This window comes from Sceloporus undulatus, chromosome 2, assembly GCF_019175285.1.
Source record: "Sceloporus undulatus isolate JIND9_A2432 ecotype Alabama chromosome 2, SceUnd_v1.1, whole genome shotgun sequence".
In the NCBI taxonomy this organism is placed as follows: Eukaryota; Metazoa; Chordata; class Lepidosauria; order Squamata; family Phrynosomatidae; genus Sceloporus; species Sceloporus undulatus.
The window spans coordinates 104,692,173-104,836,351 of record NC_056523.1 but is presented as its reverse complement, the minus strand read 5'-3'; the positions used below and the strand labels follow the sequence as shown (position 1 = coordinate 104,836,351).

General features: G+C 40.1%; 1 long non-coding RNA gene across 4 annotated transcripts; it reads right to left on the bottom strand.

The window, feature by feature from the left end:
* Positions 1-26,423: 26,423 nt before the first annotated feature.
* Positions 26,424-119,102, bottom strand: LOC121924459. Of its 4 annotated transcripts, XR_006102604.1 has the most exons (5): positions 117,618-119,102; positions 98,699-98,837; positions 46,504-46,644; positions 43,337-43,411; positions 26,424-31,523 (listed from the first exon to the last, which is right to left on the bottom strand). It is a non-coding gene; the product is annotated as an uncharacterized LOC121924459 (long non-coding RNA). The 4 variants fall into 4 exon arrangements; XR_006102603.1 differs by lacking the exons at positions 43,337-43,411; positions 46,504-46,644 and adding an exon at positions 113,465-113,534; XR_006102605.1 differs by lacking the exon at positions 43,337-43,411.
* Positions 119,103-144,179: the final 25,077 nt, after the last annotated feature.

Below are 144,179 nucleotides of genomic sequence, written 5' to 3'. Positions count from 1 at the left end.
TAGTATTGCTTGTCATTTGAATCAGCAGATGGGGGATTATAGGTAGGCACATCACAGAAGTTATGCATAATGGGTTGGCCTTAGTCATGTTTGAAATATACCGATTGGAATCAATGGGACTTAAGTCAGTTTCAACTCTAAGCATGACTAAGCCTGGATCCAACCTGGCTGTGCCTTTGGGAAACGAGACAGCTTTTGCTGAGCAGTCTGAGTCATATCTTTTAAATCAGCAGCTTTTCTGTGTTTTCAGTCCTCCAAATTAGTTCCCTAAACTCCTACATACATCATCTTAGCTTTATCAAATTGAACCAGAGTAATATATGTCAAGACACATCCAGCTACTGCTTTTCAAAACATTGCTGCTGGTGATTTCTCCCATAGCACCCCAGAGCAATTTACCACAGGCCTCAACAGTCTCACTGATAAGTAAACAGTAGGAAAAATCTATAGGAAGATTCCCCTAACAGTTTTATAGAAAGGTAGAAAGTTGAAAAGAAACTCTTCACTGGTTTTGAACAGGGTGGTGGGAACTGACAAATTCAGCCAAACATAATTAAACATATTCAGTGAAAGTATATATAAAAGGAAAAAAATTCAATAAACAGTTGTTTTCAACCATGCTTCCCCACTGTTCATTTATGCTATTTATTTATATTTATTCATCCCTTCATCAATTTCCTGTCCCACCTTTCTCCCAGTATTGTGGACCCTCCAGAATTTCCACAGATGGGAACTGGGACATGCTTGCATAGTCAAGATAGCAAAAAAATATTAATGAGGAGGAAAACACAACTCAGAAGAGGATGCAAAACTTTGCTTGAGCCTGAGCCTACTGAAAAGGGCAAGATTCTGCCCCCTCCTCTCCTTTTTCTCCTGCTGAGTTAACTGACTGCAAAGTTTTGGGGGGGTTTTTTGGAGGAGAGTTGCACTTTGATCTCGGTTTGCAGCAATTGCAGTAAGTTCAGGACAAAGGGTGAAAGTGACATTTTAAAGGATATTTTTTTAACAGGATATTTTAAAAACAGGTGAAGAAATGGGATGACAGAGAATTAATAAGAATTATCCTTGCCAAATTGGAACAGTGAGAGGGTATGGTATTGGGATCCAGGGCAGTTCATAGCATAATTTAAAAACAACAGCAGCAACAACAACATACATGCAGTTAAATATACAAAAAGCTGTAGTATTTAAGAAAACATGATTAAACACATTTTCACATTAAACTGGACACCTGAATTAAAAAAAAACATTCTTTTAAATGTCAGGGAAAACATACAGCCTTATCCCCACCATGTTTGTATGGAGGGGCACAATAAGGGCATTGTTCCTCCAAACAGGAATTTTGCCCCCTCAAATGAAAATTTCTTTCACAGATTTCTAGCTTTTACAGAGAAGGAGACATTGAAAAGCATTAACACTTAGAGCCCTTGCATTTCCTGTGTTTGCATTTGCTCAGTAACTGTGACTGCCCCTTTTCTGTGGGTGCCTTTACCATATTTCTACATGTAGAAATGAGGTTTTTTATGTTACCGCAATGGTACAAATTTGGAGACTGAAAAAAAAAATCATGGTACCGGAGTGGAATTTTTATTGGGGAGGACACAATGCTCTCATTCCCCTCCCATAGCTATACACCTGTACCCATCTAGTTCAATAACCAGTCAGTTGCCCAAAGGCTGGATAATTTTTTTCCATCCCTGTTAATTGAAGGACATCAGGGAAGCTGCTAGCTAGTAAAGATAACCTGCTAGTAAACATAGCTTGCTAGTAAAAATAACTTTAGTACTTTAGCAATAGCACTTTACATTTCTATACTGAATCATAGTGAACTAAGCACTCTCTAAGCGGTTTACAATGTGTTAGCCAACTGCCTCCAACAAGCTGGGCACTCATTTTACTGACCTCCAAAAGTATGGAAGACTGAATCAACCTGGAGCCTTGTGGGTTTGAACTGACAACATTGTGACTGCATTACCAACATTTAACCACTGCACCACCAGGGCTCCCTAACTTTACTCTTTTGGAAGGGAGTTCCATAATCTGGGAGCAGCCACTGAGACTCTCATTTTTGATAATCTCATTAAGAGCTTTTTTGCATAAGACTAACAGAATTTCAATAGGATAAAAGTGTCTTTTGCCAATACTTATCACACAATGTCATGTCCATCCTGCTGCTGTGTTGCATTCCATCCATTTCTAGAGCACTCTTTTTCACTAATGGGTAAAACCCATCAATGACTTCAATCACACTGCTTTTCCACTACGAAACTCTATGAGATAGGTCCCTTTCACTTTCCAGGCAGTAACATAGTTTAAGTGAGTGTAATTCTGCTCATAGCCCCTTCTCCCCTCACTATTCCTAATCAGGCTGTTTTCCTTTTATTTTCTATTTATTTTCTCTATTCTTTTTATTTCATCACATTACCAATTGCAGTAAAAATAAAAATAATAAAAATGGAAAAGTGGGGCTACAGAGGCCATGTGGAGGACAGACAGTCTGACCACTGATTGCCAAAGTACTTTTGGAGAGAAAAGTATGATAATACATGATGCCAAACCAGTATGCTTCCATTCTCAAACTAGCAGGATTGTGGCAGGACAGTAGACTGGTGTGATGAAGTCCTAAATGTTCCTGTGAAGGGTGTGGGACTGAGGGAAGGACCTTCTCTGGAGATCTTAAAAACCCAAGTAGGCTCATATGGGGGAATACAGAGCTTCAGATAGTGTGATCCTTCAGATAATTTTTACACAAGGTGGCCAACACAAATAAAATGCTATTTTTTAAAAATGGAAAATAATTAAAGTAGGAAACTTAAAGCAGTGTTAAAAACAAAATAATGGAAGATATAGCCAAGATGACTCAACCAGTTGTCATTTGTATGATTCAAAGGTATCTTACAAATTTTCTTGTCAGCAAAGTCTTGTCTGTCTTTCTGTCAGGAAAAAGTGGGACTCAGGCAGCTTTCCTAATGTTGTTTGACAGCAAAACCTAACATATAGCTCTAAAAATGAAGACTGCTCAGAGCTTCAGTTCAGTGACCTCTAGAGGACCAAATGATTCCTACTCCTTTTCTAGGAAATGGAAAGAAAAGCAAAACAGTGTGAAAATTGTGCAGGAGATACTTCCTCAAGATTTAAAAGCAATGAGCTGTATCTACATTTAGTCATTGTAGAGTATAGCCTCTGTACTCATGTAATTTTACCCAGTCAAGACTTATTTATGTTCCATTTATTTCAGCTGGTCCACTCTAAAGTCTCATCTGCATTGCAGAAATAATGTGGTTTGACATCACTTTAACTGCCATAGGTCCATCCTCTGATATGTAGTTTGTTGTGGCACCAGAGCTCTCTGTCAGAGAAGCTCAACAACCTAAAAATTCCAGAATTCCACAGTATGGAGCCATGGCAGTTAAAGCAGTGTCAAGCAGCCTTATTTCTGCAAAGCAGATTAGACCCAAGTGTCCCTAAATCTACATTCAAGGCACTGTATTGTTACTTCAGAAACATAAGTCAGATTCAAAAATAAATTAAGCAGAAATATTTTTGTTTTGTTGTTGCTACAATGACTTTTGCTTGCAGTACAAGTTTCATGCTGCCTCTTTAATGGAATCCAAAAATATCACAGAATGGAAAAAAACAAACCTTGAAACCACACAGTTTCGACTAGTTTCTGCCACATTAACCTTCTGGTAGAGTCAAGCTTTCCTGCAAAACCACAGTTCTCAATTTCTCCACTTTAAAAAAGGTCAAACAGTAAATTATCTCAGAAACAAGCTATGGGCAGCTAAATATAAATAGGTAAATTTTCAAAGCATTTGATAGTAGTATAACTAAATAAAACTTAGGGCGCTTTCACACTACACAGTTATAGTGCTATGAGTCCACTTGAATTACCATGGAAACATCCTTATGGAATTTTTGAATTAGCAGTTTAGGGGGAGTGGACTTTGGAATTTTCAGTCACAGAGATCTTTTGGTGGCTCACCAAACTACAAATCCCAGGATCCCATGGGGTATTGCCCTGGCAGTTGAAGTGGAATCAGAGATGTTTATCACACTATGCTCTTAAAGAGCTACTATTCCAGTGTGACTCCTCTAGCAGCCTCCTGTTGCATGCTGGGATTGGCAGTTTTAAGGAGCTGAACTTCTCTGCCTGAGAATTCTAAATACCCCTCCTTAAAACTGCCAATCCCAGCATGCAACAGGAGGCAGCTAGAGGAGTCACACTGGAATAGTACCTCTTAAGAGCATAGTGTGATAAACATCATAGTGCCATAATAGTGTAATGGAAAAGGTCCTTTAATAAAGAAACAAATGTGCCTTTTGACTTTCATAACACAAGTAGGAAAGAGACAAAAGATGTCAAACTTTTGGAAGAGGGAAAATAAAACTTGCAGTTCACACAGTATATCATTATTAACATTTATTTATAGGATGCTGTAAAATTTGCAGAGCACTTTACATAGAAAGGGGTAAAAAAAAGAAACAGGAATAAAAACTTGCCAAGTGACATACAATCTAAAACATGATTAAAATATCTCTAAAATAATACTAATTAGAATACCATAAAAACAAAGTAAGCACCAGATTAACAACCAATAATCTGGAATGCCTCCCTAAACAAGAGAGTCTTCAGTTTGGCTTTAAAATTAGCCAAGGAAGTAATAGTCCTTAATTGTGTAGGGAGGGGATTCCAGACATGAGGAGCAGCACAGGAGAAGGGGTGGATTCCAGCAGGGGAGGAGGAGAACCTTGGCTGGGTCAGGAGACTGGTGTGATAAGATCTCAATGCACATGGAGGGTGGCAAGGGGAGAGGAGCACTGACAAATAAGAGGGAGCCAAGCCATGAAGGGCTTTAAAGGTCAGGAGAAGAATTTTATATTGGATTCTGAAAGGAATGGGGAGCCAATGGGGGGATAACAACAAGGGGGTAACATGGTCAAAGCGACGGGCAGAGAAGAGGATCCTGGCTGCTGAACATTGCAGAGAAATTAGGGGGCTAAAATAAGAAATAGAAAGACCAGCTAGCAATGAGTTGTAATAATCTAGGTGTGATATCACCAGTCCATGCACCAAAGTCTTCACTGTCAAAACAGGCTAGATTCAGTGTCCCTTATCACATCTCCTTAAATAAGTGAGATGGAATAATCCCTTCATTTCACCATGGTCTAGGAACAGCACCTTTGGTTAAGATGTTTATCTTAGGGGCTGAACAGATGAGAAGAAAGGGACGGCCAGAGGCCGCCCCTTTCTCCTCTGGATCATTGCCACGGCAACCACATGGGCTGGGCAACGATCTGCCCTAAAAAGGAGCTGCGAAATGCAGCTCCTTTCCGTGCTGCTGCTAAGGCACCATTAGTGGTGCAGTGATGTCTCTTGTGCACCGCCCCGTTTAGACACGGCACACAAGATACATCATTGGTGCGCGTGGCATAGGGATGCGTGTGTGCCCAAAATGGCATTGGGAGAGCACGGAGCTTGTGGATGCTCTGCACTCCCCAGCCGTAATTTCAGCCCCAGGCCACCGCAAAGTGACAGTCTGTACTGGGACTTAATTTCCAAACTGCTAGCCTAACTAGCTTCTGTACATGGTACAAGTGAAAGGGAGCACCATCTTGTATTTTGGTTGAGGCAGCAAAATATCTTGAGGCAGCCCTAAGGAGGAGGAGGGATCACTAATCTCCCTCATACATACTCAGGAAATTGCTGTCAGAGTATATCCTAAAAGATATACTGAAGAATAGAAGGAAGAGAAAAGGAAATCTCTCTACCTGACTGAGGATTGTCTCTTGCCAGTCACTTTGATGAGACCTGGAATTCCTTCACACCCAACAGAGCCAATTTTACATTTTTTGTACCATTTTGGTTGCATCCACACTGAAAAAAACAAAACCCTAAGCTGACACCACTTTAATTGCCATGGCGCAGTGCTATCGGATTCTGGGAAGTGTAGTTTTGGGAGACATTTAGCCTTCTCTGTCAGAGAGCTCTGGTAGCAACAAACTACAACTCCCAGAATTACATAGCAATTGGCCATGGCAGTTAAAGTGGTTTCAACCTGGATTATTTCTATACCTTGAATGCAGCCAGTGAGAATATATCTAATCCACTGGCAATAAAAATTCCAGAGAAAAGACAGACTCATCTGGATTAATTGTTGTACACTGATCAGTCATTTGTTTCTTCTCTTTGGCTCCATGACCAGAAAGTCAAGTATTACCTTCTTTGTAATATGACTACAGCTGAGATTCAGCATCATCAGAGGTAACTACAGTAACAGAGCTCCATTGTCATAGGTACTTCTGACAATATTAACCCCTTAAACATTCCAGTTTCAGCCTAGCAGTAACTCAACTGATGTGTTCATGAAGAGCTCCAGATCTTCATAATCAAGAGACCGCAAAATAATGTTTGCAGCACTCCTAGAGTCAACAGTCATATTGGGAACAGACAGCTGGAAGTCTTGCCATAACTGCTTGTCTCATGGCACCCCACAACTGGAAGAAGTCATTTTCCAGTGCCTCAGTTTGGATCTCTTCAGAAACCTTTCAGGTGAGGTGCTGCAGACTGAAACAGTATGTTTAGGGGGTAATGTTCTGATAACAATCATAAACATGAATCCCTAGCAGTTACTATATGCAGCCCAGTTTATGATCTTGTACTTGCTAAACAGGATCCCAGCATTGTCTTTCCATGCTACCATCACCATATTTTCCATATTGTCAAATGTTCATATATAAGAATATCATACTGAAAGTGCCACTGCATTGAAGTATATTGTTCCAGATGTGGTAACTTGATTTTTCCACATGGAACTTGTTTCACAAGCACATCCTGGTCAAAAAATGAGAACTATCCCCAGGGAAACATTAAGGTCTCCCTATAGCATTGTCTACCATATTTTCCCCTAACTATTCCACTAGGCTTAAATGGAGACAGAACCTTCATTGGGGATGTCACCAGCATTGTTTAATGCTTACATTAATGTCTCCAGCATAATTTACTCGACTGTGGGAGGTTACAGTGCCAATGGCTGCTTCCAGCTTGGATATCTCAAGATACCGTTAGATATGGAAAATGTTAATTAATAATTACAATGCAATATGTACTTACTGGTGCTGCAGTGTACTCACCTCTGATGTGTACAATGCATTGGGATGGAAATGGTCAGGACACAGGCACAAGCAAGAACTTAATTCAGGACTTGAAGAAGCTACTATTTTGGACTACATTTCTCATAATCTTTGACCAGAATGGCCAGGACAGCACAGTACAGTCAGTACCTATTATTTTATTTTGGAAATATCTTCAGGGAAGAAAAATGCACAAAGCTTTCTAAACTACGTCACCAATTCTGGGGATAACATAATGCCCCAATTGCTAGTTTAACTGAATTCTTGTTTAGGTGAAACCTGTTGGATGAAAGATTTGACTTAGATCTATCTCACTAGACAAGACCCATCACCAGCTTTTTGTTTTCAGCTGTACATCTTCCTGACAGTCTTATACAAGACAAAGAAATGAGATCCTTCCGGAACAGCATCTGACTAGGTAGATCTATCAAGTTATGTGCTCAAGCCAGCCAAAAACACATAACAGAGCCAATTTAATAGGTGGGAGGTACAGACAAGTTATGGGTACATTAAGATTCATGGAGCCAAGCACCTCAAATTAGAGGAAACAATGGGTTTGCTATTGATTTAGAGTCAGGATTCGTACCCCAATGCTACCTTGTAATTATATAACACCCCAAAAATGCTTTTACAAGATGCTGTTATACATTTGATTGAATGTTTTGAGCACCAATAATAGGATTTATTTAAAGAAAACATTTTAAGAATTGACCCATTCTTACTTTACCCTCATGTTGCAAACAGGAGGTGCAGTAGCTTATGAAACCAAGATAAATAACATTACCTAATCCCTGAAGAAACTATGTAATGGCAAACGGAGTTAAGGCAAAATGATGGAATAATAACATTATTACACCTTTTTTATAGCATTTTAAAAGTACAAAGATATGTCCCTCCCCAGAGAAAATTAATCAAATATGTCCATATAGATATGCTCACTTAGTTAATCCTTTCAGTAAATGCATGGTCATATTTTGGATGCAAAGTGACAGTCTTCTGAAACAATCTGTATGAGATGCCAAACACGTTTCTACCCTCAGGTCTTCATCAGTGGGAAGTAACAGGCTTACCACCTAGTGGGTTTGAGACAGAAAAAATGAGCTGAAGACTCTGTGGCTCACATGCTTAACAATGAGTCAATGATTCAGAGCAGTTTTGTGAAGAATATTGTATCTTTTAAAACAACACAGAATAATTTAGTAAGAGAAAATAAATTCTAACAAGTGGGGTATGCCCCAGTGTTTACAAAATTTAGAAGTAATGGCCTACAAGTACAGTGGGCCCTCTCCTTACACAGGAGCTCCATTCTGGATCCCCCGCGTAAGGGAAAATCCGCCTATGCTTGAGCGCCATAGGAAATAATGAGGTGCGTGCATGTGACGGAGCACCATTGTTTTCCTCCTCAAGCAGCTTCCGCGTAAGCTGGAAGCCATGTAAAATGTGTCCGCACATGGCCCAGGCACACTGTATAACAGTTACTTATGATGAGTTTCTTTAGCAGCAAGAATATAATGACTTTACATTTCAGAAGAAATATTCTGGCCAGAACTCTGTTAGTGTGTTATGCTAGCAGTGCACTTTCCCCCTCGGGATGTGCAGTAGTAGCAACAAGGGGCAAAAAGGCTGACAACCCATTATTGACATGCACTGGTGTAAGTGCTCTGTTTATGCAGAGTGAAATTTTGGGCAATGTGTAATGATTACAACCAGCTGATGGTAATGCAGGCAGAGTTGTGTATGTGGACTGTTGTGCATGTGGTGGAACATTAAAGTACACAGAATAGCATGCGAATGCACATTGACTCCACACATTGTGCCTTGCATTGACCATTGATCCACATACATCGGTATGTATATACAGGTTGTGTGATATCTGCTGATAGACATTTAGGCTACTCTGAAAGGATGTAGGATTACAATCAATATCTGAGCAGCCTATTTTGTGCAATGTGTTATTTCTGTCACAGTTTCTGTGCCCATGGTCTTTTTGCTCCTACTGTCAATATTGCTCTAGTGTGCCAGCAGGCTGATGTGTAGGAATGTTCTGAGATGGCACTGTTAACATTGTCAAGGATGCTTTAAGTCATTTTGATGTGAATTTTCAAAGTTTTATGCCATTGTCTTATTAATGCCAAGTTTTGGTTTCTTAAAAAAGAGTAATGAAAAGTACTGATTCATGCTAAAAACAGACCAACTGTATTCAATCACTTCCGAGAATATTGCAAGCACAGTAATAAATTTGTTTTGACCGATGAGGTTACATCTCTGAATACTCCACCAGCTCTTGCCACACACTTTCTATATGATGTCCCTTGATTGACTGCAGCATAAAACCATTACACTTGCTAATTGTTTTCCTCCCTGAACAAGAGCCTGGTGGGTAAAGTAACATTGGAGTTAAAATTGCAAAGCAATGGTTTCATCATGAAGAAAAGTCCTCATGAGCTACTCCACCACTTCCTGTGTTGAATGGTTGGTTTGAAAACCTCTGTACATTTTTATACTAATTATGAAGTCACGATATCTAAGAGGACAAAACTAATAAAAAGTTTTTAAAAAACACACACATACACACACACCAGAATTATGAGCTGGGAGGGACTGATTTTCAGCCTTGATTAGGGTCTAAACTGTACTACAGAATTAATGTGGTTTCACACTGCTTTAAGTGCCCTGGCTCAATGCTATAGAATTCTGGGATTAGTTGTTTTGAGAGCTATTTAGCCTTCACTGTCAGAGAGCTCTGGTGCCACAACAAACTACAAATCCCAGGATTCCACAGGATGGAGACATGGCAGTTCAAACAGTGTCAAACTGCATTATTTCTGCAGTGCAGTAAGACCTCAGTTCCTCACTCCATGAATATTCTCTATATAAGATCCTGCTCTCTGCCCCTATAAACCACACATCATCTTGTGCTAGAGAAAGTAAGCAAGAGCTAGGGAACCCCTCCATTCAAACAAAGAACTTTATCACACAGGGCCATGGAATGGGCCTGTCGCGTTCTATAAGGAACATGATGAAGATGGGAGGCAGCATAGAACACATCTTACCACACAGGGAGAATGCTGCCACCACCACCGGACATTCCCATCACATTCTGGAGTGTTCCCCAGGGGAGATTTCAGGAATGCTTCTCAGATGCGCCCCGTCTGGGAATATTGGCGGTGGTGGCAGCATTCTCCCTGGTGTGATAAGATGCATTTTATGCACTCCTGTCCCATCATGTTCCCTTATAGAACGCGACAGGCCCGTCCCAGGTCTTGTGCGATAAGTTCAAAGCCCCTCAGCTGAAGAAGCAATTTAGTAGAACAAGCGAAGCTGCTCATCAAACATGTAGGTGAAGAAGTCCCATTCAATGCAACAGTAATGGACACAGTACAACAGTAACCAGAGCTTGGAAAAAATACAGGTTGGACTACTCAGAATCCTAGCAGCTCCTAGTAGTTTTTCTTGTCTTGCAGGAGATGAAACTGTTATGGAAACTGGACATTTCTTAGCAGGTTAAACAGCTTCTCTGATCAAGAGCATGTGAGATATTCTGGAAGATATAGTCCAAAACAGTAACTTTTTCCAAGCCCTGCTTATAATTCTCTAAGCTGAACACAGTCCTTGAGAGTTGTATGCAGGAAGAGACACACAAAACATCTGATATCACAGGGGGCTGTATGGCATGACTATGCATATACATGGATCCATGTGCATGCATGAGGACAGACAATATTACAAAATTTCAGGTTCTTGATGACAGAAGTTGTTTCAACCTGCCAAGAAATTGCTAGTTTCCAAACGTTCATCTCATGTGCAAGAAAACAAACAAACAAAGACAGCTACTAGGGGTAGAGGGTGGTGAGGTTTCAATAATATGTGCAAATAATATCATGCATCAACAGTTTCTTTTCCTTTGTGAAACAAAACACACGCACAAACACAGCATTCCCGGAACACTGGCTGAATAATCTTTTAGGAAACACTTATGAAAAAATGAAAAGAAGGTGCTCATGAGAGCAATGACAAACACCAACATTTTGCACTATTGACCATTGCAGTTAAAGTTTATGAAACTTCAGAAGGATGCCAAAAGGGGCAGGAATCTTGCCAATTTATAGATGAAGAGAAAAACTATGTGGTTTCTTGTTTTCAGATGCAAGAAAAAGACAAGGGAGGGTTTACCTCCCTAATTCACATGTACATATTCTCACCCTTTATCACACACACAAACTTCTTTCTACACAGATAATTCAGAAAAAAGAGACCTTCCACACCCTGCTTATGCACAATTTTATGATTCCACTTTAATTGCCATGGCAGCATCCTTGAGAATCCTGGAATTTCCAATTTGTGTTTAAGTGTACTTTTAAGTCATCTGTTAAATTATGGCAATTCATGTATTTCATAGACTTTTCTTAGACAGAGGTGATTTTGTCAGTTCCTTCCTCTGAAAAATACCCTACAGCATGTGGTATTCATGGGTGGTCTCCCATCCAAGTACTAACCTGCTTAGCTTCCAAGATGAGACAGGATCTGGTGCCTTTAGGGTATTTAGGCAATCTTTTTGCAGTTTAAGGAGCTGAGATGTCCTCTAGTGCTTGTGACCGAACTACAAACCCCAGGATTCTACAGCACCAAACTATGACAATTAAAGTGAATCATAGTACTATCAATGTGCAATGTGAAAATGATCCTGACTGTTCACTGGAGAGTTGACAAACTTTGTGGTTTTGCAGTTTGCCGGGTGTGTGCGTGTCACCTACTTGGGAGGTCACAATACTTACCTGGTGGGGTATATTCAATTTAATGGATCACTAGTTTTCTAGACCCAGGTCACAAGACAATCGGATCTCTATCCATTTAAAGTGTTTTTTCTGACTATTGTTCCCTAGATTGCTCCATGACTGTGTATTCAATACAGCCACCTCATACTTTATGAATTAATCATAAAAAGGCTACCAGACAGAACCATAAATAAATATAGAAGAAAGTTATTAGCAGTCCACTTGTCAAACTTGGGGCCACTACACATTGCCACTTTTTCTATTTTCCCCTACTCACAACAGGCTAGTTGTCTGAATAATGTGCCACAAGAAGAACCTGCCTTTTGAGCGTTCTCATATTCATAAAAGCCTGGTTTGCCTAGCAGACATTTGTTGCATATTCATACTTGGAGGCCTAGGTTTATCAAATTTATTCCCTGGTTTGCATACCAGTTAAAATAATTAAATATCCTCAGCGCAAGTGTAAGTGCAGAGGGAACCTGCAAATCCTGCTGAGGCAATGAAAATTGTTCATACTGTCAACAAATCAGGTTCTGTCACTTAGTTAACACTGTAGCTCATTACTTTAGATGATAGATGTGACATTACATAGATTGCAATTTAATTTGCATAGTTATATTGTGATATTAGATGGTAAGTATGGTTAGTAATGTGCAGTGACAGCATAAAAGGTTGGGAGAAGTAAATTGGTATGTGAATGATTAGCTGAGAGAATGGGAGGTATGGTTAAAATGATGTGAAGAACATAAGGAGGACAGTGTCACATACTATAGGATCAGGGCATGGATGATGACAGTGGTGAGTTGTCTGAGTTCTGAAGGGAGAGAGAAAAAGAGCAAAAAACAGAAAGAGAGGAATGTGGTTGTATTCTCATTATAGTTATATCAGTTTTATTCTACTTTAACTGCCATAGCTCCATCCTACAGAACTCTGGGACTTGTTGAAGAAGGCACAACAGGCATTATGCTGCCTCTCTCACTTCTGATATGCTTTCTCCATCTGTACATCTTCTGGAAGAGGCTCAGTACCTGGCTAGATCAGGCCTTTCAGAACAGTACAAGCTGAAGGATTCTCATTCCTTTGATGCAGAAAAGACCTTTTAGCAATAAAAAAATGTAATATCTCTTTGCTTTTAGGTCCTCCTAAATAGCACAGGTTTCACCACCCCTTCCCCATAGAAATGAACATTTTGGAAATGTCACTTTGGGGTGTCTTCAACTCCCAGAATTCCTCAAGCAGCATGGCCAGTGCAGACATCCTGTATGGGAAAATCTTGGAATTATAGTCCCCAAAAGCCATAGTTCAAAGCTCTGAAAGGGACCAGTAATTGAGTCAGGCCAGCTTCCCTTGGAAAGACATTGCACAATTGTGGCACTATAAACGAAATGGCCTTGTAGATGAAAAATCGGGGTAGGGCTTCAGATCTTGACTTGTGCCTCTGTAACTTGAATGGTTGTGTAGAAGAGAGAGTTTCTATGGGTGATGCTTGTTACCTGGTTGCTTGACAACTCTCTCTTCTACACAACCATTGAGGGTACAGGAGTGGTTTCTAGTTTTGACTCAGGCAACCCTACACTGGGAGGATGCAATATGGGACAACTTATAAGAAGTCTTCCAGCTGTCCACATCCTACATTCTAAAACAGGAGACTACAGTTGGGCCTGCTTTTCCTTTCTTTTCTTTTTTTAAATTTTAACATGGATATGGCATAATCAAGAGTAGCTCTTCTTCTTCTTCTTCTTCCTGACTGAGATTGTGCTGTCGTTGTTCTGTTTTGCTGAAGGACAAATGATACTATGACTGCATGTACCAAAACCAGCCAGCTAGCATGGACCTGGAATCATATTGTTGCCTGCCTTGGTTGCACTTGCTCAGGGGAAGGCAGGACAAGTTGTGTGCTGCAGTGTTTTACCTCCATCCCTTAACCTCTATATTTGCCACCTGAGGCAGATGCCCAGCTCTGACTAATGGTCAAGTTGAGCCTAGGGTTGATGCCTCTCAGACCTCATGAAGTTAAATTACTGCTAAGGAAGGCTTTGAATGAAACTAATCATGATCACAGCTTTAATTCCCAAGTATTTTTAGGCACTGATCTCAGGCATTGTGACAGTTACAGTACTTGAATGGACTCCAAAGCTTTTAGAGGATAAAATATGCAGAAGGCAAAGAATAAACACCACAGATGCCATTATGACAAAGATGCTGGACAAAATGATTAAATAAAGATAAATTCCAAAGTCTATTCAATTATGAGAGAAAGTCTGAAGAAACTAGAAGAATGGCAAATGACAAAGTATCTAACTAGTTGTTAGGGAAATGATCACTTTTGAGAAAGCTAATGTTTCAGCTGTGGTTCAGGGACAGGGAACAGTCACAGTTGTGGTTTTGGTCTGCATGATTTTTATTACAACCCACTAGAAAAAGTACAAAAACAGTAATCTACTGCAGCAGCCAGACTTGTTGCATGCTGTGTAACTACCATTTGCTTCTTATGCAATAATTCAGGTCAGATATGTTTAACAATGATGTCATTTCCCTCAGCATTTAACAATTGGATGTCTATTTCATCTCTTTCTGTAATTGCTTATGTATATGAATCATAAAGACTTGTTTTGCATTGACTGACTTCCAAGTTTATTATAATCTCCAACAGTATTAAGGAAGAAAATTCTGATAGCTAAGAACATGAGCTATGATTTAAGAAACATCATACCTAAATTTCAAAGATGTCTCTTAGCCCAGGGCTGGAGATCATGTGGTCCACCAGATGTTGTTGAACTGCAAATTACAACAGCCCTAGTAAGCATAATCATTGGTGGAGAATCCTGGAAGTTACAGTTCAACAATATCTACGGGATCACTTTTATTCTAAAATACCTCAGAACATCAGTATATTTGAAATTCCTTAAAAAACCATAGAACCCTAGAGTTGGAATGGACTATGAGGGCCATCCAGTCCAACCCCTGTTATGTGAAAATACATAATCAAAGCACTCCTGACAGATGACCATTTTTCCTCTGTTTAAAAACCTTCAAGGAAGGAGGCTCCATTCCCCTGTGAGGCAGCGTGTTCCACTGTCAAACAGCTCTTACCATCAGGAAGTTTAAGTAGAATCTCTAAACTAATGGTTAGATGGGATCTCTTTTTCTGTAGTTTGAATCTTAGCTCCACAATGTGTAGACAATAGATTTCAAGTTTCACTCAGGTTGCTTAAATGCAGACAGAGTTGTCTGCAGCTCTAGAACCAGAAATGGCTTGAGGTTGGATGACTGCCATTCCTATGACATGCCTTAATTGGCCATTTTGGGAAAAGTAGAAATCACTCAATCCACCAGATCAAGTCAACCAGAAAGAAAGCAAAGTTATCGAAAATGCCAGTATAAGCAGTTTTGTCAGAATTTAGATATGTTACTGTTTTGGACTACAATTTCCAGAATCCCAAAACAGCAAGGCAACCGAGAGCTTTACATTTAAAATTTATATATTCAAGGGAGAAGAAATCCAATACACACCATACAAAACAAATTTACCAGTTTATTCTGAAGTAAAAGATGAGGCAGTTTGTCTTGCTCAGTGTTGTTTCTGGCATATGAAATAAACTCATACCCAATGCATCCAGGTTTGACAATTTTCTATTCCGATTTGATTGGTTAATTTTACCACCAGCCTTTTCCACCTTTGGCAAATTCTAGCCTTGCTATAGTTGTTTTTTTTAAATAGTAATTAGTTATTTTGCAATACATTTTTGGATTTGCCATTATGATTCCATAAATATGTTCAGTCACACTACTGTGAGACTCAGAATAAAGTTCTGATTCATGTGTGTCCAAATCTCCCTTTGCATCACAGACCCAAGTCTGGAAAATACTGGATAAGGCCACCATATGGAAAGTAAGTGCCAATTTCCTTTATTTTCTATGCAGAAAATTGATTTTCTGCATAGGAAACATGTTTTCTGGGCTGAATTTTATGTTATGTGCAAAAAAAAAAACAAAACCCAAACCCATGTGTTTTTTTCCTCTCCACAAAATAATTCCTCTACATAACTTCAGAATATTCTAATATGAGCATAATACATTGGAAGAATATTAATTCTTTCCCACAGGAGGCAGAAAATTGCCATAATTACATGTTATTGCATACAAGGATGAAACATTCAAGGCATTTACACCTGTGTTTGATACAAACATGATGCCATTATGGGTTTTATAGAAGCAGGAAGCAAGTTGCTGTTTTTAAACTTTCTATTGTTCTCCTGCTAGATCAAACCAGGTAAGGTTTCTAAGGGTCTATGTTATCACCACAGGATTATTAATAAGGTAAAGCATGCCTGTTATTTAAACTATGCCAACATCTGCACTGCAGAAATAAGGTAGTCTGACAGTGCTTTAACTCTTATGGCTCAATGCTATTGAACTGTAGAATTTGTAGCTTCATGAGATATTTAGCCTTCTCTGTCAGAGAGCTCTGGTGTCACAACAAACTACAAATCCTGGGATTCCATAGCATTGGGTCATGGCAATTAAAGTGGTGCCAAACTGCATTATTTCTGCGGTGCATATGTAGTCTACAAAGTTGGAAAGTGCTTCATACATATTTTGTAAGAGCCAGGGTTAGTTGAAGGGATAGGACAAACACAAAGGGACCTGGGGTATTTACTGGTAAAGCAAGGACCTTCTGTACTTTTCCCCTCTGTATAATTTCTAGATAAATCACCCAGGTCTGACTGAATCTTGGCTATATTTTTCTGAGTCTATGCTGTATTTTTCAATAGTGGGAAGGGGAGGCTCCCACTTTCCCATTCCATGGCTCATCTTAATCCCAAAGGGGGCTTCAGGGTCAGTAATGTGGTCAATCTATTCTTATTCCAGATGGCAATAGAGCTATCCAAGGAACCAAAAAAGAAGTTCAGCACTTTGGACAGCTCCTTCAATTTAAACCTGGGATAAAATCCAAACTAGATTTACCTCCCCACTGACAGGGAACCCTCTGACCATAAAGCAAGCACAAAAAATGCCTAGGCCTGGATTCAAGTGGAAGCAACAGAACTCTGCATGGAGCATACAGAAACATGTCTATCTCCCCCCACCTCTTCCCTCCCCCCCCCATCATCCTTTGATTTCACTGGTATGTGTGCCCATGTGAAAGACGGGATGGTGAATGGCACTATAAAATGTTGATATGGTCAAGGCTACATAAAGAACTGTAATTATTAGTGAAGTAATGACTCACATCAGTTTATAGGACATTGTGTTCATTATAAAGGGTTGAGCTGTTTTGTAGCATTATTCATTGCTGGTTTCTAGCCTGGTTTTTCCAAAGAACAAAAATAGCTTTGTCCATTATTTGTAGGCATAAAGAGACTGAGGCTTCTGCAGCCTTCCAGGTGTTTTTAGACTGCAACTTTCTGAACATATATCCAGCATAGTGAATTATGGGAGTTGCAATTCAGTAAAACCATATTATTCCCACTATTAGAATAAAATGAATGTATTTCAGTAGTTCTTTTTAGGCAAGGATGGGAAGATGTGGCCCTTCAGATATTGTTGGACTGACATCATGCCTCATGATTGGCCAGGCTGCATAGATCACATGGGAATTGCAGTTGAATAGTATTTGAAAAGCTATGTTTCTTATCCTTGTTTAATGGATCCCATTGTGACAGTGGTAAGAAACACATCTTTTACATATCAAAGGTTCAGTCTCCATTTCTCTGAGAACCTGGAGATGCACTGCTAACCAGAGTAGACGCAGCTTTACATCAGTAGTTTCCAACTCATGGCTATGGTAGGGGATTCTGGGAGCTGGAGTCCAATCCATTTGGAGGGCCAACAGTTTGGAATCATTCTAGATGGACACATAATCTGACCTGGCACCATCCTACGTTCCTTATATCAATTTAGAAGAGGCAAATCGCTGTGTCTCTTTCCTTCAGTATCTGAGCATGTGGATATTTTGCTGCCTGCTTATAATGACACCAGTCAAGGACTAAGATTTTCTAATTTGTTGTTAATGGCATTTGAGTCAACCTCAACTCTTGGCTACACTGTAAATGGGTCACCTCCAAGACACCCTATCATCTACAGCTCTGCTCTGGTCCTCCAGACTCATTGGTGCCCTCGCGGCGTAACTTCCGGTGCGCCACGTCTGGACGCTGTGCATCCAAGACGTAAAAATGGCAGCGCCCATTTGGATGGGCGCTGCCATTTAGGACGCGCTCCACGCGTGTTGGGAACAGGGCCGGTTAGGAAGGGGCAACCCTTCCTAACCCTAGGATGCGCGGAGTGCGTCCTAAATGGCGGTCTGTAACCCGCCCTAGTCTTGTTCTGCTTAATTATCTTAACTGGTATGCAGCCTTCCTCTCTTCTTACTGCCTTCCACCTTTCCAAGCATCATAATCTTTTCTAGTGAGTCATGCCTTGCCATGATGTGGCCAAAGTACAGCAGCCTCAATTTAGGCATCTTGGCTTCTAGGGAGAATTCAGGGTTGTTTTGTTCTAGGACTCATTTGTCTTCTTAGCCATCCAAAGTATCTCCAGAACTCTTTTCTAGCAGCATATGTTAAATGAGTTGAAAAATTTAGATCAAAACACACTGCAGAAATAATCCAGTTTGAGACTACTTTAATTCCCCTGGCTCAATGCTAGGGAGTTCTGGGAACTGTAGCTTTGTGAGATGTTTAGCCTTGTTTATCAGAGAACTCTGGTGCCACAATAAATTACAATTCCCAGGATTCCCTAGCACTGAGCCTGGGCAGATAAAGCAGTCCCAAACTGGATTATTTCTGCAGTGTTTTGGAGCATAAGTATATATTTCTAATAAACATGGCTATAATTTATGAAAGCACTCAGCTTCACCCAGCTTGATATGCCATTGAACTATCCTCAGTGCAGTGTTTTCTCTCCATTCCACTCCAACTTCTTCTTTCTGGTTTTATCAAAGGCCTGGGGCAGACTGCCCCAAAAGGGCGGCCTGCCAGCCTCCTATTTCCATCCAGAGGGAAGCCGCAGCCACCAAACCAAGGTTCTTTTCATGGCACCGAAGTGATGTTGCGAGTGCGCCACTGGTCCACTCGCGACGTAAGTGGTATGCAGCGACATGTGGACACTGTGTGGTGCTTATGTAACAATGGTGGCACCCATATACATGGGACACTGCCATTACTATGCCGCCACTCTGTATTAGGGTTAGGGACTGTGAGGTTGGTGCATGGTCCCTAACCTTAGTATTGCCGACACCATCCCACAAAGTGCCCATCTGTATCGGGCCAAAGTCACAAAACCCTTTGCCATTTTCATTTCACCAGATGTGTTTCTTCTCTCCTCTCCCACTGGTCTTTTCCTTCTCCTGGGGTTTGTTCAGCCTTCACATTGCCTAACTCTCCTTCTTCCCAGACATTAAGAGTTTGAGGTTTGCCATAGTCTAGTTCCTTCACATTCAGGCAGTATTAGTGCTGCTTCTGCACGACACAGCACTGAAGGAGCATAGTAAAGCCATGGCACTGCAGCTATCATGCCCTGGAAAGGCCAGATTGTGGCCACGGCATACAGTTGCCATGGTCCAGATCTGGCTGTAAAAGGGGCAGCTGGAGGCCATCCCCTAGGGATGTCTGCACAGCCCCTTTGTTCACTATTTTAGGTCTTTAACTCTCACATCTATCTGTAGCTTCCACATTTTTCTGGGTTTTGTTCAGTCTGGATAGCAGGTGTTTTGCTTTCTAACTAATCTCTAACCTCCATTATCCACTCCAGTTAATTCCTCTGAGAGCTGTTCTGTATATACGAAGTCTTGACATAAGGATTACATTTAATTTTTATTATTATTACTATTATTACCAACAGCCTTAGGCACCTTGGTAATAATTTGATTCTATCCCACTACCAGACTGTTAAATGCTATGCAATGATTATACAGTAGAACACCAAGAGAGTTGAAAATGAAAACCACATGTTCCAGAATTCTGTGTCCCAGTCATATTCCTCAACTTCAGGCACAGTTTTTCCAGTTGTATGCAACACAGCAGTAAAATACAAAGCAAGGAAAGGCAGAAAAGAAGTCTGTGAGCCTGATAATAGCATGTTCCACCGCCACCCTGGTTGGCTCTGCAAATTCACCTTCTACAGAAAACCAAATGTGTATGTGTGTAGATCTAGTTGTAGATTTGTAACATTTGTGAGATTCCCCTCCCCTCACATATGTGTAATGTTCCTATGTCTACAGTAGCACTGATTGAGAGGTTGAGAGGTGCAACTTGGAATGCCTACATCTATAATGGGACCCGGAACAATGGATGCAAGCTATAGGAAAAGAGATTCCACCTCAACATTAGGAGGAACTTCCTCACAGTAAAGGCTGTTCAATAGTGGAATATGCTGCCTCAGAGAGTGGTGGAGTCTCCTTCCTTGGAGGTCTTTAAACAGAGGCTGGATGGCCATCTGTCAGGGATACTTTGATTGAGAGTTCCTGCATGGCAGGGGGATGGACTGGATGGCCCTTGTGGCCTCTTCTAACTCTATGATTCTATGATCATATGCATAAATTGATTAAGCATTTGGTGCTTGCATCTCTGACAATATTGCCCTTAACTTGTTGGAGTGTAGAGTGTTCCTGGAATACCTATCTCCCATGCAAATGATAATCAGTACAGCAAGAACCAATGAAGCTGACAATTCTTTCAGTGAGTCTTACAATATTCAGAGGAAGGATTTCTCTCCATCCCCCCTACCATCATAGGTTCCTCTGCTGAGGACACATGAGAGAATCTCCTCAGCAGCTGCTGCTCAGCTATGAAACTCCCTCCCAAGGCTTGGCCCCCTTTCAGGCAAATAAGAAATAAAAAACTTTGGCAGGGGCATCAGAGCAAGAGCCTTGAGTTCCTCCCCATTTTAACAATTAATTATAAACAACAAAATAAGGGCTGGTTTCTCTGCATGCTGTCTTTAGTTTCAGATGAGCAACAGCATGTACCATAGGCAAGTAGCTCTAAGCCACAATGTTCCTTTCTTTTAAAAATATGAGTCTCCAAAAGACCAAATATTTGAAAGTCTGGGAAATGGGCTGTGCCTATTGTTATGTAATAACAAGGCTCTTAATTAGTATTATGCCTAATTTATCCCTGCTTTATTACTGAGTAAAATACAAATTATGCAGTTGGTGGACACAGCAAGGAAGCCTGACAAAACAATATGAGTTGGAATGCTTTAGAATCAGGTGCTGATATAACAGTAAACATGGTGCTTATTGGATGCTGGGTTCAGATGGTCAAAGTGCAGTGAGTTCATTTTTAGTGCTCCATTATTTATGGTAAGAGAGCATAGTAATGAAATCTGTAGTGATGGAGTGGCCAAAAGCCAGGAGGAAGAGCTTGAAGGAAAAAGCTGCTTCATTTATTTGGTAAATGCAGTGATAGATGATTCAGGAAATCTAACATCACTCCAGTGATAGTTAACAATGGATTTGTCCAAGCATTACCAACCCCAAAAGTAACATTGTTAGAGTGGAAACTACTGTATTTTTGGTGTACTCTGTACACAAAGATTCTTGCCTCTATTATCTCTTTGGTCACATCAGCCCTTTCAATCCATCTGAGTCCACTTCACAAGAGGAGAGACACTACTTCTTGCTGTGTGCCTTCACGTGGTTTCCAACTTATGGCAACCCTAAGGGGAACCTATCATGCAGGTTTCTATGAGGAGTGTATGACTCACCCACTGTCACCAAAGGATTTCCATGGCCACATGGGGAATCAAATCTTGCTCTCCAGAATCATAGTCCAGTGCTCAAACCACTACACCGCTCTGGCTCACAGGGACACTGCACTGGAAGGTAAGTTTGATCTAAGTTAGAATGACTTCAGAGTACTTAACTCTATTTTGGATCATGACCAATATCTCTATAGCTTCAGAATCAGTAACATGTGTAATATTTATACTTGAAATAGAGACCTCTCAACACTTTTGTACTGAAATCTATTAGTCATGGTGGGTTTTTTTATACATGTTGGCTCAAGTTAAAAAGCTTAATGCCATACTTAGAATTTATGTCTATCCATGGGTTTTCAGTAATTCCTATATTTAAGTATAGCTGGGGATGGTATGTTTCTTTCCCATTTAAAGCCACAGGGACTTGGTATATAGTGCAGTCCTTAGCATATTTGTGTGAATGTGCCTTCAAGAAACCTGTCAACTTAGGGTGATGATAATAAATCCTATTATGTTCAGTAGAGAGGATTCCCTTATAAATGTGCATCAGTTTTCAATGTCTTACTCCCAAGGAATTTGCATACAATTTCATAATACTTTACACAAGGCATTTCTGTGTCTTCTCTCCATCGACATCCATATCCACTACGGTTATTTGGAAAAGGATTCCACCTAACATCATGCAAACAGCCTTGAGTGTGAGTGACAGAACTTTCTCTTCTCTTGCCTCCCTACTCCCCTCTACTTCTACAAAATCTGCTTCAAAAATTTACTGAAATGAAAGGTGTGTGTAGTGTGATACAAAGGAGAGAGGAAACTATTCCACCACCTATGACTATTCTGCTGCCAGACAGATACAACTGCATACAATCCAAAAGCAGATGTCTCCGGTTTTCTCAATTCAACCGAGAGAGAAAATTCATTTCAAATGCCGACTCCTCAGTGAATTGCAAGTCTTTAAGATCAAAGTCAGCAACCCAAGCCTATTAAGGATGGAGACAATGAAATAAATCCATTACAGAGGAGAAGTGATTAATATGTGATAAAAGAAATAAAGAGCTACGTATTTCAAAGCTCTCAATAGTTTTGTGGGCTTAATGGTACAGTGAAATAGGCCTTCATTTTCAGCAGCTTTGCTGCTAGGAAACTAGTAATTATAGAAAATGCTACAAAATATGAGGCTTATTTTTGTCCATTACTGTTATTGTCCAGAATCATAGAATGTTCTGAACACCTCAGGGCTAGACCTTTTTAAAAGTCTTGAGGGAAAATACTGGCAATATATGGAATCAGAAAGTCTTTATTATTGTGTCAGTTTATTAAACATGTTACAGCACAAAAAACCCTCCTCCAGATACTACTTACTTTTTAAATTAGGAAATAATTTTGTAGTTATTGTTATGGATTATCTATACACTTCTAATTATCTGGAATACAGTTACCTATATTTTAAATAAATACTTCAAATGCTTTGGGTCTAGATACCAATGTTCACTTAAAATAATATGAAACTTGCAGACTAGCATCCAATGGTTTCATTCTGCTAGCACAAAGAACACTGCACCCGTGGGGACCTAGGTCCAGACAGACTATGTGAGACAGAAGGATCCAGTTGTACAACAGGTTGAATGACTGATCATGCCATACAGGATCAAGAGGAAATATAATAGCAGTATCACTGGATAGATGTCCATAATTCCTTCATTCAAAATTCTGTTCTTCAATTTTCTTTTTTTTTTTCAAAAAGTGTATGTGTTTTCCTCACATAGAAAATGAGCAAGAAGTTCATCTGAGAAATTTTATTATTGGTATTTTATGTACATTATGGCAATATCTATCTCTCTCCTTCCTTCTCTCTCTCTCTTTCTCTCTCTTTCCCTCCTGTATCTCATCTTTGTCCTGTTAAGGGACTAAGGCGGGATACAGACTGCCCTTTTGGGGAGGCCTGCACCCGCCCCTTTCCCTGACAGATCGGGGCCTCAGTGGCCACAGCAGCAGCCCTGGAGGTCCCAATCCACTGCTTTTCCAGGCCTCGGGGAAGCGGCAAAATGCCGCTTCCCCAAGGCATGGAAAGGGGTGTCCTTGGGGCTTCATGGCCAAAGGACACCCTGACAGCGGCAGGGAGAGAGAGAAAGGGGCCACGCCAGTGATACGCGTGGCTGAAAGGGTGCCAGCACGTAATGGCCGCGCTTAGCTGTTTGGCCACGGAGCGGCCGTCACGTCAAAATGGTGGTGCCCATCTGTACAGGGCGCTACCATTTTGACATACGGAGTACATGCTAGGGTTAGGGAGCATCTATAAAGGATGCTCCCAGGCAACCCTAGCACATACTCAGTACCTGCTAAAAGGCCCATCTGGACAGGGCCTAAGAGTCTCAAATGTAAATAGTCCTCTAAGATTAGTATAACTAAGAGAAAATTGTTTCAACTTGCTCTTGTGGGTAATGGTCATGGCTCTTTGACACCACCAACACTCTGGGTATCCTGTACACCAGGAAAATCTTATTTCAATTTTTAATAAATTCTACAAATGTCAAGATCTTCTGACTTCATTTGAAATCCTTACAAATGTTTCCTTTCAACTTACCATGGTTTTCAGTTAGAAGTTATGGATGTGCAAGCAACATTATTTAACTTCCCTCAAAATTCCCAAAGATATGATGCTTGGACAGCATCCTCCAAATTTACTTTCATATTGCACTTAGGTGAAATTCTGTGGTCTCTTGAGTCTGATGTTGCTAGAGAAACAGAATGAACAAAAGGGACTGATTGTTAGAGCCTTATGAACAAGGAAGCCCATACAAATTTAGCAGGAAAGGTCCTTAAAACTATAATGGATTTCTTTGCTTATCCTGATCCTTAGATTTAAATTTTTGGTTTCATAATATGTTGCAGAAGGAAGACTGGCAACAGTGTACTTCAAATAATTATTTTGGTATGCATAATAAGATATTACATTTTAACAATTCCAACACTAAATGAAAGTAAAATAAAAATTAATTTGCTTGTTCTTAATAACTGCAGAAATATACTTACCATAGCTTCTTTTTGCATTTCTAAAAGATCACAAACCAGTCTTTTCACATTTTTTTTTAGTTTGTAACATCCATTTGGAAAGCAAATAGTCATTATCTATGTTGTTCAAATGTTTATAAAAGGTTGTGGATTTTACCAGGCCATTTTTGCATACATTACCAACCATTCTTCCAACTGCACCATTTCCCCCCAACTACACCATTTCCTCTAATTTGTTATATGAACATGAAAAAACTTAGTGAAGTGCACCACGCTCTTCAATGACAACACATCTGAGAAATATTAAACCTGTTCCACATCAGAATTTCGGTGTCAGCCAGTGCAAAGGCTGAACATTAATTAAAGATAGAGAGGAGTACATTTTGTACATTCAGGCTCTGTTTTGAGTAATCTTTCAGCCAACACATTTACCTGAATATTCATAGTCACTCAGGATGCAAGATGACTCCATGAGCTCAATAGATAAATTTAACTGAAAACCAACATCCATCCTCACAAAAACTTTACTGTTTTTATGCTATAGTATCCTAGTGTGGCTTCATCACAGGGTTTTTCAGGTAAAAGACACCCAGGAGTGGTTTACTATTTCCTCCTTCCATGAAGTAATAACAAGAGTTAGTGAATGCACCAGGGCTGTTTTTTTCTGAGAGTTTTCTCATCAGTGTCACCCCCCCCCCTTGAACTACTGTTGCTGCCCCATAATAGGATGGCACTAAGGAAAGAGGAAAACCACACACCAGCTGGATCAATTCAAAAAAGGAAGCCACAGCCTAAAGTTTGCAAGACCTGATCAAGGATGTTGATCATCTGAGATCATGGAAACAGTTACCATACACTGAAGCTAATGTGACAGCACATAACAACAACAATCCAAGTGGAGAAATGCCCCTTTCACTTTAATTTGAGTAGAAGGTTCAATATATCAATAAGACAAAACTGTATATGAGCATTTTAAATTATGCTGTCACTAATCAACATAGTTTTACAAAAGAGAGTCAACATACAAGGGACAGCTCAAATTATCTGATATAAACTCTGTATTTTAAATCTATACCTGAAAACTAAAGCATCCATTTCAATAAATATTTCACTCAATTGCTCGAAGGCTCAATGGATCCACATGTCTATCACTTGGGTTACCACTACGTTTTCTTGTAATTGCCAAGTTCTCTTTCTTTTTAAAAAAAATAATTAATAGAACTTTACAGCATAAATCATGCTGAAGCAAACTTCACATTAATTAGTAACTGTCTTGCCCAGATATATCTTTGCTTAGTGTTGAAAAGAGCAGAAGGTTTAAGACGACTGTGTGCTTGAATATATTTACTGCAAATGTTTAACAGAAAAAAAGTAAGGCGAGGCACCCCTAACATTAGGCATGAGTCAGCTGTCTCCATCAGTGGACTGGGCATTATGAAAAAAGCAGTGACATTAGCCTATTTCTAATATTATTGTTATATTTTTATTTCTAATGTGGCTTCATTTATTAAATTTCCTAATTTAATCCTCTCATTTAACAAGTTAATAAATTTTAGAATATTGTAATTTAACAATTTTGTTAAATAGTTTTTTGTGGGTTTTTCGGGCTATGTGGCCATGTTCTAGAAGATTTTCTTCCTGACGTTTCACCAGCATCTGGGGCTGGGATCTTCAGAGAACGCTTGCCTGGAGTGAGCCTGGGAATGCAGGAGTGATCTGCATGTGTATTGTTCTGTTGCTGATGGCCAGCCTCAGGCTGGGAGGCTAATGCAAAAGAGAATTAATATCTGCTAATTGGTGATCATTATCTGCTGGGAAAGCCCCTGACTCTGAATGGTTTCCCATTTGCATTTGCTGAGTCCTTATTTTGCTATTCCTCAGGACTGGTAGCCAAATTTTGTTCACTTTAAGGGTTCTACTTTCCAGTCGAAATTATCCAAATGTTTGTGGATTTCAATGGCTTCCCTGTGCATCCTGACATGGCACTGGCTGGCATGGTCCAGAATTTCAGTTTTTTCAAACAGTATTTTATGCCCAGGATGTTTTGTAACATGTTCTGCTACTGCTGATTTTTCTGGCTGTCCCAGTCTGCAGTATTTGTTAAATGGTTCTTCATGTGGAAGATTCATTAAGACAGGAAGGTCAGAGAAGATGAAGTATTAGGACTGGAAGAAATTCATTACATGGCTCTACTGTGAGGCAGCAAAACCCAGCAGAATGGCTCTGAAGGTACTGAAGATCTGGGACTGAAGAAAAATTGAGAATAAAAAAATGGAGTCCCAGTTTGATAGGATTTCTTTCTTTCTTTCTTTCTTTCTTTCTTTCTTTCTTTCTTTCTTTCTATTTTTTGGTGAAGGGACTTACAGAATGTCTGGCCATTTAGGCCTGGAAGTCTGATGCCTTTCCCCAGTGTTTTGTGTGTCTTTCTGGGAAGTGGTGTTTGTGCTGTGATTCTCTTTAATTATACTCTCTATTCTGCTTTCTATTAGATATTGTAATAATGATGAATGAATAATACTGTTGTATATTATTCTTCAATAAATAATGTTATCTATTATTATTTGGGGTGAATGCATTGACTCCCTTAGACTATTGATTGTCCCCCAAACAGTGCTAGGCAACTTTTGCTAGGCAACTTGGTTAATTATTTTTATGTTTTTCTAACCTGACAATTTCCAGAAGTGTTGAACTTAGGGGCTCAACAGACGAATAGCTAAACACTGCCCCTGTTTGCCCCTGATTGTTGCTGTGGCAACTGCACACCGCAGCAATGATCCGCTCCCTCTTGGGAGCAAACAGAAGCTGCTATAAGCAGCTTCCTGGAAGGGGTGCCATAGTGGCACTCATGCATCATCATGACGCCTCTTCCAGCCAGCGCCATTTGGGTGCTGTGACACACGTGCATCATCATGACACGCCTCGTATGGATGGGCATGTGCCAAGATGGTGCCCAGGGAGCATAGTAAGGTTTGGGAGCATGTGAACGTTCCGCTCTACCACAGCCCTAGTTCGCAGTCAAGCCGGCACAAAGTGCCATTCTGTACTGCCCCTAAGTCTCACCATCCCCAGCCAAGGTTTGTATATATCATCCATCTTGGGGAACAATTCCACATTGGAGGAAGGTGACTTTAAAATGAAAAAAAAAGCACTTTTAGCAATACCAATAACAAAACATACACTGAGAATCAATGGTAAAATTTTCCATGCCATCCTCTGTAAATCCACTAATGTTTTAAAACACAAGTTAACTGATGGTAATTCAAATAATCAGACTATTTCAGTTATTTGAATTTGTGGTGATGCATTTATCTCTCAATTTCTAATGCTTTACATGATCAAATTAATTTTCAAACTTAACATTCTAAGTGCTAGTTCCAGGCCCTTGAAGGCCTTAGAGAATTTTCCATGCATTATCATTTTTTCTGACAAGAAAGATTCATTGTGCTGCAGGGGATACTCTGCTTACCTCCCCAAAGTAAGGTTCTTTGCCTTGAGGCAGAGAAAGTAGTTTATACAGGACCAGGGTGAACACAGTAGGCTGAAAGGAGGAGCTAATATTTATCATTAGAATTTGATGTTAACTCTTTCCTATGTATTTGGAAGATTCATTAACAACACAATTTCAAAATTAAAAAGATGAGAAAGGAGATGTGGGATTTTTTTTAGCCTTAAAGGCACTGAACATGCCAGGGAAAGGTCTACTGGCATGGTGCTATCAGATCTGTACTGGTGCTTAGTAGGTGTTTGGGTACCAGAGGATGGGTAAATATCTGGAGATTGTTTCAGTGCTATAAAGAAAATAGACAGGGGTGGGGGGAGTTCAATGAAAAATGATTTTCAGGCCTGAAAGGGGGAGGGAGATGCCTGGCTTGCAACTATGTAATGATAGATTATGATTTCACCCAACCCAGCTAAAGCAACAATTTGGCCCACAATGTCAACATGTCTAGAAAAAGACTAGGATGAATAATTTGTGTTACCTGACAGCTGCAAATGCAATAAAGAATTGGGGCTCAAATAAATACCTACTAAATGTCTTCCTCACAATGCCTCTAGGAGAGTTTAGCAAAGAACAGCTGGTGCAAAGATACCACTGCATCTCAAAGTCACCTCAGATAATCCTTCTAGAAGTGTTCAAATACCTCAGAAATAGCCTCTTGTGAACTTCATCTCCTAGTGTAGAGATAAAATTTCATTTCAGCAAGAACAATTCTGGCAGTTTTAAAAGAATGAATGGTCTTCTTTGTGATTTATTTAGGTTATTTCCTGAAAGGCTACTCAAGGTTAGGTGGCATTAAAAATGAATATTGAAAAAGTCATAAGGAGAATAGCTTGGCACTGTCTTGCATAAACGACAAATGCCATCCTCTGAGAAAGACTGTGATAACTTTGTTCACAAATGCAGGTACGTTTCCTAGCTGTTCTTTTCTCTCAACCTAAGAATTCTTCATATCAAACATCACAACCTGGCATCCTCCAAATGTCTTAGTCAACAATTCCCATTTTCCAGCTAGTATACATCTTGGAAATTAGAGAAGTCGTAGTACAACAACGTAGTACAATCTGGATGGCTATACTGTGTCTTCAATCATGCCTACTGGTTTTGTGTTGATACTCTGCTACACACTTCATGCTCAACAGTGGCTTCTGCCTCTGTGGGTCTTAGTTTGTTCTAGGTTTTAGTCTGACAGATATCTAAGATGTCAGACTATTTGTGGGCTACTGTTCTACATCTTGGATGGCTCCTTTAAAGTTTGAGCTAGAACCTGGAGCAGATTCACTGCCCTGCTGACACAGAATGCAATACCTGTCAGAGGTAGTCAGCACTGAAGAATAGGGTACAGTTCTGTGATGGCCCTCATACAGTTACATCATGATTTCTGAATCTAACAGCAATGATTAAAGCAGTCATTCACAAATATTGTTCTTCTAGGTGTTTTGGGCCTTAACTCCCAGAAACCCTAGCCAGCTTAGCTAACAGCCAGGAATTCTGGGAGCTGAAATCCAAAAACATTGGAGGACCAAAGTTTGGGAACCATTATATTTAGGGATGTACAGTGGGCCTTGGTACCTGCTAGAGTTTAGTTCTAGGACCACCCATGGATACCAAAATCTGTGGATGTTCAAGTTCCATTAAATACAGTGGTGTAGTAAAATGATATGCAAATGGAAAAATCAAGGTGTGCTATTTATAATTTTTTTATATTTGTTGAATATTTTCATGCTATAGATGCTTGAATCTGTGGATAAAGAATCCATGGATATGGTGGGCTGACTGTAGTTCAAAATAGTAACATTTCTATTGGACTAAGTCAAGCATGACATTCTTCAGTCCATCTGGAGCTCTTGCTCCATCTTTATGCAGGCATTTCAACCAAATTAAATAGGCAGCCAATTGCCATACTTGAATGAATGATGAATGAAATTTCATTTCTATACTGCTATTTCTTGCAGATCACAGCGGTTTACAACTTCTCCATCAAAGACAATATAACAACCCATATCCCAACAATACAAAAAACCCACCCATAGCAATTAAAACAATGCAGAATAATCTAAAAACATTCCTTACAATCATTCACAATCTAAAACCAATTAAAACCGTACAACAAAAATAGCTGGATCAAACAATATGCAACAAGGGAGAGAAAGGATGGTATTAGGGTATTGGGGAAGGCTTGATGGAAAAGAAAGGTCTTCAAATTAGATCTAGAGAGGTTGCTGAGTGGAGCTCGTCGGGCAAAGAGTTCCAGGTCTGAGGGGCCATGATGGAGAAAGCCCTTTGAGAAGAAGACACATACCTTGTCTTAGGAACTCTTAAAAGATGTTTTTCGCCCGATCTGAGAGTGCGGGGCGGACTGTATGGGGAGAGGCGGTCCTCCAAGTACCCTGGGCCCAAGCCATTTAGGGCTTTAAAGGTCATTACCAACACCTTGTATTGTGCCCAGAAGTGAATGGGCGGCCAATGTAGGTCTTGCAATATAGGTGTTATATGGCTGGTCCTGGAACATCCGTATTTAAACATCCACAGACTCACCAACTGGACTGAGGAATGCCATGCTTGCCTTAAATATATAATTCCCTTAGTTGGTATATAACCAGGACTAGCTGAAGACATTTTGCTGCCTGAGGCAGAAATACACCTCCCAGGGCTAGTTGCATAATATCCTAATAAGCCAAATTACTTTGGCATCTGAGCAAGAAATCTCACAAGCATCTCTCCACTTTCTTAGGACAGATTTAATTGTAATTTATTTAAAAAACTAAGAAATTTCTGCCCTTTCATGACATTCCAAGTTGGCTGCCTGAAATGGCCAATTCATCCTGAAAAGGTCACCCTTGTATTTAACTACTAGATACATCACTACTGGCAAGACAATATATTTCACCATCAAATGAGTACCATGTAAAATATGTGCCCACTGTGTTAAAGTAAGAGTGTTACATATTAGGAGCAGAGAAATTTCTTGAGAAATGCATGGTAAGGGGTACACTCATTGTGGGGATATGTTCTATTACAATTTTGAATTGTTTTTGTAAAACAAAAGTGGATTTAAAACAGATCAGAGGATGATCTTTCTTGTTGGATACTGGACTATGTACTAGTTTTCATCAGCTGTCATATTGACTGGTCTCTTCTGTTCATCCCTTTTTAATCTCAAATGTCCTTCTCAAACTTCACCTTTTGCAATGTTGACTTCCATGTATTAAGACTCCAGTTCTTTCTTCTCAAAAGGAAATTTGCCATCAAAAGGCTGCATTATTCCTCCCACATTTCATGAAAGAAGGTGCAAAATCATCTCAGCAGCCTGTTTATAGAGGAGAAATGTGTTTTGTTCCTGTAGCTTTGTTAATGTCATGGTTTCTTCAGCATTCTTCTAAGTCTTTCCAGAGGACCTGTAAATGCAAAACACTGTGAAAAACAGAGAAAGTCGGACACATTCTCACAGCTGAAGCATCTCCCGAATAAATCAATTCCAAGTGAAAACATAAAAATAGTATCCATAAAAAAATAAGAGCCAGCATGGTGTAGTAGTTTGAGAGTTATTGTTGTTAAATTTATTTGTATCCCATCTTCCTCTCCTTGAGGAGCTTGATTTTTAAAAGAGCAATATGGTTAAAAACATCAAAAAGAAGAAGAAGAAGAAGATTGGCATAGAATTAAACTAGGTACAATATTAAAACATTTAAAATCTCTAGTTCAAAGGATAAAATGTTACAATATTCAACCCTCCATATCGGAAAGCTAGCCATCCATGAATTGGAGCACCTGTGCATGGCCCTGCCCCTTTCTTGTCAATGGTGGCTCATGCACACAGCCACATCAATGCAGCCATGTGCATGTCAGTGTCCGTTAATGATGATGGGGCTTGAGATGCCATGATATTTGGTATCAACAGGGAGGGGGCTCCGGAACCAAACCCCCACCAATATGGAGGGCTGACTGAAAAAGATTAAAAAGCTATTTTGAACAGTACAGTTTAAAACAATTTAGCACTCCCTAGGCTATTCTTTAAAAACTTTTTTCATTAAAAGCCTGTTAGAATAAAAGTGTTTTGCCTGCCAATGGAGGGGCAGCAGGGAGAGGGTAATTCTAGCCTTTCTGAAAAGAGATTTCCAGGGTCTAGGGGCAGCCACCAAGAAGACCTTCAAAACAATCATGCTTGAGATGGTGGTGGGGCTGAGAGACAGGCCTCTTCTGATGATCTCAGGGCCCAAGCAGGAACATGCATGGAAATTCTGGCCTGTTACAGACTGCCAAAATAAAGCTGCTTCGGGTCTCTTTGGAGGTATGCTGTTTAAATTATGCATGCATCCGAAGAATCCAGAAGCTGCACCAAAGCTGCGCTCCAGTGCTTAGGAATGGAGCGTGGCTTTGGTGCAACCTCCGGACTCTTAGGACCCATGCATCATTTAAATAGCATACCCCCAAAGAGACCCAAAACAGCTTTATTTTGGCAGTCTGTAACAGGACATAGTTTCCCAGATAGTCTAGACCTGAGCCATATAGGGTTTTATATATCATAACCAGCACTTTGAATTGTGCCTGGGAAGAAAATGGCAGCCAGCTAAGCTGTTTTAACAGAGAAATAGTATGGGCTCTGTAATCTGTTCCATTTATTTCTGGCTGAAGCTCTTTGAACAAGCTGAAATTTCTGAATGCTCTTTAAAAGCAGCCCCAAGTAGATCATATTACAATAGTTCAAACAGGACGTAACTAAGGCATGTACTGCTATTCCAGGTCTGGCACGGGTGGTTTTCATTATGTAAAAGGACTCCTGGCCACTGCAGAAATTTGGGCCTCCAGGTTCAAATCTGAATCCAGAAGTACACCCAAATGGTGAACCTGTGTTTTCAGGGGGAGTGTTATCCCATCTAACACTGAATCCCTATTCCCCTGATTTACCTTTTGACTGACCAGGAGAACTTCTGTCTCCTCTGGATTAAGTTTCAGTTTGTTTGCCATCATCCAGTCCCTTACAAGCACCAGTTTAAAACTAAGAGAGCCTGCTTGGATTGGGGCAGAAAAGAGTAGGAGAACTGGGTACCATCCACATATTCATGACACCACATCCCAAAATACCAGACAACCTTTCCTAGTGGTTTTGTGCATGTGTTAAATAGCATGGGGGACAAAACAGAACCCAGTGGTTGAACAGGAATCCCCCAGAACCACCTTCTTGGTTTCCCACTGCAGGGAGGAATGGAGCCCACCATAGGACAGTCCCTCCAAATCCACCCCAGTGAGACAGATCAGAAGAATACCATGATCAATGGTATTGAAAGCCACTGAGAGGTTGAGAAGAACAAACAAGGGCATGCTTCCTCTGTCCAGTTCCCTGAATAGGTAAGGATTCTAGGAAACCAGAGTTTGGATTCCTGGTCAGCCATGAAAATCTACTGAGTGACCATGGGCAAGTTACATTCTCTCAGCCTCAGGGAAAATCAGTGACATACCTCTCTGATTAAATCTTCAGGCACAGAGTAGTAGCATGAATGTTGGACTAAGACTTTGGAAGTGAAATTTTGTATCCCTGCTCAGGCATGAAGATCTACTGGGTGACTTTCGGCAAGTCACACTCTCTCAGTCCAAGAGGAAGGCAATTTCAAACCTATTCTGAAGAAATCTTGCCAAGAAAAACCTAGGATAGGATCACCATAAATCAGAGTCAACTTGAAGGCAGATAATAACAGCATCCATATAAATGCCTGTTTCACTTGCCATAGATCACTTTTTCCTGTACTGCTCTTGACTGGAATTCCTTTTGTCATCGATCAAGTTTTGGAGGAAAGCTAATAAAAATAATAAAGAATCCTTTTCTCCATTATTACCTCAATCTCTTATCTGAGTGTGTCTGTTTTCTTTAGACTTTGAAAAAAAGGGGAAATGCTCATGCATACATGCATGTACAAAATAAAGATGTCACAGAGTACTCAGTTAATAATGCATGTGATGTACCCATTTGTTATTTCCTGGAATCAGAATTTTCTGAAGATGGCAATAATTGCATTGTGGAATTTGCAATGCCCTCTCTAATATGCAGCTGGCAGTTCACAGAAAGAAGCAGTGTAAATGGTAAATCTTCACCAAAATAACTTATTATGTCCTGTTGATTATTATACACCTTCAGAGAGATAGCTGTCATACAGCTTGCAGCATGGAACAGCAGGTCAAGTAAGAGGTAGCGGGACTCAGCAACTCTTTCACAAGCCAGTGAAGAGGTAAAGTTGATCTACTTCAGTGGCGTAAGTGATTCACTTAGCACAGAAAAAAAAAGAAAAGCCAAACTGAGTTACAAATGTAAAATACATTACAATCAGTCCTCCACATTTGCGGCTTTGATTTCTGCAGTTTTGATCATTACAGATGTGATTAATATGTCCTGTCTAGGAATTCCTAGGTCCTCCAGAGAGATTTGGCTGGAAATTGACCATAGAGTTATGCTGGAAGAGCTAGAGATTACTAGAGAAAGCACTTCTCTAGACATTTTTAGGGCCCCCAGCATGATTCTATGGTTTACTCTTGGCAGATGTTGACCACAAAATTGTGCTGGAAGACCTAGACATTCAAAGAAAGGTGGTCTCTCAGGATCAAAATGTAGGGTTTTCTTATTTGTGGTTTTTCCACTTTTCACAGGGGTCCTGTCTCTTTAGTCCCAGCACTCCCAACAGATGGCCATCCAGCATCTGTTTAAAAACCTCCAAAGGGGACTCCTCCATATGATGTAACATATTCCATCATCGAACAGCTCTTACTGCCAGGAAGTTCTTCCTAAAGGTTAGGTGTAATCTCCTTTCCTGTATCTTGAATCTGTTGCTCTGTGTCCTATTCTCAGGTGCAACAGAAAACTAGTTCATGGATATATTGTAATTCAGTTGTTTGTAATTTCTCATTACAAAGAAATATTGGAAAGAGAAACAGCTGAATTACAATTAATTGCAAATTGCAAAGGAAGATAGGAAGTGAAACAGCTGGATTACAATATTTTCACAAACTCCAATCCATCAACAATTGGTTGAACTGAGATAATAGTTTCCTGACACACTACAGATTATAACACTGACTAATACTCCAGCCCCATGAGGCTGCTCTTAGCCAGTTTATCATATCACTTTTCTGGTTCCATTCTGGACACACCACATTTCAAAACTCTTTCCACCATCCATATGGTCATTCAGTCACCCTGGCATTAGGTAATATCTTTCCACCTTCCTTTGTCCCTCAACAAACATTCTTAACATTCTATTAAAATTTATGCTACAATTTCTTTTGCACAGTTAATCTCAAAAGTGCCACAGGATCTCTTTGCAGGCTGATATTCCAGAATAACACATCTGTGGCGGGTTACACACCGCCATATTAGTATGCGACGAGCACGTACTAGGGTTAGGAAGGGGCGGTGCTTCCGCACACCCTAACCCTAGTACGCGCTCCATGCACACAAAATGGTGGCGGCTGTTCCACATGGCCGCTGCCATGATGGCGTCACAAATGTGCCACCTCCAAATGAGGCAGCGCGGACGTGACGTCATCGCTCCGCGCAAGGGCGCTTAATGCGCCCTTTGCACGGAGCAGGAAGGAGCTCCGTTTTGGAGCTCCTTCCTGGTTTGCATCGCTGGTCGCAGCCTTCAGACAGCTGCACCAGCAACACAGAGGAGAAAGGGGCCAAGCGGCCCCTTTCTCCTCCTCCATGCCGCTGCGGGGTGTCCTTGGGGCTTGAAGCCCCAAGGATACCCCTTTCCAGGCTGCAGGGAAGTGGCCTTTTGCCACTTCCCCGCGGCTCAGAAAGCGGCAGATTGGGGCCTCAGCGGCTGTCGTTCTGCCGCTGACGCCCCGATAGACCGGGGAAAGGGGCTGGTACAGGCCGCCGCCTTTCAGTTGTCTGTAACCCACCTGTGTGTCCAAATAATGTCAATAAGATGTCAGGGGAACCCATCAGTCAAACTATAATCCAAATTTATGTTTCAATTACAGAGGCAGAAGAAGAACTTTGGATTACATTTACCCTTTATTACAATGTTGGTTTTGTTGTTTAGTGTTCTGTTTGTTGTAAATAAATTGGAAAAGAACTGGTTAACCATAAATTTATATTAAAACGTTGTTTAAAAAAGCAACAAGTTCCCAGGTTTTGCTGTTCCTTGAAAATCTTTATGTCAGTGATTGAAAAACTTCAAATGTTCCTATTAGCCTTTGTGCACCCACAAAACAGTGGTCCCCACAGGCTAGTGTTAACTGAAGAAAGCAGAAGCTCTTTCTGTTCATGGCGTGGAAGTCAATAGAATAGATACTGTTTAAAATATACATCCCACATTCCTGGCTTTGTCATGGCAAATTGGCAGACTAGGAAGTGGAGGCTGCTCTCTTCCTCCTCACCATATGAACATTTTACCTGATTTTCCTATCCCTCCCTTCAGTTGTTCACTTCTCAGACTAGCCTCTCTGGAGATAGATTATTCTATTCTTCTTCTTAACTTTTATGTATTTCTGTTGAAAGTCTTTTTTCCCTATCTGAAAATCAGGGGCCAAGCCATACATTTCATGATGTTGTGTGTTTTCACCAATATTTTAATGAAATTAAATTTCTAATGAAATTTTAAAATGGATTATTAAATGTTAAAATTGACTTTTTAAAATAAAAAGACATTCATCTTGACAGCTAGATTGGTGTGAAAGACAGACTGTTTAATCTTTGAACTATAGGCATGGTACAGGTGGGTCTATAGCGCCCCTTTTATCTCCAGGTTGGAGGCAGGGCAGCCTCACCAGCAGCTGTGCGGCCCCAATCCAAAGTTTTTCTAGGCCACAGAGAAGTGGCAAAATGCCACTTCTCCATGGCACAGAAAAGGGGTGTCCTTGGAGCTTCATGGGGTGTTCTTGGAGTTTCATGCCCCTGGACACTCAGGGAGCCACAGCCATGGGAGAAAGGGGTCTCAGCCATTTGGTTGTTCCTGCAGCCATTTGCTTGCTTTGGGAATGATGCGGCGCCCAAAAGGAGCTCCATTTTGGAGCTCCTTCCCACACCGTGCCCAGGCTGCCATAAGCGGCCTGGGGTGGCGCAAAGACGTCATGCACGCGCCACACCATTTGGACATGGCCCGTGTGTGACATCATCATGGAGGCCACCATGATGACGCTGCCACCACATATGAGGGTTGTGGGGCGTGAGGACACTCTGCCCCCACACAACCCTAGTAAATGGACAGGCCGGCGCAAAGCACCAGTTTGAACCGGGCCATAGTTATTTTTCTACTACAAGCTATCCACGCACCCCCATCACAACCTGATTTTTATCCTGCAAGGCAGAAGATAAAGGTCCCTACTTCTTTCAACTTGATGAAAGAAACCAAACTTCTGAAAACAATTTTGAAAGGAGAAACAGCCCAAAATAGAGCTAAGTAGTTCTTCATTGCTGTCACTCTTTCACTCAAGTCCCCATACTTTGATAGAACTTTTGAAATGTTAAAAAAGAGGGTGGGGGGAGTAGAATAAAAGTTACAAGCCTGTAATTTGTAGGACCTATAGTCTGGGCTGTAGAAAGGTGCCAACATTCAGAAGCTGATATTACAGGATAAACCAGAAACAAATAAATAGTTCTCATCACAGAAGATTAAGTTTTGATCTTGAGTATAAATCCATTAACGAAAAACCTTTTGGAGTAACATGGCCACTAAAGCTCTAAAATGCCAGGAAATTGCAGCTTTTAAGAGGCAGTATTAAGGGCTACATTGTTCAGGCAATAAAATAATGGTATAATACTTTATGTTGTGGCTAATTTCAATTTCACCACTAGGCTGTCTCTCCTCCAAGATGGGCAGTCTCTCTTCTACCACCTTAATTCTACTCTTTCTATACCCAGTATTGTGCAAGATACATAAAATGCCCAGTTCTCATTGAATTGTTCAGAGGGGATTTCCTGCCCCTAAGGATGTATGGGCAGGTGTTCCTATTGTTTCCCAGTGGTCCATTTTGCCTTTGTTTCTGCCACCTCTTCTTGCCTGAGTTTACTATGAAAGGGTAATGTATCCTAAAATACAAGACATCTGTACTCCAGCACAGTTCCATCATGTCTTGATCCCATCAGCAGACGAGAGAACATCCCTTCTTTCCAGCTACCACAGCTGTGGCCTCTGAGGGAGAGAAGAACAGCCAGCACCTGCTGAACTTAGGCCTGTTACAGACGGCCAAAATAAAGCTGCTTTGGTTCTCTTTGGAGGTATGCTGTTTAAATTATGCATGCATCCTAAGAATCCGGAAGCTGCACCAAAGCTGCCCTCCAGTGCTTAGGAATGGAGTGTGACTTTGGCGCGACCTCCGGACTCTTAGGACCCATGCATCATTTAAATAGCATACCTCCAAAGAGACCTGAAGCAGCTTTATTTTGGCAGTCTGTAACAGGCCTTAGTCTCCTCTCTCACTGACATTCCCTTTTCCTTGCATGCCATCTAGACTTACTAGATTGCAAGCCTGAAGGCAAGTAACTGTTAAAAAAATTGTAAGCTATTCTGGGAATCTTTTTGGCTGCACTAACTTAAAAAAATAAATAAATAATCCTCTTCTCAAGAAACCACTTCCTGTTCCATAGATGAAGTGAATCAAGGGGGGGGGGAAATCAGTGATACTAAGGAGCTTATTACTTGGGCAAATAAGACAGCTTACCTCTTCCAGCTTCAATTCTGGATCCAGGATGCCCCCAGATGTTATCATACCCAAATTGCCACTGATCTAGGTGGGATGCCACTACCCGGATGCATCCTGGGTCAAAGCCTCACTCTTGAGGCCAATTTTTTCAGTTGGAAGCTTCACAATGTCAAAAAAGTACTGGCTGAGCAAGGCTTCGACCCGGGATGCATCCAGGTGGTGTGACAGTATCCAGATGTATCCTGAATTTGAATTAAATTCAGCAGTGGTACGTTGATTTTTTTAGCTGTGTGCAAATCTCCATAACTAGATACAAACTTTCAGATATAGTTTATGCTGAATGAGACAAAAGCATCAGATGGATGAGCCAATGTTCCTTTCAGCATACAGAAAAATTATCATCACTTTCACAAGGAAGAACACATTCAGTTTTCCCCAAGATTTGTGACTGCAGTTGAGCCACATTCAGTGCAATAAACCTTCTGACATGACGCACATTCCAAGAAAGATAACTGACCCATTCGATAAGCATGAGTCATCTCCTGTTGTACTTATCATGACAGAGGAGAAGGAATCAGTCACTTCCCCCATGGTTTCAGGCAATTCCACACACTCTCTACAATGAAGGTTTAGTGCAAACATTAGAGGGAGCACTTAAACCTCAGCAAGTTTCTCTCAGCTATTGAGGAGGGTTAAGCATCATGTTTCCTGCATCTGTGTTATGTTGCACTGCACTGCAATTTCAAAGGCAAAGCAGTTCAGATGTTATTAATGTTAGCTCTGGTTATCATGCCAGGAAAAGCATCAGCATTACGTGGGGTGGGCTACATTTCATTACAATGTAATAGTTTGCAGCAGTGACTCATGAGGTAATTTGCTGAAGGACTTTTAGCTTTTGTCACTCAGCAACAGCTGAATGAGAGAGGGATTCCCAAGGCCTTATGGGACAGTATTGGAAGGCAATAACAGAAGCAAGGAGGGCCAGTTTGTCTCATGCAGTAAAATATCTTGGGCTGGCCCTGTCAGTGCCAGTGACATATGACAAGAGAACCAACATGATATAGTAGCTTCAATGTTGACTAGGACTCTGGAAGACTAGGGTTCAAATCGCCATTCAGCCATGGAAGCTCACTAGTTGACCTTCTACAAATCACTCTCTCTCAGCCTTAGAGGAAGGCAATTGCAAATTTCCTCTGATCAAATCTTGCTAAGAAAACTCCATGATAGGTTCAACTTGGGGTCATCATAAGCTGGAAATGATTTGAAGGCATGCAGCAACAAGCACATATGATGGGTAAAGAGAAAGGAAGCAGTAAGGGAGGACAGATTTAAGACTTGTCTACTCTGGAAGGAGATGATAAAAAGATAGGGCAGGCTGAGATGGGATTTGTCCATCACATTTAAAAATATAAATTGAAAATCAACTTGTGGGTCAGCCCTGTAAACAGCTCATAGTGGTTCACTGTGGACTTAATGGAAACCTCTTATGAACAGGGACAATGAGTAGTCTTGAGATAGAAAACGGAATAAAATGGATTAGCTTGACTTGAAACAGCATGAGTGGGCAAAAGCTTTCAGAACAATGCAAGATATATGCTTTAAAGGTGGCTTCTGTGTTCCTTTTTATTTTTGCTTTACGTTGTCCTCAGTGTTAAAGAATTAGTGTCACAGTTTTCTGTTTAGATTCTTATGTGCTTTCTCTAGGCCACTATTGTCAACCATCTCATTGAGATACAAGAATGCTGGTCTGCCCAAAATAACAAGTCTAACGTTTTTAGAATACCCAAGCAAGTATCATAGCCTTTTCTGCAGGCTAATTTATCAATGACTTAGATACATATATACGTGCTATTGAGTCGTTAAACCACAGGGGTTCATATCATGGAAACAGTTGTTGCTGTTATTATTTGCAAAGGTTTCACAGCACCCCCAGTCTAAGAACTTTAGTTTCACATACTAGAGGCTTGCAATTTTCAGCTCAGAAAAGTCAGTGGGTTGTCTTTTGGTGGCTACAAGAGGGAGCAAATCCAAAAGCCCTGTGTATGCCTTACTTATTCAATTTTAGCGAAGATGTGAGTTCCACCACTTCCTCTGTCACTACTCTACATATAGAAAGCAAGGTATCTGATGAAGAAACATATCTGTGTATGTCAAGACTCTTCATATGAACAAGGATGATGGAAAATTAGGGTTCTTGCTCAAGTGGGGACTCTGCATGTAAGAGGAATTCATATACTTCATTCTTGTTGTTTTCCATGTGGGAAAACAATTATTATTATTATTATTATTATTATTTATTTATATCCCACCTCTTCCACTTTGAGGATTGAGGGGGGTAACAGCAGAGTTAATACAATATACAACAATAAAAACAACAAACCCTAAATCTCCCTCCCAACTATAAAATTAAACAGTAAAACATGGTTAAAAAGTACATAACAATACATCAAAATTAAAAAACAAACCGCAAGTAAGAAAAATAAGAAAAAAGGTTGATTTATCCATGGGTCAATGTAAATACTATACTTTAACTCTGATTAAAAAGGGACCCATCCCCTGGTGAAATGCAAGATTGTAATCTTTCCTGGAAGCACTGACCTACCTCTACTCTCTCTTCCATCCAGCCTTTAGCCAAAACAGTAAAGCCTGTCATAATTTTGTAGGTCCTCTGACACTGTTTTCTTTTGCTTCATCCCTTAGATCCTTTGTTACATGTCCCTAAGTTTTATCCTTGACTTATCCATGGGTCATATCAAAATCCATAATTTTGCCCCAAAACCTGCCCTCGACTTCTACATGAGGTCGACTTATAGTTGAGTATATATGGTACTTATTGAAAGAATAAAAGTACAGTTAAAAGGGGGCACACAGCTGCCCTGTATCCTATGTCTTTTATCATTATGTAATCAGAAATCAGAAATAATAACCACCTGTTGATATATTGTTTTTTTATGGTTTTGCATTAAAAACACTACTTTCTTGTGTTTCTGTGTTTTTTACTGAAACTCTATTCCAAATGTCACAGCAATAAAAAAAGTCTTTAACCTGTAAAAACCTAATTGGTTTTTTGACTAATTCTCAATACTATGACAAGAGATTGGACCCTAAGTTTTATGTCATGTTTAGCTTTAACAAACAAAACAATGGAAATCAAGGGGTGAAAATAATTATGAGGGGCGACAGGGGATGCTAAAATATTTCTCGCCTAGGGTGGCCAAATACCTAGAGCTGGCCCTGCTGCCAGTCCATTTCTGGACACACTTCAAAGTACTGATTTTGACTTATAGAGCCCTACATGGCTTGGGCCCAGGTTATTTGAAGGACTGTATCCTCTTTGCAAGCACGGAGATCACCAGGAGAGGCTTTTCTCTGTGTCCTACCATCCTCTGAAGCTCTCTTGGTGGGAACAAGAGAGGGGACCTTCTCAGTGTCTGCTCAAGGATCTGAAACTCCCTCCCTAGAGAGATCAGGTTGGCTTGTTCCCCTTTTGGCAGCAGATAAAAATATTCTTATGTAGCCAGGAGTTGGACTTTAAAGGCTGTGTAAGGTTTGTATAGAATTTTGTATAGTTTTGAATATATTTTAAATTTTGATGTGTAACTTTATGTTTTTAACTTTTTAAAATTGCTCAGCTGTCTTTTGAACTTTGTATCTACATTTTAATGCTTTCTGTTGTTTTAAATATTGTTAGCCACCTTGAGTCCCTGTGCCAGGAGAAAGGCGTGATATAAATGATAAAATAATAAAAATAATAATAAAAAAGAAAGAATGCATTTAACAAACATCTGTTATTATCAATCAACAGTCATTAACAAAAAGATGTTTCCCTCGTGTCCTGATATATTTCAGTCAATTTCTTGATAAATGCTTGTTTCTATTTGCATTTGCCTCCCTACAAAAAATCCCCCTTCAACATCCCCCAATTCCATTCTTCTTTCACTTTAGCATTTGCCAAGCTCCTTAATTACAAATATCTTATTCTTTATTCAGCGTTCAATTTTCCAAATGAAATAAATGATCTGTTTGCATGCATCACTAGACCATCTGGTTCCATATGAGAATTCAACAAAGAATCTATTAATTGTCAGTCATGTTTATTCAGCAGCCTGAATCCATAATTCCTACAAATGATTAACTCACAGGATGCTTAGCAAATAACTGTTGCTTTGACGTTTGAACTTCCACACTTGAAAGGGAGACAGAAATATTTGATTAAATATAGTATTCTCATATAGATGACAGCTCCTTGAATGATACATGTCAGTTTTCTCCCATATACTAAACATGACACCAGTCATTAAAATGAAGATAGATTAGATTCTACTGAGAAAGGAAGCTTGGAGTTGGTTACATTTCTATAGAAGAAATAATATTATAGAAAGATGGCTTCAAATGTTTCTTTGTGAGCCACCTTGGCTCCCTCTCCGAGAGAAAGGTGACATATAAATGAAAATAAATAAATAAATAAATAAATAACATTATTGTATTAAAGCTTCTTGAAACACAGTGCATCATAAGATATAAAGGACACATAATATAAAGTTCAATAGTACCTGAAATATTATCCTACCTTTGTCTCCAACTGAACGCATTCTCTTCAGTTTCTTTTTTAGTGTCAGGCTCTGAGGCCCTCTGGACTAGCCTCCTAGGGGTAGTATACATGTAAATGTACTATGTGAATTGCTGTGCATTTTTAGACATTCACATTGGTTGTTGATTGTCTTCACTTTCCTGTGCAAATGTGTATCTATTTGCATCCATTCACCCTCATTCTGCCAAAAATGCACAGGCATCCAAATGCATGCTAAGTAGATGGATGCCTACCCTTGCAATAATGCACATTTCTCAAGATTTCAGTGGATACTCCAGTAAAAACTGTGCAGCCTTTTCCCACAGAGTTCAAGGAGTTGGGAGGAGGCACAAAAAGCCCAAACACCTGCAAATCACATATGGCTGGATCACATTCTATTTGACTCAGATGAGGAGTATTTTAAACATGTAGACCAGTCCTCCTAAGAAATAGTACACAACAGTTAGCAAAAACCATATAACCCATCTGCATACTTCTAGACAAGCTGGTGATTACTGTTAGTACCATAGATCATGCCAAACCACCCTAATTTCCAACTTTGATAAGCAATTATTTGGTTGGTAATGACATATGATAGCTTGTGGAGCACAACAAGGAATTCCTAAAGAAAACCAACATGTGTTTTATAGACTTTTTTATAGACTATAGCAAAGCCTTTGACTGCATTGATCATGAAAAGCTATGGAATGCTCTCAAAGACATGGGAATGCCAATACTCTTGATATTTCTGCTGAGAAATTTGTACTAAAGACTCTTTCTTTCTTTCTTTCTTAAAAGCAGGGCTGTACCTCTTTCAAAATTTGAGTCTGATTGCATTGATCATGAAAGCCTTTGACTGCGCTGATCATGAAAAGCTATGGAATTCTTTCAAACACATGGGAATGCCAATACACTTGATAGTTCTGCTGAGAAATCTATACTCAAGACAAGAGGCCATTGTCAGAACAAAATATGGAGAAGCAGAATGATTCCCAATAGGCAAAGGAGTCAGGCAAGGTTGCATATTATCATCACGCTTCTTCAACTTGTAGGTGGAAAATACCATACAAAGAACAGGGCTAGACTATGAAGAAGGAAACGTGAAGATAGAAGAATATTAATAGCAGAAAACAACAATGACTTGGAAGAATTACTAAGGAAAGTCAAGGAAGAAAGTACAAGAGCATACCTGCTGCTGAACATAAAGAAAACAAAAATAATATTTACGGAGGACCTACTTAAATTCGAATTAGACAATGAGGAAATTGAAATAGTCAAAAATTTCTTGTACCTGGATCAAACATCACCGAGAATGGAAACTTCAGTCAAGAAATAAGAAGACTAGGAATGGGAAGGGCTGCCATGAAAGAGCTAGAGACAATCCTAAAGAATAAAGATATACAACTGAGCATCAAAGTTAGAATCATCCAAACTATGTATGAATACGAGAGCTGGACCGTGAAAATAGCAGATAAACAGAAATTAATTCATTTGAGATGTGGTGTTGGAGAAGAGTGCTGAGGATACCATGGACAGCCGGAAAGACAAACAAATGGTTCCTTGAGTGAATTAGGCCAGAAATACACCTGGAGGCCAAGGTGATTAAACTGAGGCTGTCATACTTTGGCCACATCATGAGAAGGCATGACTCATTGGAAAAGACACTAATGCTGGGAAAGGTTGAGGGTAGAAGAAGGAAAGGTAGATGACACACCAGATGGCTAGACCCAAGTAGGGAGGACACAGGCACAAGTCTGCAAGAAAAGAACAGAACAGTGGAGGACAGGGAGACTTGGAGATGTCTCATTCAAAGGGCCACCATGAGGCCGGCTCAAGGGCAGCTGACAACAACAACAAGAAGGACATTGTGAAGGCAGTTGGCCCTGAATTTTCACAGAGGATAAGGGTGCAGGGTTCCCCCCAAAAGTGGAAAATCCACAAATATAAGCCCACTATTTTTTTTTTTTCCTGAGAGAACACTTCTCTAAGCATTTGTAGATACTCCAGTGAGATTTTATGGTCAACTTCCATCAAAACAGTTCTTCTTCATGGCATTCAGAGTTTGAATGCTGTTTTAACTTTCAAAACTGGATTCTAGGATTGGTTTTACATTGCTTTTGGGCATTCTTAAAGAATATTTAAATCTGTTTTTAAAATGCTTAATTGTTGTATTGCTTCATTTGTTTTTTATTTGTTTATCACCTCTGGAGTCCTTTTGAGCTGGGAGGCAATACAGAAATACTGTAAATAAATAATATAAGACTCTATAGAATTATAATGAGTAAATTATAGAAAATAAATCACCAATGTTGATATAATGTGGTCATACAACTGGCTGGAATAGGATCATAAAGTTGGAAGAGACCTCAAAGTCCAACCCCCTGCCACGCAAAAACAATCAAAACATCCCTTACAGATGGCCATCTAACATCTTTTTAAAAACTTCCAAAGGAGGGTACCCCACCACACTTCAAGGCAGTGTGTTCCATTGTCTAACAGTTATTACTGTCAGGAGGTTCTTCCTAATGTTGAGGTGGAATCTCTTTTCCTGTAGCTTGCATTCATTGTTCTGTGTCCTATTCTCTGGAGTTGCAAAAAACAGGCTTGTTCCATCTTCAGTATGGCATCCTTTCAAATATTTAAACAGGGCTATCATGTTACCCCTTAACCACTTCTCCAGGGTAAACATATCCAGCTCCCTAATTCGCTCCACACAGGGCATGGTTTCCAGACCTTTCACCATTTTGGTCCCCCTCCTCTAGACACACTCCAGCTTGTCAACATCCTTCTTGAATTACGGTGTCCAGAACTGGACATAATATTCCAGGTGAGGCCTGATCAAAGCAGAATAGCTAGACAGTTCAGTCATTTTGGGTTCAGGCTTGATTTGCTCCAGAACCTGAGCCCCAAGGGCAACCCAATAAATGGGTTGCTCCTTGTTTGGTCAGCTATTGGCCGACCTAAAGAATCCCTCATTCACTTTACAGGACTTACAGTATTTTTGGCAGTCCCTGGTATCCATAGAACCTTCCTCCAGCACAGTTCAGCTCAATTGATTCTCTTCCTGTCACCTTTCTTCACTCTCCTGCTTTCATAGCCATGCATAGAAATCAGAAATACAATGGCACAAACAATTCTGACTTTGGTATTAAATGATATAACTTTACCTTTGAGAATCTTCTAAATCTGAGAAGTGCAATCCATAAAATGCAGTATCTGGACAATCTTTCCAGCATTTCTAGACTCTGCCCATTACCACTTCCCACGTCTCCATGTTACATTCCATGGTTGGGCATACTGCCTTAGAACTGTAAAATATGCATCAAAATTCAGATGTGATTCCAGGTAATCACCAATTGCTTATCTTTTGTTTAAAAAAAAGAAAGAAAAAGAAAAAAATACATTTTGGTATGCCAACATCAAGTGAAATGGTTAGGCACCCATTAGTAGACAAACAAGTCATTTGTTACTTTTCTATCTGAATTTGTCTGCATGGACTTCACCCCACTTGATGTATATATAAATCACTGTCATTTCCAGAATACTATTTTTCAAGTTCTGCAAGACTCTGTTTTGTCTTGTCTCTGCCTAAATGTGTCTAATCTGGCTTCATTTCACTCCCTCAAGAGATGCATAAAATGTCCTTGGTAATGGTACAGCTATTTTCATTACTTTCTGGACACTTATGGCAAGTTCTACTAAAAGGCTGTTATCTCTCTTGGTATAAAAATCAGAAACTAACAGCATGTCTCCTTCTTGGCAAATATGATTTCATAAATTGCCTCACTATTCATGGCACAGGAAATGAGACTACAGGAAAACTTACATTTTTTCATTCATTCAGCCCAGTCCCACAAAGTCTCAAATATTTTGCTGCTCCCATTGTTTTAATATTATTATCGATGTCAATTTGTTTTGATGGGAGCTTGGAAAGTGTTCTTTGGAAAATTGGTTACAGTGATAGTTAGGGTTGCCATTCGTCAGGACCTCCAAACCGGGGAAAAGTAGGACAAAATTTTCAAATGTAGGACACTTTTTGTGTGTCCTACATTTGAATAGGAGCCTCGCTAAGGGGAGGTTTTCCCTCCCGGCCTGGGCCCCCGTCTTCACTGCGACGGTGGCAGGGGCGGAGCCCAAGTGGTGAGGGAATCCTCCCCTCAGGGAGGCTTTCCCTCCCGGCTTGGGCTCCCGTCCTCGCCGCGACGGCGGCGGGGGGCGGAGCCCAAGCGGCGAGGGAATCCTCCCCTCAGGGAGGCTTTCCCTCGCGGCCTGGGCCCCGGCCTCGCCGCAATGGCGGTGGAGCCCTAGCAGGGAGGGAATCCTCCCCTCAGCCCGGGGGCGGGGGCAATCATGGGGGCGGGGGCAAACCGGGGTGGGACTGTGTGGACCCGCCCCAAACCAGGAAAGTCCCGCCTCCAGGCGGGATATGGCAAGCCTAGTGATAGTTCCAAGCCCAGTGAAGTCATTGCTTATTAGTATAGTTAACAACTTTAGAAGTAATTCATAATCGTCCCATATCTTTTTGCTATTAATTTAAAAACATGTAAATGCTAACTGCCATTGGCCTGTTGCATAAATCACATTATTTTCCCATTCACTTCAATGTTATCTCAACAGTAACAGCAGAGCACAGAAGAATAGGACAGAACATAGCATAAACCAGCAGCTGAATCACAGGATAATTCTCCTTTACCACTTAGTTTAACCGTATCTCTGTAACTATAAAAATAACTAAGAGTGAAACCATAAACATTATTGTTAGGGCAAAAAGAATAAAATTATCCTTCATTATGCATCTGCTATAATGTAATTTAGTCGCACTTACTGGGCAAAAAATGTTATTGGGCAAAGAATGAACTACTAGTAACTTGTTATTTGTAGCAAGTTTCGGAGCCCTGGTTGTTAGGCTGTTCCAACGTTCTTACTGCAGAAACAACAACCCCGAGGCTTAACTGGTAATCATGGGCAATGATGAGCACTACCACTAGCAGCACTCCAAAGGGCTTTTGAAAGTGGCAGGCATGGTGAGAGGTTGATGGTGTGCAGGAGGTGTGGTTATGGCAGAGTGCAGGGTGCTGCTAGGGGCTGAATTAGGGATGTGCTGGTAGGAGGTATGAAATTAAAAAAAGTGAATCTCCTCACTATCCTAATATGACATCAACTCTCTGGCTTCATGTTGTAATTTAAAGTCTATTTCCAGATGGCAATCATGGTGTGTGTTGGGGGTAGGGAATGACAGGCTTGAGGTGTTTACTCTGAATTCCCAGAGAATGGCAGCTAGCTGCTTACCAGCTAAATGAAATTTTGTGATCTTCTGACAGAGATCATTCATCATTAAAATTGGTTTCTGGTGATTCAGAAGTATTTTGTGGGGAGAAATTAGAGTTCACGAAGGCTGAAGACAGACATACTATCAAATGGGGATTTCATGTGCTTTTCATAGACCCTCTGGCAGCTCATCTCCACAGTTAAACTGAGTGACAACCATCCCAGCAAAATGAAAGCTGATTCAAGCCACCCTCACTGTTCACTTATTGACCACATTCCCCTTCCCCAAGTGACACTGGGCATCATGCATATTGCTTAACCACTTCCACCCCATGTTGCATACAATTTGTTCTCACAACAAACCTGAGGAGTAGAGAAAGCTGAGAAACAAGTCCTGTTCAGGAGTTGAAATAATGTGTGTGAGAGAGCAAGAGCATAAAGGACAAAGAGGGCACAGGGTTATACACATGAGCCCTGCATTCAAGACCCCACTTTGAGATGTAATTCTTCACTAATTTTCTCCTCAATGGAGGCTGCTGTCTTTGAAAACTGTATCGTATTCTATGACTATTCACAAATTCACACACTGTGGCAGTTTTTGCACAGAACATATCAATTCCTACGGAGAAAATCATGTTTCTGCAAAGAAACATTATTTCCTGTATATAAATATGCTCTTTTCTATGCAAAACCACATTGTTGCTATCTACTGGGGATGCTTTAGCTGGAGATTCTGCATTGAACAGGGTGTTGGTCTAGATGCCCCTTCCAACACTATGATTTTATGGCTCTATGACATGGGAATTTTGCACAGAATAAGTCCTGAACTGAAAAGAGTCTCATAACTCCAAGATTCTTCATGTCAGGGTTTCACCATACCTGAAAAACATGCTTTTCAACCATTATTTTGGATATTTTTGAATATTCTTTCCATCCCTACCTCCACCCCACTGGCACTATGAACAATGTTCTGCCTTTGAGTTGTCAAGTACAAGCATGTTCAACTTGCACAACTAGGATTCCTGATTCCTAATTGCAGGAGGAAGTCTTAAGCATGCTCAGCAATGTCCTTACACCTGTCTAGTCAACACATACACTTTCAATATATATGGGTGTCTCATTGCTATCCATCTTATTAGTTTGGAAGTGAGACAGCTTTTAATAAAAGATGAAGTGAAGTGCATATTTCCTTTAAAGATGAACAGCTTCAGATTTTAGAAAATGGTGACAATGTCTACTAGAGTATTAACTGGTAATAGAAGAAAAGGCATGTCATCAGTCAACTTTGAAAAAAATGAGTAGAACTTGGAAATTTCCTTTAAAAAATAAATGTTGCAATTACAGCATGAAAGCCCACACTTATGTAGTTTGTTCGTGCTACTCTTTCAGTTTTAAAGCAATTCTTTACTTTCCCAGTAATCAAAAGTAATATAGTTGTGTTATTTTTAAAATACTATCATAATGCTACAGGTGCCTAGTCTGCTGCACAAAATGCACTTAAGCAGTGATTCCACACATTCCCTGCAATTACAATAGTAGATAAAACAGTTACATAGCAAGAAGAGCAAACATCCCCTTCAGAATGGTAGTCTTCATGTAACTACGTGCTATGCTTTTGGTGTCTCAAAAAGGAATGAATTAGAGACAGCATTATCATTCTGATGCTTTATGTTCAAGGTCTGAAAATGAAAAAAAAATACTGGAGGTTAATATTTTCAAGACATTTTGTAATATCTTCCTCAGGCATCTCTACTTCTCATAATAGGACTGAGTGAGCTGGCTGTAAGCTACTTAATAGCTGGTGAATAGAGAAGAAGGAACTCACTGAATGCTAAGCAATGCTGTCTGTTATGAAGCATCATGTTGCAAGACTTAACTTTGACATTGAAAAGTGGTAATAAATATAAACCCTGGCTCAAAAATGAAGTCCTGAACAGATTCTGTCTGGCAAAACTGAGCATGTATATATGCAACCCAACCACTCCTATCCCTACTGCCACTCTCTCACACACACATAGATATACAGGTTGAAGTTTACATAGTAAGGGCAGGGATCTGTCTTGCATATGCTGTCCTTAAATACTCTATAAAGCACCTTGCACACTGAAGACAGTTTATAAATTAAACATAAACAACCACTGCTTACATATAGGTAGGTAGGTGGGTGGGTGGAGGGAACTGGTTGTCTTTCATGCCTTTAGCACACAAGTAGAATCTGATTTCATCTTCCCTCCCCACTACTTATTTCTACAAGAAACTAGGAGAATTGTGATCCCACCCTTCCCTTGTCTTTTCATTAATAAGTGCTTACTGTGAGAAACACAGGAAAGCTCTTTCCCCCTCTTTCTCATGCCTTCAGGGAAAAGATGTTATTAACAGCACTGAAGGCTTAAAGGAAACCATGGAGCTGAGTTTGTAGACCACAGAAGATTTGTGCAGCTGCTGCTAACTAGTATGCACATGCTTGCAATTAGCGCTCATCCATACATTTGCTGGAGTCAAATGAGTCGTCTCCTGAGTGGTGTCTTTCTACTGCTGTGCAGCACTTATTCTCTTTACTTTTTGGAACTCATGCTTACAAGTCAAAGAAAGGAAGGAGGTGGGAAAGGAGGAATTGATTCACCCAAACCACAAAAGGCTACAGTTTTGTATAGATTAGACTGAAATATTATACTAAAGATTTTGTCAGTGCTAACAAAAATAATGAGAAATATTGATTTTTGACAATGGCTCCTAAAAGACACAGGAATATGTTTAAAAATTGAATTCCCTGCTTCCTTAGTGTGTGCTCTTTCCCCTTGTGTGTGTGTGTGTGTGTGTGTGTGTGTGTTTTAAATCAGTCATGAGAAGTATCTACATTTATGTGTACGTGTCCCCTAGACTACTGGTGTCTAGATGAAGATAATGATGCAGCTATATCCTATATAAAGGTTTATAGATTACAAATAAGAAGTGAATAAGCAAACTCAGTTTGGTGCCAAGCAAAAGACCAAGAATATATGTAATTGATATTAAAAACAAGATAATGATGTGGAAAACAACCCCCAAAACTAATCAGGGATGATGTGTTGTTTAGCAATCACTTTATCTGGTAGAACATTTCTAAAATAAAATCTGCATGATTATATTAAACAGTATGAGGGGAGAACTGGTTTTATATTGCATGTGCACACACTATAAATATCAATGGCTTTAACATATTAGCATTGTTTATGCTGTTAGCATAACTGATACAAATAACATAAATATATGCTCATGAGGCTTCAAAAGTACAGGGTTAAAAACAGAGTAAAGAAATAATAGATTTGAAGGAACTTGATAATACTCATGTTATACCAGAGAGTCATCCCAACATGTGAATTCCTGCACAGAGCTGAAATGACAACATTGAACTGCTGCCACATTTAAACACTTTAGACATTTAAAAGCTGCTTGGAAGACACAGTTATGGCTGCAAATCTGGATAGTTTTAGAAAGGGACTGGATACCATCATGTGGTAAGGGTCATCAGTAGCCATCAGTCTGGATAGGTATGTGTCAGCATCAGTACCAGACAGAATGCCTGCCTCTTTGTAAAGGTTCTGGGGAGCACAAGAGGAAGAATGCAGATGCACTCGTATGCTGCTGATGGATTTCCTATAACTGACCACTGTGTGAACAGAAGTTGGGACTAATTTGGTCTTTGGTCCAATCCCTTACATAGCTTTTAGTATATTTTTGTGTTCTGTATATGCAGCAGAAATGGGGGAATGGAACAAGCAGCTGCTGGACTGGGACCATAAACCCTATGAGTTTATGGTTTTCAGTGAGGTTTAGTGCATATGACAGCCAACGTGGTGTAGTGATTTGAGCGTTGGGCTGTGACTCTAGAGACCAGGGATTAAATCCCAGCTTGGCCGTGGAAACCCAGCAGGTGACCTTGAGCAAGTCATACTCTCTCAGCTTCAGACGATGGCAATGGCAAACCCTGTCTGAAGAAATGAGCCAAGAAAATCCCATGATAGGTTTGCTTTAGAATCACCATAAGTCAGAAATAACTTGAAGGCACACAACAACAACAACAATTAGTGTATATACTGATGCACTAGAGATGTACATGCACCACTAAACAAGTATTTTAAGTACATAGAACTTATATCAGGTGAAACATTAGCAATCTTAAAATTATTGGACCTTCAGGTTTTTGCTGCTCAATTTCCTTTAACTTTGTTTAGCTGAACTGTGTCATCTGCCAAACAGCATATACAAGTATAATTTGGTTCCACCCTTTACAAAGAATAACAACAGCTAAAAATAGTTATCATGTGGGTACTGAGGATGAAAATGGACAATGTGGCCTCATGATGCTTGATAAGCTATTTGAGGTTAATAGTGGGATGATGGATCAGTAATTTGGTAGTCATAAAAACATGAGGGCCCAGCTGGATCACATATTTCTTGTAATACTGCCTAAGAAAAATGATTGCATGTGATCTTGTTATTTTTCCTAGATTTTTAGTTTTGTGTTGTTGTTTTTGTAGAGGCAGGCAGATAGGAAAACATTCGTGTGAGTTGTCCTCATGTTTTAATTGAGATATCCTATGAAATATAAAGTGTATGCATGTGTGTGTGTGTGTGTGTGTATCTCTGTGTACATTTGTATACTGTATAACCATCACTGACAAAAGATCTATTGGTGCTAAACTAGAAGGCTGATTTGCTGAGATATATCATAAAAAAGATCTAGCTGTGATAAAATGACAGTGGGACCGTGTTGTCCGCTGGAGTTTGGTTCAGGATACATATTAGATAACAAAGTCTGTGGATGCTCAAGTCCCATTAAATATAATGGCACAGTAAAATGGTCTTCCTTATACAAAATAGAAAATCAAGGTTTGCTATTTGGACTTTATACTTTCTTGAATATTTTCATGCTGTGACTGCTTGAATTCATTGATATAAAATCTGTGGATAAGGAGGGCTGACTCTATTTCAACCATATTATTTCTTCCTTCCCATAAATATGTTATGAACTGTGGTTTTATTTATTGCTACTGTATTGCCTGTTCTCTATTGATTAAGACAGATTTCCACCTTCTTGCCTTTAATACACATGTCACAGTTTAACTTCAATGCATACGTTATTGCCTGTGCTTTCCTAACTTACGTCTTTACTACCCAACAATGAAACATTACAGCCTGTTATCTTTGTAATTCCTTTTATAATATCTAGCCAATACTTTTTAACCTGACAACATTTCCACTAAATGTGTGCAATTGTTCATCTCATTCTCCCACACCTCTAATATAAACTTAACAGAGCATAGTACATTTTTACAATTTGAGCAACATATCTTACCATCCTTATATTGCAAAATTATTTTGAAGTGACATCTTTTGAAGTAAGTTTTTTTATTTCTGACATAATTTATCCACCTTGAAAATCTAATCTTAAATTATTTTTTCTATTTCTGAATATCATTTATGTTTCCCAGAGATATGAAAGTAGTTTCATATCTAGAATGTTACAGCATTTGTAGTTAAAAGGCCAGTGATGCAGTAAATCTGGATGTGTGTGTGAAGTAATAATAATTAGCAAACCCTTACAAATTCAAAATGATAGAAAATCAACTTAAATGTATTTAAAATAATATATAGATATTAATAAAAATAAATGTACAAAACATATAGGGTTAAAACTAACAAATCTGATTTCCAACAATTTCAATTAGTCCACTCTAGTTAAGGTTACATTTGGATTTAGACCATGGTGCCAAGCTTTCTATCAACATATGATAGATATTCATAATAGAGTGACTTGGAGGTTTCTCATTCACAGCATTGCCATAAATCAAAGTCAGCTTGGCAAATAACAAGAAGAAGTTATATCCCATGTATTTCATTGGTCTATGATAAGGGTAGGGTAGGAACCTACTGTCAGGACAGAACATGGAGAAACAGGATGGTTCCCAATTTGCAAAGGAGTCAGACAGGGCTGCATCCTATCACCCTATCTGTTCAATTTGTATGCAGAACATATTATATGAAAAACAGGACTGGACACAGAAGAAGGAGGAATGAAAATAAGAGGAAGGAATATCAATAATATAAGATATGCAGACAACACCAACTGAGAACATTACAGACTTGGAACAACTACAGTACTTAGGAAGATCAAGGAGGAAAGTGCAAAGGCAGGCTTATTGTTGAACATGAAGAAAACAAAAATAATGACCACAGAGAATTGACACAAATTCAACCTAGACAATGAGGGATTAGAAATAGTGAAAGAATTCTCACAACTGTGGTCAAATATTGATGTGACAGCTGGACAGTTAAGAAAGCAGATAGGAAGAAAATTAATTCATTTGATATGTGGCGCTGGAGAAGAGTGCTGAGGTTACCATGGACAGCCAAAACGTCAAAAAAAAAAAAGGGGGGGGTCCTAGAGCAGATCAAACCAGAAATCTCTCTGGAATCCAAGATGACTAGACTGAAACTGTCATACTTTGACCACATCATGAGAAGGCATGACTCACTAGAAAAAAACAATAATGCTAGGAAAGGTGGGGGAAGCAGAAAGAGAGGAAGGCCACATGCTAGATGAATGGACTTCATTAAAGAGGTCAGGGGTATGAATTTGCAGGACCTGAATAGAGCAATGGAGCATAGGGAGTTTTGGAGATGTCTCATCTACAGGGTTGCCATGGGTTGAAATCAACTCAAGGGTAGATAACAACAATAAGGGTATTGCTGTTATGTGCCTTCAAGTCAACTATGAGAGGAACACAATGACAAACTTCTTCTGAATAAATCTTGCAAAGAAAATGCTATGATGATGATAATAATAATAATAGATTTTATTTTTATCCCGCTTTTCCGCAATGATCAAAGCGACATACAGATTAAAATTTTAACATAAAAATACATACATATCAATAAAAACAATATAAAAAATATCATATTAACAAAAACTATTACACAGCCAGCTTGGTTGAATTGATCCAAAAACATTGCGAGAATCGTTACACAATAGGGGGAGAGGGCATAATATCACATCTCATGGTGGGAAAGCTTGGTGAAAGAGAAAGGTTTTAAGGTTCTTTCTGAAAAGATCCAGGGAGGTGGTGGAACGGAGCTCGTCGGGAAGATTGTTCCACATTTTTGGGGCCGAGATGGAAAAGGCCCTTTGCGAGGTTGCCGTATATTGCGCAGTTGGGACCTTCAGCAGATTCTTCCCGGCTGACCTGAGTGTGCAGGGCGGATTATATGGGGAGAGGTGGTCCTCCAAGTACCCTGGGCCCAAACCATTTAGGGCTTTATAGGTAATTACCAACACCTTGTATTGGGCCCAGAAGTGAATAGGCAGCCAATGGAGATCTTTCAGGATAGGTGTTATATGGTCTGCCCTGGAACATCCAGCGACCAATCTCGCAGTCATGTTCTGCACTAATTGAAGCTTCTGGGTTTGGTACAAGGGTTGCCCCATGTAGAGCGCATTACAGAAATCCAATCAAGAGGTTACCAGAGCATGTACTACAGTTTCAAGGTCCCCCCGGTCCAGGCAGGGTCGCAGCTGGCGTATCAGCCGAAGCTGATAATAAGCGCCTCTGACCGTCGCATCCAGCTGAGATGTCAGTTGGAGCGATGAGTCCAGAAGCACTCCCAACAATTAGTGTTGCCATAAGTCAGTGACATCATGATGGCACATAACAAGAACAAAATGTAAGTATAACTAAATCTGGATACTATTACTGAATGCAATTAGACATAACTTTAAAATGTTTTTGTTACATTTTAGCTCTAAATTCATCAATACAGTGCAAATAAGGAACCATGAAAATAATATTGAACCCATTAAACAGTTAACAAAAACAAACCTCACCATCAGCAGAAGAGTTGATGGTAGCAACTACATGTATTACAGCCAATTTATTGAGCATGTGGTGGGGGAGGGGGCTTTATATTCATTTAGTTCACCATTCATCTGCTTTCCAGGTTGTCCTCAGAAACTAGGCAAATGAACATTGTAGATTTTTCTTACTTCAGCTCATCAAAAGGATTAATTAGATGCTGTTAGGATGCTCATTTCAAACTAATTTCTCTTATAAAGTCCAGACAGTATATTCAAGAACTCTGAAGCACACAGAATTAGAAGTGAACAAAATCTAAAACAATTTTGAAAGTAAGAAGAAATTGCCAATTTCAGACAGGAAACTATTTTATTATGGATGGTATATGCTTCTTTCTTTTAAAGGCTAAATATTATAAATGGATATTTGGAATGGCAATGTCATTTGATGACTGAAGGTTGTACTTAGTGGAAATGGCATTATTTTGTATTCTGTATATGCCTTTTAGATGGAAGAGATGTTATTAATTTTGATTCAAATCATTTTTGTCCTACACAAAAAGATAATATGGTTACTATTGGATTTTATGTATAGAATGACAGAGCTGGAAAGCTCCTTGTTTTCAGCCAGTGTCATTTCTCTCTGTGTGGATGTGTGATTTAAGACCTATTGTTGCTGGGGGGGGGGGGCAAATAGAATGTCCAAGGGCTTGGGGGTGAGGGCAACCCTGTGACCTCCATAAATTCCCTGTGGAGACTGTGACAAGCTATAGTTTCCCCCTTCCTGATCTAGCCTAACTAGCTGGCGAGCCTCTGATCAAATATCCCCAGCATTAGGCAACCCACTGCCTGCCCAGGAAATCTGTCCCACTGTGAAACAGCTGTCCATTTAAGAAGTTTTTCCCAGAATTTGAAAATGGTGGCTAGGGAGCTGCAGGTCAAAAGGGGACTTCCCCAAGATGTGTTTCCTCCTAAAGTTTAGTTAAAATTTAAACTCTCCTTTTCAGAATCCTGTTTTTAATTTATATTTGGTTCCTGGGTATGCTGATGTTTGTTTTAGCTACATGTTGTTATTTATCAGACCATCCCTGCTCTTCCAGAAGTGAGCAGGACTCCAGGTATGCTATACAGGAAATGAGACATAGAGGTAAGTGACTGTGTGTGGAAAGGGCCACTCTTAGGTCACATATTATAAGTTACTGTTCCAGCTACACAAAGCAGCTTAACAACCATAATAATTCAATAAAAAGTTCAGTAAACCATATGTCATAATATTAGGGGAAGATATAAGAATCAGAGCCTGTGTAAGATATTGCATTGCTGATATGGAAACTCTCGTGCCCTCCTTTCTGCCCCAGACACTTACAAATTCCTCTCTCGCTCTCTCTCATACTGACTGCCCTCTTCTTCTTCTTTTTGGCCACATTCCTCTACTCCACACTTCCTTCCTTTTGACCTCATCTGTGTGTTTCCTCCTCAATCCTCCTGACTTGTCTTAAAAGAAAGAAAAAGTGATTGCATTAGCTATGTCTCTCCAGTTGACAGGACAGATAAATGCAACAGTCAGGAGTGCCTATCAGCTTTGGCTGATAACACCAGCCTTCCTGGAGCCAGGTGACCTAGAAACAGTGGTACACGTGCTGGTAAGCTCTTCACTCGACTTCTGCAACACACTCTTTGTGGGGATACCCTTGTGCCAAGTTCAGAAACTCCAATTGATTCCAAATATGGCTGCCAGATTGGTCACCAGAACATTCAGAGCCGACCATATTACACCAGTCTTAAAATCTCTCCATTGGCTGCCAGTTAGTTTCTGGGCATGATACAAGGTGTTGGTTATAACCTGTAAAACCCTACATGGCTTGGGTCCAGATTACTTGCGGGAGTGCATCCTTCCATACAATCCACCCCACACAAAATTCCTGTACAGAGAGCAGTATTTTCTGCAGTGAAAGTAACATTTCTGCACAAAAATAACACTTCTACACAGAAAACAGGTTTCTTGCCCAGAAAATGCTGTTTTCTGTGCAGAGATATAGCCACATGCATTTTTGCAAATAATAAGTTCCCAACTGTGAGTAGTTTTCCAAAAAGTGCATTTTTCAATGTCTTTGTCAGAATCAAGAGAAAAAAATGGTAAAATGGTTCTGCAAGAATGAAATCTGCAAATGTTTACATCCCTGCCTCAATACCCTATTCTCAGAATGAGTTCCTTCTTTTAACTTTACCAAACTATAAAGAGCATCTGCCTCTGCCACCAAATATAGATATAGGTGCTCTCCAGGTGTATACAGTACACTCTGAGGAAGGGCCTGTATGGAAAGGAATTGTCTACTTAATTATTGTCATGCCTCTGTTAGAGAAATCACATGTTAGCTACATGAAGGCCGAATAAGTTAATTATGATTAATATTATTACATTAAATGTCTTAGGAATGAATAATGAGGTGAGCTTTTCGCAAGCGTTGTAAGATCTATGAAAACTAATGATTCTGTACAAAGAAAACAATTCCGCATTAGCACATATAAAAACTGGAGGATTTAAACTAAGCATCCAGCCTTCTCCCTTGGGTCCCATTACAATTACTGAGAAACATCAAGGACTCATTTACTGCTGATTATATAGATTTATTCCCCTATGTTAGCCTTCTTTTTATGGGGCTGTCTCCTTCCCACCCCTACCCCTATATTCAGACCACAATTTTTGTCAGTGGGAATATGCTACATCAACATATTATATCCTGCAAATTGGAATACAGTGTGCAAGGCTGTTGAACAAATCCCAGGAACCTCTATTTGATACTGCCTAGTTCACAATAAGTTACAATCACCCCTCTTTCCTTTCCCAGAACATCTGGATTTTGCACCTGGATGCAGCCCAAACAAATATATTTGTATCTTGACATACTCTTTTATCTTAACACTTTTATTCACTTCTTTAAGGTGTACCATCCCCCTGTTAGCCATAGTGCATTTATCTGAATTTTGGTGTGTGTGTTGTATTCCACATGACCCAGAGGGATCCTGCCAGGCAGGCCACCATAATCCCCAAAGCGATGGAACATGTACACGCTACACCCAGATGAGGTCAGCCTCATGGGACCTCTTGGGAACAATACCCCTTGGACTAACCCAACAGGTAGTTTGAGAGTTGCTAATAGATCATCATCCAATAATCAGATGAATGGACAATGATAGATGTCTCACCTGATGAGGCGGCTATTGACTTAACTCCCTTCCCATTTCCCTTCATTATTATCAGACCAGATTACCTCACCCCAGACAATCCAATACCTTTGCCCTGTGGCTAGATTTAGCCCTTAAAACCCACTAGAAATCTCCCTCCAGTGTGCTACTTTGGATTTTGTGTGGACTCTATGTCATTGTGATCTCTAGTCTAGCACCAACACTTCCGTTCAACCAACGCTCTTGGAACGGCTGTTTCTCACCCTCCTTCACCCAATTGGATTCCGGAAGCAAGCCTCATCTGCAGTAAGTATCACCCATAGTTCTACCTCAAACCTTTTCCAAGCTAACTCCTGATTTCCTGAGCCTTAAATGAATGAGTGTATGATACTGAATTGCTTTGTGATTTTTTCCCTTTTAAATAAAAATATACTTTAATTGGAGAAGCCTTCCTCTGCATCATTTCTTAGATACACCTGCCCCTCAATATACAAGTGGGAGACGATTTCGTAAGGTCCTTCTAGCCGACTCCTCTCAATCTGAGCTAAGTAAAATTCCCCTACAAAGATTTTGGCTACACCCCTATTAGCAAAACCTTTGTGCTCCAAGTGTCAAAAACTAAATCTGAAAGTCTGTGTATTCTGACTTCCAATTTCCACTAGAGGTGGAAAGAATACTCAAAAGTATTCAAAAAGTTATTGAAATCTGTGTTTTTTTTTATGTCAGGCCATCCTGACTGACAAGGAACTTCACAGTTTGGGGCTTACATAGTTCAAAGTTTGCACATGCTTTCAGCATTTTCTGTGTAGGATCAATTATTCTGTGTCAAAATATTTTCTGTGAAGAAAATTATGTTTTCTGAGCTATGAAACGTGAATTTTACATAGCACAAGGCCCCAAATGCACATAGTCTTTGAAAACTGTGCAGCCTTCAAAGATTTAGCAGGCGGTTGGACTGGATGGCCATTGTGGTATATTCCAACTCTATGATTCTATGTGTCAAAGACATCCCGAGGAATATGAGAAATATCCTCTTTCTCGTGTATTCAAGCATGCCTTTGATATTGCTGCCTTGTTCAGCTTATGAACTTTCCATGGATATCTGACTGGGAAGCATGGGATCAGAATGCTGAACTAGATAGACTGGGAGTATGAGAGGATATTGGCTCGCCAGATCTTTTGAATATCAACTCTGGGAATCCCCAGCCAGTACAGCAAATGGTGAGGGACGATAGGAGTTATAATCTAAACAATTTGGAAGGCCAAAGTTTTCTCCAACTTTAAGGAGGATTTTTCTGATCAAGCACAACCCTTCTTAAATTATTTTAAATGCACTGAGTCCTAGGTAATGTGGAATAATTAACATTTTAAAACTACAAATTAAGAAAGATCTTAATCTGAATGAGTTTTTTTAAAACTTCAATCAAGTTAAATTAAACTTTAAAGGGGAGGTGTGTGCTGTTTATAGATAAGCTAAGCAAGTTCAGATAACTCCACTTACAGAGAAAACAGCCAGTGGCCCTCTTGGCTAAGAATGCAAAAAGTAGAGGTATTTTTTCATGCTGTTAATTATTAACCTGTTAATAAATCATATCATGATATATTTATTAATATCCATGAAATCTTGGTGGACCCTTGCTGTATGACTACCATTAGAATAAAGCAAATAAATTACATCTGAATCTTGTATTTTGAATGTTAACATTGAAATTCAACTATATTTTTCAAAGTGCTTTTTAAAAAGTTCATTTAGTGAAACAAAGTAGAGGTCACATTATCTAGCTGTTATAGCCAGTTTCCTATAATGATGCTTTGGAAAAAGAACACAATACTTAGAATATAAATGACTTCTCAGAGGAACTAATAAGCTGAAAAAATTCACACACACACACACACACACACACACACACACATAAGGGGAGAGAGAGAGTGCATGTGTAAAATTGAAGCTGTCTTACCTCAGGAATAGATTAGATGAAATCAAACAAAAATAAAAACACACAGCTCAAAATACTGAAAGAACACAGGATGGTTATTGTAATGTTATCTACTTTCAGGAGAGAAAATATTTGTCAAGGAAGTGTGAAAATAAACTGACTTCCTTCTTATGGGCCTAGTTGTTCAGGCCTCAGAATTTATGTTCAGCTTCACCATTTATCTAGCTTGTTAATAAATGTTGGTGCTCATAGACAACTTGGGTGTGTTGAGATTTGTCTAATGGAATGCACAGCCAATAAACATACTCTCAGAGAGTACAGCTGTACCAACTACAGTAGTTCTGATGTTTGAAGGGCTGTCTCTTGAAGAGCAGAAAGGTACATGTGGGAATTCTGGCATGTAGAGGCAGGAGATAATGAGGAAACATCATGACAAGCCAACACTGGAAAATAAAGGGAAGCTATTTTAGCCCAACAAGCCCTAAGGGGACATATAAATGCTCAGTGACTACAACAATGAGCACACAAAGTGACAATAGAGAGGGAATGTATCTCCTTACGTCTCCTGTCCTCTCTCTCTCTCTCTCTCTCTCTCTCTCTCTCTCTCTCTCTCTCTCGATCTCTGCTAAATTTGTATTGTGAAAACCATCTTGGAGGAGGGATCTCAATTTGGATAAGAAGCATGGGGTAGTAGGAAGGGAAGGTTAACCAATGCCACATTGGTTTTTACATGCAAAGTCTCTCCCCTTCCAAACTGCTGTTGACTGCAGAAGAGAAAACATTGTTCTTAACTGGTGTCAAGTCCACTTTGATTTATGGTGACATTATGAATGAAAGACCTCCAAGTCACTATGTCATCAACAGCCCTGCTCTCACTTTGCAGGCTTAGGGCCTGTACAGACGGGTGGCATGCAGCCACCCCTGTACTGGCCAGATCGGGGCTGCAGCCACTGCACACTGCAGCCCTGATCTGGCCTCCAGAGAGCACAAAAAAGGAGCCACAAAATGACGCCCCTTTGATGCAGCATCATGTGGATGCAGCAGCGGAGGGACATCATTATGGTGTGCACTGTTTAGACTGGTGCCCTAGGGGTGGGGTTACAGCAGAGTGCGGAGTGCGGACACTGCACCGTAACTCTGCTCACAGGCCGGCCTTTTGGGCTGGTCTATACAGGCCCTAAGATTCCTGGCTTCCCTGTTTGGATCTATCCATCTGTAATGCAGCCTTACACTCTTCTTCTGCCTTTTACCTTACCAAGCATTATCAGCTTTTCTAGTGAGTCATCACTTCTCATAATATGGGCAAAGTCTCAGTTTATTCATCTTGGCTTCTAGGGAGAGTTCAGGCTTGATTTGCTCTAGGACCCATTTACTCCTCTTTTTAGTAACCCACAGTATTAATAGAACTCTTCTCCAGCACATTTTAAATTAGTTTATTTTCTTCCTATCAGCTTTCTTCACTGTCCAGCTTTCACAGCCATACATAGAAATTAGAAATATGATGACACAGACAATGGAAATATGATGCAATAGACAATCCTCACTTTAGTATTCAGTGATATATTTTTACACTTTAAGATGCTGCCCTTCCAGGTCCTAGTATTCTTCTGATTTCTTGGCTGCAGTTTTCCTTGTGATTAATCACTGAGCCAAGGTATGGTGGATCTTGAACTCTTTCAGTGACTTCATTGTCTACTTTAAAGTTATATAAATCATCTATGGTCATTATTATTTTTCTTAGTGATCTGCCTTTGCACTTTTTTCCTGGACTTAATTTAGTAATCATTCCAAGTATTTCTTATTTTCCACTAGTAGTATGCTGCTAATAGTATTCCTTCCTCCAGTTTTCATGCCTCCTTTCTCCAAGTCTAATCCTACTTTACGAATGATATGTTCACCATACAAGTTAAACTGAGTGATAAAATATAGCCTTGACCGACCCTTCTGCCATTTGGAAACCATTCCGTTTCTCTGTATTATGTCCTATACTCTTGTCATGAGTATAGGTTACACATCAGGATAATCAAATGTTGTGGCACACCCATTTCTCTAAGAGTGATCCATAGTTTTTCATGATCTATACAATCAAAGGCTTGGCTATAATCTATAGATCACAGGGCGATTTTCTTTTCAATTCTTTGGTGTGTTCCATTATCCAATGTATGTTTGCAATATGGTCCCTATGGTCTCTTCTTTTACTGAACCCAGATTAGATATCTGGCACTTCTTGCTCCATATAAGGTAAAAGTTTTCTTGGACAATTGAGAACATTGCTTTGCTTGCATGGGAGATAATGCAATAGTATTGTGGTTACTTCAATCCCTGGTGTCTTTTTTCTTGGGCACTGGAATGTATATAGAGTATTTACAATCTATTCATCATTGTTTTATTTTCCAAATTTGTAGACAGATTTTAGTTAGATATACAGTGGACTCTTGTTATACGCTGGGGTTTGGTTCCAAGATCCTCCGTGGATAATAAAATCTGTGGATGCTCAAGTCCCATTAAATATAATGACATAGAAAAATGGTGTCCCTTATAAAAAATGGAAAATCAAGGTTTGATATTTGAAATTTATATATATTTTTAACATTTTCAAATTGTGGATGCACAAAAAAAATCAGTGTATAAGAAGGGCTGACTGTAGATTAGATTATGCCACTGTAGACTGAAGCAGCTCTATTGGCATGCCATGGCTTCCTGGTGATTTATTCCCCCCCCCCAAGTGCTCTGAGCACAGCTTCCTCTTCATTTTCTAAAACTGGAGGTTCATCTTCATATGGTTCTTCCTCAAAATGAAATTCAACACGGAGAAATGTAAGGTACCTCATTTAGGGCAGAAAAATGAAATGCATAGATATAGGATGGGGGACACCTGGCTGAATGAAACTACATGTGAAAGGGATTTGGGGGCCCAAGTAGACCACAAATTGAACATGCGTTAACAGTGTGATGCAGCAGCTAAAAAGGCCAATGCAATTTTAGGCCCCATCAATAAAAGTATAGTGTCTAAATCAAGGGAAGTAATAGTGCCACTATATTCTGCTCTGGTCAGGCCCCACTTGGAATATTGTGTCCAGTTCTAGGCAGCACAATTTAAAAAGGATGTGGAGAAACTGGAGCATGTCCAAAGGAGGGCGACTAAAATGGAGAAGGGTCTGGAAGCCATGCCCTACGAGGAACAACTTAGGGAGCTGGGGATGTTTAGCCTGGAGAAGAGAAGGTTAAGAGATGATATAATAGCCCTGTTTAAATATTTGAAGAGATGTCATATTGAGGAGGGAGCTGACTTGTTTTCTGCTGCTTCAGAGACCAGGACCCGGAACAATGGATGCAAGCTACAGCAAAAGAGATTCCACCTCAACATTAGAAATAACTTCCTGACAGTAAGGGCTGTTCGACAGTGGAATGCACTCCCTCGGAGGGTGATAGAGTCTCCTTCCTTGGAGGTCTTTAAACAGAGGCTGGATGGCCATCTGTCGAGGATGCTTTGATTTGGATTTCCTGCATGGCAAGGGATTGGACTGGATGGCCCTTGCAGTCTCTTCCAACTCTATTATTCTATGATTCTATTCTATGATTCTAAGAAATGAATCTGTCATCCTTAAATTTCTTTTATATAGTTCTTCCATGTATTGTTTGAATCATCTTTTTATTTCTATTTGGTCATATAATGTGTTCTTCCTCTGGTTGTACAGCTTCCCCACTCTTGGTTTATATTTCTTTTTGATTTGTCAGATCTTGTGGAAGAGGTCTCTTGTTCTTCCTTTGTTGTTTTCACCTTATATTTCTATTTCTCTGCATTGATTATTGTAGCAGTTCCCTTTGTCTATGTACACAAGTCATTGAACTGTTCCACTGAGGGCTTTTACTCTATTTCTAACCCCTTTTAGTTTTGCTTGCTGTCTGTCCTTAACTGCTTGAAAAGTTTCCTTTGTCATCCGTTGAGACTTCTCTTTCTGGCATTCCTCCCTAACAATGTCCCTGGCTTCAGTCCAGACTTCTTCTGGCTCGCAGTCAGTTAGGGTCAATAGTGCAAACCTATTGTTCACATTATCTTTAAGTTCTAAAGGGATGTTCTTCAGGTTGTATTTTGGTGTTATGATTGGTTTAGGGTTCTTTAGCTTTATTCTAATTTTGTATGTAAGCTGTTCATGGAATGTACCAGAATCTGTTCCTGGTTTTGTTTTTACAGAGAGAATGGCGCTTCTCCATCTTCTGCTTCCAATTATCTAGTCTATTTTATATCAGTATTGACAATCAGATGATTCAGTTTACACAGCTGTTTCTTGGTTTGCTTGAAGAACATGTTTGTGAAGAACAAAAAGTTGGTGATGTCCATGTATACAAGCACTTCTTGGGTTGCTTGAAAAATGTGTCTGGGACGAACAAAGAGTTTGCCTCACAAAATAAAGTCCATCAGTGCCTTGCTTCATCTCTTGATCATAGGCCAAATTTTCCTACAATCTTTTATTCTGTTGTTTCCTAATTTTGCATTTTAATCACCTGTGATTAACAAGAAATCCTGTTTGGGTGTGTGATCAATTTCCTCTTGGACTAGACTTTTTCAATTTCCTTTTCGTGCAGGGACAATATTTAGTCCACCAGTGTGGACTGTACTAACACCTGTGAAATCCAACAAGAAGGAAAATATCAAATCTCTCTCTGGCCCAGAACAGATGGGACTTTCGTGACACCCTCATCACATGCTAGGGTTGCCTTGGGGTGGCGCACCCACAAGCCCCTCAACCCTAGCACATGATAAGGGTGTAACAATGGTGGTGCCCTGTATACATGGGCACTGCCATTGTTATGTAAGTGCCGTGCGGCATCTGCAGAGTGCCACAGGGTGCCAGTTATGCCACCATCACAGCATAAAAATAACCCACTTTTTGCGGGTTCTTTTTCCACTGGCAGGAAGCCATGCGGTTTGGCAGCTGTGGCTTCCCTCCGGCAGAAAAACAGGTGCCAGCAGGCCACCCTTTTTGGGTGGTCTGTACCGCGCCTGTGTGTGTGTCTCTCTCTGTGTTTGTGTGTTGTGTGCTTTCAAGTTGTTTCCAACTCATGGCAACTCTAACCTTACACAGCGTCTTCTTGACAAGTTTCTTCAGATAGAATTTGTCATTGTCATTCACTGAGGCTGAGAGAGTGTGACATGCCCAAGGTCACCCACTGGGTTTTCATGGCAGCTAGGATTTGAACCCTGCTCTCCAGAATCATAGTCTAATACTCAACCACTGCACATCACTGGCTCTGAGGATTTGTATAATAATGTGCCGAAATTTAACAAGGCTATTTTGCTAGGAAATTAAAAATCACACAGGGTGTCATCTTAGGCCAAAGGTTTTTTGTTTCGTTGTCTTCTTTTAAGAGATATATGTGGGTTTTTCTTCCCCACCTCCATAATTTTCTAAAGCAAGTTGATCTTGCTAGTCATGAAAATATTTTTTAACAACAGGGTGAGGTGAGGACTCACTAGCTAGATGTCATTGGGAGTTGCCTGACAATTGTACAAAGCCTGCATATTTTACTGGCAATGAGCTAACTGGGTTTGAGTTTGCCTTCTGTAATCCCATAGTTCATTTTTAACTCTTGCTATACATGGTACATTTAAGTCATAAACATATTAATTTTCCTCCGATATCTGTGCCCATAGCGGGCTTTGCTGAACACCCTAGATTTCTGAGCTAGAGGTATGAATCTTCGGTTTAAACAAAGCCCTTCCATATTTTGCTTCAATGGATGAAAGCATTTTATTATTCTTGTTATTATATTGTTCATAATTTTTTTCAGTACTTGAGAGAAAGCTTTTTCTCTTTCTTTCTTTCTTTCTTTCTTTCTTTCTTTCTTTTTGAAATAGGAAATCTCATCAAATCATATACTCCTAGATGAGCTCACTGACTTGAAAAAGATTGCTTTTACAAGTGTCTCATCTTTGTTTCTGATGCAGTGCAGGATTCTGAATTTGTGAATGAAGTTACTTACGCATGCTAACAAGAAGGAAAAAGCTTTTACCCCAAAATCAAAGCCCAATTTATTATTTGATTTTATTTGATTTAAGCTGATTGATAACCCATCTTTCTCCTAGATGAGACTCAAAGCAACTCACAACAAGAATTACCATGAACATGAATTAACAAGCTATATTAAAACATCAGTATTTTAAAACCATACAAATCATTTAAAGCCATGACAAGAACAATAAAAAATGCAAGAACTATAAAAACAAAGCCTTTAAGCACACCAATACACTAAAGACCTTTCCACATAGCCACTAAGGTCCAAAACACACTGCAAAATAATCTAGTTTGAGACTGCTTTAACTGCCCTGGTTCAATGCAAGAGAATTCTCGATAGTCTTGTGAGCCATTTAGCCTTCTCTAACAGAGAGCTCTGGTGCCACAATAAACTACAATTCCCAGGATTCCCTAGCACTGAGCCAGAGCAGTTAAAGCGGTCTCAACCTGGATTATTTCTGCAATGTGTTTTGGACCTTAGTTTATTTATTAACCTTTATTTATAAAGTGCTGTAAATTTACACAGCGCTGTACATACAATCTTTTTAATTGGACGGTTCCCTGCCCTCAGGCTTACAATCTAAAAAGACATGACACAAAGGGAGTGGTGGTGGGGAAGGGGCCTCTCTAGTAGGATAAAACATATAAAATACATAGCAATATAGGAAATGATTCAATAAAACAGTCACTAAATGCTTATTCAGCTGCCAGCAGAAGAGCAGGGAGGGGGAAAACCTAGTCTCCTGTAGCAGAGTCTCACAGCCTGGAAGCACTCTCAAACGTAGCTGTTTTGCTGCAGTCACCCTCCTAGTTTTTCAATGATTATTGGTCCCCCAGGCTTCAGTCTCAGTCACTATTCCTTTGTTCCTGCTTGCTTCCCTAAATCTGCATACTCAGTCCTTATGGTTTAAACCGCTCATGTTTTCCTGCTTTCTGTGACTATCTGCTCAGGATTGGTAGATATAGCCCCTTATCCAACCACTGCTATTCTCCTTCATCTTTCTATATTCAATTAGCTATATATGCTGTGTGAGAGAGTGAATTATTCTAGTATGTATTTTCCTCTATATTTCTCCCAATAAAAGTTCATGTAGTTCCCTCTGCCTGGAGTCTCAATTATTACTGGTATAGTTGGTGCTCTGTTCCTGCATATGTTACTCACCTTCTCAAAGCCAAGCTAAATATTTCCCTAAGTAATGAAAGATAGAATGCAACTGTCAATGGAAGCTATATTAGCCCCACATATTTTGAGTAACAAGGTTGAGGCCTTACTTCATCCCAGTGAGGTGTGTATGGGTGCATATACATGTATGCACATATCTATTCATGCATGTACGGATCAATTTCCTCCTTTCCATCAGTACCTATGAATCTGTTGTTCCTTCCTCTGCCAACAGGGTCAAACTTTGCACATATCTGCCATATGTCTGCCTCAGCATTTTGCTGACCATCATCTGTGATTAGGAACAGAAATGACAGTACTGGAGAATCCTGGTATGGTTGACATCAGTGTTGGCTGGTGCCTTTCTTTTCAGTGGAGTTGTGAATGTTTTAGTCCACATTTAAAACAATTATCCACAGTGTTGGCTCTCTTCTATGTTCTGCTGATGTGCAGTGACAAAAACAAAAACCTAGGCCCACCAGTGATGCTAACTGTCAGCACTGTCTGAGGTAACTGTTCTCAACAGTGGCTACTAACAGCAGAATGCAAAAGCACCAGCTCAGTTTGCAGTAGTTGACAATATTGCAGTGATCAACCTCGAATGATTCACAGACACAGTTTGATTCTTCCAAAGTTCTTGGAGGCTTTATCTCTTGTTGCAATATGTATAAGGTATTTATAAAACTCTCCTTCAACTTCCAGCAACATTCATTGTCTGCTATACAACAATCCACTCTCCTCAACCTATGCGTGCCTTGAGTCTCAGAGCACTTATATACAGTGGAGATTGCTAAGGGTTGACAAGGGTGTTACTTATCATTTCCAGCCATACAAACTATTTTACAACATCTTTAAGGAACATTGTTCCCAACATACATTGCTGAACCCTATCCTCAAAATAGCTTCAGCACCCTGGATAGCGCCTTTAAAATTCAGACCCAGTTTGGATGGATCATTCCACCAACATTGAAGCCATCAGTTGCCACATGCTCTGTTGCATGTTTGTGCCTTCAACTTGACTGCCATTTATGTCAATCTTTTCATAGGGGTTTGTTGGCAATATTTATTTGGAGGATGTTTGCCATTTCCTTCTTCTAAGACTGAGAGAGTGTGATTTGCCCAATTTCACCTAGTGGGTTTCCTTGGATAAGAGGGAATCCAAACCCTAGTCACCTAGCATTATTACCGGTATAGTCCAACACTCAAACTAGTAATCCACACTTGTTCTATTTGTCTGTGCAGTTCAAGTCTGGCTCAAAGATAAAGAAGTGTCTGACAGGACATTAGGAGTTATGGAGTTGCCCATCAACACTTTGCAAATGGGCAGTAAACTGAACAAGGCCACAGATTACTGGTCTCAGTCTTCTCTACTATGGTGAGATGTATTATAGTAATTGTTTCTTGATTTGTATCAATACCTATAAATCAGGATATGCAAGTGGCATGCAAATCTGTGCCCTCGCTGGATGATGCATTTACTTGTTTTTTTCAGTCAATGTCAGTCTTGCAACTCTACAACCATGCAGGAGAGTCCATTGATTCAGAAGCAAATTTAAAAAGTAAATGGTAAATCTTCAGCTACCAAGCTGCAACCTAGCAAATAGAAGACCTGGTTAGTGCCACAGCAAATGAGACTATGTTTAGAGGCCAAAGGTCTTCAGAGGGGAAAATGGGGGGAAAAACACAATAAAAATGTTTGTATATTTCTACATTATGCACTTATCCTGTACATCGAGTTTTAATTTCTGAATATGATTTAAAAGTAATACTCAGAAGGTCTACTTTGATAGTGCAAACTGAAATGCCAGAAATTTCTGAGAATTGCCCCTGAAGAAGGCCAATTGTGGATAAGGCCAAAACACATTGGGCTTTTTAATAAATAAAAGGTTTTGGACCATCACACAGCAGGTGGGAATTAGTCTCCTTTCATTCTTTTACTTTTCTAAATGACAACTCTCACAGTCCCCCAGCCAGAACAGTCATATACTTTATGCATGAGTTCTGTACATTAATGACTGGTTGAGTTTTAATTTCTCAGTATAAATTAAAAATAAATCCTGAACAGTCACAGTAGATTACAAATCTGAACAGAGTCATGGAGGAGGAAGGAACTACTTGATCCTTTTTTCCCCTCCTCCCATTGTTTTGATCAAAATGTGCCTGATTCTCTTTCCTGTAGACTGAAAAGGTGCTTTAGAAGAGAGAAAAGAACTGACTCCCCTCCCACCAGTCCTCCATTTGCAGACTACTGAAGATGAGTTAAACAAAAGGAAGGATAAGAGGGGAAAGGGGAAAATGTCATTGGTATAAATTATAGATAGCTCAAACAGTGTCTGTATTGGAGGAGGATATTTCACCAAGATGAAAACCCAAGTAGTTGAAATACGAATGTGAGTGCTGGAGATTATTATCTGCAAGCCTTTGAAGTTGGCAAAGCATTTGAGTAAGTAAGACCAAATGCTTGTAAAAGTTATCATTTTGGATTACATGCCCTACAGTACAATAGCCACCATACTCACTGGCCATTTGTTGTTGTTGTGTGCATTCAAGTCATTTCCAACTTATGGCAACAGGGTTTTCTGTTGCTAAGTATGTGTCACTCATCCAAGGTCACTCTGGGTTCCTTGGCTGAGCTGGGAATCAAGCCATGGCCTCCAGAGTCCTAGTGCAATGTTCAAACCACTACACTACACTGACTCTCTCCACCATGCTCTCTTCCACTGGCAATGCCCCCAACAAAAAAGAATTTTTCCAAAGCTATTTGTCCTTGAGTTACACACCTACTTCATTCAGTTTAGACTGCTGGTGTATATGAAGGTGGCAAGCACCTATGGATTCTTTTCATATAATAATATACAACAATAATAATAATTAAATTATAAACACCTTAACAATTCATTTCTTTACCTGATAAATCTTTAGTTGACCATCTCTTTCATATGTACCATTTCAACAGGCTATGTACATCTTTAGGAAAGTGAATTCCTCCAGTTCAAATGTGTCTTAGCCCTGAGTTGGGGGCAAGTTGAACAGATATGAAGGCGTGGTTTTGAAATTCAAAGAATACTTTGTTGTTCCCTCCTTTGAAGTGAGCATGAGCAATGCTTCCTGTGTTTAATAAGCTAATTTCCAAACATCCTTTTAATTAAATTAACATGAAGGAAACTGTTCACTCTCACCAGCTGGAGCAAGACTGAATGCCAGGACTTTCAGATTACAAGGTAGATAGAATTGTATTAGATAAGAAGGCAAGGAGAGTTAATGTCTTGTTAGTGTATTTTTGCAGTATGCCTTTGGCAAAGGGGGACCCACTAGATAGGATGTGAAACACAAAAACTTAGTCTATTATTATCCTTTTCCTACAAACCCAGCCTTGCTTCCTTCCTTCATCTTTTTCTGGACATTTTCCTTCCCGCTTTTCCCCAAGACTCTCTTGAGGATTAAACTAGAGAAAATCCAAAGGAACAAGTTTCTAAACACAGACCAAAAATAAATTACTGATTTGAAGACACAACAGTTGTGACCCCAGTTTGCCATGAAGAAAAGAATAGAAGAAACTTCTTGACTATTTAAGTTTTGTAACATAGCAATGTAAAGGAGAACCCATTGTTGAGTTAATTTTGATACAAAGCAAATCAAGATTCTTTGGCAATCTGAGAGGAAATATTTGCATCCAAGCATAATAGACAAAAAGTGGGTGTTTGTTTTTTTAACAAATAAAGTGATAAAAATGAAAGCCTGGGAAAGAAAGGGTGTGATCAGTCTGGTTTTCATTTCACATGCAAGAAACATAATTTGATATACAGGAAAGTAATTGGATATACAAATGACAAAAAAGCAAATGAAACTCCAAAGAAGAAGAAAAATAAGAATAGGAGAAGGCTTGTCTTTTCAATGGGATACAAGAGTTGGGAATGACTTGAAGCAGCAGACAGAATTCTCCATGGTAGTGCTAGAATACATCCCCTTTCTTCATACACAATCAGTTGCATTGTGAGCCACTGAAAGACATAAATCTGCTCCAAAATCGAATAATTGAATTTAATAGTATTCTTGTGTAGCTGTTTTGCATGGAGTACTTTCACAATGGGCACATTTATGTAATTCATCCGTTTTTAGTAAAATCCTAGAAGCAAAAGCTTTTCTGTCAAATCAAAGGTTCTATCTCTCTTGATCAAAGCCAACATGTTGGCAAAAAAAGGTTACATTTTTAATAATAGTGAGCTACAAAAGAAAGTAGCTTATCCCAGTCACAACCACTGTTAAGTAAATATTGTTGTGAATGTGGATGCCATGCAAAGGGATATCACATTGTTGCTGGCAATTTACAACCAATTATCTTTAGGCTGTTTGGCCCTTTTCTTTTTTGCTCTTGCTCTCCATTTATACAACCCACCTGAAATGGCAGGTGGATCAGTGGGTAAGCAAGATCGCCAGACAGCAATGAGTGACCTTCTAAGTGCTAAGCTGAAATGGTTTCCTATTCACTTTTTGAGTAGCTGCTTTTGGAGGAATGTTAGGAAAAGAGGGTGTTAACTATTCAGCTATCTTTGCTTTCCAGTTTTAAACAACTTCTGCCCAGAAAGGTGGTGTGCTGCATCTAGTCTTCCAGACCAGGCATTATTGGAGTTGTCTTGCTGAGAATTTTTCCACTGTGGGGACAAAAGGCTAGCTGTAAAGTTATCCCAAGTTTGAAGGAATCTTCCACTTCAACATGCCATACTCTCCATTTGTCCCAACTTGGCAGGGCCGATTCCCATGAATCTCAGTTTATTCCAGTTGCTGAAAATTGAGGTCTAAGTGTTAAAATAGTTTGCACTCAGTTAAGATGGGGGAGGAGAGGAGAGGAGAGGAGAGGAGGCATGGAATGTTGCCCCTTGCAGTAGACTTAGGCAGTGGGGTCACTGGGGGGTTAGGAGGTGCAGACCACACCAAACAGCTTCATTTATATACCGCTTCATACTGAACTAGCAGTGTCTAAGGAGTTTACAACTGTAAGCTAATTGCCGACAACAATCTGGGTACCCATTTTAGCGACCTTGGAAGGATGCAAGCCTGAGTCAAGTTTGAGCCCTTTTGCAGGTATTGAACTCGCAACCTTATGGTTTTGAGTGAGTGGCTGCAGTACAGGCATTTAACCATTGCGCCAGCAGGGCTCTGTCACACCAGATGACACCCTAAGGGGGTGTGTGACACCGCTGTTCCTCAAAAACTATCTTTTGGCAGAAATGGGCTTTGGCATTCATGTGCTTCCCTTTAAAATGCTTTAAGAGACTATGGAAGTGGAGTCAAGCTCAGTAGGAAGAGAAAGGAGAGCCCCCCCCCCCCCATTTTAAAATTTCAAATTAAAAAAAATTAAGATTTTTTGAAAATTTTGATTTTTAAATTCTTTTTAAATTTTATTTAAAAGTATCACATTTTAACCACATCTTCACTATGTATATGTAAATACATTTAGGTTGTGCACATGATATTGTAATTTGAAGGCATTTTAATTTTGTTAGTTGTTTATGTCACAACTATTAGCATTACATTTAGTGGCATATGGGAATTACGATTTATGAGTAACATGAGTACAAAAAACATTACAATATATACACTTCGTAATGGAGTATTGGAGTTGCGTTCCTGATTTTCAGGGTTTGTCTTTATTATTATGTCTGTATTGAATAAATCTGATAGACTTTAAAAGCAAAAAAAAAACATTACTAAGGATTCTGTATGGAGTGGTATAGGAAGAGATCAGTGGAGGGGGGTGACATCATGAATTACTGCACTGGGTGACACCAACACTAGTGACACCACTGGGCTTAGGCAAAAGCAAACTGCTGCAGTGTCTTATAGTTTGTGTATTCTTCCTCATTAAATAATGTTTGCCATCTCGCCCATACTCTGATGTTTTGGTCAAATGTACCCTGACTTTCATCTGTGAAATATTGGAGGGTATGACAATCAGATGCATGATCAATTCAGAGCTCTGCTTCACTTTACAAGGTGTCTCCAAAGAAAAGCTGCCGAAGAAAGAGAGTTGTTAATCACCAGCAGCTTTCTTGTACCCAGGAACACTTAATTTTCATATCATATTGTAGAGTATCAAATGTCTTCTCATTAACCCTTTCACCAACCCTACAAGAGAGGTTGAAGAATGTGTGACCTGCCAGATATTGCTGGGTTTCAGTACTTATCAGTCCTAATTGCCAGAGCTGAGGATGGAGAGACATGGAAGTTGCAGTCCAATGACACCAGAGGACCACTAGAAGGCAAATAAGATGTCAGCATTTTGGCGGTAGGATAAGTCAGTATTTTTGTGCTGATTTACATGTGTCCCTTTCACTAGCTAAAGTCTGTGATGATTACATAATATGAGGGAGAATCACAGCATGACACTTAGTTGTGTTTCACATAATAGTCTCAGGGTCTGCATCCTCTTCTCTGGTTTTCAAAGGGAGGGTGAAGAATTTTAGGGGGAGAGCTGTGCCTTGAAAAGTGTGTATACTATGTGTGTGCACATAAATATGCATACATGTGTTTACCTGCCTGCCTACATATTGTTGTGTGTTGCTGATCCTGCCACAAACTGCTTTAGAACAGCTGCTGTTGACTCCCCAGGGATTCACCTTGTTCACTTCTCATCGCCATCTTCCCCCTTCATTGGGAACCAGGGACCATTCTTAGACCATTCTTAGATCTCAGGATTTGGGCTTGAGATACTCCTGACATGACAGGCCTAGTCATGGCTGATCTTGCTACCAGAGAGACAGCAGCAGCTGCAGCCTTATACTAGGACTCTTTTATAAACAAGAGCAATGGTGTGTCTGCCTTCACATACTCAAATAGGTCATTGCATCCTTATGCTAACATTTATAAATCTTTACAGTAGTTTTCACTAAGAAGATCAAAGTCAGCTGTAGCAGCAATATAACAGATCTATAGTCTAAGGCTGGAGACCAAATGGCCCTCCAGATGTTGGACTACAATTTGGAAAAGTTGCCTTTTGAACGATGACTTCCAGAATCCTTTTACCATCATGGTCAGGGACTGGTTGTGTGGTTTTGGAACCTGTAGGCCAAACAAAAGTCTCCTTCCACATGCATCTGAGGAAATAGGCTCAAGTCTATGAAAACCCATGCTACCAGCTTCTATTAATCTCAAAATGCTGCAAGATCCCCATGCATACTGAATCTCCTCCTATGGAAAGCAATGACATGAAACATACAATAAACATGAAATAATCAGTTCATGAGATACTGATGTCAGCATTTCTTTGGTAACATAAGAAAAAATGTCTTTGAGGATAATTTTTTTTGGGGGGAGAGACAGGAATCAGGTATTCCTACAGAGTAAAGATAATATCTTTGCTCTACATTCCATAGTCCATCTGCAAATATTTCATTTTGAGAACTAGTGATTATAATCATGGTGGGACTGGCCCAGCCAATGATTTCCAGTATTTCAGAAATCACTGGGACAACCTTTATTATTTGGCGCATTTTTATAGAATGTGTCTATGGGTGCATGTGTTGCATTTAATTTTTTTTTTAATGCTACTGATATCCTATGTGGCTACTGATTCATTTTATTGCTCTTGCTTACATTTTATCACTTTTAAAAAATTCTGTTTAATAATGTTATTAAACATATTTCATGGAGCTTTTGTTAAATACAAATATGAGGCAAAAATGCAGCTCTGGCTATGTTTTCAAAATGGACAGTTTGTTGTAACTGATAGGTCCTTCACACTGGTAAATTAGTCATTCCACCATCACCCCAGTTCCACCTTCCAAGATAATGCAAATAATGCAATTTCAGCAACCTTCCAAGGTTGCTGAATCAACATTTATTTATTTTTTTTAAAATAAAGTTTTGAAACTGTCAGGTGGGCATCTGTTTTTGCTATTTGATATGTGCTGTACAGGAGATATGACTTTGAAAATGGTCTGGAAACTCCCATTAGCCCAAAACAAGAGAGCAACCTTGCAAACAGGGACTTGACAGAATGAGTCTATTAAGCCAGTGCTTTACTGGCGTGGTATGTCACCTAAACATTGGGAAGAACTAACTGATAGTGAAAACTGTTTGACAATGGAATAAGTTGTCTCTTTGGAGATTTTTAAACAGAGACTGTTGGGAATGCTTTGATTGTGTATTCCTATGTGGCAGCAGTTTGGACTGGATGGCATTTGGTATCTCTTCCAACTCTGTGATTCTATGACTGTCTATCTATTTCCAGACTCAGTTCAATGTGCTGGTTTTAACTTCAAAATTCTAAGCACCTTGGGACACAGATACCTAAAGAAATACCTCCCTCTCATCTATATCTACCCAACCCTAAGATCTTCTTTCAAGTGCCCTTCCCAAACCAGGTGCGGCAAGTGCCTACTATGGAGAGATCCTTTGTAGAGATGGCCTCTACATATAAGTTATAAATTAGTTATGGAATTCTCTTTTGAGAAAGTTTTACTAGGGCTGTATGTTCTGATCTACTCAGCACTAGGAGAAGACCTATTTCCCTATGTCTTTTATTGCTTGATTCCTTGGGTGAACTTGTTTTCATTTCTGTGCAACATCAATTTTTCCTTTTTCTTTGGTATTTCAAATATTTTGGTATGTCAAGTATTTCAAATATTAAGGTTTCATAGAATCATAGAGTTGGAAGAGACCATAAAGGTCATCCAGTCCAACACCCTGCCATACAGGAGTACATAATCGAAGCACTTTGACAAATGGCCTTCCAGTCTCTGTTTAAAAACTTCCAAATGAGGAGACTGCACTACACTCTGAGGGAGCATGTTCCACTACTGAATAGCTCCCACTACCAGGTTTTCTTGTTGTTGTTTCTAATGACTACCTCCACATCAAATAGCTAGTGTAGATGACAGATACCTACTAGTGTAGATGACAGATTAGAAAACAAAGAATAAAATCAGAAAATCAAAAATATTATCACCTTTCAATCAACAATCTGATGAGGAGGACAAGCAATATTATTTTCTATTGTGCCATGTATAGGTATATTTGTGCCCACTGGCTACAACTGTTTATTTTCTTCCTGAAACTCTCCACAAACCAGACACCAATGGCGCACGGGTCAGCACAGGTCCACCAACCATTTCTTTGTGTATTATTATTATTATTATTATTATTATTATTATTATTATTATTATTCCTTATATCCCACCTTTCTCGCAATATGGGAATTCAAAGCAATGAACAACTTAAAACAATACAATTTAAAACCAGACAACATTAAAAGATATAACTATAAAATTTGCATCATACCTCATTGCCTCATCTGGGTCTAAATGCTTGGTCATCATGGCTTCCTATGACCCATAGTAACCCTGTTATCTTTGTCTCACATCTTTACATTTTCCAGGATACCTAAATCCTGCATACAGTTCTTCAAATAACCTGGAACCAAGCAAGGATTTGCACCACCCTAAAATAAACAGACACACAAACAAATGAAAGAAAGATTCTACATTTCCCTGTGCCAGCCCAAAGCATCAACTGCCAGTTACCGGGGGTAAAAAAAAAAATGCAGACCATTGAGATGTCATGGCACCAGATGTGTTCTGCTTTATCAAGGCTGGGCACATGGATTTGTAATTAGTTGACCAGCCAAACCCAAAGAATAGTCACCAATGGCTTCTCTTCTCTTCATTCTGGAGAGAGGTGACCAGAGGGGTGCCACATGAATAGCCCAGTGCTATTCAACATCATTATCAATTATTTGGATGATGTCATAGAAAGCAGGACTATCAAATTTGCAGATGACACCAAATTAGGAGAGGTAGCTAACACCACAGAGGACAGGATCCATAACTGAAAACAAACTTAACAGATTGGAGAGCTGGGATGAAACTAATACAATGAATTTCAAAAGGGGAATAGTGAGGTACTACACTTATGAAGAAAAAATGAAATCCTCACATATAGGATGGGGGGCACCTGGCCTGTCAACAGTACATGTGACAGAGATCTAGCAGTCAAACCATAGCTGAATATGAGAGAACGGTGTGATGCAGCAGCTAAAAAAGCCAATGTGATTCTAGGTTGCATCAATAAGAATATAGGGCCTGGACAGACAGGCCAAGATAAAGAAGCTTCGGGCCACTTTGGAAGTGTGCTGTTTAAATGATACTCATGTCCTAAGAGGCCAGAAGCCATGCTGAAACTGCATTCTGGCCTCTTAGGATGCATGCATCGTTTAAACAGCACACCTCCAAAGTGACCCGAAACTGCTTTATTTTGGCATGCCTGTTTGGGCCCATTGTGTCTAGACTGAGGGAGATAGTAGTACCCACCCTATTCAGCTTTGGTCAGGGGCATCACTAGGAAGGTTGGGATTGGGGACAATGCAGGCTTGCCATCTGCAGATGCTTGGATCCACAGATGGCAAGTCTGCAGATACTAAGGGCCGACTGTAAGTGGGGATTGGGGGGAGGGTGAGCCAGAAATCACTGTGTAGCATTGTAACTATAGTGCATATGTAAAGACCATACAGGATTCTGCCTATTGATATTTACTAATATTGAGAATTAGTACTAAACAGTGGCAGTTACATTATTTTTAATATGAAAAACTATTAAATTAATTATGGCCGATTACACACCGGCACTTTAGTGCGTGACGAGCACGCACTAGGGTTACAAAAGGGCAGTGCTTCCTCTAGACGGGATGGCGCGGACGTGACGTCCTCAATCCGCGGCAGGGCACCTAGGGCACCCTTTCCGCAGACCAGGAAGGAGCTCCGTTTCGGAGCTCCTTCCTGGTCCCGCGGCACCAGCGGCTTGGCGTTGCTGGGTGCAGCCTTCAGACAGCTGCACCCAGCAAAGCAAGGGAGAAAGGGGCCAAGCACGCCCCTTTCTCCCCCCCCCGCCGCCGCGGGGTGTCCTTGGGGCTTGAAGCCCAAAGGAGCACCCTTTTCAGGCTGCGGGGAAATGGCGTTTTGCTGCTTCCCCACAGCCTGAAAAGCGGCGGATCGGGGCCTCAGCGGCTGCCGTTCTGGCAGCTCAGGCCCCGATCTGGCGGGGAAAGGGGCGGGTACAGCCCGCCTCAAAGAGGCGGTCTGTAACCCGCCTCAATGTTTCTTTAGCCTTAGATCCATCATTAGTCCCAGTTACAGCATATCTCTTGCATAAGTATTGACTTACCATTGCTTCAAGATGTCAACTCTGGGGATCAAGCAGACCAGCAGCTTGGAATAGTTTCTGGCTGCTCCAGTCCCAGTTGCTCTCCATTTGGCATGGGACCACAATGACCAAATGCTGCAGTCCTGAGGCCAGCCATGACAGCAGTCCTGAACAGGCCATTTGCAAGGAGAGCTTTTTGCGCTTCTTTTACCAACAGCCCCAGGCTATCTTAGGTGGCCATGCCACAGCTTCGGCCCAATCCAAGGGCATGCGTCTTCTGCACTTTTGGCCTGTGTGTTTCAGGCCTTAATTAAGCCTTAAAACTAGCTGTAGGCCTTATTTTTGTTGCTGTTGTTGTGTGCCTTCAAGTCATCTCTGACTTATGGTGACCATAAGGCAAACCTATCATGGGGTTTTCTGGGACTCAGAGTATTTAACTCGCCCAAGGCCATCCAGTGGGTTTCCATGGACAAGAGGGGAACTGAACTCTGATCTCCAGAGTTATAGTCTAATGCTCAAACCATCACACCATGCCACTCTATATCCAGAAATTTCAAGAGAAAGAACAGAAGATAGAGCAGTTTTAAAACAATATAAACCTTGTGAAACAATTCAATGTAATTAATGCTGGGAAGTGACTAAAAGAGTTTCTTCTCAAAATTTATTATCATTCAATTAAAACTCAATTATTATTTACAGAGCAATAATTTCAGTACTGCCTACCAACCTTTCGAGTGTCTGTTTGTTTTAAATAATTATAAATGTGTTCTATTCTGTTTTGCAATTAAGCAATCAAAAATGTGTAGATGTATTCTGCACAGAGACATTAATGGAAAATACATTCACTGAAACTGAAGAACATATATTGCGTTATTCTGCTCAGTTTTTCTTTGTTTTAAATAGCAGTGTTAATTACACACATGCCCTTAAATGTTGCTCCTGTTCACATAAACTGCAGCTTTTGAAAATCTGCAAATCTGAGGAGTGTAGTCTTCAAATTATTTGAATCAATCTGTACCTGCTGAAAAATCTGCTGAAAAACATAATTAATGCATCCCTCAGGGAATCATAGAATCGTAGACTTGGAAGAGACCACAAGGGCCATCCAGTCCAACCCCTTGCCATGCAGGAAACCTCAATCAAAGCATCCCCGACAGATGGCCATCCAGCCTCTGTTTGAAGACCTCTAAGGAAGGAGACTCCACTACACTTCGAGGGAGTTTGTGCCACTGTCGAACAGCCCTTACTGTCGGGAAGTTCCTCCTAATGTTGAGGTAGAATCTCTTTTCCTGCAGCTTGCATCCATTGCTCCGGGTCCTAGTCTCTGGAGCAGCAGAAAACAAGCTTGCTCCCTGCTCAATATGACATCCCTTCAAATATTTAAACAGGGATATCATATCACCTCTTAGCCTTCTCTTCTCCAGGCTAAACATCCCCAGCTCCCTAAGTCGTTCCTCATAGGGCATGGTTTCCAAACCTTTCACCATTTTAGTCGCTCTCCTTTGGACACGCTCCAGTTTCTCAATGTCCTTTTTGAATTGTGGTGCCCAGAACTGGACACAGTATTCAAGGTGGGGCCTGACCAGAGCAGAATAGTGTGGCACTATTACTTCCCTGGATCTAGACACTATACTTCTATTGATGCAGCCTAAAATCACATTGGCCTTGTTAGCTGCCACATCACACTGTTGACTCATGTTCAACTTGTGGTCTACTTGGACTCCTAGATCCCTTTCACATGTAGTTTCATTCAGCCAGGTGTCCCCCATCCTATATCTGTGATTTTCATTTTTCCGCCCTAAGTGCAGTACCTTACATTTCTCCGTGTTGAATTTCATTTTGTTAGCTTTGGCCCAGTTTTCTAGTCTGTTCAGGTCATTTTGAATCTTGATCCTGTCCTCTGGAGTATTAGCTACTCCTCCTATTTTGGTGTCATCTGCAAATTTGGCTTCCTGCCTCCCTGTCTCAAGGAGGCAGTAGTTAGACCACTCTTAAAAAAGCCTTCCCTGGAACCCCTGGATAGAAATAACTATACACCAGTCTCGTTGCTACCATTTCTGAGCAAGGTGATCGAGAGAGCAGTCGCCAGTCAACTACAAGCAGTCTTGGAGGAAACAGATTTTCTGGATCCATTTCAAACTGGATTCAGGACGGGATACGGAGTGGAGACTGCCATGGTCTCCTTAGTCAATGATCTCCATCTGGACATTGACAGGGGAAGTGTGACCCTGTTGGTGCTCTTGGACATCTCAGCGGCATTTGATACCATCGACCATGGTATCCTTCTGGAGCGACTGAGAGAGTTGGGTATTGGAGGCAATGGGTCCTACCTCTCAGGCAGGTTCCAGATGGTGTCGCTTGGGGACAGCTGTTAGACCAAGAGGGAGCTCAAATCGGGTGTCCCTCAGGGTGCAATTCTGTCCCCAATGCTATTTAACATTTACATGAAGCCGCTGGGTGAGATCATCCGGAGACATGGGGCGGGGTGTTATCAGTACTCTGATGACACCCAAATATATTTCTCTATGTCTCGGACTGAAGCAGTGACTAAGGATGGCATCTCTCCTCTGAATGCCTGTCTTGGGGTGGTAATGGACTGAATGAGGGAAAACCGACTCAAGATGAATCCAGGTAATAATAATAATAATAATAATAATAATAATAATAATAATAATAGGATTTATTTATATGCCGCCCAATCACTGGGAATCCAGGTGGCTTACAACAGAGGGGATAATAGACAGTTCCCTGCCCTCAGGCTTACAATCTAAAAAGACACGACACAAAAGGAGAAGGGAATGGTGAGGGGGGAAGGGGATCAGGTCCAACAGTTCTTCTCTCCCTCTGAGGACTGGACCAAGGCAGATGGACCGGAGGGAGGGCTCTTCTTCTTCAAGCTAGCCCTGATGGAGCTGGCCAGCCTTTTCTCTCCCTCACAGGCTGAAGGATGACAGTTATGGAGGGAGGAGCCTCTTTCTTCAGGCTAGCCCTGATGGAGCAGGGCCAGCCTATTCTCTCCCTCATAGGCTGAAAGATGACTGTTAAGGAGGGAGGAGCCTCTTTCTTCAGGATAGCCCTGATGGAGCTGGGCCAGCCTATTCGCTCCCTCATAGGCCAAAAGATGACTGTTAAGGAGAGAGGAGATGACTTGCTATAGGAACCCCGAATCCAGGAATGGAGTTGTGTCAGCCAGTTCTGGATGTGGTCACACTTCCCCTGAAGGATTTGGTCCGCAGTTTGGGGGTGCTCCTTGACTCGTCACTCCAACTGACAGCTCAGGTGGATGCGACAGTCAGGAGAGCCTGTTATCAGCTTCGTCTGATATGCCAACTGTGCCCCTTCCTGGAGCGAAGGGACCTAGAAACAGTAGTACATGCTCTGGTAACCTCTCGACTGGACTTCTGCAATGTGCTGTACATGGGCTACGCTTGTGCCAAGTTCGGAAACTTCAGTTGGTACAAAATATGGCAGCCAGATTGATTATGGGAACTTCTAGGAATGACCATATAACACCGGTTTTGAAGTCCCTGCACTGGCTGCCTATTAGGTTTCCAGGCAAAGTACAAGATGTTGGTGATTACCTTTAAAGCCCTACATGGCTTGGGCCCAGAGTACTTGAGGGAATGCCTTCTTCCCTATTGTCTGTCCCGCACACTAAGGTCCTCTGGAAGAAATCTATTACAGCCAAAAAAAATCTAGGCTAACATCAGTTTCCCAGAGGGCCTTTTCTATTACTGCTCCAAAAGTGTGGAACGACCTGCCGGAGGAGATCTATCATATTTCCACTCTGACAGCTTTTAAGAAAGCACTCAAGACAGATCTCTTCCGGCAGGCCTTTCCAACTTAGTTATCCTCCCCAGATAAAGAGATATTTGTCCCCTCATCTGTCTATTCTTCCCCGCCTATCTTTCTGCCTATTTTTTTTTTTTTTGTTTAATGTCTTTAATGTTTTTAATGTTTTTATACTATTACTCTTTAATTCTGTTTTAGTACTGGGAATGGAGGGGTAGGTCTAGGGTTTGATTTTTTTTAAAAAAACTCTATTCTAATTTGATGTATTTTACTGTTGTAACCCGCCTGGATTCTTCATGATTGGGCAGGCTAGAAATAAAAATAAATAACCTCCCAGACATAGTTCCATGTGAACTTAGTTATTCCCAGGTTGCCCTCTTCCTAAATTTTCTATCATGCTTCTTGGATGTTAAAGAGTCAGGATAATTTTTAATATACATTCCAGAATAATGCAAATAAAAAATAGTACAGTCAGCCTCTGTATCCACAGATTCTGCACCCATGGATTTCACCATCCACAATTTGAAAATATTTTTTTAATCCAAAAGCCATTTTAAATAAGTGACACAATTTTACTGTATCGTTGTATATAATGAGACTTGTGCAGCCACATATTTTGGTATCCACAGGGGATCCTGAATCTAAACCCCAGTGGAAAGGCCCACTGTACATATTAATAACTGAATATTTTATACATTTTTTTCAGGACATTGGGAAGTGGATCACAACTCCCCTAATTCTCAACCCTTGCAGCCAGGATTAGGGGATTGTGAGAGATGTCCTCTAAAAAAGTAACTTTTCTGTGCTCTGAGATTTTTACAAAAATACATTTAATACAGAAATGTGATGGAACAGATAGAGTCACTCTGCTCCTGGAAGATTGCATGATACAGGGAATGTGTTGTTCCTGCTGCCATAGTTGTTCTTACCATTAAGATTGTTACAGCCTCTTCTCCAACTCTAGGAATGAAGGTGGTTTGCAAAAAATTAAAAGCGTTACAAAGAAATTTTCACATCACCAAAGATATCCAAAAGTGAAGACATCATTAAACTATCAACAGAATTAAAAATAATTTTAAATGTTCTAGAAACGATAAATAAGAACAACGCAACACATAGTGAAAATCCAGTTCCCCAAGGCCACTTGAAATAAACTGTCACCAGGACAACAGGCAACCACAGGCAACAATTAATCTAGGCTTGCCTGCAGGGAAGTATGGGAGCAGTCATCAAGAAGGCTGGCTCCCATTTCCCACCAGATATATCTGTGAGAGTGGTGCAATGGAGAGAAGAGCCTGTCCTGCAGATCTCAAAGCTTGGCATGTTCATGTTAGAGAGACTGTCCTCCAGAAAAGCTAGAACCAAGCCATACAGGGATATACAGATCATAACCAAGAAATTAATTGTACCCTTAAACACACTTGAAGCCAGTGGAGCTGTTGTAACAAGGAATTTGTTTCTTTCCTTTAATTAATGTATATGCTCATGTATACGTCTAGAAATTTCAGTCAAAAATTGTCCCAGAAAACCTTAGTTGACTTATCCACAAGTCGATGTCAGTATTGTAATTTAACTCAAAAAGGAACCATCCCCTCTTGTGAAAGGCAAGAGTGTAATCTGTCCTGGAAGTACTGAATTCCCCATCTGATCTCTTATCCATCCAACTTTAGAGTGAGCACAAACAGTTATGCCTGCTGGAATTTTGTAAGTTCTTTGGCATTGTTTTCCTTTGCTTCTTCCTTTAGATTCTTTGTGACATGCCACTAAGGAGATTATTGCACAACCATTTTTGGCCTGGCTGTGCACGGGATGGGATCAGGTAGGAACAAACAGGTGTTATCCCACAGTAAATTGCTTTAGTGTTGCCACCCTACCATCATCCGTCCCCAGATGCACTCTGCCAGCTGATTTTGGTGGTACAGTAGCCATGCGATAATCTCCTAAATTTTATCCTTCACTTATCCACAGGTCGTATCAAAATCCAAAATTCTGTCCCTAAAATCTGCCCTCAACTTATACATGAGGTTGAATTATAGTCAAGTATATATGGTAGCCCTGGCTGCAGCTTTTTGGGCTATATCAGTGGTCCCCAAAATGTGCTTTTTAAGGGATTCAGCTCCCAGAATCCCAGACTATTGGCCAACATGGCTGAGGCCTCTGGGAGCTGAAATCCAAAAACTCTTAAAGGGCACAGTTTGGGGATCACTGGGCTGTGTGATGTTTTTGGACACTCTTGAAAATGAATCAGTGTGATTTTCAGTATACAAATGTTATCTATTTATAGTTCAGCCCTGGATATGTAAACCTAAAGAATAAAGGAGAGGTTCTAGATATTTTTCTTCTTTCCTTCTTCCCTTCCTCCCTTCTGTTTTACAGCAAACCACAAGTGGTTCTGTTTCTGAAAATGGTGACTAGGTGATTTCTGAAATTTTCTTGGGTGATAGGAGAAAAGTATATTGGGGAGAAAGATGGGATGACAACAAGAATGATGTTGATTTCTATTCCATGACACTTCCCTACAGAGAAATAAATAATGGAGGCTCTCAAAACCCATTATAGAATTGCAGCCGATATCAGCATGGAAAATGTAAATAACACACTTTCATGGAAAATACTTATGGGGGATTTAGGAACTGTAGCCCAGGTATTTACCATTTGATTTATAAGGAAAAGATACTGGCAGTATACCAACATCTGCAACCTCCATTCACTCTTTTTCCTCCCCTTCTTTTTCTCCTTCTCTTTTCTTTGGGGCAAAAGAGGAGGGATCACTGGGAGATCCAGGAGAAATGGGAAGACATTCCCACATTCTTTTGTTTATTGTTTCTGTGGGTTTTCCAGGCTATGTGGCTGTGTTCTGAAATAATTTATATCTGAGGTTTCACCTGCATTTGTGGCTGGCATCTTCTGAAGGTGAAATGTCAGGTGTAAATTCTTCCAGAACGTGGCTACAAAGCATGGAAAACCATAAGAAAACTATGGATGCTGGCCATGAAAACCTTCAACTTTACAAGCTTTTGTTTTTTGTTTCTTTGTTTCCTTTCAAGCTAATTCCATTGGTTTTCCCATCACCTGCTGAGCTTGACTTCCTATAACATATGTGTCCCTCTTTAGAGAATCATTAAAGTTTCTTCAGTTAGTTTTTTGGTCCTTCTTTTGTAACTTCAAAATGCTATTCACTGTTAGCATCTGCAGTGTCATGTTATTGGGGAAAGTGGTATAGCATTACACCATCAGGAAATTCCATTTAAATGGCTTGAAATGCAAAGTTATCTACAGGGTGCCGAAACCTAACATTGCTGTATCACGTAACCTAGTGAGAAAGCAATGCAACCCCTGGAAGGGGGTGGCATTTATTTCATTTCTGGGTTATTAATACCTGAGTTGCTAATATTGCAGTTCATGTAGTCATGTGCATGGAACGTACACACAATAACCTACACACAGAAAGCAAAGGTGTATCTCCAATGAACTAATAAAAACAAGGCCATTTGTTATGTATATATAGAGAGATTTTATTCTCAGTCAGACTATTAGTCCATTTGTTGCCACTGTGTCTTCTCTATGTATAGTGGGCATGTGTCCTACTTCATACAGGATAGTCTTCTGTTTAAAGGACTGGCAGGCACAAAGCTTCTATTTGAAGGCATTTCAGCTATGCAGTCCAAGTTTGGCTCCTAGCAGGGGAGCCATAAGAAGGGAGTTGCTCTTCTACAGTTGTTGTTTGGTCAGAAGCACCAGAGGAGCTTTCTGGCTGAGAAGTCTAAAGGCACCTCCCCCTAAATTGCAAACTCCAGGATTCCACAGGATGGAACCATGGCATTTAAAGTTTATCACAGCCCTATAATTCTGTAGTGTGGTCACAGTGTTCTCAATGAAGGTGAGAAGTACTGTACTTCTTTTCAAATTATAGTAGATGGCCAGAATCCAATAAATTGGTTACAAATGCATAACCTAGACCAGGCCTCCACAACATATGGCCTGGGGCCGCTTGTAACCCACTAAAGTTTTTCAGGCAGTCTTCAAGATTTGGAACTACTTTGCTGTCCAGCTTTCTGCCAAGAAGAGAGATGAACAAGATGGGCAAACACTTGTCCCACAAGGCTGCTTTGCCACTTGGCTTTCTCCCAGGAAAGATCTGGGTAGCAGAAGAGGAGGACAGGTGAACATTTGCCCCCCAACATTTGCCACTCAGCCTTCTCCCGTGGAGAGGAGGAGGAAGAATTAATATTAGTAGAATTAATATAATTAATTAATTAATGATTAATTATTAAAATAGTTTCATCATTAATTATACCTTTATTGGGAAAGTGAGACACTATCTTAGGCCCAAAGAAGTTTTGCCTATTTTAATTTTGGCCCCTAACTACTGCTAAGTTCTGCAGGTCTGACCTAGACTGATTGTTTCATTTTCATGATCCCTACATAGTTTCTAATTTAGTGGATACAAGGGGACAGTGAAAGCCCCCAATCCCCTTTTCCTAGGCAACTGCTGTTGTGATTGATGGGCTTCTATTCCCTGGTTGGCTAGGAAACAGTTGATTGACATTCCAACCCATCTGCACCTGAATGATCTCCAGCATGAGGGAGGACTGGACACTGTTTATACCTGATGCACTGAAGCTCTCTCACAGGAGAGGGTGGGATTGTCAATCTTCTGATTCCTGATAGACTGCGGAAAAGAACCCCGTTGATCACAGTGGCTGCTGCCCAGTAAGTGGTGATTTGGGGAAGGAGTCACTGCATAGCTACATGACTATGGTGGTTACACGTTGGTAACTGCCCAAGTAGATTCTGATTATTATTTCTAAAGATCCTTTTCCCTGTTTTGATGACAACTTATGGCTTAGTGGAGGTTCTCCTTTTTGTTTAGCAGCATTCTCCAAGAGCCTCCTTAGCTTTACCACCCGAGACCTAAAGTGTCAGAAATGGCACAGGACAAAGAAAGGACTTTCTTCATGAAAAGCATGATCTCAACTAATTTATTATGGTTCATCCAACCTGTATAAAGTAATATGTCACAAGACCTTTGCACATGCTATCATACAAATATTAAGCCAAGTCTGAGGGATTCCCACCTTTCATCAAAAAACATGTACAGGGTGTCTATATCATATTCAGTGTTATGCACACAGTATTGAGTGTGTGTGAGAGAGAAAGAGAGGGAGGGAGGGAGGGAAGTTGCGAACAAGAACCAATGGCTTGCACTGGGACACCTGAATCAGCCCTCTATTCTTGAACTCTTTTCTTCAAAATCTGTGGTTCTCTTTTTATTCCTGCAGTATTTCTACAGTGCTTGCAATACCCCAATAACTAAAACCTGTCCACAGCACAACTATAAAGATACAGAAGTTAACCTTTAACCTTAGAGATTAAGATACTGAGTGGGGAGGGAAACGGCAAAAGTGAGCCATCTCCACACCTCAGGTTCTAAGCAGACAACAGTAACCATCTGTCAGAGATGCTTTAGCTCTAGATTTCCTATGCCCATCAAGCCCCTTTTGCTCCCAGACCTTGGCTGGCGCCTAATTTTATTGGCCATTGATCCTAGCCTGGGATGTGACTGATAACTTCCGAGAAGAGACCTGACCCATATAGCCTTCCATTGTGGCTTTACTGGCAAAAACACTAGTGGATAGTTTCAGGAAACTAAGTAATTCAGAGACATGGAAGAGACAATGGAAAAATATTACTGAAACAAGTCTGGTTTTAATCTATACTAAAATGATACTATCATTATAGAGTGGTCTAAAAGAATCATTTGAAATGCATGATGTTGCTTGATGTTTTCTTGAGGGTAGATTTTAGGAAGATTTCTATATAGAGAACTAATGTGTCACAGTTAAGAGAAGGGATGCAAGATACCATGATTTAAAATAGAGGGGGTATAATCCTGCCAGAATGACACAGTTCAGGCACAGACTTACCTCTCCCATTAATTCCAATGTACAATTTTCACTTGGGCTGGATTACTAATATGAATAAAATACGCTCCCTGTAACATTTTCAAGATGAAGAAGCACAAGGGTAGCAATACTTTTAAAAGTTGATTAAAAATTTGTTGAGTTCATAAGCTCTTATATATCATTTTTTATTTCTGTGCCAAAGAACATAAGGGAGGGGGGAAATATAAAATTGGATTATATGATGACAAATTATGTATTAGAGTAGGTTCCCCTCAGAACATATCTCCTTTTCTTCCAGCTCTACACTAGGCAGTAACTTAAATCCAAAATGCACTGCAGAAATAATCCAGTTTCAGACCATTTTAACTGCCCTGGCTCAATGCTAGGGAATTCTGGGAACTGTAGTTTTGTGAGACATTTACAATTCCCAGGATTCCCTAGCATTCTCTGTCTACACAAGTACACAAGGGTCACACAAGCATATATATACCCCACAAACTTTCATATCACCACCCTCTGAAGATGCCAGGCACAGATGTAGGTGAAACATCAGGAATAAATTCTTCTAGAATGAGGCCACATAACCTAGAAAACCCATAGAAAACTATGGATGTTGGGTGTGAAAGCCTTCAACTTCACAATAAGCAGTCTCTTTTTCAGTTGGATTCTCTGTCAGCAATTCTACAAGCCTAACATAGAACTGGAGGGAATAAGAACCAGAAATCTGTATTCCAGATATTGGGGAGGGGAGACTGGGAGAGACTAATGAACTAAGAATATTTCCAAGTATTGTTTAGAGTCCAACTGATATATCTCATTGTCATTACGAATTACAGTATTAATCATTTTTGCAAATCAGAACCCCATCACAGCCTTCTTAGAAACATGAGTTCAAAAAGAAAGAAAAAGAAAGAAGGAAAGTGAGCTTGCCTCTATGCCCCCCTCCCGAAAAAACAGTAATGGCAGAACTGCTACAAAATCATTTCATTAAACCATTTTCTTAAAGTGGAATCTTAATAAATGAAGCTATACAAATAAAATTCCAGTGAGGGCAGTCCAAGTAGAGTCCAAGAATAGTGCATGCTCTTTTGTTGCATACAGGAAGAGAAAGAATTCAAGTAAAGCACACCCAGTGGGCTCATAGACATTACAGGGAAGTAGTTTGTAGGAGCGTAAAAGACTTGTTTGCTCCTGCTCCAAGGTGTTGAAAGACCCATTTGATCTGAAGGAAGAAAAAAGAAGAGAAGAGAAGTACCAGAATAAAGTTGCATGAACTAGCCCTAAGTAATGACCTAGTTCAGTAAGTTCTCTAAACCAGAGACACCAGTCAAGATAAGGTCATTTTCATATCTACAAACCTTGAAACATGTTTTTTTTAATTTATGGACAAAATGCATATGCCTGAAACGAATGTGGAATATATAAGTTGTACTCCAGCCAGCCCTTGGAAGGACTCTCTCAGTTCGTCATCTGGCTATGTTTATTCATTTATATTAGACAGAGTTTATTGAAAGGTCACTACCTCATTTCCAATGTGGATAGTTTTTAATTCAGTATACTCAGCACCTTCAAAATAATAAAATAAGTTGCCAGCAACAATTTCTTTGAATATGTAGAGCTATTTCCTAGAAGTTTGGCTTTGGTGTCACTTTCTGTAAATTGTTGAAGATTGTGGAGGCTTTTTAAAGGGTCAACATGAGCTACTTAATGGACTGGCATGGAGAAATCTTAAATGATGTGAAGCAAAAAGATGAGTTCCTGACTTGGGAGAAAGGCGGGATGTAAGAAAATAAAAATAATAATAATAATAGCAACAACAACAACAATGTGATCCTGCTGTTAGTACTGGGGAAAAACTGAATCTATATGCAGAAGACTGTCAACCAGAAAAGAAATGCCACTGCCAAGTCTGGAAGTAGCTGGAGACAAAAACTCCTGCTCCTGAACAGAGTTTCACTCACAACTGCTGAGGTTCTTCCGAAGCAAAATATTTAGAAGCACAATAAAGCAATATTTATACCATTCAACATAATGCTCTGCCACCAACCAACATCCACTTAACTCATAGTGTACTGGAACATTCTTCCTTATATACACAAACACAGGCTAGGATTCTGATCCAACCCCCTGCTAGTGTTTTTTATCTTCCTGTCATGTCTCTACAGTGGCTGTACAGTTTTGAACTGTTATGACACAACACCATGCTGTAGTTTCATCAGCTTCCTCTGAGCATTTCCCCTGTAACAAAATTACATATCCCTGAGACATTTTACAGTCTGGGACAAAACTTCACTGACACCTGCCCCCTCCACACACATACACACAATCATAACTGGTTGCCCATGAAACTGATTTATAGTTGTAGAACAGACAAATGGAAATATCTCTTTATACATCTCATGGAATACATTGCCAGAAAATGAGACAGGAACCATTATGTAGAAAGGCTGTAGAAAGTCAAATTCTTGGGCCATATCTCCCCTCAGGTCCACCCTACTTCTCCAATGGTTTAGACCAGGGGTGGAAAACTATCAGGGTATAGGGCCATATTGGTCTTCCCAGGAGACTTTAAAGGGATGCCCACACTCACAAAAAAGCATTTTAACCCCCAAATACCCTTTAGTGGTGTGTGGGGCAATTCCACTGTGGGTTTTGTTCCTCATGCCATGTTTTAGGTTCAAGAGTGGGCCTTTTTCACAACAAGAAGTAAACTGGATGTCATGTCCAGTTCACTTCTCTTTTTAAAAAATTGACCTTAGATGTCCCAAGTATCCCACAGGCTACATTTTCCTTAGGCCTGTTTTAGAAGAAGAGAAGAATGGTTTTCTTCAGCTAGAGTCTGCCAAACTCCCACAGTTGTCAGATCCCAGAATTCCTGACTGCTGACCAAGCTGGCTGGGGCTTCTGGGAACTAAAGTCCAAAACACCTGGAGGACTAACAATTAGGAATCACTGAGCTACACAATCAACATTTTGCTGTAATTACAAAGCACAGACTGATTTTCTTCTGAAATTCTTTGATGTGCTCTGTTATCCAATGCATATTTGCAATATGATCCCTAGTGGCTCTTTCTCCTCTGAAGCCAATTTGGACATGGGCATTTCTCATTTCATATATGGTAAAAGTTTTTGTTGTAAAGTTTTGAGCATCACTTTCCTTGCATGAGAGATAACTGCAATGACCCAGTGGTTATGGCAATCTCTTTTGTCCCTTTGCTTGAGTACTGGAATATATAGTGAGCATTTCCAGTCCATGTGCCATTATTTATTGTGCAGATGTGCTGCATCTGAAGGGGTGTGTTAAAGGTGCTGCTACATTCCTCCCCCTTTCCTTCCCATTTTTATGCTGCAAAAAAATGGCTACTTCTTCAAAAACTACTTCAATGATCAATGTAACATAGAGGCAGCTTACCTGACTTGCATCATTTCTATAGAGATTTCCCATTTTGCTCTATTCCTTTCCGCAAGAAGCTAAACTACAGTGTACTCTGTTTTTACTTCTAATGTAGCGTACCACCTCAGTCCCATGTGCCAAGAACTGATACAAATAGCATCTGAATAAGCCCTCAGACATCAAAAGGTATATTTAAGACAGAATACTAATTAACAAGACTCTTGTGATTATAAAATTATAGGGGTTATAAGGACATTAATTATGCTGCCATTTACAAACAACAGTGTAATGCATTATGTTAAAACAATCAATTTTCTTCCAACATACTGCACTGAAATTCTGTATCAAGGGAAAATGCAATAAATATGTTATGATGCTGCTCCATGCCATGTGCTTTGAGAAAGCAACAATAAAAACACCTTGCCATCTCTTTGACCACATTTTCTGTTATGTTCTGTTGCTATGTTAAGAACTTAGGAAGGCTATATTTTGCATGTTTAAGTAGCTTTTCAGTGGAGATGGCATTCATTTCAGATAATCGGAGGCTCAGACATCATTACCTTTGATTTTAATTAGCTAATTACGTTGTTTAGCTGTGATCAAAGTATTTGAGAAAGCAAAGGAAAATCGCAAAATTTTAATTAATGTACTGGGGTATGCCAATTCTATTCTTTTTAGCCCCTTAATAAGAAGATTAATTGGCTTGTTAATTTTTTTTTCTATTCACTCCTTAAACAAATGTCTGTGGGTAATACAAATAGGAGCCCTGAAATGAAAAGAATATATAATTTTACTCACAAATATTTTCATTTTTCCCATTTAGATTTATTCAATGTGAGTTTTATTGCCTTCTCTCTTTTCTTTCTTTCCTTTCTTCCATTCCTTTCTTTTCTTTCCCCACCCCTTTTATTTTGCTAAAAAAAAAAAACTAGAAAGTGAAATACAAGACCAAATGTAAGCATTACTTTTCTTTTAGCTTTATTTTTTTTTAAATTTCCTTTCTATATTTTATATTACAAATTGAGTCTCTCTTATCCAGAATGCTTGGGACCAGACATGTTCTGAATTTTTTCAGATTTTTGCATAAACATAATGAGATACATTGGAGATGGAATCCAATTTCATAAATGAAATTCATTTATGTTTTGTTTGCACTTTATAAACGTAGCCTTAAGATAATTGTATGCATACTATTTATAATCCCTTTGTGCATGAAACAAAGTTTGTGTACAATGAACCATCAGAAAGCAAAGGTGTCACTATCTCAGACACTCATGTTGAAAATTTTGGAGTATTTGGGATTTTTGAATTCCAGATAAGGGATTCTCAATCTGCATACCACAGTAGAAGAAAGTGAGGCCAGCATCCTATAACTTCACAACAAATCTCTGAGGCTGATCAGGTCAAGATATTGTCACCAATTGCTTTCCTTTCAATAAACTCTTATCTTTAGTGACTTTCCTTTTTAAAAATATAAATCTTTATTGATTTTAAACAGAAACAAACCAAAATAAAAATATGCATACATACATCATACTTACATCATAACATACCTATTCATATACCTTAAAAACCCTCTAACAAATGTAATCTAACTCTTAATTCTTAACTCATTCAAAAAGAATTTTAAAAGCTATTTCTTGCATACTATCTTCCATATTTCACAACATACAACATCCCATTTCCTTCGAAATCCTTTTAGTCCCTTCTATTTCAGTCAATTCCCTTCTTTCCCTTCTCTGATTTTCCTTTCCTTAACTTTCTCAACCCCCTTTTCTTTCCTTTCCTTATTCTAGCTCATCTTTAGTGACATTCCAATTGCTTTTGTTTTCACTCATTAATGGCATTTCAATTTCATGTTTTGAAATTATGGATGGTTGGTACAGATTTTTTTTAAAAAAAAAAATAGTCAAATTACTAATACCAAACACATTTTTTTAGGCCCAGTCAGATGCCTTAGGATCAGGAAAGTGAGACCACAGAAAACCACTGGGAGATGCTGGGCAAGTCACACTCTCTCAGTCTCAGAGGAAAGTAATGGCAAACATCCTCAGAAAAAATCTTGCCAAAAAAAAAAAAACTGTGATAGGTTTCCTTAGAGTCATTAGATTCAGAAATGACTTGAAGGCATGCAGCAGTAACAGCAGCAACAAGGCTAGACCCATGCAAGAGACAGAGTTAATTGCACCCCTGCTGCTCAACCTAGTATTGAGGCAATAAAGCCAACCAGAATATTTAATTTCAAATGGAAATTCCCACCCACCCCATTTTAATTTTCACCTGCAGGGAGAACAGTAAATATATTTACCTCCCTTCTCCAGGAACAACAGCTATTTACATCCCTACCTTCAAGTTGCCTGTCAACTGATGATGACCCCATGCATTTCATAGGGTTTCCTTACCCAAGGAATACTTATAGGTGGTTCTGCCAGTTTCTTCCTCTGAAATATAGCCCACAGCACCTGGTATTCATTGGAAGTCTCCTATCCAAGTAGCTACCAGACTGACCCTGCTTAGCTTCCCAGATCAAACAGTATATAGTGGTTTTAGGGTAGTGTTTTAAATGCCTTGCCAGCATTTTGTGATGGGTGTCTGCATTATCTATTGGCAGCACAAAATAACTCAAAGTGCAAAAACTCAGCATACTGCAAATACAATTGTTTACCAGTGCAGTACTGAAGTTATTGTGAGCTGAGACCTCAGTGCCTATTTTCCCTTGCATTCCTTTGTTTTTTTGACACATTGCACATTCTTGCAGAATAAAAATGAAAACCTGAATGGACATTAGCAGTGACAAAGAAAGGTTAGAAATTATATCAATACCACATTTCACTTGTTTTGTGATGTGTGTGTAAGAGTATTTAAACCTGCCTTTTTATTTTATTGAATAGCAAAAGTCTATAATTAGACTGTTGGAAGGAAATCAGACAAAAGATTAAACATATTGCTTTCTCTGTTTGACAGTGCTTCTGACAATACTAGGTAAAACATTCTGGAAATCTTTGTTAGTTTTCTTATCTACCTGCCCACCCCTGAAAATCACAGTTTTTTCTCACAAACTTTACTAAATCCAGCCCCACTATCACAGCTTCAACCTTTAAAGTGGAGCATGTTTGAATTAATAATGTATAGTGACAGATTATGATTTTGGAACAAAAGGTCACATGTAAAAGTGTAATGAATTTTCAACTGGCTGATTTAACATAATCTGTATCATCCAGCTGCTTCCAGTTTGGGGGCAGTTGCATCTTTTCCAATACAATGTATCTCATTTCAAGCAAAGCATTTGAATCAGGTGGCTTCCTATATAGAAAGCTTTACATATTCAGCCCATCTTCACTCTTTTCATTCAATTTCTTTTTCTCTCTTCCCTTGCCACACCTCCTTCTTTCTGTATTCTCAAGTTGACCAGATCTGTTTGTGTTTAAACTTTTAATATCCATATCATTTATTTTGATTCTAAATTTGTAATAAATAATTATAAGTACATGTGACAGAAGTGGGAAACTTATCTCCTTCAAGTGTTGGACTGAAAGTTTCAGCAGCCCTAGCCAGCAAAGCCAATGGTAAAGAATGCTAAGAATTGTTGTAATCCAACAACATTTAGAGGAATGTTGTATCCCTAGTATGTAAATGGCAGTTATTAAAAGTAGTATGCAATGACAGAGTATCCTGGATAGTCTTACAACTGCTCTGTTAGGTAAACCAATATTATTATCCCCAGTGTCTTGCCTAAAATAACCCAATGATTCTGTGGCTAGAGTAAAATTTGAGCTCAGGATTGCCTAGATAATCCAAGTGCTATGTCACCTTTTTCAAAGACTGCTGGGAAAATGCAGACCTATTAGGGAAAAGCTGATGTATATAGCTGTATAGTGGTCTGATTTCAGTTAAGGCACACACGGTCATGCTGTCCAAGATAGCTGGCAAAATGACTAGAAACTTTCCCTTGTGTATAACCTAGCATCCATTAACCTAAATCACTGATGATCTGGAAGAAACATGCATCAGTCTTTTTAAAATGGATGTCAAGGTCCCTGTATTCCTATTAAGTCTGGATGAGTGAAATTTTGTGACAAACACAAAGATCAGCACAAGACAAAACGAGAACCAAATAAGCTCATAAGCAGGGTGTGGAGTTAGCACACTTTTTTAATTGCCTCCCAGCAATTTGTATTCAGAAATACAGCAGTGGTACCTTAGCGCTATCATGGTTAATAAGAGCTGACAGGCCTGCCTTCCAGGGGTTTGTCTCATCCATTTTTAAGGTCACCTTATCCAGCGGTCATAACCAAACCTCATGATGGCAAAGGTGTAAATAAATTACACATACTACTAAGAAGTATGGGACATGGTGGCTCAAGTGGTTAGGACGCTGACTCTGTTGATTGCAAAATCAGCAGGTTGGCAGTTGGAGGCCCAGGTGCTGCATGATGGGGTGATCTCCCATCACTAGTCCCAGCTTCCGCCAACCTAGCAGTTTGAAAGCATGCAAATGCAAGTAGATAAATAAGTACCACTTGGGTGGGGAGGTAAACAGTGTTCTGTGCAATCATGCTGGCCACATGATCACAGAGTAGTTTCTTACAACACTGACTCTTTGGCTTAGTAATGGAGATGAGCACCATCCCCTATGATCAGACATGACTTGACAATCTTGTCAACAGGGAATACCTTTACCTTTAATACTAAGAAGTGCAGTTATCCCTCCATTTATGTGGACTTCGAATTGGCATTCCTCAGTTACTTGTGAGGGGCAAACAGAGGAACTTGAAATAGGGCTTGAATATTGGTGGATTTCCGTTTTCGCAGAATCCAGAATGGATTCCCTGCAATAACAGAGGGGTGACTGTACTTCCTTTTGCCTCTCCTGAATCTATTGCCACTAAATTCCTGAGTTTATTTATATGAGAGTCGAAAAAATTTCTGTTCTCTTTTTCCTCTACAATTTTATAAACCTCCAATTTCTGTTTTAAAGTTGGCAACACCTTTTCTTGTAAGAAAGGCACTCCATGACTGTTTTCCACCTTTATGACACTGTGGAAAATACCACCAGTACAGTGAAACAGAGAAGGTGCCTTGGAGATCTACCTCAGCAATAGTGGAATTCTCATGAGGCTGAAGAAGCTTTTGGACTACAGCTGTTATCCAAGACTGTAAAAGTAGATCACACCTTTCTGATAATGTGGGTGATCATCCCTGTTTCTTTTCACAAAGGGAATAATCTACCACCCATCAGATAACACTCAGATTTTACCTTGAAAGATGCCAGAGGGGACATCATGGTTGGCTATCCATGCATGTCTCCCATTGCATATTATGGAAAAGATTACACTACCTCTTCCAGGTTGATACCAGCTGATTAATATCTGTCATATTTTCTCAGTAAAGTCATGTGGCTTGTTTCATCCATTGATTAATATCTCCCTTTTGCTTCCCTAAATAAATGTACTTTTTATTTACTTAGCATCTACTTTATGTTCCTCATCCAGTGGTTAATCCATAAAATGACCCCTCCACTCCTTCTATCTAACACCTACTAAGTTTGGTTACTCTTTATCTGTTTGTTGGCAAGTAAACCAGTTAATTCAAAAGTTTAGTGAGACCAAATTTTGTTTTGGAGAAGCTGTACTGATTGCTCCTCAGCAACATATGTTTTTAGTAGCTCCCATTAGGAGGTCAGTTCAGATTCTCACCATGTCAGGAGAGAAAAATGGAACTATCATACACTCACAGGCTCTACATCCTCTGTTATGTTTGCTTCATCAGTAGAGATGCTAGAGAAATCCCAGCAGATTCTTGCATTTGAATTCTGATGCTATGACACAATGGAGACTAGGTAGAGTTGGGTACAACAAGCACTCAAAAAATTCCTGGAGAGACAAAAAATAATCAGTCAGCAAAACTTATGCAGAAATGTAGAGAGCTGTTTCTGAAAAAATTTACACTGCTTTGGAAATTTTCCACACCTTGGTGCACTGTCCTTGCCACTGAATTAATTGTTTATATTCTCTTCTCTCCTTGCTCTCCTATCCATCCTTCCAACTAAGATCCAGCTTCTAAACTGGCAAACTAGCAGTATTTCCTTCTATAAACTAGAGAGCACAAGAAGCCAAGCATCTCTCACCACAAAATGTATTTAAAATAAAGGCCAAATCCTGGTGCTCTCTGGCAATTAATTAATCTTTATTCTTCTGTTATATTCTGTTGTATGTACATTTTCCACAGAATATGTCCCAGTAAATTCAGTGAGATATATAGAGACATGCTTCTTCAGAAACGGGTGTATTTGTGTGTATACACATCAACATCCAGTGCATGCTTAGGGTGTCATGGTGAAGTCGAAAAAATCACTTCTGTTGGCTTTAATTAATTGCAAAACATGCTGAATGCTAGAACTGTCTTTTCTCAGGTGGGGGTGGCATTGAGCAGTGCACACTGTTGTGTGGCTGAAAATATCCAAGTAAAGCAGAACAAATGTATATAAACACATATGGGGCTACTTGTCAGTTAGATACTTTAATTGCAAAAATTACAAACTGGAGTCTGTTTATGGCTATACAATCTGATAGTTTCTGCCTCTCCCAATAAATTGCTTCACTAAGAAGTGTCAGTTCAGTCCATATTAGATTTGAATTCTGATAAACAGATTTTTTTTTTCTCACGTAGATGCTTGTAAGTCTGCATTTAAATTTACTACAGTATCTCTTCCTCACTGCAGGAAATGGGAGGAACATGCATCTTCTAGCATACTTTTTACCGTACAGAAGGTCATTAATTATGTACCGTATTGGCATGCCTTCACAGTTATGGACACTCATGTATGTAATACGATCTGAAAAAAAAATCTATGCAATATGATGGAAAAAGGAGCTGCCTGGTTCATCCAGCAGATGATAGAATGTACATGCAGTGAGAAGTCCCATAGGACAGACTAAGAGTAATTTATGCATCACAATCTTCTCTGCCTTGGAGAAGAAACTTTTGAAATAGTGGATCTGCTGAATATGTGAACACTCTCTGCATGAACTCTATTAAGCTGAGTGTTCTAATAGGGCTTAGATTCTCAATAATGTTAGCTTTAATAATGTTTTTCAGCAATTTATCTAAGGCAGTCATGAGACTAACAGTTCAACAACTTTATAGATCCGTGCTTTTAAAATTGGAATTTTATTAGGTGTATTCTAATAAGGTGGCTAATTTTAATGTTGTTGCATGAAGACATGAACAGTTTTCCATTTGAGATCTTTAAGAACAAAATGTTTCTTAGTTAGATATCAGGCACTGTTCATTTTTAATTTATCAATTAAAAAAAACTGTCTCATCACTGCTCTTTTCCTTAACTATTCAGATGCCCACCCAGCCAAGAAAAGAGAGTTCTAGCACAAGTACTTTATTCAGCAGCTTTTGCAATTAAAGCCAACAAAAAGGATTTGTTCTGCTTCATTGCAACAACCTACAGTAAGTTTCCTGTTGCTGAACCTTTTAAAAATATTATGAACGTTTATACTGAGAACCATAGAGCAATAATGACATTTTGAAAAATATATTCTATTCTATTAATATCATATGTTCCTTATTTTTTCTTTCTTTCTACACACCTTGAAAAGTTGAGTTGCAGTTACCATTTTTGCTTCCCTAATTCACTTAGCAGGGTGGGGGTTAAGAGCTATTAGACTGATTCATTGGAAGGGGGGAAGTCCTCATTGCTACCTTTGTGAGGAGGAGAAATTAAGCCACAGTGGCTGCATAGTAAAAACTGAATCAGCTGTCAGCATGGTGGGGAAAGGTGCTGTCAGAAACCAAAAACAATGTACACATTGGAAATATATGCCTATACTGAACATGATGAGTGGCTGCTCGCTACTATAAAAGAAATTAAACTAGTATTTCACTGTTGAGCTTTATATGTGGCACTCTGAATGCCATGCATAAATCATTTTCCACATTGATCTGTTTATCCATAAATGCAGAACAAATTTAATTAATGATTAATGACAAATCAGAGCACTCTCCACATATAGTAGTAGAATAAAGTTTCACTCTCTAGCCTGGAAATATATATAAGGGTGGGATAATTCCATGGACTACAGTAGCTCTTAGTATCCATTGATTGTTAATACTTAAGGAAGTCAAACTAAAGAATTTCACACTCTCTAAATGTTTTGAAAGACTATGCTACAAACTGTACATTATCAGCCAGAGATTGCCTAAATTCAACAGAGACCTCATTATAGAACTTTACTACATAGTGAAAGGGTGTTCACATGATTATGAAAGAACAGGTTGGTACTTCTGCCCCTGAAGCCTTGCAGCTTCCCCACAATTCTACTCCTAACATCCAAACTGTCATGCCCCCCTTGAGAAGCTGAAACGGTCCTACTGCAGCCATGCTCTCCTTCACTTCAGTGTTATAGCCATCTGAGCTCTCCAGAGAAGGAAGAGGTAGGAGGAAAAGACCCAAGGCTTTGGCATTTGGCGCAAACCCAGTCCCTTCCACACAAGTGAAGTGAAAGACTGCACACATATGACATCATTTTAAAATACAGTATGCAAGTTGGCTGGGGTTGAGTCAGCTGGCTTTGTAAGTCAGGGGCTTTTCTCCATTTGGTTTGCTAAAACTAGGGCTTGTTACAGACAGCCAAAATAAAGCTGCTTCGAGTCACAGTGGAGGTATGATGTTTAAATGATGCATGCGTCCTAAGAGTCCAGAAGTCGCACCAAAGCCACGTTCCAGACTGGAGCGTGGCTTTGGTGTGGCTTCTGGACTTTTAAGACGCATGCATCATTGAAACACCATACTTCCATTGTGACTCGAAGCAGCTTTATTTTGGCTGTCTGTAACAGGCCCTAGTTTCTCTGTCAGCCTGCCTCTATTGTGAGATACAACCCTGTAGTATCTCATAGAATTTCAGTGAAGAAATCAGAAGAAGAATAGTTATGAAGGAATTAGACAAAATCCGGAAGTGTCAAGATATATTGCTGAATACTAAATTTTTTCTCATCTCTATGTGTGGCTATGAAAGCTGGACAATGAAAAACGCTGACAGGAATAAAATCAATTCATTGGAGATGTGGTGCTGGAGAAGAGTTCTGTGAATACTCTGGAAGGCTAAAAAGACATATGAATAGGTCCTAGAGCAAATCAGGCCTGAACTCCCCCTAGAAGCAAAGATGACTAAACTCAGACTGTTCTACTCTCTGTCTAAGCAAAGAGGGAACGAGGATGTAGTAGAGAAATGGGAAGCGAGGAAAGAATTGAAAATAAATGGCTAAATATTCCCCTGGGAAATCATGAAAAGAAGATATAAGTAATGGCTACTTGATTACTTGTTTACAGCAGGTATGGGAAACTTCAGGGACCTATTTTCCACCTCTGAATCCCCTTACAAGCCATACACACAGGCCAAAATACCTTCTTTTGCCTTCATTTCTGCTTCAAAATGGCAATCAGAAGTTATCTTCCTTCCTGCAACCATTTTGAAGAAGGAATGGAGATAAAAGAAGATATTTGGGAGGAGGGGAATTGAGAGGTGCTTGAGGTCAATTTTCAAGTGCTTTTCATCACCTTTAAAAGGGGGTGATTAGGGGCCTTTGGGGACTGGTGGGGGGCTTCAGGAGCTGAATGAGTAGTCCATGGGTTGAGGGTGACCAGATATCCTCCTTTCCCAGGACATGTCCTACATTTCAACCTTCTGTCCTGGAGAAATTCCAAAATGTCCTCAGTTTTGAGCACCACAAAGAAGCTCATTGAGTAACACGTCTGCTGTTTCTCTTCAAGAAATTTGTCTACTTGGCAGCCTGTCCTTCCTGAAAATAGAATAAGGGATGGAATGGATCCTTCTAAAGTTACTTTTTTCATATAATTAATAAAAATTTAAATAATAATAATAATAATAATAATAATACAGTTTATTTATAGACCGCTTTTTCAAAATAGATCAAAGCGGTGTACAACAGAACAAAACAAATCAATTCAAAATAAAACATAACATATTACAATCATAATCAAATGATAAAACTACTAAAATTACAATTAAAAACTATTAAAACCATACAACTATTAAAACCCAATACAAACTAGCTGGATAAAACAATGTGCATATTGAGGGAAACCAATATCAGGATACATGGGGGAAAGCTTGCTGAAAAAGAAAAGTCTTGAGTTTTTTTCTAAAAAGGTCTAGGGAGGTTACGGAACGGAGCTCGTCAGGGAGGGTGTTCCAAATCTGTGGGGCTGAGATGGAGAATGCCCTTTGTGAGGTCGATGTATATCTCGTCTTCAAGACCCTCAACAAATGCTTCCCAACTGACCTGAGAGTGCGGGGCGGATTGTACGGGGAGAGGCAGTCCTCCAAGTACCCTGGGCCCAAGCCATTTAGGGCTTTATAGGTAATAACCAACACCTTGTATTGTGCTCGGAAGCGAATGGGCAGCCAGTGTAGATCTTGCAGAATAGGTGTTATATGGTTCTTTTTTCTTAGGAGGAGGAGCACACAAGACTTGCCCCCCAGAGCAAAGGGCGTGTTTGTTTCTCGGAGGGGAAAAGGACAGCAAATATGTTAAGTAATGGGCTTCTTGAGGACACAGCACAAATGTTAAAAGAGTTCCCCCCCCCCTTAATTTCAACATGATGGACAAATGAAAGGAATAAATTAAATGTAGATTAAGTCAAGGGTTTTTTGATGGTCCAATGTTAAGCCTTTGTCTTGCTCAGAGTTCTATAAGTATATAAGATAAAGGAGGAGATGACAGAATAGGGGAATTACAGCACAAAATAAGTAAAGAGATAGTACAGGAATTCCTTGTTAATCTAAATGAATTTAAGTCGCCAGGACCAGATGAGCTACATCCAAGGGTATTAAAAGAACTGGCAAATGTAATATCGGAGCCATTGGCAATAATCTTTGAAAACTCCTGGAGAACAGGAGAAATCCCAGCAGACTGGCGGAGGGCAAACGTTGTCCCCATCTTCAAAAAGGGGAAGAATGAGGATCCAAACAATTATCGGCCAGTTAGTCTGACATCTATACCAGGAAAGATTCTAGAGCAGATAATTAAACAGAGAGTCTGTGAACATCTAGAAAGCAATTCCATAATCACAAAAAGTCAACATGGGTTTCAGAGAAACAAATCATGCCAGACAAATCTGATCTCTTTCTTTGATAAAATTACTAGCTTGGTAGGTGAAGGGAATGCTGTGAATATAGTATATCTTGATTTCAGTAAGGCCTTTGACAGGGTTCCCCATGACATTCTTGCAAAGAAGCTTGTAAAATGTGGGCTAGACAAGGCAACTGTTAAGTGGATTTGTAATTGGTTGACCGGACGAACCCAAAGGGTGCTCAACAATGGCACCTTTTCATCCTGGAGAGAAGTGACCAGTGGAGTCCCACAGGGCTCTGTCCTGGGCCCAGTACTGTTTAACATCTTTATCATTGACTTGTAGGAAAAAATTGGGGGAATACTCATCAAATTTGCAGATGACACCAAATTAGGAGGAATAGCTAATACTCCAGAGGACAGAATCAAAATTCAAAATGACCTGAATAGACTAGAAAGCTGGGCCACAGCTAACAAAATGAAATTCAACACAGAGAAATGTAAGGTACTGCACTTAGGGCGGAAAAATGAAGAGCACAGATATAGGATGGGGGACACCTGGCTGAATGAAACTACGTGTGAAAGGGATCTGGTAGTCCAAGTAGACCACAAGTTGAACATGAGTGAACAGTGCGATGCAGCAGCTAACAAGGCCAATGCGATTAAGGCTGCATCAATAGAAGTATAGAGTCTAGATCAAGGGAAGTAATAGTGTCACTATATTCTGCTCTGGTCAGGCCCCATCTGGAATATTGTGTCCAGTTCTGGGCACCACAGTTCAAAAAGGACATTGAGAAACTGGAGCGTGTCCAAAGGAGAGCAACTAAAATGGTGAAAGGTTTGGAAACCATACCCTATGAGGAACGACTTAGGGAGCTGGGGATGTTTAGCCTGGAGAAGAGAAGGCTAAGAGGTGATATGATAGCCCTGTTTAAATATTTGAAGGGATGTCATATTGAGGAGGGAGCAAGCTTGTTTTCTGCTGCTCCAGAGACTAGGACCTGGAGCAATGGATGCAAGCTGCAGGAAAAGAGATTCCACCTCAACATTAGGAGGAACTTCCTGACAGTAAGGGCTGTTCGACAGTCGAACACACTTCCTCGAAGTGTAGTGGAGTCTCCCTCTTTGGAGGTCTTCAAACGGAGGCTGGATGGCCATCTGTCGGGGATGCTTTAATTGTGATTTCCTGCATGGCAGGGGGTTGGACTGGATGGCCCTTGTGGTCTCTTCCAACTCTATGATTCTATGATTCTATGATTCTATATTGGAAGTCAGAAAGGTATTTTAACAAAGATAAGTTCATGAGAAAAATACAGTTCTGTACATAATAAAATGCAGTATATGTAATATAGATCTAAATAAACCACATGAATGAATTTATATTTGTACTAGTATTTTTAGCTTTTATTTGGTAATGTCCTACATTTTTTGAATGGCCTACATTTTTCTGTGTCTTGTCCTCCTTTGCAGTCATGGTATCTGGTCACCCTGTAAGGGCCATATTTTCCCCACCTATGATGTACACATTTCAAAATGTTATTTGTTTCAATATATTAGTTGAGAGTCATTGCAGTGCTATTTTGTTCGTATGAGTTTTTGGCAACATCACTTGGCCACCTTCTGTACATAATAAGGTAATTACAGTCATGTCCCCTTTGTAATTTCTACTGAAGTTTTCCATCCTCCCCAGTGTCTACACAGAAATGTCATTTCCCCACAAATGTGTGTGCGCATCCAGGCACAGAGAGCCAAAAAGTAGGTAAGAAATATTTGCCACTCCCTATTTTTAAGTCTTTTTTTTTAAATTATTATATGTTAACAACAAACATTATTTGTTATGACCTTGTGACAACTGCTATGACATATGAGCAATGAGCATGCAAGGCTTTTTTTTAAAAGGTAACACACAAGCTAACACACACCTCTAGAGTGAAGAAGGATAGTATTAATCTTTAATTACGAGTGTTGGTCTAAAATTCATTCAAGGGCAAAGGCTGGGATAACCAGGAGGCAAAACAACAAGGAAGCCAAGATAAGCACTATGGAATGCATTGCAAATTCACTGCTCACATTCCCCCTAGTGTAGCCAAGGGTCCGTTTAGGGGAATTTTATTATTATTGTTATTAGCTCAAATATTGCAAAAGGAGAGCCTGCTACGATGGCCCTTGCAGAATCGTCTCCCGATGTGTATACGGAGTAGACCAGGGGATCCCAATAAATGGAGCTGAGACAGACTTCTAGAATTAATAACCAATTTATTTATAAGGGGAAAAACACATACGATTCACTAGCATACACACACACATACAAGGCTCAGGAAAAGCATAGGTTAGCATGGAATAGGATTTTAGGCATCACTGGGGTGATACGTACCAGAATGTAGACTCCCTCCAGGAATCCAAATGGAATATGATGAGGATGGCATGAGGCTCAGCCATGGAATGACTGGCCAGGAGCCAGGAGCCAGGTCAGGGTTCAAGGGGACAGAGCTTCTCCCTGAAATCCAGACTGGCCCAGTGAACAAGCAAATCTGGGAGTATTTATAGGCAAAATCTTGCCTCTGGCAAAGGTGCTTGATGGTGAGAACAAAGGTGTTTAATTACTTGCTTTTCACCTGGATGTCCCTGTCTGATTGTCTTAGTGGTCTTAAGCTGCTCGGACAACAGACCCTGGGAGGGGGCAAGAGCCTCAGGCAAGGCAAATATTTGCTCTTCCTGGTCCTATGATAATCCCTTTTATGCGACTCTCTAGATATGATGATGTGGGTGCCCCTCAGGGGTGTGTGTACATGTCCTTGTGCCTTGCTGGCAATGGTGGACAGGCTATTAGAGTTCATCTAGGGGTCATTAAGGGTTATCATTTATACCAAAATTTATATATGGAGCAGCATGGGTAACACTAGGATTATTTCTACCACTCTAGCAAAAACTCATTAATCTACACACATATTGCAGCATAGCAGTTCTAAAAAGTCTATGAATACATGAGACACGCAAGAGCCAGACATGTTGGGATTAAGCCTGTCAATTCCTTGTTAAAAATTCCTTTTTCTTGACCTAATGCTGATTTACATGAAAGCCTCCTTCTTTGGTTACGTAAGATGCAAACTCCTTATTTGTGGCATTTTCCCTTTGGCATCACAAACTGTTTCAGTAAACTGCATGCATTGTATAAAGCAGGAAGATATCCAGGACTGGAACCAGCCTATTGAAACTATGCAGCTGTTGTTATTTGTTGTTTATATCCCAGCGTTTCCCAGTGTGGGACTGCAAGTGTCTTCTAAAAGCTACAATCAATACATCATCATCATCATCATTATTATTATTATTATTATTATTAATAACCTTTATTTATAAAGCGCTGTAAATTTACACAGCGCTGTACATACAATCTTTATAATTAGGCAGTTCCCTGCCCTCAGGCTTACAATCTAAAAAGACATGATACAAAAGGAAAAGGGAGTGGTGGCGGAGAAGGGGATGAGGGCCAGCAGTTCTTCTCTACCTCTGAGGTCTGGACCAAGGGAGATGGACTGGAGGGAGGGCTTGGCTTCTTAATGGATGGTTAATCTTCTACCAGGGAGGCCTGATGGAGCTAGCCTGCCTCTCTAGTAGGATAATATATATAAATACATAGCAATACAGGAAATGATTCAATAAAACAGGGAACAAAAGAACATCAAATAGCAAGTGACAATTATGCAATGCCTGGGAATGCTTCTCTGAACAGGATACAGCTAAAATGTTCGTCATACAACCATCCAAAATATAATTAAACTATCAATTAAATTAAAAGAAGTTAAAAAAATATAAATACAAACAATGTGACACATGAGAGCCCTTTCTCCCTGAATAGTAAACCCACAAGAAGGTCTGACTGGTTATGCAAGGATAGCAAGGAGGGTTTCAATCTAACCTCTCTAGGAAAGGAGTTCAAGAGCCTGGGAGCAGCTACCTAGAGGGCCCTCTCCTACAATCCCATAAAAAAGCACCTGTGAGGGTGATAGGACAGAGACAAGGGCTTCCCTAGAAGATGTCAGAATAAAGGCAGGTTCATATAAAGATATATGGTCCTTTAAATAATCTGGACCTGAGTGTCTCCAGAACTTTAAATTGCGCCCAGAAATGGACTAGCAAGCAGTGGAGCTATTGCAACATGGGAGTTTACTCCCTATATCCAGATACAGTGAACAGGCTACCTGCAGCTCTTTGGAACAGATGAAGTTTGCAAATACTCTTCAAAGGCAGTCCCATATTGAGGGTGTTACAATATTTCAAATGGAATGTGCTTGAGGCATGTGTCACCTCAAGAAAAGAGTGCTATTGGTGCCCAAGCATTAATGGTAAATGCAAAAATCTGTTTAGCAAAAGACACACTTTGATGACTGTCTCCCCTTGGGAAGAGAACAGAAGTGCTATAAGGGCATGCAGAGCAGCATGGGAAAAGCTGCTACTCTCCCAGTAGGTTTCACCTGTCTTTTCCCATGCAATAAAGTCCATAGCCAGGCCTGCAACATGATTGAAATGGTTCTAGATAAATCCTGCTACTGATTTAAATTCAGCTAATAACAGCAGAAAAATGGTACACCATGGGAAAGAAGGCAGAGGAAAAGTAGTCATGAGTTTTTTATTTCCTAAACTTTTTTTTAACTATCATCTTGGTGAGCCTGAAGTGAGTCAGTGTGAAATAAATTAACATGCTTATATTTTTTTTCCTTCATAACAAGAGACTTTGTTAATTTCAATTATCTAGGCCTGAAAGACATCTATGGTAAATTTGTTGATGTCCAGTACCAGCCCATGGCTCTCAGTATTAGTTGGAGAGACTCCCCCCCCCCCCCAAATATGAACACATCATTGAAAGTAAATCTTTAGGAAATGCTTTCAGGTCCATCTGATACTTTACTGTCATGTGATGGTGCATTTCCATTGTTTAAAACTTAGTGTTCTTTGTTCACGATTGGTACAGATAAGATGCTGCTTCATATCTTTAAAATACTGTGCATATTTATAAAAAATCAAATTGATTTTTTTCATCATTTTACAATATTTTATCATTTTTTCATGATTATCTCTGAGAGTAGTAAATAAAAGCACACGGATATCCTTTTATCTGTATCATGTCCCATTAAATATATTTATTTTCTTCTGTAACAAATTGCTATGAAGAATAGCCGTGCATGCATAGTACATTATCACTCCACAAGAAAACTATTGCAATTATCCTGACAGCCTATGTTATTTACGTACTCACAAGATACCATCTATGTCCATGGCACTTTACAAAGGAAAGTCAAAGAATATCACTTTCATCATGTGGGGATTCTTGTAACAACAGTTTGTGCTCAAAATCATGAAGATATTTACTGTTTTGTATAATATGAGAGGAGACAAATTTGTCAAAATCAGTATTAGGAAGGCTTTTCAAGGAGTTCCTTCCTCTTACAGGAGATTATCACACATCTTAGTAATGCGAATTATCTATCCCAAATGGAAGTTTAATTCGGGCTACATCCTGGTCCTCTTGCATGGCTTCTGTTGACAAATCCGCCATCCGAGTACAGCCCAACTGCAGCCCGGATTCCTTAATGTGCTTTGATGGTCATTTTTCAAAGTCAGGAGTTGGCCTGCAGCCAATCTGTACTTAAATGGTGGATTTGGTGACAAAAGCCATGCATTAGGGCCTGGATACAGCCCGAATTAGACTTTCATTCAAGAGAGGTAAGTTGAGTTATTAAAATGTGCAATATTCTCCACAGATCAACTGCATCTAATGCCTGTTTTGCTACCACTTTAGGCAAAACCAATGAAGAAAAATCTTTCAGTGTGAATGACTTACTTTCTGATACTCAGAGCTAATTCCCCAGGATATGGGGGGTATGTTGGTGGTTCTTGCTATGCAGATATTTTCCCTCTTTCCTTTACCATGGCACCTGATTCATCAATGGAAATCTTCTAACCACTACTTGCCTGTATAACAGGAGCCATAAGCAAAATGAAAAATATTTCCATCTCTGCTCTTGAAAAATTGTTTACCTAGCATTTCTTGAGACTGCCATGCCTATTGTCTGTCAGTCTCTGACAAAAAGAAATGATGAACGAGAAGCCATGCTTCAAAGAACAGAGTTAAAAGGGCATGTTTGCCTCTGTTGGCTCAAAGATTCCAAGTGAAAAGTAAATGGAGTCAAACACATGGACTAAGAGCATGAAAGCCTTAGCTAGAGTATTGATTGAATAAATGTGCCAATATGAGAGAGAGTGTGTGGGGAGGGGCGCGAGAAAGACCCTGTGCTACACTGTGAAATGTAGAAGGATCATGAAAAATTTATGTTAAGTATACCTGATAATATAAATGGAACTCGGCTAACTGAAGTGATTTCCAGTTAGTGATCTCACATTTTGGTTTATCTATTCCTATATGAGTTTCAAATGTATTTTAAAAAAACCAGGGTAGGATGCCCACAGCCTTAGAGTTATATGTGCTTCTTGGCCTAATTTCAAAAACCCTCTGAAAGAGATCTGTTTGGTCTTCAGGTGGGAGGGATCTGTTTGAGGAGAAAGAGGTAACAGGGAAAGAGTGAGACGGAGGAGAAGGGTGAAAGAGGAAGGAAGGAGTTCTGTTTCCACTGCCAGCTTCAGTCCTACCCATGTTTTTTCCAGCTGCTTTCCCTGAAGCCAGTGCAGCCCTAGATAGAAAAGAAGGCTACTCAGCTCTACTTTAAAATATTTCAAGAATATTTAAGATCTTGCATAAACCATTGAGCCTCTAGCAAGCTTTCTCATGGTTTTAAAATATCTATCCGTATTACTTATTTTAGATTTGTACTCCCACTTTCCTTGGTTTCCACTTAACCTTCAGGGATGCAATGTCATTAGCACAAACAGTAATTTTGAATTGTGGAATTATGTAACACATCATTTTTGCACCCTGCCAAAGGCCAGATCAGGGCTGCAGTGTGCAATTGCCGTGGAGGCCGCCCCTTCAGGGAGGTCTGCAGAGCCCTATAGTGAAGAATTAATGGTAGATATCTTGGAAAGTCAGTACTGATCGAAGTTCCATTGATTCAATAGGCCTGCTCTTGTTGGGGCTAGCAATTGGATTTATAGGTTTTTGGTGGGTTTTTCGGGCTATGTGGCTGTGTTCTAGAAGAGTTTATTCCTGACGTTTCACCAGCATCTTCAGAGAATGCTGTCAGAGAATGAATATGCCAGCCACAGATGCTGGCGAAATGTCAGGATTAAACTCTTCTAGATCATGGCCACAAAGCCTGAAAAACCCACAAAAAACTATGGATGCCAGCCATGAAAGCCTTCAACTTCAAATTGGATTTATGTAAATTGCTATAATTTAGGAAGTATTGTACATCTCACTATAATGATGTTGACAGTTTCCAAGTGACATTGTATGTTCTTACTCAATATACTGTATTACCCAGTTATTAATCACTTATGGACAAATTCCATGTCTCTGCTCCCCCAGACATATGGGTCTTTACCTTTAAACAAACTTGTTGAGCAGATAGCCCCTGAGACGGGAAGACATCTTCAAACAGAGAAGTGACAGTCCTTCAGATAGAGGAGTGTCACAGCTTCCTCCCATTTTTTATTTACTCAAGCAGCAATATACAGAAAATGTAGAAATGGCTGCATGGGATTCACCCTTGCTATAGACTGTCCTGCATTAGGTCACAGGTGTTCTATTTTTCCACACTTTAGAACCTTGGCTGCAGAGTATGCATGTGCGCAAGCGCACACATGCACGCCTTCAAGGCACATCTTGACTCATGGTGGCCCCATGAACTTCATAAGCTTTTCTTAAGCAAGGAATGCTCCGTGATTTGCCATTGTCTTCCTTTGAAATATAGCCCATAGCACCTGGTATTCCTTAGCAGTCTCCCATCCAAGTACTAATCAAACCTGAGCCTACTTAACCTCCAAGGTCAGATGGAATCTGGTGCCTTGTTACACCACAGTAATTTTAGTCCATCAGTCCACCATAGGATTGTAATCTCTATTGATGGAAAGATTATCCTAAACAAGAGTCCAAAAAGGGTCTTTTATGTGATGTGTTGTTTATATTTGTTAGTCTTTTTTTAATAGTCTGATTTTAACTGATTTTAATTTTATTGAAAGTTTAATTATAGCCATCCCATCCCAACTGCAGGCTTGTCATCCATGGATTGGAGCATTCGCAGATGGCCCTGCACCATTCGCCCAAATGACAGCATGTGTACATGGCCACACCATTGCAACTGTGTGCATAGCACACCACCATTAAAACCAATGGGACTTGGGGTTCAATGGTTCTTGGCACTCATTGGGAGGAGAGGTTCCGGAACACAACTACGACAGATACTAGGAGTCTACTGTATACTTTTAATGTGAATTTTTAACAGTACAGTATCTGTTTTAACTTTTGTAATCTGCCTTGAGTCCCAGATTGGGAAAAAGAATTGATGATGACAATGACGAAGACGATGACGATGATGATGGAGGAAGGAGAGTGGACAGTGAAAAGTAAACTCACAAATATATGGACCTATAATTAATTCATCTAAATAAAATGAGAACTAGGAAGAGCCAATGAATGTCTTAAGCATAGCTGGAAGCAACATGCAAATGACAGTGCTTTGTGACTTCAACCTTTTTACGGCCTAAACAAGTTTAACCCTGAAAGTGCTTTTCTAATACATTATCTGGATCAAACAATGGTGTTTCATTGTATCAGTGTTTCAATTAAACCAAGACTATGGCAAGCCACATTTTAAAACTAAAAGGGAGAAATGGGGTTAAAGATCTCCAGACATGTAACTAAAAATATTCTCCAATTAGATAATTTCAAGGACTGGGAGATGCAGCCAATTTGACATCAAAATGAACAAAGCCTGCTTTTTCCAGCTCTCATATCCAACTGTTTGACATTATGCACAAAGATCTTTTCTCTCTCTCCCCACACCACTTCAGTATTCAGCCTTCTAAAACCTTGTATTCATCACAATCTGGCTCTGATCATTCCATTAATGAAGGCCTTCAAAACTTTTTTTTTTAAGATTAATCCATACAGTCAAAATGTGGATTCAGATGTGGTTTTGTCTCAGTCTGTATTGGTTCCCTGTTCTGTGAAGTCCCTTTTTGATTTGTTGTAGCGGGGAAAGAAGAAGAAAAACATAAATGTTGTCGGCTTTAATTACAAAGATATATCAGAGTTTTTAAAATACTGTCCCTCTTTTTTAGTAATTTCTTCATATAATACTAGATTGTCTGAAAAGAAGAAATGATCTTTAAGAAAAAGACTGCTTTGAATGTGGTTTCTATTGAAGTTACTGAAATCAGACATGCTTTCTTCAGTAGTTAAGGGCAACATCATAAATGAGATCATATGAGTCTTTGCCGTTACCTTTGGGTGGATGGGGAGAAAGCAGACCGACTTGTCCAATCATGACTTCATTAAACTCTTGCATTTCTCACTGAAGCATTGATTTAAAAAAGAATAATAATGGGGCAACATTTACTTCCCACTTGGGAAAATCAATCAATCATCTTTATTTACAGTCAATAGACCATAAAATCCCCCTTAGAACAAACTTTTCATGAAAAGACTCATAATACACAACAAAACAACTGAATATTAAAACATTTCAGATATACATTAAATAAAGTGAAATGGGTCTCTAAATGACTTGCTGGTACTTTAGGGTAGTTCAATTAAGAGCCTGGAAAAGGGGTGGGGGGAGCCTGGAAAAAGCTGAACAACTGGAAATATGTGTTTCCTAGGCCACACTTGAAGGCCTGCAACACCTTGAAAAAAATAATGATGGTTTGTTTGCCCCCTCTATGCCTTCAAGGGATGTAGGAGTCATTTTTGCCTGGGGGGGGGGAGAGTTTCCAGTTGAAGGTCCATTAGTTTTACAATGTAAGTGGGATGCAAGTCTCCTACAGTTCACTTTCTGTTTTACTTTAAATAGATATGAGAGAAGTTCCTTCAAAGTCATTGCAATTATTTAATCCATTGGCTAAATTGCACATTGGAAAAATTGCCCAAAGGAAGCAATTTTCTATATGCATTTTTCAAACTGAATAAGAAAAGCCTTAGAGCTAAGCATTGGTAGACACACACACACACACATACACACACACACACACACACACACACACACACATATATTGTCAAGCCTCCTTTAGTATACTAGGCCTAGAGAGAAGATTGTGTTAAAATGGCTGGGATATATTTGTCATGTGAGATCTTATCCATAAGGCTTAAGACTATGAAAATGTATATGCAATATATCTGTCAAATCTGATTTGCATATCTTAAAAACCAATCATTATACTGTAATACATATACCCACAAACTAGTAAAAGAACACTTGGGGTGGTGGGTATGATGAGGCTACAAAGTGCAAAGACACAGAGCAGATTCCTTAGGATTGGAAGGCATTTGCTGTGCAATTACAAAAACCTTTGCATGAAAATTATAAATAACTGGAGCATCGGTTGAAATGAAATGATAGGGAGGAAGATTAAATGGTGGATCTAGTTTTGTTAAAGCTTTTCTTTGTTTACTCCTAAAAGTGTTAGGATGGGGCACACATTCAGTACAGGCACTTACTTGACTCAATGCCTCCAAATCAGAACTGAGGTACCAAAGGTACAACAATCCTCCAAGCAGACCACCTTAATTGATTCTGCTCATTCCCTACTCATTTTTTTTTTCATTTCCAGATCTATCATCTGTTCTGTGCCTTCAAGGTGAACTAACCGCAAGGTTTTCTTTGCAGAATTTGTTTAGAGAGAGGTTGCTTTTGCCCTCCTCTGTGGAAGAGAGAGTTTGAGTTGTCCAAGATCACCTAGGACATTTTCATGGACAAGTGTGGTTTTCAACCCTTGTCTCCCAGTGTCCTAGTCCAAAACTCACACCAATATACCAGCTCACAAATCATCTACTCCTGTCCAAAAAGGACAGGGAATATTATTGGTATAGATAGGCAGGTAAAGACTTCAACCATGTTTCCTCCAGATGCACTGGAATTGAATTCCCATCTTCTATAGCCAGCATAGAACCTTATCTGACACATTTTCCCCGTTGAAGGGGTCGCTCGGAGCCGTGCGAGTCTGAGAAAAAATGCATTTTACTGCACTCCAAATTGTCCTCAAAATGGCTCCATTCCAGTGCCTGGCACCAAGCTACAGTATCCCCATTCAGGACTGATGTGCATCCTTTGCCTTGGTTGGAAGTATCCCGTTCAAGCCAAAGGATGCATCTCAGTCCTGAATGGGAATGACTTGGTACTGGGCACTGGAATGCAGCCATTTTGAGGACACTTTAGAGTGCGGTAAAATGTGTTTTTTCTCAGACTTGCGCGGCCCTGAGCAGCCCCTTCAATGGGGAAAAAATGTGTCCGATAAGGTCTCTAGTCATTGTGAGCAATGGGAGCTTCAGGCTGGTATCCTATTAGAGCTGTATGTGTCTGTAAGTCACCATGCACATACAGGGCCAAAACATTACCATTACACAACCAACATGTTTTGCTGGTCATGGTGAAAGCAGAGTTGCACAGAAAGCATGTTCATCTGTGCCTTGTCTTTGCAAGACTTGCATTCTGCATTGCATACAGGGGCTCGGGTGCAGTGGTGCAGCAGCGCATGCACGCCATGGGTGTGCGCACCATTTGTTTTATTGCAGCGCAGCTTCATTATAATCTGAAATGGCAGAGGTGTACTGTAGTATATTTCTGTCTGTCAATATTTATCCTGCACTGAGAGCATGTTGGATTGCAGCTGTAGTCTAACATATTTGGGCCCCATTTGTCCTGGGTAGATCCAGTCCAGATTCACTAAGCTGGTACTGAATCTCCCCGGAAAGAAGTTCCCACTACCCTTTACCATGATCGAAGCTCCCCGATGCAATTTGTCCCATTAAAGTTCTCATTTCTTAAAGTTGCACCTTAAGATGGAGCCCCCTCGTTGTCAATCAAATCACTTCCACTCTCATAATTGGTGACGTGGCATGCAGCCACTTGCCAATGTCATGGGTGCTCTCCCCCCTCCTTTTTAAAAAAAAATTGGTGGCAATGTTCACATCTTCTGTCAACTTGCATTTTTTTAAAAAAATCACCTTTTCTGTGAGGGTGCACAGAGGTCCTCCATTCCCAGGGACCGAGGAGGGGGGGTCAGGGGAAGGAGGAGGGGGAGGAGGAGGCTGCAGAGGAGGACCAGGATGATGCCAAAGGGGGGTTGTGGGAGGCCATCGGCTGCAGCTGCTGCACGGTCCCTCCTTGGCTGCCCCTTTGCCCAGGAGAAAGAGCAGCAGCAGAAGCAAGAGGGCAGAGGCGCCCTGGTTTCTTCCTACCTTCCCTTGGGACTCTGGGTGTGCGCACACTCAAGGGAGGCAGATTGACTGCTTGTACTCCCTCTCTCCTTCACAGGGCTCCTTCAGCTTCCACCAGAAGCTCAGGGCGCGAAGGAGGAGGGCAGGAAGCCAGGCTCAGGTAAAAGGAGCCTCACAGCCCTCCCTCCTTCCCTCCCTTGGTGTGTGTGTGGAGAAAGGGAGATGATTCTCATGGAGCCTCTGCTCAGCAAGCTGCTGGGGCTCTTCAAGGGAAGGGAAGGGAAGGGAAGGGAAGGGAGGAAGGAAGGTGCTTGTCTTGGGCAAAGGGGGAGAATGAGGCAGTAAGGCAGAAACCCAGCCCAGAGCGGAACCTCTTCTGATGGGAAAAAGTCCTAGGCTAGTTTAAACTGAGAGTTTCATTTGCATAATCTGTCAGCAAAAAAAAAAATTTTAGAACGCTACTCACAAAGTGTTCCACCTGCCCACTGCCCACCCTCTGACCTTTATCCCTTCCCTGAACTTGACCCAATCACATTCACTTGCACTGGGTTTTCTGAACAGAAACAGGAAATACCCCACTTTCAGAAAACCCAGGCTGAGGGGGATTTGTCCCGGATCTGATGTGCAAAACTCAGATCCAGGTGTGTAAAAACTAGCGCCAGTGGGAACTTCCCACTTTTAATCCAGTTTGGGAATTGAGATAAAAGGTAGTCTGAATGGCCCCTTAGATGAAACCAGTTTGGGAAGAGTGGGATAAATATTTCTGGAAATAAAAAATAACCACCACCCCCACCCCCCCAAAAAAAATAACAGCTAAGGGCCATTGTAGGTTATAAACAGTCACATTCTGTATCAATTCAACTTTTGCTCCCATTGTTTCAAGAGATTCAGCACTTTTACTTGTGAAATTTTGTGGTAACAAAATATTCCTTAAAGAAGACCATTTGCTGTAAGCAATTCAGTATCAAATTGCATTTTATTCCAAGATGCAGAATTTCCCAATTTTATGAAGTAGTTCTAGCATGCTGAAGATCCTATGAAAGAGTAATTTCCTTTTTCTAATACGCAACTAGTTCTCAAAGAAAGCTCATTCACTCTAGTACTGTTGATACTGTTAGTGCGATTGCACAGTGTACATAGGTTCACGCTGAAGCTTGGCACCAGAAAGGCTACCTGAGAAGCGATGAGAAGCTGTCTGCATGCAAGAGAAATTCCTCTTTACCTCCAGAAGCCGATAAAGGAGACTCAAGCCATATGTCTCATAACGAGGCCCTTTAATCTTCAGTTGCTCTATGGACAAGTTTGTCTTCTCCGACAAAGCTACTTGCATAACACCACAACACCATCAACCCACACTGTACAATGAAGCTCCACTCTTATATACACCAGTGCCATGCGGCCACTTAGTCCAGCCTCTTCCTGGTGTGTCACCTTAAACCCAGTCCCCCAGGAAGGGTGACTCAGTGCTTTTGCAGCACTTTTGCAGCACTTTGCTTTAGTTTCCAGCTCATGACATCACTATGACAGCACATCCTGTGACTCAGCACAGCCCAAATGCTTAGTCACCATGGCTGCAGGTGACCTATAGTTACCTTATCACCTTTCACCCACATCTGGATATTTTCCCTCTGGATCATATTCCAACAGATACCACAGAAATATTAGCAACATAAGGGAGAGGGGGTAATGCTGAGTGAATAATTCTGTTAAAGAGCTGCTTTCAGATACAAATGTGTTCTGCAAGGAGACATGCCACAGATCAATAGTGCCTTGCACAGTTTCAGACAATGACCCCAGGTCAAATTTTGTGACAGGTAAGATAACTCCAGAGACACTTCTGCAGAGAAGCTGAAGGTCAAGGAACAATGAATATGCTTAGACTACACATAGGATGATTGAGAGTCTTACTAGTATTTGAATTCCAAACAACTAAAGTATGGATTGTTTTGGCTCTGCAATACTCTGTTTCTTTAATGCAGTCCAGACACTTAGGGGCCGTACAGGGCCAGCACTGGGGTGGAGTGGGGTCATGGCAACTGCATGCCCCAACTCCATCCCCAAGCTCCTGTCATACCATCACACAGGTATGATCCTGCAGTGCAGCATTTATAAAACAAAAATGTTAAAATGGGGACACGAGTAATTCCATCTGATCCCACACATACACCACTGAAGTGGTGTGTAGCTATGTGTCCTCTTCTACAGGGAGGATATTCTGTTTCAAGAGTGGGGAAAATGTAGCTTTCCAGATATTGTGTTGCAAATGCTGGAATTCATCACCATCTGGTATCCTCACCAAATGCCAATATTCCTCACCATCCTCACCACCACTGGCCATGCTAGCTAGATCTCCAAAGTTTGCATTCCAACAATATTTGGAGGGTTGCATGACCCCCTACCACCATGGTTCAGTTTGAAGTGCTGCCAAAAGATGTCTCTGGTGAAGGTGTCCTCTGTTTGAAGGGCTGCCCATTCCACATCTAGTTGAAAGACAAAGAACCATGTATGAGGTGACATTAAAATTGTCCATCCACAATTAGCACTTGGGAGGGCAGTCAGCACAGGCCACCTGGTCACAGTTCCTTCCCACTCAGGTGAAATGTATTGTAATTTTTAAAAGTTATTTAAAGATCCTTTCTAATTTTTAAATTAGCATATTCTGTTTATGCAAATCAGTGTCCTCTTTTGTTTTGGTGATGTGTAAGTGGTCACTCTAATCAAAGAGAGGATCTTTAAATAGGATTCAATGAAGACCCAGAACCCCTTTCCCCCACTGACTCTTGGCCAAGTGAATGTAGCACCAATTTCATAATAGCAAGACTGGCTCTTCCCTGCAATGAGGGCATGTCTTCCAGGGCATGTGACCAGAGGTACGCGACAAGTTAGGTCCTTGCTGCCTTGAGTGTGTGCTTGGAGAAAGAAGAGATATAGATTAAATAAATAAATGAATAAATAAATGAAATAAACTAAGTGGTGTCTAGATAGTTTGGATTTCAAGTCCTACTAATCTCAACCAGCATGGTCAGTAATCTGGTGGTTGCTGTCCAAAACATCTGGGGTCATCCCTTCCCTAAATATATATGGGCTTCCCAGTGCAAATTATGAGTAGGGATGTTGTCATATCCTAGATACAGACATACCCAAGGAGAAACAATTAAAGGATTACATTAACCCCTAGAGGGTGGTGCTTCTCAATCATTGGTCCATTTTGGATTTCAGCTTCTATAATTCCCAATCAAAATGACCAATGATCAGAAATTTTAGGAGCTGAAGTTGAAAACACCTGGAGGACCACTGCCATAAGGAACACAGGATTGGATGGAGATGTGTGTGTTCTAGTCTATTTTCAGAAGACAATGAATGCAAAGTCAGTACTGAAGAATGTTGTGAAGTCATTTCAAACTAGACATTTTTGGTCTTTGTAAATTATACTCAGCTTTTAAAATTCTTTTCTTTCATAAGTCCAAATACCCCCTTGAGTCCCATTAAAGGAGAAAGGCAGAATATAAGTGCAATAAATAAATAAATAAATAAATGGGGAAATGGGATTTCAGACTAAAGGGTTAAGCAATGGAGATGCCATATTTTGATGGAGTTCATCAGATGATAACTCCTGTGAAGTCTGTTGATGAATGCAGAACATGCTTACTCTTTCTTGATTAATTCTCAGTGACATATCACTTTTCCTTTGCCAGACTCAGGATTCCATTAGAGCCTCATTGAGTTTCCCTTAGAATGAAATGTAAGAGAAATGTCACTTTATATACGTCAAAGAGCCACAATCATTCCAGTAGGCTACATTATTAAAACCAAATTTGTCTTCGTGTGAATGCAAAACATGGATTTGATTACATTGCCAGCATTTTTCCACAGTAAACTTTATCCTGTGTCCCTTATTGTTTAAAAATCTTCCATTTTTCTTAAGACATTCTGATCTCACTTTAGGATGGGTGGTGGCAGAACATATTCAAGTTAAGGAACATCCAGACCTCATATTTCTTAACATGCTATAGCCAAACCTTTCAACTGAAAGGGAAACCATCTCTCATATTCATTCTCATATAGACAAACCGACAGATCAGCATTTTAAAGCAAAATTGTGTCGAAATGCTAATTGGAAATGCTAGATTTAAAAACTCTTTCATTAATTTTGATAGTTAAAGATGGGGAAAGATTTACATAGAATAGAACGTTTGTCACCAGAAGCCCCATATTGGCTTCCTCAGAAGTAGACTTTTTGTATTTTTCCCAGTTACCTTCTACAGGCTGGCACTTTCCAATGTGCTGGACTTTAAATCCTCCATTTTTATTGCTGAATGGGCATGGTGGCATTAGTAGCACAACATGTGTAGAAGCTTCCAGATTACGGATTTGTCCAAAACAAATGGGATCTGACAACTTGTTCCATCCAGTTTTTCCACTGAATTGCTGGAGTAGCCAGCAGACTGCAAGATCACCTCCTTCTGCTTCAACTGGCCAGAACTAGATTGGCAGCTGTCACCCAGAGGACTTTTTTCTTTGACTGCCCCTAGACTGTGGAATGACCTGCTGGGAGAGATTTGACAACTAAATGTGCTGCCTGAATTTAAAAGAGTATTACAGACTTCTCTCTTCTGGCAGGTCTACCCAGTCAATCTGAAACTATGCATTTAAAATTAGAATATTTTAATTTATGTTGGATGGTTTTAATGTGTCTTATGTTTATGTGTTTTGACAATGTTTTTACAGTGGTTAAATGCTTTCACAGTATATGTTTTAATCTATGGACTCTATACCATGTGATAAAAAAGCCAGCTTACCTTTCCCAAATGGAATTAATATGTAAATCGCCACCGAAACCACCACTTGGATAAACCTGAGTCCCTGGAGATGCTACATTGGCTATTTTTAAAATTCAGAAGCTTCAGTTTTCAAAAAGAGGCTGGCTGGGTATGGCTTTGATCTGGGCTACATCCGGACTGGATCTGGGTGGTGTTTTCAGTGGTGATTTACATATGATAGGACTTGGCTGCCTCCCAAATTAGAATTCAGTTCAGGAGAGGTAAACTGGCTTTTTTATCCCATGGGATAGGGTCCTATGTTGTCCTATGTTGTACCCTATCTGGGTAGGTGAGGGAGAGGTGGTTAAGAAATCAAAAACGTATGATGATGATCATGATGATGATTCACTACAGTGAAGAGGCAAGTTTGTGTTAATAATAATAATAATAATAATAATAATAATAATAATAATAATACATTTTTATATCCCACCCCTCTATGAAATGCAATCAGGGTGGCTTACAACATTACACTATACATGTTCAGTCATATGACTGGTCTGCTTTCATTTGTGCTGTGTTGTACCCTAGTACAACACACTAATCCTGTGCTGGGCACTTTTCCTGGAACACAGAGCACTATCTGACTTCAAAGAAATATATAATTTCTCTAAAATAGGCCCAGGGTTCTCCTAGCCCTGGAGGAGTGGGTGCTGCTTCTTCTAGATTCTGTTGCAGAACTGAAAGCACTGTTTATTCCTCCCACAAGGCTTCCTAGTTCTATGGCCTTTGGGACTTGTCTCTTAAACACACCAAGAGACAACACACAACCAGGAAGCAATATCTGTTGAAGATCCATGTCTTTATGCCACGTTCTTTGAGTTTCATGAATGAGAAGGTGGGTTTCTATATATCTGTTGAGGAGTACATGACAGTGGTGTCAGCAACTCATCTGAGCCATATAACCAATGCTGGCATATAGCAGAGTATAACTGGCAAATTCAGCCCAATGCAGTTGCTGGCTGCTGGCTGCGACTGGTGGATCTCCCTCAGAGCATCCCACACAGCCTTTGCAGTCGGCTTGTACCAAACTCTGTTTATCTCTCCCGGCTCAATTGTCAGCAAAATTGTGGCTCAGGCTTTCTCATCATCCTCAGCTTCCCCAGAAGTAGCTCTCCGCTTGACGACGTCCCAAAGCCCTTCTCTTATCAAAAGAGATTGACAGTAATGACTCCAGGAATTGTAGTTGGTATCATTCAGCTTGGGAAACTTCACTCCCTCCATAGCTAAACAGCTTTGGCTTGCTTCCCAGCTCTCACTGCTGTGTACACTCAAACAGCAAACAGATCTCTCAGCACTCACCACCATGACTGGAGACCAACAACTGCACCTCACTGACTGGAACTGGAACTTCTGGCGTCCATAACCATTGTCAGCAACTCATCTGAGCCATATAACCAATGCTGGCATATAGCAGAGTATAACTGGCAAATTCAGAAATGTGGTTCACAGCCCTCAGTAGAGATAACAGCAATTGGATGTCTTCCAGGAACTGAAGAATGCAGGGACTTCGGGAACACTCCAGCAAACGCTGACTCCGGCTGCTGCTGATAAATGATCAGACAAGCCAAGTCTCCCGAAGTGCTATATTTATTTACAGAACGCTATCCAAATCACCAACACTATAATACAGATCAAACGAATACCAAACTCCTACTCAAACCCACAAACAATCACTGAAGCCCCTGAGTTTATACCTTCAGACCATGTGGTCTCCCCAAACTCAGTTACTTCCTGTCCCACAGTGTAAAGTGTCCCACTGTGCAATAACGACAGATGTTTCACATCCAGGCATAGGTGCACTCAGGCACCAAATGGTCCTTGAGCTATGAGCATCAGCTGTGTTTGATCAGCCTTGTCCTCCCAGTGCTAGATGCTCAGGTCATACACACACACACTAAGCATTTCCCAGTGTGTTACTTTAATCCCTGACAAGTGGCTCATGCAATAGCTTGTACTGACCCTCAGTTATGCTATACAGGTTGAGTCTCCCTTATCTGAAGCTTGGGGATAGAGGTGTTTTGGATTTCAGTGTTTTTTTCTTCATTTTTTGGAATATTGCATAACATAATGATATCTTGGAGATAGGCCCCAAATCTGAACACAAAATTGTTTATGTTTTATACACCTTATAAACATGCCTGAAGGTAATTTTCTCATAAATTCAATGATTGTGTGCATCAAACAAAGTTTGTCCACACTGAATCATCAAAAAAAAGTGTCATTATCTCAGCCAACCATGTGGACTATTTGGATTTTGGTGTACTTTGGTTTCAGAATCCTAATAAGGAAGACTCAATCTGACTAATTTACACCAATTGGACTCAAGACATACACATAATTAAGAAGGAATAAACTAAATTTCGTTAGTGGAAAAATTTTATGTTAGTGCTCTCTTTGATACCAACCTTGGCTATCAGATCTCTCGGTGGTGAGTCATGGTCACATTTTCAAGTGTAATGCCCTTCAGAACGTATCTGTTATGGTAATATGAAGAGACTTTAGAATGTATGCCAAAAATAACATGCATAGATACCCTTCCATGCATAATTTCCAAAATTAGAGGACAGTTAAACTGGTACCATATGACCTGGAAAACTCTGCCCACCCCCACAGTTATAGGATGTGTGTGGGCATCTGCATTTATTCTCTGGTAAGAAAAGCGTTTGGCATGTTCATGTGCTTTCTCATTTTACTGTTACTTGTATATGGCATGCAGATGTACCAGTGTCAGACTGAACCCCTCCCCAGTTTTTTTGGTAGTCACTCAGATATCTCTTCAAAATATTGTTGGGAATGGATTGATTTTTTTTCAACAAAATTAATTCCACAAAAAAGTTCCTAAAACAGTTCATGCTAGGTTTATAGACTTTCCTTTTCTCGAGTTACACGACATGTCCAAAACAGCATGTTTTTAATTATTAAAAAGCATAAATTTAAGATATGGAAAAATATAATTTATATTCTTTCCTAACATTTCAGCATATAAATAGCCTTGACATTTTGATCGCTTGAATCAGTAACCACGTAAATTGTTTAGCCACAAAGTATTTCCTATCACAACATTAAACACTATTTGTAAAAATTTAAAAAGTGGTGGTAAATCAAAATTCTTGTAACCAAGACCTTAAACACAACAGTAAAAAAGGATTATATATGTGGTTCTGCTAACTTTTTCCATTTGCATGTGAGAGAATTGCAGCTTGTTTCTCACCCTGCTGAACAATTCCTAAATGTAAACCAGATACCAAGCAGTTTGTTTTAGATAGGCAAAATGCAGACAAAAGACATTGATCTAAAACTATAGTATTCCAGTCTAGTGACGTTGTATTCCAGCAGCTGATGGTTCTCCCTGTGGGTTGGTGAGTCTGCTTCAGGTTCAGTTTTGGCGGGCATGCAATATTTTAAATAATAATATATACTTATTATTTATATCCTAATAATTAATATATTCTGGTTAATCTCAGGGAATCCAAGTGGATTACAGCAGTAAAACAGTACAATTAAAGAGACAGATTAAAATTCCAAATCACTCCCCCCCCCCCCTCACATAAAAACATAATCAAGTCCTAAAAAGAGATAAACTGAAAAAGTTACCACAAAAGAGTTACAGTACACAAAAATGAGATAAAAATTTCAAGCAGAGTCCGGGTAGGGTACATAAAGATAAGTGTTGAAAGGGGAAGGAAGGAGGGGAGGAGGTCAGCAAGGATGTTCTAGTCTACATAACTAAGCAACCAATGTAGAGTATCAGCACTTAATTTTAATGAGCTACCAAGGTGCCAAACAGGTTCAACACCTTGGACAGCCCATATAAAGTGTGTGGGAGACCCCAAATATCAAACTAGAAAAAATAGCTTTAGAAACAGATATAAATTATACAAACGAGTCCAAATATATCCAGAACAACTCTAAATCTGGCTGAAGGGAAAGGAGATCATGTGCTCTAGAAATATCATTACTAGCCTTTCGCCTTTTCAAACGATACCACCCTACTCAAACCCACAAGCAATCCACTGGAAGCCCCTGAGTTTATATAGCCTTCAGACCATGTGGGCTCCCAAACCAGTTACTTCCTGTCCACACAGTGTAAAGTGTCCCACTGTGCAATACAGACAGATGTTTCATCACCAGGCATAGGGGCACTCAGGCACCAAAGTGTCCTTGAGCCTATGGAGCATCAGCTGTGTTTGATCAGCCTTGTCCTTCCCAGTGCTAGATGCTCATGGTCATACACACACACATCAGCATTTCCCAGTGTGTTGACTTTAATCCCTGACAAGTGGCTCATAGGCAATAGGCTTGCCTTTTCCTCATTGCTACAGATGTGTGCAATGTGGGAACAACCAAACGAATAAAGCTTAGCTTGGAAGACTGGTCAAGTGTTTAGCAGTCACTTTTTGTTTATAGTCCCATGCACTGAGCAAACACACACATATATACAGGCATGCCTCAGTTAACGAAGCCTCTGACAGAAAATTTCTTTTTTACCATTTTTCCCACTTGTCTAACTCTCCCCTTCTTGTCATCTTGCAAAGGGATCTTTTAGCACCTTTGAATTTTAACTATGATTAAACTATGGTTTAACTATGGGAGACAAGGCATGGATATTATCTAAAGACATGGTTAGTAGATAACCATATGAATGAGTATTGGGATGTAGTGTGGGAGCTAAAAAAAATGTGATGAATTTGTCAAGAGGGCCCCCATGAGGCTGGGGGATTAGCTACTGTTAGAATGTGTGTAGTGTGCCAGAAAACCACTGTGTCTGTTCAACTCACAGTTGATAGACTGCTGTTTGTGTATATATTTCAATTCTGCTATTTCTCTTTCCAGTTTTCCTTTGCAGCCATTTTGTTCAAGGATCACTGTTCTGAGCTTTGAGAGGGAATGCCCAGGAAAACTGGAAAGAAAAATAGCTTACAGTTGTAAACAGCTTAGACACTACTTAGGCGGTATGAAGTGGTATATAAATGAAGCTTGTTTGTTTGTTTGTGTTCTGCAACCATTTTTTGTGTATTCCCATTCCTAATATCTGTTTTATGTCCATTTATCCTCTAGAACACAGACTGTCCTGTTTGCCCAATGTAGAGTGCTGAAGGGCAGTGCTGACACAGTATGGCATAAATCACACTGGAGGATGAACAAGTGAAAATTCCTCTAATATTGCGGATGATGACATTAGGTCCTCTGTTGACATTTTCTGAATAGGCCCTGTGCTAAGGGAAGGGCTAAACATCCATAGTATCCATAGGTTTTTGACTCAAGACTGACCATTTGTTTGTCCCAGGCCTTGGTTATTTTCTGTCTTGACTATTGTAATACCCTACTATTAGGTTTGCCTTCCTGCTCCCTTACTCCTCTGGTTTTAATCTAGAACAGTGCTGTTTGGGTTGTCTTAAATCTCCGCAAATATTCATATGTCTCTTCCCTTTATAGATCCCTCCACTGGCTACCAGTTTGACCCAGGGCTCATTATATTGGTCCTAGTATTAAGGCCCTATACTTTAATCTCCCCCAGTATGTACTAGATGGGTCTGTACCATCTAGAAATGTAAGACCTACAGACAAAGGATTACTGCTGGTTCAACCAATGTGTACAGCTTTGTCAAGGCTGCTAGCCTTTCAGAATCTGGCTCTTCATTTGTGGAACAGTCTTCCTTTGCACCTTCTTTTGCATCTTTCACTGGAGGAGGATCTTACATGCTTTCATAAAGGGTGGAAAACCTCCCTCTTCGATTCACTGGGTTAAGTTGCTTAGTGTGTCAAAGCTGGCTGAGCTGGGTAGTGACCGATGAGGATTTTGTTTTTAACATACTATTTTAGTATTTTAGCATTTTACAGTGTTGTGTTTTATCATTTTTTATTATATTTATTCTAATGTACCACCCATTGGTGAAAAGGGCATTATAAATAAACATTTGTCATCATCATCATCATCATCATCATCATCATCATCATCATCATGGACAAAGTTGACATCTGGGTTTGTGCCAAGGCTTTGTACATGTGTCCATATCTGTATAATGGACTATAGGTAAGTAACTGAGGTTTAAAGGTTATTGTACGCAAGTAAAGGTCTGTCACCAAGAGTCCTTGAGAGGGCAGCGTCGTTGTCCAGAATAGGTTGTAGTTCATTGATGATACCTCTGAGCAATCTCAGTTGGGATCTGTGTGTCACAACCAATGGGGTTCTGTCATTTTCTGTCCTCAGTCTGTTGTGTAACAAATTAGTCCTGGTACACATCTTGCCTTGTTTGGTTTTGTTTGTTTGTTTGTTTGTTTGTTGTTTTTAACTTCACATGGTTGGTATTGTAGCTTGAGGAAAACTGGTTGCACATTAATTCTTCCAGGAGACACATTATCCTCAGCTGATGCTATTTTTGAAGATGTGGAGAAATATATTTGGGTGCCATCAGCATATTGATAGCACAATGCCCCATGCTTCTGGATGATCTCTCCTTTTCTCAGTAGGAATAACCCTGAAAGGTAACCTTTGGACTGTACTGATTATAAAATATTAATGTATTTTATGTTATCTAAACCTAGTAAAATGGGATTGATAAAACTGCCTTCTCCCTCATATAATGTACTAGAGAGAACTGTGAAGTGGATGCTGCCTTTCTCATACAGCAGTTACACCAGGTATTTTCCATTGCATCTAAGAACAGAACAACACTTCTTTACTATGAGTCTTTCTTTGCATTTTTTTTATTTTATTTTACTTATTTTTGCAAGGGGGAGTCTTAGAAAGGAGTAGCACAATCTCTGAGGCTGCAATTTGTAGTTGAAGATTAGGGCAAAGAGAGGTGTGTTTTGAGTCATTTTGCAGTTGAAATGATCTCCCTGGTTTCACCTTTGCTGAGGAAAAAATGCAGTTATTTGCAGCTTAATATGAGAGGGGTTGGCATAAATGCCCTAAAGGTATCAGATCCCACCTGATCTTGGAAGCTAGTCAGAGTCAGCCCTCATTAATACTTGGATGGGAAACTGCCAATGAATGCCAGGGGCATAGGCTCTATTTCAGAGGAGGGAATGACCAAAACCACTTCTGAGTATTTCTTACCTTAGAAAACCCTTTGAAATTCAAGGAGCATCATGATGTGACCTGAAGGCGCATACGCGCATACAAGGGGAATATATAGAGTGGATAAACAACAAAAGGTGAAAGCGTTAAGTATCATACTTGGTTTAGGCTTCACATTGCAGCCATGGCGACTACAGTGTGTGTGTGTGTGTGTGTGTGTGTGTGTGTGTGTGTTTAATAAAACAGCTGCACCCTAAAATATATATATATTTAACTTCCTCCCCTTTTGGCAGATGCAACTAGTTCCACCAGCTTTCCTTTTCAAAAGTCTCTGTTTAAGTCATCTGTGCTTGGTAGAATTGTAAAAGGGATAGAGAAGAGATAAAACCAGCAAACCTCACTGAGTCTGGGAGATTTGTTCTCAAAAAAGAATGCATAACAATAGTACCTTGGAAATTTGCTAGTTGCATCAGGCAAAGTCAGAACTGAGAATCTGTATCTGCCAAACATTTGTATTTGTGTGGTTTGGGAGTTCAGAAACACATTCCAGCCTTGTGAAGAAAAAACAAAGAAGAATATCTATAATAGCTCTCTTGTTAATAAGAAGGTTCCCTCCACCCTCCATCTGTATTGATTCCTACCATCAACAAGTGGGACTAGATGAAATCAGTGTTTCTGAACAACCAGTTGCAACACTGATGTTATAGAGTGGATTGCATTTGTTTCATGAACAATGCTTAGAGCTTTCCTGGAGGAAGAGTACAGGACAGCAATAATGATTATTGGAATATAGATGCATGCACACTCCTTATACAACTGTACAAAAGGAAAGCCATTTTAATCAATAAGACCATATTATTAGGGTTGGTGTCATCCCAGTGCTGTAACTCATGGGAGTTTATTGCACAGGCTCCTGGCACGGTCGGAGAACAGTCCCAAAGGGGACAGGAAGGGAACAGAATGAATGGGGGACACATTTTATTGCACACAGAAGTCCCTCATTCATTCTGTTCCCTTCCCTTCCATTCCCAATCCATCCCCAGAGGACTGCGATTTTTGAGAACTGTTCTGAAATAGCCCGAAAAACCCACAAAAAACTATGCTCTGAAACAGTTCTCAAAAATCGCCCCCTCTGGGACAGATGGGGAACAGATGGGGAATGGAACGCAACGAGTTCCGGGTGAGTAAAATGAGTCCCCCACTCATTCCAGGCTGCTTCCGTTCTGTTCTCCTTCCATGCCTCCTTCCATGGTGCGATAAACTCCATGGTGTCACCCCCAAGTTGCCTTGCACCCTCCAGCTAGGCCAGTGGACCAGCAAAAGTAGATCAGGCCACTATATAAAAGAAAGGCCAGCCCCTTTGCTGCAGAAGGTTGGTGGACAAGGGACTATCTGTGTCCCATGACATTCTGGTCTATCAAACTTGCTCGCAACACCTGAAGGGATCCACGCACTATTCGATGAAAGGAATAGCCTCCAGATTTTCACTGTGCTGTGCTGTCAGCATCCCAATCATCTTCCTTTCCTCCTGCAGACAAGTGGACCAGGTCCTCTCCAGAACCTTCAGTCTCCAGGAGTCCCAGTCTAACCATGGAGAGGTGCAGCGGGATACACCGGAAGGCAGTCCCTTCCTACAAGTGCACCAGGAGACACTCCCCTCTGTGGGGTCACCAGGGATGTCTACACACCCACACCTCCCTAGAAACACTCCTGAATACATACATACCCACATATCCTATCTCTGTGTGCCAGAGATTCTTTGAACACCACTCCGTGTGTGCAGCTAACATCTTTCAGAGAGCAGGCACCAATGTGTCCAAGGTTTTGAAATTATTGCAAATCAAGGAAGAAGAAAAATCAGTGGTTATCACAATCATGGCCAAATTAGTCCAGAAAAAGCAAATAGTTGTGACCCATCCTGGAATGTGGAAGTCACAGTTTAGTGCCAAGGTGAACAATGGAGTCTTACATGTGAGTAAATTAAGGCAAATTGAATAAAAGAGTCCTACAAAGGTACATTCAAAAGCAATAATCCCTATCTAGTAATAGCTACTCACATGGGACATGGGAAATGCATGTCCCTATCTTCCAAGTCTTCTGATTTGGAAAATCCGATCACTAATCTTCCCCAGTATGTAGTGTGGTTCTCACTGAGACACTAAACCAGAGGCTGGGTTGTCCCACTTATCAATACTAGTCAGGGCTAACAAGATTGCCATTTCTTCCATCAACGTTTGCATCACAAGAGTTGATGTTTGCCAGATTTTCTTATAAAGCAGATATTCTAAGTAACAAATTGCCCAGCAGTTTTTTGTGGGTTTTCGGGCTATGTGGCCACATTTTACAAGAGTTTCGCCAGCATCTGTGGCTGGCATCTTCAGAGAAATTGCCCAGCCTTTTTTAAAGAAGAAGCCAAATGGACACAAGACATACTTTGTCCCTTGCTTATACCAAGGACGAGTGGCAGGTTTTTCCCCCGACAGGAATCAGTAACACTTATATACTAAACAGCAGTGACTGGTTTGTGAATGTGTCTTAGTTGCACAACACATAGGACAACAGAATGTCTCATGCACCAGTGTAAATCCCAGCTCAGTGACACTAACACCAGTGCAAGAACCAAGCCTGCTGCTTCATCAAATTCATATTGACAAAATGTGTACCTCTTTATTAGGCTTACCTGATAATAGGTTTGTAATTTTTCAATAATTTTCATCTCGATAGAAACAATTATACTAAAATATACTTAACAATTTAAACTTTTAGCAATTTTCTTCTTGCTGTGAAAGCATGCAATTTCCAAATAGAAGTTGTAGTTTGAGACTATTCTGTACAAAAGTTGTATATGGTTTTTTTTTGTTGTTGTTGTTGCAGAAAACAGCATTTTCTGCAGAGAAAACAGTATTTTCTGTGCATAATTTTTTTGTTTCCTCAACAGAATACTGTTTTCTGTACAAAATAACTACGTGCAAATTGTGCACAGAATAAATCCTGAACTGTGAAGATTGTCACCAGTCCAAGATTTTTCTCATCATAAACTCTCAACACTCAAAGAACATGTTTTTTTACAATTTTAAAAATATTTTTGTATAGTCTTTCCAGGCCAAGTCCACACTGGCCAGAATATGCTAAGAATATTCTGGGTCTGAAGCTGCCCTGACTTCTCTCTGTTACCTCTGGGCACTCCAGAATGGTGCTGGGTGGCTATTCACAATCACATCCCACTATGCCATCTGCCACTGCCACTGCCAGTGTGAGTCACTCCCTCTGAAGACAGGAATGAGGTGCCAACATGGTTGGATGCCTCATTCTGACCTCAGAGGGAGAGACTCTTGTTGGCAGTGGTGGTGGCAGCAGGTGGCACAGTAGGACATATTGTAAAAAGCCATCCAGTGTTGTTCCAGTGGGCTCCAGATTTTCCTAGAAAATCTAGAACAAAAGGTGACACTTATTAATGCATTTTAAGGATGGTAAATCTCAGGTTTAGTGATGAACTGAATGTACATCATCTGGGCAGTTCACCTCAGAATCAGGGATTGGGCCCTGCATTGTCCGGATTTATCACTGATCACTGTGGCAACTAGGAGGATGTGTTATTTGGCCCATACAGATGAGGCCCCAATCCTAGCTGATAACCACTGCCGTTTAAGCACTTAATAGACAGTTAATGTGTTTTAATTCATCTTCCTTTTTAATTATACATTGTCAATTTTCCAAATGCACATTTTTTTCAACTGCATGTTTTGTGTTCAACTAAACATCAAATTATTATTATTATTATTATTATTATTATTATTATTATTATTATTATGCCACTGCTTTTCAGGCTAAAATTCTCTCATTTCTTTTTAACACATTTAGGCCCAGGAGAAAACTTTTTAAAAACATGTGAACAGGAAGTGAAAGGACTCTCCTGGACATAACATGGCTGAGAGGGGACAAAAAGGCTCACATTACCAGAGGATGTCGTGGGGGCATTTCCAGTGAAATATATTTTTGTGAAGGTACAGTGAAAGGGTGCAACCCTCCAAGGTCTCCAGGGGTGAGGGGCAAATGTGGTCTTCCAGCTGCCAACAGTTGACCAGTCCATTAAAGCATGTGAGTTCATAGAATCATAGAATCAAAGAATTGGAAGAGACTCCAAGGACCATCCAGTCCAACCCCCTGCCATGCAGGAACTCACAATCAAAGCATCCCTGACAGATGGCCATCCAGCTTCAGTTTTTCCAGTAGTGTGAAATCATACCTTCTCACATTTTACAGATGAAAACTGGTACACATGCTGCCAAGAAACATTGGAGTTTGGTCAACATGGCAAACATTATTAATGAGGAAGAACAGACATGCTAGAAGACGATGCAGTGGCTTGCTTTTGCCTAACCCTGTTAAGAAGGGCAAGATTCAGCCCCCTGTTGAGTTAACTGAGGCCTGTTACAGACTGCCAAAATAAAGCTGCTTCAGGTCTCCTTGGAGGTATGCTGTTTAAATGATGCATGCATCCTAAGAATCCAGAAGCTGCACCAAAGCTGCACTCCAGTGCTTAGGAATGGAGTGTGGCTTTGGCGCGACCTCCAGACTCTTAGGACCCATGCATCATTTAAATAGCATACCTCCAAAGAGACCTGAAGCAGCTTTATTTTAGCAGTCTGTAACAGGCCTGCGTTCTAACTATCTCAAACTCATTTTGTACTAATGCAAGCAGGCAATGAGAAATGGGGAAAATGAGAGGAACAGAGAGAAACTGGAACATTATAAACTGGAACATTATAAAACCAGCTGAAATGACTAAGGATTAATCAGGACCATCCCTACCAAACTGAGACCGTTAGAGGGTATGTGAAATGGAGAACTCCAAATACAGGTTTTGCAGACCAGAGATGGCCAAACTGGATGAGATAGGGTAGTACAGCTAAAGCCAGCATCATGCTTATGCTATAGTGCCAGAGTAACAGAATTTCCTTTCCTATCCTTCCCCCTTCCCCCCTCCACAGCCTTTGTTGTTATTAGAAAACTTGGTCTGGAGGGATTTCTTGCTACATTGAGCAGGTTTTGGGGAGACATAGGTGCTGTAGTGGGAAAGGGGGGGGGGGGTTACACTCTTCCCACTTTGGTTGGATCCCTTCCCAAATTTTATCTTTGAACCCATTCACGTATGAGATTACTTTAACAACAGTGGTTTGATTGTGTCATTTTAGCTTCAGATTCTTACTATGGCTGGGATGAGCTGTTTAAAACGCATTATTTATTTATTAGTTCTGGTAAACTGACTTTATAAAATCCATTACCTCATAAACATGCATAATCAAATATTTGTATTAGTTCACTTATGTCAAAATATGATGGGCCATGGATGTCTGCTCCAGGATCTTGCCCTGACAGCACCAATGGGCCCTTTCAAACTGCACACTTATAGTTATATGATTCCACTCTATTGAATCTTGGGCTCTGTAATTTTGTCAGAGACAACAGAGGAGCCCCTTGGCTGGGAATTCGAAATGCCACTCACCCTAAACTACAAATCCCTGGACTCTATAAGATGAAACTATGAAGTTGTAAAGACCGGCAGTAAGCGCCGGCATTGGGGTGACATAGTGGTGTGGCATTTGGACGACACATGCTCTGATGCCACCCAATGCCGGCGTCATGCCACCTGCCTGATCACACAGTGGCTGGCATTGCAGCGCTCCTTTGGTATAGTGTTCACGCACCACATGCCAAAAGTAGTGCTGAAAAGTGCTGCTGCCACAGCATGGTCACTCTTTTTCTAGGCCAAAAAGAAGTGGCATTTTGCCGCTCCTGTTTGGTCCAGAAAAACACCGGATTGGGGCCGTGGTAGGCGGTTGCTGTGGCCCCAATCCGGCTCTCAAAGGGACGGTGCAGAGCCACTCCTTTGGGGCAGCCTGCTTTACCCCTATGAGAGTTAAAGTGGCACTATAATTCTGAAGTGTGAACAGACCCTTGGAGAGCAAATGTGAAGCCTCCCTGATCCTCTGCATCATTTCCATTTCCAGTAAACTGATCCAAGTACTTTTCTCTGTTCAGAGCTCCAGTATGAGAAATACCTCAAGAACAGAAATATTTGCCTGGAGTAAGAGCCCCCCACTCATATAGGAACCTTTATGGTTAAAGAATGGTACACAGCCTCATTCTGCCACACTTTGTGCAGGAGAGAGGGAAGACCCATGAGAAGAAACATGTCTGACATCATCTCATCTAGTCTGGCCCTGAGGACTAGGCCCTGAAGAAAGCAATTTATCAGCTAAGACATTCTCCCAATAATTGCCAGTCTGAGATGAAACAGTGTCTGCTAGAGGTGGGTGGTCCCTTTTGAATCACTAACAGAAAAAGCAGCAAGACACAAAATGCACATACTGAAGCTGGGTTCTCTTAAAATGTTAAAATAGCTACCAGAGGAAAGAGAAAATCTGAAGTCATTCAATGGATCTTTCTGTTTTCAAAGCATGTCCCAACATCACCTAACCCAACCAGCTTTTCTCCCTCCCCAAAGCAGACTTAACATACAGCCTTCACAAAACTTCTAACACAACTCTCTCTCTGTGTGTGTGTGTGTGTGTGTGTACACACACACACACACACACACACATATATATATGCTAAATAGTATATTAGGATTGTAAGCAAGAGGTTGTACAGGCCAGCGATAAACGCCGACATCAGAGTGGGGAAGCTGCACACCCTACCGCATGGTGAGATGCTGCATGCCCTACTGCATGGAAGGAGGAATCACGGCACCCCCTTGGTGCAGCATGTATATGCCCTGTACCAAAGGAGTGCCAAAAAGCCACAGTGCCAGCGGCTATGGTGCCCTTTCCACAGCGCTAAAAGGAACCACTTTCTGCGGCTCCTTTTTGCCCCATGGAAAGGCCAGATTGGGGGCATGGCATGCGGTTGCCACTGCCCATTCCAGCTAGGAAAGTACAAAGTCTGTACAGCCTTCAAGTCTGCTATGAATATTTATTCCTACAGTGTTATTTTAAAATTTAAATAATATTTATTTTTACAGTATGTTTGCTATGAACATTTGTTTTATGGTTTATTTTAACATTATTAGATAGGGCTTGAAAACTCTCCCAGAGCTATAACTGTGCATGTGAGCATGTACATTCACAGAACTGAAAAGCACACCATCAACACTGGCTATAGTTTTAATACTACAATATCCTTCTTTGTATGACTCTGAGACATTCTTGCTGAGTATTTGAGGAATGCACTGGAAAATACTGTATTCCTCCATGTTCTGACTTAAGGCAATGGTAAGATTGCTGTAAGTTACAAGGTGTTTGTTTGTTTGTTTGCAACATTTGTTCAGAGGGGTTTGTCATTGCCTTCCTCCAAAGCTGAAAAAGTGTTACTTCTCAAGGCCACTCAGTGGGTTTTCATGGCCAAATGGAGATTCAAAGGCTGGTCTCCTGGATTCTTACAAAGTGCTCAAAAGACAACCCCATGCTGACTCTCAGATCACAACATACATGTTAAGAATAACTACATAGTAGAGGTGCCTTGTGGAGGACAAAGAAAAATGCTTCTACATGGCAACAGCCCATCTGTATAGAAAGAACCTAAAGTTGTTAACAGGCTTCAGTGAGTTGTTTCACAGTTTGCTGGTTATTCTAGACCTCTCAAAGATTTTCAGTACAGTGGGGGCTTATCATCTGCAAATTTTAGCATCTGTAGATGGCAAGTTCAGATTGTCCCCAATGGCAGTATGTGTATGGGGCTGTACTGCCATGAACTACCTAGTCATCTGATGCAGCAGCTGCCCAATCCAGCAGAAACTGCTCTTCTTGGGCAGTAGGAGTGATTACAAGGAGGAGGAGGAGGAGGAGGACAATGAAAAGGATTTCTAGGGGGAGGTGAAAGATGAGAAAGAAGGCGATGGTGGCAGCAGCTGCAACAGCACTGGCTAGGACTTGGCTTTCTAGAAGGGGGACTGTCCCTGGCCTGGCGGGAGCCCCTTCAGCTGTTTGAGGTGGTAGTGAGGGAGCTGGGACACCTGCAGCAGCTGCCACCCAGGCTCCCAGGAAGAAGAGGGCAACTTCTGAGAGGGGGAGAGCTTTGGCTACTCATCCGCTGTCAAGTCCCCCAGCACCTACTTCATGAAGACCCATTGTCCCCAATGCTGCCATGGCCACATGTACGGACCACCATTGGGGACAATGGGATTTGAGCATTCACAGATTTTGGTATCCCTGTAGGGATCCAGAATGGATTACTTGCAGATATCATGGTCCCACTGTATTATTGATTTGAACAGCTTGTTGGATTTGGAATGTGAGAGCACTGCTTCAGTTCATATTTAGATGGCTGATTCCAGGAGGTGGTACTGGTAGATCATTGCTAGCATTCCCCCGGGAACTTCCTTGTGCCAGAGGTTTGCTCAGTACTGAAACAACTGCCAACCAACAGATAAGTACAGCTCCACTGTTATCTCCCTCCTTCAGATGACCATTGACTAGCAGCTGAGAAAATTCCATCATACTAGCACCAGGCCAGCTGCCTTCATCCTTCCTCTCTACCTACTCCAGCTCCTACAGCCTGTGTCCATATGCTGAAAGAACATGATAATCTGCTAGCCTTTATCCAGAATCTTGGTCTAAAAGTATAATAAATAAATAAATAAATAAATAAATAAATAAATAAATAAATACATACTTATGCTGGACCCATATAGTTGTTGGCTTCCATTATATTTGGTAGTCAACCACATCCACAGATACAGTATGCCTCAATATTTTTCTCTCTGCTTGGGGCTCTCCAAAGAGAGGTTTGGAAGCCCTGCAGTAGCTGTTACATTATATTACTGATGACCTGCATTTTCCTTCCTGGATCATAGGTTGTGCAGGCTTGTCATGAGTTGAGCAGTGGTGCTGCTTTTTCAAAACTGGTTCAAGTTTGAGAAGCCAATGACAAAGTATCATCTGGTGACATCTCTCCTCTTTTGATTGGTCATGGTGGATTCACCCAACCACAATGGCAGGAGGCAGTACTGCAAACAGCATCAGATGACTGCGAGCAGGTGGGCATTTTAATTTCTACAATGCTCCAAAGCAATATTACATTTGGGGTACTGTGGGAAATTAAAATGTCAGCCATACTCAGATGTATGGTGAACTTAGTGCACTGCTGGGCTATATTTCAGCCATGGGGCTTGCCAGGGTTTTGGGGCCCTGGCAGCTGTCCAAGGATGCCAGATGTTGACACCATCCCCTGTGGTCTTGTGGTCTGCAGGGACAGGTGTTCAGCTCTCATGACCTCATTCCTACTTTACTGCCAAAGCAATATAGCTATTAAAGTTATTCAGCTGAAGAAATGAGCCTAGAATGGTATGTGGTTGAAATGATTTACAGATCAGGTAGTTGGCTAGACAGGCAGGAACTGAGCTGGGAAGCCTTCATAAACAGAGTGAAACTATTTATAAGCACTTCCTAATATGCTGCCAATTTTATTTTTAACAAGTTTCCTTACCAGCTTTGTAACATGACATCGTGCCCCTTTCAACTCTTTCCTATCCTAGGGAAAGTTGTCATTTTTAGAAATCTGTATTTAAAGCTACTTTTCTCAAGAAGAGACTCAGTTATAATATTATGGAGGTATTCTTTCGTTCCAGGTTAACTTTGTTGTCTGTGGGCAGGAAATATGTATGTAACCTACATTGCTACAAGGGTAGGCCTGTCTATCCCTTACCTACAAAATCAAACAGTCCGAAATTATAAAGACTACAGGTTTTCAAACTGTCTAGAATTAAGAGATCATTTGATTTAAGATGGTATACTTGTCAAACTATATTGCAATACAGTGGCCACTTAACATATTATGAAAAAGGGAGCAAAAGAGGATAACAGTTTGCTTTAAATTTCCACATGCTAATTTATCTGTATGGGTGCAGATTTATCAATAATTATTATAGTTTAAATAGAAATACAATGGAAAACACCACAGAGGGGAAGAAAACCTATATGCCCACTGAAATGAAGACTAACTGACCATTGGTCATTGCTGGCTGGGGCCTATGGGAACTGAAGTCCAAAACATCTGAAATCCAAAGTTCCCAATGGGACTTCAACTCCCAGAAACCCCAGTCAGCAGGATCAATTGGTATGCGATTACTGAAGCCATGATTAAAAAAAGTTCTACTCCCATGAATGAGAGGATGTTTTCAAATAGAGAACTGTTCTTTATAGAGTAGGTCACATGCCACTTTTTATTAGAGATGTCCAAACATAAAACTCAAAAAGGGGGGGAAATCCATGACAATGAAGGACTCAGAATATTTTTTGCATGTTCCACTTAATTCAGATTTCTCATTTCAAATGTGTCCTACAGCCCCTTTGATTAATAATGCTCTCTGGCATAGTGAAATAAATGGTCATATGTTCATTCTACCATTATATTTTCACCAGGTGCAAGGTGTTTTATCAGAATGCATTCTTGGCCAATAATAAAATAAGAGATAGTATTTTCCATGACAAGCAAAACCACAGACTATGATGCAAGAAATACAAGTTCTTACAAGGTCAAAGATGTATTCGAATGAAATATCCACCACATCATATTGCAGAGATTGCAATATTTTGGGGAAATTTATTTACCACATAGAAATGTAATCTGATTGTTGTGCACCTCTGGAAATATTTGCAGTGTGTTGGATTACCTGCTGCCTTTTTTCACAAGTTCTTCCTCCCCCTTGAACACCACTTTATCTGCTTACTCCCCTTTCTCTTAATCTACTCATTTCCTACTATTAGAATAAGTGGTCTCCTATCAGTCAAATAGCTCTCTATGTTTTATATTAGGATGGAAAAGAAATTAGTTGGACTGGGGTATTTTCTGACAACAAATATCCATTCTACATTTCCTCTGACCTAGTAGCAGGACAAAAGGCAACTTGCCTTGAATATCAATACAGATCCTAGGCTTCAGATGTATATCAGTGAAGGAAACATATGCACAAATATGAAAACTGGGGTTTTTTTTAATGTGCCCTGTTAAAAAAATACATGTACACACACACACATACACACACACACACACACACACACACACTAATTAAATAATAATAATAATAATAATAATAATAATAATAATAATAATAATAATACTTTATTTATATAGCATTGTAGATTTACACAGGGCTGTACATACAAACAATAAAATTGATAAAACTGAAACCTGCCAATGGCGTACATTCTACAAAATACATATAAAACAATAAAACAATAAATAAATAAATAAATAAGATAAAGAGCAGGTACAAATTAAAAAGATCAAATATCAAATATCAAATCAAATATCAGATCTCAGATAACAATCGGATAAACAATCACACAATGCCTGAGAATGCTTTCCTGAACAATATAGTCTTCAACTCAGTTTTGAAACTGGTTAAAGAAGTGATAACCCTTGTTTGTGGGGTAAGGAGATTCCAGGAGTGAGGGGCAGCAAGTGATAAGGGACGAATCCGGGAAGGGGCAGTGGAGAGCCTTGGCTGGGACAGCAGACCTTGACTACCAGAACGGAGGGTACAAGTGGGAATTTGAGGAGAAAAAAGATCAGATAAATAGGGAAGGGCCAGCCCATGCAGGGCTTTAAAAGTCAACAACAGGAGCTTATATTGAATACAGAAGGGGAAGGGAAGCCAGTGAAGAGATGATAATAGTGGAGAAACATGGTCAAAGCGGTGACCGGATGTAATAATGCATGCAGCTGAATGCTGGACAGAAATCAACAGATGGAGGTGAGAAAAAGGAAGCCCTGCCAGAAGGCGGTTACAATAATCTAATCGCGAGACCACCAGGGCATGGACCAGGGTCTTGGCAGTAGAGGCGGAGAGGAATGGACATTTTTAGCAACACTGTAGAGAAAGAATCTACAGGCCTTAGCTGTGGCCTGGATCTGGCGGATACATGACAGAGAAGAATCAAAAATAAAACCAAAACTATGGGCTTCCTGGACTGGTTGAATAGAAATGTCATCAATAGAAACAGAAAAGGAGTACTGAAGAGTAGACTTAGGTGGAAAAATGAGAAGCTCTGTTTTGGACATATTGAACTTCAAGTGTCGATGCCGCATCCACTGAGAGACAGCTGTAAGACAAGATGAAACTTGCTGTACAAGACCCGGAGAAAGGTCAGGGGTGGAAAGATACAGCTGAGTGTCATCGGGGTACAAATGATAGGAAAAGCCAAAAGAACTGAGTTTTCCTAGGGATAATGTGTGGAGAGAAAACAAAAGGGTACCCAAAACAGCACCCTGGGGAACTCTAACAGATAACAGAAGATGAAGCTTGATCACCCGTGACCACTGCAAAATATCTATCTGACACATAAGATCTAAACCAGTCAAGAACAGAGTCCGAGAACCCAAGGTCAGAAAGTATATCAACTAGAAGACAGTGATCACCAGTGTCAAAGGCCACCAACAATCAAGAAGAATGAGAACAAAGTAAAGGCTATTAGCCGTGGCCCATAAAAGATCATCCGAGATCTTAGTGAGAGCCATCTCTGTAGAATGTCATGGGCAGAAAGGGATCAAGAATGGGGTTGGCTTCAAGAAATTCAAGACAGCGAGAGTAAACTACCCATTCCAAGACCTTAGAAAGAAAAGGAAGGAGAGAAATTGGATGATAGCTAGACAAAGAAGAGGGTCAAGAGAAGGTTTTTTCAGAATAGGGGAAACTAAAACATGTTTAAAGACTGTAGGGAAAGAACCCGTACAGTGAGAGAAAGATTAAAGATATAGAGAAGCGAGAGCAGAAAAGAGGGAGCTATAGAAATTAGAAGACAAATAGGAATTGAATCAAGAGAACAAGTTACAGGTTTGGAAGAGTTCAGCAGTGTAGAGAGTTCATCCAAAGAAACAGGAGGAAAGGACATAATTTTTTTTAGGTGAGAGCAATAGAAGTTTAGTAGTAGAAGAAAATAAATAATGTTTGCCAATGCAGAAAAGGTGTACATTAATTTTTAAAAAGAAAAACAAAACAAAACAATACATACATTTGAAAAATGTTCCCAAAAGATATATATGAATGCCCATGTGGAGTTGGGGCATCTCACAACATGTTACTGAATAGAGACAGGGCAAGAATACTTGTGGAATGCTAAGAAATGCAACAACAAGACTGTTTGAAATTCACATCTCTAGCTTATGATCCACCCAGTTATATATGTTCAGAAGTAAGCTTCATTGTTCAATGAGACATATTACTTAGGCTGCATCCGCACTGCAGAAATAATCTGGTTTGACAACACTTTAACCGCCATGGCTCCATATATGGAATTCTGGGAATTGTAGTTTGTTGTGGCACCAGAGCAAAGCTACAGTTCTCAGAATTCCAAAGCATGGAGCCACAGCAGTTGAAGTGGTGTCAAACTGGATTATTCCTGCAGTGTGGATACAAATTCCTTGGCGTGCGAACCTATCCTGCCCCAATACTTATGACTAGATTAGACAGATACATTTTTGGCATTCCCTTACCATGTAGAATATATAGTGATATTTGCCCAGCCTGTCTTCATATCAAGAGCTGCTCATTGCATATAAAGTATGAGAACCTCCTGTTCTGAATATTCAGCAAAGATTTAACAAGTTCATAGAGCGAATGTCCTGAGAATTTAAGATGGTGTGTCTGTGTCTCTGTCGGTGTGCACACGCAGGCATGTGTCTATGTTTAATGGTGTATGTTTCACTCTGGTTTTATTTATTTTTTCATTATTTTTTCAACTTCTATATTTTGTGAAATTGTAACTATCTGTTTTTTAATTTGCTGCTTTGCTTGGAAAAATCAATTTATTATTATTATTATTATTATTATTATTATTATTATTAAGCCAGGATGACTACAACGACTACAAAATTATTAGCTTCATTAACTCTCTAAGAATATGAAGATATCCACTTTTTATTATTCATTTTTATTACTGCATGAGTTATAGGGAAAACTGGTGGGTATTTATTCTTTCCTCTTTTTTTCTTATTATTATTTAGGAGAACAGATAGACTGTGCTTTGAGCAGGGTGGGGACCTCATCCTTAAATAGGATGCCACACACAAACACACACAGCCTGCCAATGTTTCAAAGTTTACAGCCAAGAAGAAGGTAGGTCCCATTCCCATTTACAGGTAAAACAGTGTGTGATGTGAATCAATGGATCAATTCGACAACAGAGCATGGTTCCCATTACATTTGCCCTGATCACATTTTTCCCCACTACATTTACTCCAATCACATTTTCCCCTCCAATATAATCCACTTGAATCAATTCAAAATTATTCAGTTCCAGCCAGCCAAAGAGGAAATTTGAATCGATTCTGGTCCATCTGTGATTCACACTTGTGCAGAATCAATTTATTGAAAAAGAAGCGGGGGAAAATCAGCGTCAAAAAGATGTGGGTTAAATGTGTCTAGTGCATGGCCCCCCTTCTCGGAATCACTTCAGCGATTCGGATTAAGTGGGAAGCAGGGTCATTTGAACCAGTTCAAACTGATTCACAATCTGATTTAAAAGGTAGTGGGAATGAGGCTGTAAACTTTGTCAAAGAACCAAGTAGGATATCCATTGTATTCCTGGGAACAAATGAAATGACTGGGGCATGTAATATGCAGTAACTCTTGAGGGGAAAACATTTCCTGAGTTTATAATTCTACAAAAAACAAAGGTACCTCTTGTTTTCTTTCTCCAGTGGCACTGTGTTGTAGAGACTGGTGGATGTATCCTCCTTGCACAGAAAATGAACTGTGCAATTATGTTTTCCCAGGGTTGATTACCCTGTTGGATGCATTGTCCAATCAAATGTGTGATGTTTTTCCACAGACCTCTGTAAACACTATTCACAAGCTATAGCTGGAAGGCATTGATCATTAACATTCTGCCTTTGCTTGCTAGGCAGATGGTCTATGTACAGCAAAACCAAATATTTGGCTCTTTCCACATTTCTTTTTAAGATGATGATCCACAAAATGGCTCTCCCCCCCCCACACACACACACACCAGGAAGTAATATCTGCCTCTCATCATACTTAAGGTAGCAATTTTACCATTAGTAATCAGACTTAGGAAATGGATGTCACTGGAAAAAATCTGCCTGCTTTCATTACAGCCTTTTTTGGTTAGCAGAGACCATGGGTGCAATAACAACAAGCTGAAATTAAAGAGAATTCTGGCTTGCTGACTATTTGCTTAACCTTGTTTATCATGATGTAAAAACCAACAAGACCCATCTCTGGCCATCTCTGCCTAAACAAGCTAGAGAAATAAAGCAAGATGGTTTGTTTGTTCTCTCTCTCTCTCTCTCTCTCTCTCTCTCTCTCTCTCTCGCTTGCTGGGAGTAACATGAGCCCAAGGAAGCTGCTCCTGCCAATTTCACACATCACAATAAACGAGGCACCGATACAGTCTATTTAGCATGACTGGGCAGCACCACTCAGTGCTTATAACACAATAATCTGGGATTCCCATGGAATCTTGGTTTATCATGAGATCCAAACCTATGTTATCCAAGGACACTTAACAGGAAGATGATTAATGGTGTTCTATGCAGTCTCCCTTTTAAATTCAATTGACTTATGTCATCTTTACTAGATTCTCATTAGTGACAAACCATAATCTTCACAGCATCCAGAAGGAAATAATTGAGGGTAGCATTAGAGAAAGTATGAAACACTAAAAATATGTTAGACAAGCTATATTTCTAAAATTCTAGCATTGCAATAATCAAGTTACTTATTTCAAAATATTGTGCTTGGTATTTCGGTAGAGAAATTATAAAACAATTGGTGTAAAGCTGGGGTACAATATGAATTCACTCCCAGTATCTGAGGAAATAGACCAAGGAGTTTATCACATGGTAAGCAAAACAGCTAAATCCTGTGAATCAACAGAGATTAAATCCAGGATATCCTGCAAAAGTGGGATTGTTT